Source organism: Phaethon aethereus (assembly GCF_964289735.1).
Source record: "Phaethon aethereus genome assembly, chromosome: 3".
Classification (NCBI taxonomy): Eukaryota; Metazoa; Chordata; class Aves; order Phaethontiformes; family Phaethontidae; genus Phaethon; species Phaethon aethereus.
This window is the reverse complement of record NC_138576.1, coordinates 85418304-85562482: the sequence shown is the minus strand read 5'-3', so window position 1 is coordinate 85562482 and position 144179 is coordinate 85418304. Positions and strand designations below refer to the sequence as shown.

The following is a 144179-nucleotide window of genomic DNA, read 5'->3' as shown; positions in this document are numbered from 1 at the left end:
GAGCACTGTCCTCTGGCTGCTGTACTTCTCAATTTGGGTACCCCTAGCTAAGACCAGACAAATAACGGCCTCTTTAGCCTTTGTGACCTTTTCAGACCCTTCAGACTTCCTCTCCAGCTTCACTACACCTTCTTGCAGAAGTCCAGCTAAGTAGTTTTCTGGGGTTATGTTTACAGGTATGACAAGACACACGTGTGGAAGCAGTGTCTTCTGAGCATTTCAAGGCTTCGTTCATATTTTTTCAGCATCTGTGGGGGTTTTTTTTTTTGCTGTCTGCATTGTAACATATGATAGAGAGCTTGAAGAAGCTTTTCTGTTATTGACTTGAGCCATGGCCCCTGTGTACTTTCACCAGAGTAGAGGAACACTGATTTCTAATGGCCTGATATTTGTCTGATTGAAAAGAGACAGAAAGCAACTCTTAGGAGCTGGTGGCAGATTTCATGTACATTGAGGCAGTCTGCATGATGATTTCAAGTGCTCTTCACGCATCAGTCATGCATAGAGGCTATTAATTTTAGATGCAGGTCATGTTCTCCTAATACATGAGAAGTTACGTATGGTGCCATAGGTCATATATCATGATACTTTCCTCTTTTGCAACAGTATGTGTAGTATTTTTAGTTCCAGTACATCTTGCTAAGAGATTCTTCTATAAAGCAGGAGTACAAAACTGCAGCCACTTCATACATAATGAAAACTGAGTGATTAGCACAATCGGGTTATTATTCTACTTCCTTAAATGTTGTAATGACATAACTCCATTTGTAGTGATCAGTCCATGTCCAATAGTGTAATAGCATTAACTACCATGAGTATTTAACCAGGGTTTTTTTTATGAGGTCTTTGTAATTTGATTTAACAGTGCTCAGGCTGTTAGGCATAACACATTTATTAGTATCATCTGTTGTTCAATGAGTAAAATCTGAAGAGTTAGTAGCCCACAGTAAATAAAAATGGAGTCCAAAGCCTGTGGATAAAACAAGTACTTTCCATGGTACACAGGAAGAGAAACAAGGAGCCTTAAGCTTTAATAAAATAAGTGTACCCCTCACAGTGTACTTTGTGCTTGAGAATGAAAGCTCATTGGCAGCACTGGAGTGCTTGCTTTCATTGCAGCAGTAATTCAAATAAGCTGCTATCCCAGTGAACTCATCTTGAGTCGCATGGCAAGTGTGTCAACACAATAAGAGAGAACCTGTACTGGTGACATGGCTTCACCTTCTACAGGAGAGGGAGGGATGACTGTCTGGATGAAGGAACCTCTTCAGCTGGATCTTCTGGTGATGGAGTAGTACCATGGAACCACTGCCTGGTGGGTCAGTGAGGACAAGCCTGGGAGCTCATACTTAATTGCAAAAGGAGCTTCTATACTCTATGCTGTCAGTCTGCCCATGCCCTAGTGGGAAGACCATTACCAGCACATCTGTATCTTTGCTTCTGACTGGCTCCTTGGGAGTGTACTCCCTCTCTTCCTCTGTCTTGTGTGAAATCCCAGGATCAACCATCTTGTGTCTCTGAGGCTCAATATTTTTACCAACCATGGCTCTTCTCCAGGCAGTTCAGGATCTATGAGACTTTCCTTCTGGGGCTGACAGCAGCAGGCACACACAGTGACTCACATTTGATCAACCCCTGCTCTCTGCAGAGACGGTCTAAATCAGTCAAGTGAAATGGAGTGAGTGGCTTCCTGTTTAGCTGGTGCACAGAAAAGCAGAATTCTGCCCACTACTCATGCTAGCCTTAAAGGAACAATTCACAGTCAAAGGTCTTCATATCTCACCGACAATATTCTAGAAACTCTGGCTGATAAAATCTTGTGCTCACTCTTTCCTCGTTTTCTTTTTTTCTTTTATACGGTATAACATAATCTCCAGCAGAGATTGCACCATTACAGGCTTGCAGCTCTGGAGCAGGTCTTTATTTATTACTTAATTCATTGAAAACTGCACTGTGATTGTCTCTTTTTTACTAAAATACTATGATTTTTATTCCTCCTTGTTAGGAGATGTAGTAAATTGTTCAAGGGGATATATTATAACATTTGCTCTAGTGAAGGCTTAAGGAACAGAAAATGTTGCCCTTCAAAATGGCCTTCCTACTGCCTAGATTTCTGCTTAGTATCTTAGCACAGTCTTGTCTTCAGTTCTGCTTTATTCTTCCTCCTAGGGACCTCAGTTAGGAGTTGGCTCCAAGCTGCTGCTGTTAGCCAGCTCTGGATTCAAACCTTTGGGGGTTTTGGCTGAGATGGCAAGACTAACTGCCTTCCTGAGCAATTTCTGTGGTCTCACTGGCCAGGGTCGTCTCGGATGACCCAGGTAGTTTCACGTATTATTGACCTAAGAAGCAGTGAAAGTTCAGTCTAACACATTAAAGTGCAGCACGACTTAGCAGTGCACCTGCCTGTGCATTTACATTTAACAGTCCTAAAGCACCTCCCCTGGCAAGAAGTTACTGGGCACAATCAGGAGCCAGTCTTCTTGACAAAATAGTATGTCTGGTTTCTTCTCTTCAATGTGCCAAAGAATTTTAGCCCCTCTTGTGAATAGATCTTAGTCTTTTTTACTTTGAACAACTGATTGATTTTTAAATGTAAAAATTTCTCACACCAGTTAATGCATATTGTTTTATTTTTTTGTTGGACTGCAAAACGCTACCTTGCCTTGCTTTCCTTTTCTTTTTCCTTTTTTCTTTTTTTTTTTTTTTAAGTTGCACTTGCAGAATATCCTATTTCACGGACCAGGCTGGCAATTGGAAGCAAATACGTTTGTAAAACAAACCCTAAAATCTGCTGAGTTTGTAACAGACGCATGGTACCAACAGAATTAGTTCTGTCAGAGCATGTGAAACAACTGTAATAACCTTGAGTTCTTCACAACAGAAAGTAGCAACGGTTTATGAAGCATTTTAGATTAGTTTATTTCCCTTTTGCATAAAATGTATGTCTTCTTCCTCTCCACTAATAACAAAAAATAATGGGACCAGAGACGAGGCAGATGTTCTAGACCGTCTCAGGATCAGGACAGTCATCTACAGGGAGCCAGTCTGTGGCTTTTTCACTGTACAGAATAGATGTATCCCAGAGTGTTTGGTTTCAAGTAAATTGAAAATTCAGAATTGAAAACTCCAAGCAAATAGGAAAGGCAGCAAAATCCTAATCAGCTGCTTTCTGTTTTGGAAAAACAGATTTGCAGATTTCATACAGAATTGGTGAAGACACCCAACATCGTTACCTATAGAGCAACAGAAAAGAGATCAAAACCGAATATTTATTTGCATTATTAGACAGGGGTGTTAAATCTCTCAGGAACAAAATGTGTAAGAGTGCTCACTCAGAGGTATTTCTCTTCTCTGTTTGAAAAGAAACCAAATGATATGCTCAGCTCTTATACTTCCTTTCCAAAAATAATTAGGAAAATTTTTATATTAAAAATGACTACTTAAATATTTTTCAGCCTGTAGAATGAGTAATTTACAACCAAGAGTTTAAAAAAACCCACAGATTGACTGAGCCTCTGATGTCAGTGTATAACAAATTAGATAATATCAGTAAACATCAAACTTTTTCACAAGCTTGCTTTTAAAAGCCAGAGTACCTAACTTTGGGGACAAAACATTGCTCTTTTGAACACCAAAAGATAGTTCTTTCTGTCTTCTCTGTGATGAATGAGGAATGAGTGGACATGTCTTCCCTGTGGAAGTTGTCACAGAAGTTAGGTCAGTGGTTAGGGTTGTGATTTTGGACCTTATTTTACTTACAAATATGTTTACAGTATTCCAATCCTGCTCGTTAATTAGAGACGCTTGCAGTAAATGTGACTTGCCAGCTCTATGGTCTTGCCTGAAGAGAATAGATTTCAGAATTTTTCAGTGGTTCATTTCCGGTTACTATTAAGGGATGACATGAAAAAGATTTCCTGGAAACTGTGATCATCTGAAGGGAGGGAAGGTAGACTTGGATCTTACTATAGTGACTCATATTCCCTCTGGAACAGACATGAAACTATGAGGAACTACCTGCTGCACCAGCAAAGACACAAATGCTGGTATAGCATGAACGGACCACTTTTACAATGACATTAAAAGCAGCATATGATATGGACATTGTGTGATTTACACAAGCTGGCTATTGGTTTTTGGCTGAAGTTACGACTTTTTCCTCAACCGTGGCGTACGGAGGAATTGAATCAGTCAGTGTCTATTCAACGGAAAATGAATGAAGTTCATTGTCCTTCAGAGGACCTCAGGTTTGAAACCTTCTTGCTTACAAAGTCCTCCCGGTCTTGGCAGTAGCACAGGACCTATAACAGTACCTGTTTCTCTGTAGAGGTAGTAGTGGCATAAGAGCTGAAGTCTTAAGACAAAAAGGGAAATTGCAGTCAGTGTTATTAGTGGCTGTCTCTGCTGGGAGCCAGAAGTAAGGAGCAGTTAAAGACGTACTATTTTCCTGTAAACTTAACTTTTAACCAAGTAACTGGAGCCTAAGGTGGCATGTTCTTGCATGTGCATATTTGCTATGGATGGAAAAGCTGCTGACACTTACATCTCCTTGAAATCAATAACATGGCTTCCATTGTCTTCAGGGAGAGCAGAGGCCAAAGCTGCAAGTCCTCTCAGATAATTATAAATGAAACGAGGAGTTGCAGTATGCAGTAAAACCCCGCACGGCTGTGATTCAGGAAAGCACTCGGTGTTCTTCGTCAGGGAAGTAAATCAAGTAGCAGCAGGTGCCATTTTCAATGTTTTAAATGCTCCTCAGAAAAGCTAAATGCAATTTTGATTGTGCAGGTTTATGTACTCCACACCTCCATGGAATTTTTCTACCTTTGAGCATTTTTTTTTAATCACAAAAGAGCTTCTTCCTTCTTTTAATATGTTCCAGTGTGCATTTGTTTCCACAGCTGATCACTGGAACCCCAAGAAAGCAACAGCTGTTGTGAATGTATAATCAGATTGCCCAGCTAATTAGTGGTTTTAAATGGACTTGGGGGTTTTTTTCCTCCTCTCCTTCTTGTGATTTCAGTGTCAATGACACTGATAATAAATTCTTAATGAGGAAGAATGTTATATAAATGTTGGGTAAACTCGGTCATCTTGTATATTCAACACATAGCATACAATTACAATGTACCATGGATAGAATCATAACTTCATTTAACTCATCTCAACCTACCCACTCTGTGCTGAAATGAATATATCCTTTTTATTCGATGTGTCCTGTTGTGTTAAATGTACCATGCTGATCTAGAAGTGGCAAATTCTGTGGGTGCCCAGAGTAGTATCAGAGCAAGATGCTGCATGCTTGCAAGACATACCTCCACACAAGCTCCTCTAGTTTGAAGAAAAAGAAATGTGTAAAATGATGTCACTTGTCCTTTCAAAACAGGTTTCTACACCATTTCCTTGCAAAGAAGAAAACAGCAACCCAAAATTGTGGGTTTTTTTTAAGAAAGTTATTTTTAAAGATAGAGTGCTATATTTAAGAAGCACTAACCAGAGACTGAAATATTCTGAAAGCCTTCCTGTGATCACCTCTGCCAAACAGTGCTGGCAAGTAGAGGGGAAAAAAATGTCCAAACAAAAAAAGGAAAGCTTGCAGATTTTAAAAGCACAACTAAATTTGAAGTGTAAACGAAACTAATTTCTTCAGTACTGTGGAAACTTTAAGGAAATGTACATTTATGGCAAATTCTCATTTTTTTGAAAATGGACATGTGTCACCAGCTATCTTTCGGGTGGAAAAGTCCTGCTGGATTTTGTGTGATGTTAACTGGCCTCAGAATACAGAGACCGATTTAGCTCCTGTTTACTGCTAGGGGAGGAAGGCTGCTTAAGCTTCTGCGTATAATACTAGGGCCCCACAAGCCAGGAATCAGTTTCCCTATAGAAAATAATGACATTAGCTTTAGAATTCATAATGTGTCTGAAAATACTAAATATTAATTTATTTTTCAGCCTTATGTTTTCTGAGACTTTACCACTTTCATTTTCCATGCTTTGATCTGCAACTCTGAGGGTATGAGTAATTTTTGAAGGGGAAGTGGAGTTTCTTCGTTGACCACATATATGCAAGAGCTGGGCTTTTATGAAAGATAATCTGATATTATGAAACTAGTGATGAACTCATCAGAATCGGCATGGCTGAGAGGACAGCTTTAGAGCATGAGAAGTACCAAGTGTTAATGAACGGAATGAAGGGAAGATAAAAATTCTGAGCTCTGGCATCGCATCCTGACAGCCAGGTACCTGCATCCAGAGTTCAGCTTTCCCTTGCAGGCACCAAGCAAAGGTTTCCTACAGGCACCCTTTTAAACATGATTGGCTTGTCCATATTGCTGGGCAGAGATTTAGCTTATTTACCTAAGATGAGCATCTCTGACAATTTCTATCCACTTACCACCTGTGCCCTCCTCAAAACTTTTCTTTTTATAGTCTTTTAGATAAAGATTTGGTACTTATGTGTCTCTAAGTTTATATTTTCTTTAAATATGCTGTTGGTGTGACAACGTGCTGAGTATATGCAGTAACAAAGGTACACATGCTTCTGACCCATATGCAGGCATTGAAGTCGTGGATCAGAAAGAGAAAGAGCTTTTCCTTTCTTTTGGAAGTGATATCCCAGCTGTTGTCATTGCAAATGTTGGAGCGGTGCCTCTGTGACTCAGTAGGTAAGCCCTGCCAATCTGTTAGCTAAGCTGTTTAGTGTGGACTTTGATTAACTTTCATTCAAATTTAACTTTCTCTTGGAAAACCTAGCTGTTTGTTTTCTGTTGTTGCTACAGTAGTGGCTAATAGAGATCTATATTATACCTAGAGATCTATATTATAAAAATGAATAAATAAATTATGTATTGATATGGATTTTTGTTTGGCATCAGCAAGCTATATTCATGACTACCAACAGCTGAAGCAGCCAGATGCATGTATACGTGCGTGGTTTTTCAACCACATGGGCTTTTGCACAATAAATCCATTAGTGCTGATTGCTTCCCTTTCTCTAAAAGGCCCTGCTTTTTCACTTCATTTTGCTATCTCTAACTCTAATTCAGCAAATAGCTTTTAGTAAAATCCTAAGGAGTAGGACATTCATGAATTATATAATTTAATGCATTAGTCACAAAATAGCAGATGAACTTGTTAAGGGTGAGTCATGACTTTATTGCCTGCACCTTCTAGATGTAAAATGGATCTTTCTGGGTTGGGTTTTTTTTTTGCCTCCAACCTCCTTTATTCTGTTCTGAATGACAGGTGCCTCGTCTGTTTTATGGCTAGGAAGACATACTGTATGAAAAAGACACCTGCTTTCTCTCTGGGTTTAGTCTGCATTTTTAATTGCATTTGCTCATTACTACCTGTGAAACCTCACCCTTTTTTTTTTTCTGAGCAAGTTGTAAATATGTCTTCAATATACATTATGTTTAACATAAGGAGAGTCTTCCTTGGCTTTCTTCTCCAGGCCTCAGCGTGGCTCGCACCTTACAAAGCAGGGAGAACACCCTGGAGCCAGGGGTGTCTTGCTGCCGCTGGTGGCATGTCAGAGCAGAGCCGGGGCTGGGAAGCACGTGTGATACGGTCTCTTGGAGGCGGAATGTCCTCCTCTCTTGAAGGCACAATTTCGGTTTGCAAATTATGTCATTTTATAAAACTTTCTCACCTTTGGCTTGAAACGGAGCCCACAGCTTAAAAGTCAACCTTCTCTTGCAACAATTCACGTGTTACTTCGGCGTGTGGCAGCTGAAGGCAGCTAGAGGAAGAAGTGATTTCCCCGTGACCTCGACTATTTATTTCATACATTTACCAACACATTTGTACATTTCTCAGCACCCAAAGCGGCACATTGCGACTAAGCTGTTACAACACCTCCCTGCCAGCAGAAGGAGAGGTCTTCCTTCCTCTCCGTGTCCCTCCCACTGCAGAGTCCCCAGCTCTCCCTTCTGCCCACTGCTACTTACAGGACCAGTCGGGGGGCCAGGGCAGCCCGCTGGCTTGGCAGCACAGGGCCAGAAGAGGAGAAAGGAAGGGAAAGCTGGGGCAGGGGAGAAGATGCCATCCCCGTTTGATGGTTCTGAGATCAGTGCGTGCCAAAGCTGTAAGGCATGTAGCTTCACCCAAAGTTCCATTTTTCCCATCCCATGCGTGGTTAATCGATGAGCCTTTCACATTGCCACACAATATAGAAAAACATTTTTTTGGAGACTTGGGAAATGCAACTGGATGATTTGAAGGCACATGATAGGTTTCCTTCTCAGGGAAGCAGTTGTCACAGTTTCTTCTCAAAATCCCGGCCTTTTTTAGTCTCCCCAAATATACCCTAAAGCAAGAGACAATGCAGCTTCTTCATGGGGTGGGTCCAACAGATCCCTCAAGACAAGGTCTGTGAGTCATTTCTTACTCATTTCCATGCACATGCCAAGGAGTCTGTTTTTTAAGGCACATATCTTCCAGGCAAATAGTGCTATCAGGAATAATTGTAGTGATGCAGCTCTCTCTCCAAAACAAGCCAGCATTTGTTAGTTCACTGGACGCAGTTGGCAGTGTCCTTTGATTAGGGGGCCGAGTCAAAATTCAAATTATACCTACAGGTGCAGGAGTAGCCACACAACAGGCTTTGCTTTTCCCAGGAAACATCTTGCTGCTTTCTTTCCCTCTATGTGCCTCACTTTATGCATCTTTGCCTACTATGCTATGTCCTTTTAAAATTTTAATTATTGAAATTACTCCTCAGTTATTGAACCTTCTATTATCTCCACCACGGTGCTTTTTCCTCAGGAAAACAGCCCATTCAGCTCTTGGCAGATCATTTCATACCAGCCTGCCCAAGGTACTGTTTGCCCACATTTCACTTTCTACAGTCAGGGCTAGTGATTAACTGTTTTCCCACCTCTCCGCTGTCTAGCAGCGCACAGGAGGCTGGCGAAGCACAAACATAGTTCATAAAAATAATACCCAAAGCCCCTCATTCCTCACTGAGATTTTATGCAGGGGAACAAAAGAGTTGCCCAGGGGCGCTTGAAGTTTTGCATAAAGCAATGAGTTAAATATTTCTAGCTCACAAGTGCAAATCGAACAACATTTCAATAGTCTGCAGCTGATCACCTGCATTCTTGAAGACCAGAGCCTCATGTGCTGAGGGGAAGAACATTGTCCCATGTACTTACATACACTTCATGGGCTTTGTGAGGACTTTGTAAAAAGGGTGATCCTGTTAATGGTTAACCAAGTCAATAATAAGACTGGGAAAACTGTTAATGATATATTTCCCTGAGAGTGCAGCCAGAGCAATTTGTAAAATGATGCATGCTATCCATGTGCACACGCAGACGTATCCCAAGGAGAAGTGGGCAGAGTATCACAAGCGACATGCAAGGCTTCCTGGCACACTGCACAAATAACAGAGTCAGGGGAGTATCGCTTGGAATGATTCCTTCCAAAAGAAAAGTGTTGTAAAAGGACAAAATTCACTCCAGCCATGGTACATTTGATTTCATCTTTCCCTGCCCACACTTGGGGTGAGAGCAATAACTTGTGCCAGAGAATCCTTGGTTCAGGAATATCCAGGTCCCTGCATGTTGTTGTGTTGACTGGACACTTTTGTTATGCAAACACTAAATCATATGGAGTACAGGCAAAGAAGAGAACTGGTTTGCCCTGGGATGCCGCCCTATGGTGTTCAGTCATTATCCCCGTTTCAGCCCCACCTTGAAGAAGATGGCTGCTTTACTTATGGCCACTGCCTAATTGCCGGTGGCTGCGTATTAATGCCAACTTTGTTCCCTGCCTTTGCATCAGAGAGGCAAATCAGCTTCTCTGAGACAATCCCACAATCTGTGCCGTGTTTGTGTTAGCCTTGCCACAGTCTGTGCATGACAGCACTATTTCTGCCAGTTCTAGCCCCAGCTTAGCAGGGCACAGTTTTGAGAGACCTCTGAACCACCATGATGGGCATCCTCTTCTGCAGGCTGGGGAAGGGCTGCTGCTCTCTCCCATCTTCCACTGCCTGTCCGTGGGCTTCGCTCAGCAACAGCCGCTGATGGTCTGTTCGAAGGGAACTTTCACATCTGTCTGTAACCATAGTGGCCAGCTTGGTCCCAGTGTTTTGGGTTTCCAGGAGCTAGAAATGCAAGTGGATGTGTAATATTTCTCTTCTGTGGTATCTTCTCTTGTTCCTGAAAATACCTGCATGTTCTCCTCATACTATAGCCATGGAGTACAGCAGATATGACTTCTGTGACCATCCTCCACCCACTGAATTTATATAAATAACTTCAGAGAAAAAAATACACGGAGGATTACTAATACAATGCAAATCACCATCTTAAGAGGTATCTGTCTCTTCCTCCCTCTTGTATTACAAACTGTGGATTTGCTGGGTAGTTTCCCATTGCATTAAGAAGACTCAGTATTGCTGCTTGGCTTTCTGCCACTTTTCATTGCTTAACTCCTTTTGGCAATTAGCAGCTCTTCTGTTTATTAGGTTTGTATCAGTTTAATGAGGCATCTCCACCGGGCACTGTTAAATCTGCCTCTCTTGAGCAGCACTCCTCATGCTTAGTGACTAGTTCCTCCCGTCTGTACAATTCCACTTAGTGAAATCCCAAGCATCTCAGCCTGACGTGTGGCGCACAGTCAGCGTTACAATATGCAAGAGTGCAGGGAAGGGAACGTCCTAATCAGAGGCTGACCCTGCAAGCCCGCGACTTCCATATGTGCGTCCGGATCCTCAGGGGCTCCTGGGCAGGTAAATGACCATCCCAGCTACTGGAGGCTTTGCACACCCATGGGGACCTGTGGCCACGGCAGCACATCGGTGAGCCCCAGCCTGAGAGAGACACACTAACATAAACCTTTTGAAGAGAAGCAACATAAAAGCACTGACTTCTGTGTAAACTACTTGCATAACAAAGTTAGAAAGTTACTGAGTATCAGAGTGACTAAAGGAGGTGATGTGGGTTCTGCTGCGGCAAGGCAGCCCAGCCCAGAGAATTATTTCCGCTACCTCTGGTGCTCTGTTTGGGCTGTTAGGCTGACTATACTTAGTCATGTACACAGCTGCTATGGGAGTATGTATTCACTATAAGTAGTATAGTAAATATTCACTAAAATAAATATACCAGCTTTGATAAATGCACCTCTTCTCAATGAACCTGATCAGCTAGCATAAATTAGTACAGATAATAAAAGCAGAAACAGGTAGAAATTTCTCCTCTTGTGTGTACAGTAAATGCCTGTAAACTTGTCACCTTTGCCATGATAGTTGATACCTATGCCATAAGCTGTCTATAGGCTAACACACTGCCTGCACTGTGGAGATGGAGGAAAGGAGGGTTTTCCTCAGGACAGTTAGACATAAAAATGAGAATGTAATCCTTAATCAAGACAGAGATGGCCTTGGATTTATTCAGTAGTGCTTCAGAGGCTGGCTTGCCTGGGGCCTCCACTTATCTGCCATAGAAAAACAAGGGGCTGTGGGAGCCAGGGCCAGAGCCGTGTTTGCCAAGTGCGCAGCTGCCACACAGGCGAAGCTCCCACAGCCCCAGGGCTCTGCAGCTCCTTGCTCCTCTTGTTCTCTACGGCTCAGTATCACAAAGCAATCGAGCAACTCCGGCCACGCTGAAGTCTCTCAGCTTCCGCGGAAATTAACTGCAGTGGAAAGTGCTAAACACTTTCCAAGAGCTACTTGGCACTCTGCAAGCTGAACTGTGGCAGTTTGTCATTTATTTATCTTTCATTTGCGCGTTGGCCGTCTTGCTGAATGGACCCTGGTGCTTACTTATACTAAGGCCTCTCTGAATCACTCCAGCGTTAAGATGTGCTGATGACACCGCCGTCTAAACGAAAGTGCACCTGTGCAGTGGGCATATGGTCTACAAAGCCCAAACTTTATCATTCTAAAAGACTGGGGCCAAACCATCACATGCTGCTCCTTTGGTGGGGGCTGTCGAATAGAGGTGCTTGTGAAGTGACCAGCTAGAATTTACAATAAAACCTGATAAATGGAGGAAGGAGGCAAAAAAGAGCAAGCAAACCTATTTACCTGCATACTGTAATTCGTCACTGGCATTCTTATGTTCCCTTCAGACAACTGAACCCTTTTGAAAGAATAGATGTAAGGCTTATGATATCTGATGCTGACCACAAACTGGAAAGCTTGGAAACTGAATCTCAGGACCTGTGCCTACTGAAGTCTGACTAATGCTTTGTGTCTTTGTTACATTTACTTGATCCACAGTTCAAATTACAGCTCAGAAACTGACCACATAATGCAATAAAAGAGAAGTTTATCTGCATCCAGGCATAACTTTTGCATCTCCTGTGCCTAAACTCTCTCTGGGTGAATTAGTAGAGTTTGGCAGGACATGAATGGAAAAGAAAATAAACTATTTCCAAATCTTTTACCCATCCAAGAACCATCTTTGCTCAAACTGACCCTACTTCTGTTTTCCTTTTATTTTCTACCAACATTTGCAAAAGGGGTTTCTTTTTACTCACATTTTAGGGACTTTTTTTTCATAGCCCAGTTTTAGATAAACATACTAGCAGGCAAATGTGTAGCAGAAATAACGCATATGATTTAACCAAGTCGCATACAACAAATAATGAATTATGGATAGTAGAAACCAAAAGAGAAGTCACAAGGCCAATGCAGCAATTAAATCCTGTTTATGACTTCAAATGAGGGCACTTAGATTCAGTTCTTTGCATATTTGCCTACAAATTGGTGACCTTTCGGGTTTCCATGAGCCAGAAAGGAATGTCACTGATTTCTCTTTGCTAGTTCTTGCTCTCCAGCCTACTAAAAAAGCAAAAAAGGAAGGCATAAGAGTCAAAGAATCAATAAATGTCCTTAAAGCTGAAACTTTAAGAAGAGCAGCCATTGGCCAATGCGTGCTGCACAGGCACCACCAGAGCTGCCAGGAATTGCCAGTTTGCTGAAAGACTCAGCAGAGAGAAGAAGTACGTGCCTGCGAGAAGCCAACTGCTGCAGCACCTCCGCCCCCACGCTCTGTGGCCCCCCGTAGCTGGATGAGGCACACTAAAGGCTCTGCTTACGCTGTATGTGTCTTGCGGTTAAATGCACGGCTTTACTTTCCAAAAGCCTGGGTTTGGTATTTCTCACAAGCGTTACGATCACACATATTAAATTCATATGTCGGCATGGGTAGAAGAAACACAAAGCATGTTTTGATTAGCTGCAGAAGAGTCTGAGGCTTGGAATAAAAGTATCACTGCAGAATGTTGGCCCTACTTTGGGACCAAGGCTATATCTTTTATGTATAGCGATCAGCCAAAATACATAGTTGTTTGCTTTGCACCTTCTGGCACAGAAATTGGTGTGATATTGGCCTAACACAATCTTTCTCTTTAGGGTTATGCTGCTCAACATCTGCTCTGCACTGACCAGCCTCTGTCTTCCTGGGACCAGAGGCAGAGCTGGCTGATGCGGGAAGTTCGTTTAAGCAAAAGCAGGGAGGCAAAAGAGGCTGACACTGTGCTTGGACTATGCTGTGTCCCTGGTTACCTCCTCTGCAGATTGGCTATCAAGCCAAACTCTTTGCCATCCCTTCCTCCCAGTCCCTTCACTTCCAGCCAGCTTCACTGCCTGTTCTTCCACTTGTCCTTCGTCCATGGTTTACCAGCTTCAGCTTTTGTTGCCCACTGTACTTCCTTCCTCCCCCCCAGATAAAATGCGATGGTCTGTTGTCTCCTCTCTCCTTCTATTTTTTACCAGTGGACCTATCTGCAGCTCAAGCCCCTTGGAGCAAAGACTGCCTTGCTGTGAGTTTGTGCAGTGCCCACCACACAAACGACCCAACGCAATCCGAGCCCCTGTGGTGCCGCTCAACCAGCCCATCCCCTGTGTTGGGGCAGCACTGCCCTCCCTCTCGCATGGATGTAACAAGGTGATTTTGGCCCCTGCTGCAGATGCTGTCTCTAAAGGTCCAGCTGAACTCACAAGCTCATACAGGAGCTGCCTGATGATGAGCAGCATCTTCAAGGAGTGATTAATTCTGTGACAACTCCCTTAAGTCTTCACCTCTCTCTTTTGCCCCAGCTCTGCCCTCCTGCAGCTCCACAGCTTTCCATTCCACACGTCCCAACAGCCAGTGGAGCAAGGTGCGCTCTGTTTGCATGCCCAAGCCTTTACGGGCTTGGTGTCATTTCCTCACGCACCTAGGACTGCTGATGCAGAAGTGGCACGGGAGGAGCAGGGAAGAGCCGCCCCGTTTCTCACAAAAAAGCAGAGCTGTCCTGGGCTGGTGGCCTCTTTCTGCTCCAGCTTGTGAGGCTGCTGCCGGGTGCCTCCTCCCCTGCCCGGGGCGAGGGAGCTGCCGCCTCCACCAGCCCCGGCTGGCCCAGGCTGCCGGAGCAGCACCTGCGAGCTGCCGGGCCAGCTCTGCCTCAGCTGCGTGCTGGTGTTAGCTGTGGCTCGTCGCCTGCCTGCAGGCTTCTGGGGCAGGGCATGGGCTCCGGTGAGACTTCCCAGGCTTGGCTCGGGAGCCTGATGTGAGCCGGAGAATTTGGAGGCTGCCCCAGGGCTGAAGAGGCCCTGAGCCACGCAGCAGGGAGCAGGGCAGGGTCTCATTCACCCTGGCTCAGGAAGACAAAGCAGAGCACTTCAAATTCCCAGGTGTTTGGTGTCCATTAAAATCAACCAAGATACTGTTTTCCTGCTAGTACTCTGCTACCGTGCTGGGGTTTGGAGGGTCTTATGGCAAAGAAAACTGCTGGGGATGGGTCTGTGAGAAGTGGTCCCAGAGGGCTGATGCTCACATAGAGAAGGCAGAAGGATGCCTCCTCCCCTGAGGCCCTTCCCAAAGCACCGTCCAGTCCTTTGCAGGGACTTTGCACCGGCTGGTCACCCTGCCCCTGTAAGCAGCTGCCTGGCTCTTGCCGTTACCCTGGGGTCTCCCCTCCCTCAGGGGTTTCGGAGAGGCTGCTGGAACCTGTGTTCGCAAAAGTGGCTCCTCCGACCCTCTGCTCCAGCCTAGCCAACAACCGGAGGTAGCAACGTTGTCCCCTTGTTGCCGTGAGAAGTGACGTGAGCCTTACGCCGGTCTCGCACCTCTGCCGCACGGCTGATTTTAACGATGCCGTGCCTTGGCGGGGCAGAGGGTCTGCACCCAGAGCTGCCTGTGCAACCTGCCTTAGCCCCTGGCTCAGGGCAGTCGGCCACCCACGGAGGAACCTGCTTACAGCAGTGCCGTGGGGAGGTGAGGCTGGGAGCTGCTCTGGAAGGCTGGCATTGCTGTGAGTGAGCCACGCTTCATCTGTAGCGGTCGCGTTTACTCAGGACACGATGTCACTCAGCCTGTGGCCTTGTTGGGTAGTTGAGGAAAATGAATACTTTTGGTCAGTACCAGCCAGCTGATCCATTCCTATTTGGAGGCAAATTTCATGCTGGAAAATGCGTGTGTATCTAGCTGACAGAAAGGAAACAAAGGCAAGGCTTTTCTCTATTACACAGAGAGATTTTGTTGTTTAAAATGATGCAATTATAATCAGCCCCATTCATCAGCTCTCTTTAAAAAGTCATACACCTTCAGAGATAACGATCTTTAAATTTTAATTCTGTTTCTAAGTGACTTGGTTTGACCTGTTTTGCTAGAAATAGTAATCCTGCTCATGAATACCATCTGCCCATTCAGACTGCTCATGTACCAAATAATATCTTCAAGGCTGGAGCTTATGGCTTTAGCTATCACATGATACACAGTCCCATGCCTCTTAATCAGAGCATCAAGTGATTTATTCAATGTGCTTTTTTATTTCCTGCTGCTGCCTGCCCTGTCAGAAGTTTCCAACAGCTTGAGGCAGCCAGAATTCACTCTCAGGGCTGACTCCTTTCTGACTGGCAACGCTTTTATAAGCAGCAGCCCTTTCTGCTTTAGCTTGCTGTGTTTATTTCTCTCCTTGCAAACTTCCCACAAAGTGGTGAGCATTGTCAGATGGAGCGTGTAATCCCGCAATGAATGCAGCAAGATCTCCCCTGCCTCCAAATATTGCAACCTGCTTTAAGGAAGGACGTCATTTGTTTGTACCACACCTGGCACAATGGGACCCTGAACGGGCTAGCCTTCAGGCAGTACCGCAGTGCTAATGTTAATAGATTGACAAGATTGCGTGAGTAAAACTACTTGGTGTTTCCATGTCACATTGCTACGGAAAAGCTCAGCCTGTAATATATCTGGGAACTGGCATTTTTGTATTTACATGGCCGTGACCTGAAAATGGCATCTCATAGTTGAGCCATGTGTCAATCGGTATGTCATTGAATGCTTACCCCAAGCTCGCTTGCAAGATGGGCAGCCACAGTGACTTAGATGCATACAGAGCATTCATTTAGTCAAATTTTCTGCTGGAAATGTAACTAGACCTAGCTACCCAAAATTTGATCCGATCACCAGACTTTAAACCCAGCATTTTTTACAGGAAAGGTGTTCCTGACCTTTTGCAGCTCTATTGAAAGAATGAATCAAAGACGTATTCAATTTGGCCAACAACAGAGGAATATTACAGAAAGCAGGAAAAAACCCAGAGTGTTGGGTCCCTAATTTTAAATGTTTGTTTTGTGTAGGACAGTGTGCAGTGACTTCTCCTATCACATCAGCTGTAGTTAAGGTTTGTGCACCAGACCCACCTTTTTCATGTGAAATCGCCGTTCGATAACAGTGGAGACTCAGTGCGCCTACAGCAGGGGACCAGGCAGGGACGGACGAGAGGGAATCGTGTGTGATGGTGTATGTTTCTGTGCAAGTCTGTGATCCGAGCCTTGGAGGGCAAGGGCATGTAGTGAAGTTAGAGCCTAACCCTGATTCAGTCTTCTTCTAGGCATGAAGGACAGATAATGTCCAGGGAAGAGGACATGATGCAGTGTTCCCATGGGAAACATGTCTCCAAATACACGGCAGGTCTTGGCTTGACTGATCAGATTAATAACAGGCAATGATATTACACCATGCTGACTCCAGAGAGCTTCTGGATAGGTCCTGTATACAAACTACATTTCCCTAGCGTTGATCACAGCATGGCCTGTCTTCATCAGCTCTGAGAACGATTTTGATGGTAGAATCACTGATGAGGTTTCCACCGACTAACTCTCCTGGAACATCTGTGCTGCAGTCAAAGAACAACAGGCTTTCCCTTTCCCTTGGATCACTCACACACACATTTCTGCCTTTCATTTCTGTGTTATAGGCCTGCCTTTTCAGACCAAAGGGGTTGGTTTGTGAAAACTTGCTTGTGAAATCAAGGGCTCTGCCACATTAAAGACTTGACATTGTGGACAGAGACCTTGAAAGCATTTTTTTGCATCTTAAAAGTTCTTACAATCCTGTAAGCTAAGGAAGCACGTCACTCACTCTTTCCTAGGGCAAACAGAGACCAAAGCTACTGAGGAAAATTTTGAAAAGCTGAACATTGATCTCCTGAGTCGTAGCCTGTGACTATAATCACAAGACCAACCTTCCTTCCATTGTAGTAATAAAAAGCGGCAACCAAAACCAGAATGAAATGAAACAAAAATCTCTCTCTCTCATTGTAAAATGCTTAAATGTTAAGATTAGGGATGTGGGTTGCTGTTTGTTTTTATTTTAGGTCAAGGCGAAGTTAAGGAAGGGAACTTTCTTAACATCTCCTTTCAAAATGGATATCTCCGTGAATGTGTGTGCATGATTTGATTCCAGCCATTTTATCACAATAAATAGCCTCCGTCTGTGACTGAGTTGCGTTCTTTTTCTCTCACAGTCCTACGAGCAGAATGCAGGAGCTGTTACACTGTACACAGGGTCGGGAGGGAGGCTGTTGCGAGAGCAGTGGAGCAAACAGCCGAGGATACCACCCCCAGCCTTTCCTGGCTCTTAAATGACGTTCTGCATTTATGTGTTTTAGGTGGAACATCATACTGGCACTGAAGAAGCGGAGCCCTCCGGGATGAGTCATTTGTGTATCCTGTGATTGTGGTTTTGTTTATCAGCCTGCCAAGATAAAGATTAGCATCCTTTGAAGGATGACTAAAAATTGTTGCATGTTGCAGCTAAATCAGCATTAGCTGTCTACGTTAGCATTATCTTCTAATTTTTGTAATCTTCCTTGTCCATCTCTTAGAGATTTTGTGTTAACAGAAACAGACATCTAGCTTTCTTAAAGGGCCTAGCATTGCTGTCACTGTCCGGGACAGCATTAGTCCTACTGAGGTAACACTTCTTGTGACATCCAAAGTGTTAGAGCATGATTTCCTGAGTGTGTTCAGTACGAGTAGGGTGGGGAGAGCCTCTGGTCTCCAGCATGGCCTTGTGAAAAATAAGTATTCAAGAACTTAACTGGGAAGTCAGCATCAGCGTAAGAAAAACTGACTTCACTTATGCACTCTAAAGGCATTATTCCAGATGCAAGGGTCTTCCTCCTGGATCCACAGTGTTCATACCAGTTCTGTCCATAGTCACAGAGACCTCAACACCAGTCCCAGCTGCCTGAAGCAGTAGCTTCTTGTAGGTTTTCAAACAGGAGCCCTGCTGTACAGTGGGAGAGGATGGAGTAGTACTATTATCTGCTGGGCTACTCCACTAAGTCCCCCAGAGCCAGCAGCAGTTTAAAGTCCTTTTCTCAGAAGAGAGATGAAGGTGAGTGATCAGCTTTCATTTCCTGCTGGTCATGAATAGCTGAGAGATAACCGAGTTGATTTCAGGACATGCCAGAAGTGTGTGGGGAGAGCCAGAGACTCAAAGATGTCTCCCCAAATTTGTGATGTTGTCGTCAGATGCCTCCAGAGCAGCAGCCTGATGGGATGTCTCCATGCTGCACCTGAAACAGCTCTTTGCCAGCTCTTTTAGATCCAGACTCTGACGGTACACTGACGTTCCTGGGTCCCAAAAAGAAGAATAGCAACTGCAGAACTACTGGATGGGGAAATGAGTGTGTCTATGTCCCATCAGGAGATTGGCACTACTGCACCACAGTTTGAAAAGGAGCACATTGGTGGCCACTTGGCAACTTCTGTTTTCCCCTTGGCAGTATTGCTCAGATGGTGGCTTGTGGCCGGGAGACCTGCAGCGGGCACTGCCGCAGCAGTTGGAGGCAGAGGCGGATGGTGCAGCAGTACTCCTGGGAGATGCAGGTAGATGAGCTCCCCAAGAAACTTCAACAGGAACTTAAACCATCGGTTTGATCCTCTTCCCCAACAAACCCTGGAGAACCATAACTTATACTGGTCTGTGGTGATGCAGAAGTTAGAGAGCTGGTGTGGAAAGGGCTAGGACACGAATGTCACATGACTGGGCACACTGCATACAATAACAGTCCATATACTCTTTTTCCACTGACCTACACTGGAGCTATTGTTACCATCTTGCTGAGCATCTGACTGAACATATACAAAAAAAATTGATGAGAATTATTTTGACCGTTTGTATAACCACATATAATTTTACTTGTTTTTCAACTAACTCTCTTACCAGGATGAAAATTAGTAGAAAGTGCTGAAGAAAGTGCCTGAATAAATTTCCGTAACGAATAATTGACATCTGATATCAAGTTTTCCTCGGGAAAGGATCTGGAATGAGTGAGGAAAGTAAAAGTTATTTAGAGATATAATCACAGAAAGTGTAATGCCACAGTCAGGAAATCAGTACAGAGAGAATCCAGCAGCTTGTCAGGTAATGGTAATTGTATAATGTGATATTTGTGATGAATGCATTTAAAGGCAAATATTAATGGACTCGTCTGATAAAAGATCAACTTTACTTTTCAGTCAAAGCGTAGACTCACAAGCAGTGTAAACCAAAACTGTTTGTAAGAGTAATGAATGTACTTGTGGGAAAACCAAGCATTTTCTGTAATAAAGATAACCAACAAAATACCTAGTGTAATAAAAATTTATAAGCTATGTGATATTTTATACTTCATTAATGCTTTGATAGATAGTCATATCTTCATTCAAAATGAGTAATATGCACTTTGTTTTCTATTTGTTGCCAGTGTAAAATACTTGAAAGGAAAATCCCAAATACCCTGGGCTGCGAAGCATGCGCAGTGCTAAACTGAGCTAACGAGAACATCCTGCAACTAAAAAAAGAAAGAACAGTCTTCTGTGCATCAGGAATAACAAAAGGAGTGAGAGCTATAAGCATTATATTAAGCCACGCAGCCACTTACTAAGTGCTAATCAATAGAGACAGATTTAGAAACAAACGTAAGTCATTTCCAGTAACAGAAGTAAGCAGAGGGCTCGGAAATAGCATAGCAACAGACCTGTTCTGCCTGGAGGAAGCCATTTCCATCACTCGGGCTCCATTGCCGTCAGCTGTGACACACACAGGCCGTGGAAACGGTACCGTTTCAGTGCTGACTGCGTGCAGCATTTAGGCTTTCTGTGTTCCCAAATTACACATACTTGCAATCTGGTCTGAGCAGAAGTGTCTGTTTAAAATTATACTTATGGTAAGATTTATGTCCTACCTGGGCTGGAGCCAGCAAGTGACAAATTGACTTTGTACAATGTGCATATGGACTTGAAAGCCTGATGCTCTCGCTCTCTGCCAGAAGAGCATTTCCAGACTTTAAGGTGCTGCAGACTTCTGGACCTTCATCAGATGGTTGTGCTTGTCTCCCAGTATGTTGGGCACCCCTCAGGGTGAGCAGGACCTAAACTCTGCCCTGGTTTCTTTGGATGTCCGCACTCTTGCTCAGCGTGTAGTTCCTCTTCCACTTACCTGAGAGAGGAGACCCCCCTTCCCGCCCCAGTACAACTGCATGGGCCCTGGGACCTCCAGGGTGGTGGCCTAAGTATATCCTGTACCACACCTCCAACCCTATAGATGCTCTGGTTTCCCGTTCCATAGGCCAACGATAGCTCAAGAAGTTAGAAGAAAATAGGCTTGCACAGGTTTCTGACAGACCTCTGCATAGGTTAGACAGCACCTGATGCACACAGCTCTAGATTACCCTCACAGCCTACCTCATCCTCATGAATCCATGTTTTCTTTGGTTCATATCAGTTCTTTAGTGAGCCCAGGGGAGTTCCTTTGCTTCTGCTGTTTAAGGCAGTTGCCTTGGCTTCTTCTATCATCAATGGAGAGAGAGGGAGAAGGGCATTTTCAGGGGCCAGTTCAGCCCACTTCCACAGCATACTTGTGTTAGGATGGACTGATTTGTCTCTGGAGGTTCCTATCTCTCCCTACTGACCATATAAGAATTTTATTTTAGACTGCATGTCTAATTTATTGAGGGAAGTAGTTAAATGAGACAAACCTCAAGCCTCATCTGCCTGTTGCAGATGTCCGACTTCAAAGCAAAACTCTAAAGAGCCATCACCATTTTTATAAATGCCCAGGCAGATGTACAAACGGATTTCCTGGTCATCTTATGACATGGATATGCTACAGCACTAACGCAGGAATTGTTTTAGGTTTCTGTGTCAGACAGAAAATTCCACTATAGTATTTCATAGCTTCCTGTGCCAGGTTTTGTCTCCTTGAAACTGAGAAGCAGCTTTCTTTTGGTGTAAGAATAGGAAGGACTTTTACATCTGGAGAATTTCCAAGAGCTTGCCAAAATTGAGAAGTCAAATTAAATAAATAGTGATTACATATTTTCAGCAACATTGCATGGGTGATGATCTGTATTTTCCTCCTTCACATGAGCTGCTCCTTGCACAGAGATTACCTGAGGTAAATCCTCTGAAGTTGAGGTCGTGTAGGTCTGGTGGCTATAAATGCAAACTCAAGCACAACACCACTGTGCTCAGCCAGCACCTGCTTTGTTCAGTGAATGTATGGTAAACTTTGCTTCCCTGGTGAGTCTTAAGGGACTGACAGGCAGACTGTAATGAAAACGGACGGCGCTGCCCTTCATCTTACAGATGCATGTCCCCCTCCTCGCTTCTGTTGACACAGTACTCGCCACTATGCCATCAAACAGGTCAGAGAGAAAGCTGATCTGGTTGAAAACTTGCCCTAGAAAAATAGCAGATTGTTTTTCAGCTGGGTCAGCGGGCTGATCCACCTGACTGCAAGATCAGACAAGCATGAGCAACTCCCTTTCCAGCACCTGGGGTTAGCGAAACTGTGCCCTGAGATGTAGCTGTGACTGCGCAGAGAGTAAAAAGCAAACATGCCCAGCAAATATTTGAGGCAAATCCCAAGACCGTATTGTACTGACAGGAGATGCCATAAAGGTAATGCAGTTTATTAAGACTAATGGGTAAATTGGCATGGTGATATGTGGCAGGGAAGCTCAAAGCAGCAGTCTAAACCATCGATTCTTCATGAGAAACACAAATACTACGTTGGCAGCTCAGCTCAGTGCTCAGGGAGGTGCATCGAGAGTTAGCGACTTCTCAGTTCTAGGTGTGCTTGTGGCACCCGGCTGCTGCCCGTACGTTCACAGTGCAAAGGCAGATCGCTGTCTTAAAGGGTCTGTGGCTCTGGATCTCCTCCCATTTAGCTGAAACCAGCACTCCAGGGTTAGCCGTGAGAGAGTTGGTGCCTATGCAGTTGGGATCACTCATTTAGATCAAGCAATTAAATTTTAGAACAAATGTAATTTCTTTATTGTGACTAGAATAAGGGAACCCTGGCCTTGCTGTCCTTGCAGATAGAAGTTCGGAGACATCTAAAATTGCAGGCTCAGAGATGTATGTGCAGATTTTGAATTGCATGGTTTGATCACCCTTTTTTTTTTAATGCTGTGCTTAGAGGAATAACATCAACTGGAGACCAGAAACATTTTTTTAAAAAGCAGTTCAGATTTGCTCACTGAAATTTTTTTTGGCAGAACAGGACGGAGTTTTGAGTTCTTCACACAGTCATCTCAGTTCATGAATGTGGCCTTAAGGCTGAACTGTTCCCTTTTTATATGCCTATACAATACTCAAGCAAACACAATGGAATGGCATATTGGAAAGCTTTTAGCCTCTTGCACCACTTAGCACAATCTTTTTAGCTGTCTGTGTTGTTTACTCATCCTCCTGCACCACTGACAGTAAAAGCCTGCACGAGTTTCTTTGTGTCTTTCTTCCCCTTCTTTATTTTTTTCTCCAGCAGCACTGCAGACACAGTAGCACAACCAACTCAAAGAATAACAAACCAAAGCAACCTCCCGATTCCAAACCTCTGCAGGACAGGCTGCTTGTGTGAAGCTGAAAAGGAGCCAGAGCATACCAGCAAGGAAGCTGTGATTTCATCCAGCAGCCTGACGGAAACTCCGAGCCTTCACTGCAGCAGTTTGTGCAGATGCAGCAGCATCCCTCTGCCCGGGGCCGTGTCAAATGCCGGCAGACGAGTCCCCAGGAGGAGGATGCCCATGTCATTCCGTGTCACTGCCCCCTTCCTTTTTAGTTGCAACTCTCTGAGGAAACCAGGTATGCTGTACAGGTTTTTAAACAGTTTTTATTCCTTAGGATGATGCCTAATTTCCAAGGGAAAAGGGTAAGCAGCATGGAAACGGGGAAGGCTGATGAGAGGAAGAAAGGTCCCCAAGGAGGGTCATCCCCCTTGCCGTGGAGTGGTGGCAGGCAGGTTTCTTGTGGGAAGAGGTGCAGGAAAATTGGCCTGAGCGGAGGTGGCCGGGGCATCTGCCTGGGGTGCAGGTCGGCAGGGAGGTTTCTGCTAAGTCTGGTGTGAGGGCTCAGGGGTGGGCAGCAGCTCTCACAGGTGTTTTGGTGCTCGCCTAGGGACGGATCAGAGCTGGGGACGGGTGTTTTCGTGGTTTGGTGTCTGCGCATCAGCTTGCGTGCCAGGTCAGCAGGGAGGGCAGCGCTACTGGCCAGGCTGGGGAGAAGGTTTAGGGTGGCGTGTGCCGGGTTGGGGAAACACTGGCGATTATAGCAAACCCATTTGCACCAGTATGACGCTGGGGTGACTCTGCTGAAAGCAATACCGTCATGCTGACAAAACTGCGAACGGGATTTGGCCTTATAATGTGAAAAATGAGATTTGGCAGAGGGGCTGGAGGGGTGCTGTGAGCTAGTCTCTGACTGTATAAATGCATGTTATTTCTAAAAAAGTCTGTGCTGGATAGATGTCTGAAGCCCTACGAGCATGCATCACCTTTCACAGGAAACAAAGAGGCTGTTGCGTTTCAGACAGCCTCCCCTCTGAATTATTCAATGCAACTAAATAACTACAGAGCTCCACGGGGTTACATAAAAATGCAAAACTGGCTCCCTCCCTTGCCTTGAATCAATGCTATTTTCTCTTTCTGAATGCTACGTTATAGCATCAAATGGGTGGCTTGGAGCAATGCTCAAGACACTTGGAGAAAGAACAGAAACCATAGCAAGATGAGCATGGAGGGGAACTGACATAACGCTGTCAGAAAGGTTCAGACCGAAGCACAGGCTGCTGCTGGTCCTGGGGAAACGACAGCGTCTGAAATAGAGCGTGCTTTGTGCCCTGTTGTGTCTCCAGAGCTAGTCCCTGTCCAAAAATGCTAATCTGGAGACAGCATCAGCTAAAGAAAAGCGGAAAAGCACAAAGGCTGAGTGTTGTTACAGTGACTACTTCATGTGCCGGCTTTATTCCAAAGCAGGCGACGCAAACCCTGCGTACCACCCACGCTGGCTCTCTTGCGCCCTTTCGCTTGCTCGGTATCACCATTCTTCTTGTCAGATCCCCAGGCTGTGCCAGAGCTGAAGCTGGTATACATACCAGCAGGGAAACAAATGCTTCTAAATGTCCCTTCTCCAGAGCTGCCGGGGCGGGCGGAAGCAGTTTGTCCCCGTTAGAGCAGCCCTAAGGAAACGTCCTGTTTGCGATGCTGACACAAGCTCCCATGAACACCGTGACAGGCGGGGAACAGGCGCTGAACCAGCCTCTCACCTCCCCCTGACACCACGCCAGTGCCTCCTGCACGGGGGGACAGGCAGCCACGAGCCCCCCAGCGCCGGAGGAGCGTTTGAGAGCAGCCCCGTGGTTGCTCTGTGTCTGCTTTACCGGCACCGACGGAGCACCCGAATGCTCCTCAGCGTTCCACGCATGGAGGCGGGTGACTGCTTCTGAAGGTGGAGACATCCAATGCTCTGATCAGAAAAAAAAACGTTTGCGAACATTGAACATTTACCTTTGCTGAATTACCTGTCCTTTTCCAGCAAAGATAGTTCACTAAGAAATTCATGGTTGGACTGGAAACAAAACTATCAGATTGCTATTGAGAAATCACAGGGAGAAATGCAATACGAGTCTCATGCAGGAGCAGAAATATTTTAAACAGGTTGGTTTGTTTGCTATGTAGAGTAAAAATCATGGTCATTTTGCCAGAAAATGATTTTTTGTCTCATAATTTATTCATAGCATTGTGATTAGCAACTTTGTGTTGTTGATCTGGCTTATCTACTTTCCTCTTTTAAAACAAAACCACAAACTAATCAATACAGAATGACATAATTTTTTTTGTGAAAGACAAAGTTTTGCTGCTGAATTTTTCTAATGCTACATTAACTATAAGGAAACTAATGAAATTGGGAAAGGCCCAGCTTTAAAAACTAAACAAATTATCACAGCAAATGTTTTATGTTTATGTTCTGATATCTGACCTGAACTGACCATGAAGAGTTGTAGAAACACTGAACAAATTGGTAGAAATATAATATGTAATGTCATTAGCAGGTGCATGAACGTATGTGATGTAATGAGGAAAAATTAGTATAGTTTTTGTAGAAAAAAGTATGTCACAACTCTACTGGAGTTTTTTGGGAGGAGGGAGGAGAGGGGAGTCACCAGTGAAGTCCCAGAAATCTGCCCCTGGGCTTGGGTTGTTTGACATAGAAGTTATCTGGAAAAAGAAGCATAGCTTGAGGTGAGTTTCCTGATAGCAAGTTATTCTAGGTAGCAAAAATGAAAGTCAGCTGGGAAAAGGATTTCAGCTACAAGTTATTGGGTTAAAATGGCAGAAAAAAATCAATGCTGAGAGCAGCAAAGGAATGCATCCCAGTCAAAGCAATCCTAACTTTGCATGCAGAGAGAGAAGTGCTGAAGAGAGACGTCCTAGTACTTGGGTGGAAGAGATCCCAGAGTTATGACACACAGTTTTATGAAGTTGTCAGCCCAGTGCTCAGTGATGGAGGAGGAAAGAGAGTATAACGTATGATGTTAGGAATTATTAAGGAAAGAACAGAGAGGAAAACATCAGCATAGTGTGCAGGAAATTTATGGTGAACTTCACATCTTGAATATTGTCTGCAGCTCCAGTTTATCTCATGCTAAAAAGAACAAGACAAGGTTCAAAGAAGGGCGGGAAAGCTGAAGCAAACGATACACAGTGAATGATTAAAAGAAGTCTGTGACTCTTCAGAGTGGAACAAGAGTAGCAGAGGGAGATTTGACAATGAGTCTTAAAACTACGAGCAGTGTAGAGAGAGGGACTAGAGAATAATTATTCCCTCTTTGACAAAGCAGAAGAACTAGAAGAAACCAAGAGAAACGGGCAGGTAAAAAGACCAGAACAAATAAAAAGAGGTGCTTTTTAGTCAGGTGGGTAACTGAACTTTGGAACGTTGCAGGACTTGATGGGTGCCAAAGCCTTACATGGGCTTGTCACAGCTACTGGACAAATCAATGGAAGAAAAATTAATCGAATTCTATAACCTGTGAGGACACCACATCCATCCCAGCATGTTATTGAGGGGCAGACTGCTGCGAGCTGGAACAGGTACGAAGTGTCACCGTACGTTTGTCCTGTTCATGTAGCTTTCTGCAGGCAACTGCAACTGGTGCTGGGCTGAACAGCTCTTTGGTCTGGCCCGGTCTGGTCATTTTTTAAGACATGACTGGAAACCATCAGGAAACTGAAACAGTGAAAAAGCATTGAAACAAAACCAAAAAGTGGCCCCCCATCAAACTAAACAGCAATGAAGAAAGGTTAGCTGTTGTAAGAATAATGAACAGTATCAGACTGTCTCCAGGCAAAATGAGTAACTTTTTTTTTTTCTTGCAAAAGGGAAAAGGAGAGGGAGGAGCAAGGTGAAAGGATTCAACATGAAAGCTTGCCTAAGCTTTATCCAGAAAAATATAAACTCCTATCGCCCCTACCATACAATCGATGGTGTTTGGACCTGCAGTTCCCAGATCTACTGCTCTGATGGTACGGTCCTTTAAAAGACAGATTGTTATCCTGACAAATTCTTGGGGATAACCTCTTTTATGATATGAATGGATCAGCAAGTTATGACAAAAACGTGCAGATGGCAACAAGGTCATCTTCAGGGGCCTCCTTGTGCTTTTGTTGAGTACCTAATTTTGGTTTTGCTTTCTCTTTATAAAATATCCACCCATCCTAAAATTTTCAGTCCAAACTTAATTTAATATTTTAAGAAGAGCCGGGCAAAAATTCAGAAATGGCGTATAAGTGGTGAAAATTAAAATCCACTAGTACTTTTCCTACAAAACACTATTAACAAGAAATTAAAAGAATAATAGTACTTCTTTCTATGAGTTAGCTAATTTCATAGTGTTTATTGGGAGAAGATAAACATAAGTATTTGTTATTGTCAACTGCAGATATGCTTTTTGCAGTGGATTAGGAAGGTAAGGTGGTCTAGTGTTTTTGCATGGCTTGTAGATCCAGCTAAAGACAATGATGGACCTAATAAGGACATGTGAAAACTGCAGCTTGACATGCCTTTATTGAGATTTCACCTCAGTTTCACCTCTTGAACGGACTCAGTACAAGAACACATCCTTTGCCTGATTATTTACTGTAGAACAGGGATGAGTCTTTAGACATTGTTACAGACACATGACAATGTGTAACTGTAAGAGACTATGATCTGATGTAATTTATATGTTTGAGAGCCGTGAGAAGGTGCAAATTAAAGCTCAAAGCCCTGTATATAGGTTTTTATACCACTTGCATTTTTCATTAGGCTTTGCTCATTCTTTGTGGTGCAAATTATTCTAGCTTCAATCGTTTCTACAGAAATTGATTTCAGTCAGGTTTTGTTACATCATCCAAACTCACCACACTAAAGGCAATTTAATTCTAGTTCAGCATACATTGCAATGAGTGATTTACCTGAACTGTTTTTAAGTAAACTTTAAACTGGATGAACTCCTTCTAAATGGGAAAGCCAAGGCTGGTCAAAGTAGACTTACTGAATCAAAACTGATAACGCAAGTATCTTTTAATTCTTTCATCTAGATTAGATATTGCACAAATTTAGGGGTCATACAATGTCTTAGAGCCAGGCTATCTGGCTACCTGCTCTTCTGTTCTGGAATCAGGAACTAGAACCATCAGTAAATACAACCTTATGTCAGTGTGTGCTGACCAGGAACTACTGCAATGAAAAAAAGCATCACTGGGAATCAAGCCCTGCAGTAGGCAAGCCTAAACAAGGATTACAGTTACCAGGGAAGGCTTCCCACAACTCCTGTGCTTTAAGCTCTTTTTGGACCATTTAATTCTGCCTTTGCTTTCTACCCACTGAATGATGTTTTCCTTTTCTCTCTGGTCTTTCTATACCACTGTAGTCTACATGAAGAACGTAGACATGAAATGTGACCAGTGTGGGTTTGTTTGTCCTTGAATTTATTCAACAGCTATCTCCTCCAACATTGATCTGGAAGTGCATCTACTCACAGGCTGTTTCTCCTCATGATATAGATAGACCCACATCTAAACTAGTATGTTTTTTTAATTAATCCCTCAGCCTATTCATTGATTCTCTAAGTGCAAAACTATTTTGCTATTTTATTCACCCTCTCAGATTTTTTACAGTAGCATAGGAAAAAAAATGGAGTAATGTTCTTCCTTGGGAAAACAGACTGTTATTCATTCTGTGCTGAAAGACTGCTCATCTCGGCTGACAAAAGATGCCCTTTCCACAAACCCCTCTGATTTAAGATTGTGGATTCAAGACAGCTCACATATTATATGTATTACTCCACATTTTTTATTATTGTCTTTATTATGCCATTAGAACATAGGTAAATCTTCCTAGACAGGTAAATACTCATTGGAAAGGAGAGAGAGAGAATGAGCCTGTAGAAATGGCTCACAAAATCTAGGCCTTACATTATTTTTGTAATGCTTTCAGCTGAAGCTTGGATGATGAGAGTAGATGGAGCCTTACGAAAAACATGTAGTCGGTACTTAAGAAGTTCTGGGAGTGGACAGTGGCTCATTGACCCCTAAAATTTTGGAACCATTGATCTAAATCCACTGTCTGTGAATGTTAATAACACATACCGAAGAATTTGAGTACCAATGTGACCTGTGCAGGTCTCAGTGCTGTGGGTTTGTTCTGTTGTCCAGGAGAGCAGTAGGGAAATACCACACATATTCTTGTTTCTTGCATGTTTGCATCTTGTGTGCAGAAGAGAGGGAATTCTAGTAGAAATTCAGGAAGAAATCTGCTGAAAAACTTTATAGACTTCAAGTGAGATTCAGGTACTGTTTGTAGAATAGAGGGAGTGATCAATGAACCAACAGTGATACGAAGAACCAGATTTGATTTAAAGTTATTCTGGTATGAACTGGTGTCATTCTACTCACTTCCATGGAGCTGCTGCAAATTTATATTGACGTACATGAATTCAGAATGCATAATACTTTACTGAAAAACTCAGTTTTAAAACTGAACAACAGGCATGCAGTCGTATTTGTAGCAGGAGCTTTAATTATTATAATTAAAGAAAATCTGCATGGGCCGAAAGATCGGTTGCATTTTGAAGCATTCAAGTGAGAAGAACATTATGGTTCCAATAAAATCTTTAATTGCACCTCCTTACCTTTCTCAACAATTTTTTTAGTCCGAACAGTTTATAATCTTTTTTTAGCACACCCATGACAACCTACTCAGTGCATTTCAATTTAGGCTACGGCTAACTTCCCTTCCAAAGATTTTAATAGATACCTTGCAAAAATTCACTCAGATGTTTGTATGTGGTGGTGGCCAATTCTCATCTGAAAATTCTTAGTTTCAGTAATATTTATGCTATTGATCTGAAATACTCCTATTCTTTGCACTTTAAAAGCTAATATTGCAAGGGTGAGTTGATGTACTGTTGGCCGCTGACTTGATTTTCATTGCTGCTGTTTCAGTTCTGCCATAGAACCACACAAGGACATGTACGGGTTGCTTAGTTTCACTGGACTCCTTACAGACAACGTGTAAGTGTCTGCTGCTGAGGAAAACAGAGCAGCAGCAGAGGAACCAGTGAAGAGGCTTGGAGTTATTGGCAGGCAAGAGTTTCATGGGAGAGGCCAGAAGAAACCTCTGTCTTCCTGCCTCTGCCAGCACTGAGGAGGGTCACATACATGCAGTCATCCTTCCGCAGCTGGAAGATTGGAAAGAAAGATAAAATAGCACTATCTCTTCTTTTTGGTAAACAGGAAGCCCTGGTTCAGAGGTAAAAGAGACTTCTCTTTCTTCTCAGCTGCAGGAAGTGGAGTAGTTTCACGCGAGCATTAGGGAGTTTGCTTCAGGGCGAGGACTCCCCGAGCCCATGGTTGGGAATCCTGAGTCACTTTCCTCTCCAGTAGCTGAAGTGCCAGCTGGGATAGGCTGGACCAAATCCTGCCACGTTGTCCAGGAGTTCAAAATAAACTGGCTTAAAAGTAGGATTTAGTCTGCCCGAATTAGCAGCTAACTGGCATCTAAACTCCAGGGCATTGAGTGAACCAGTTTTCCAAAGTCCCTAAGGTCTCTGTGGCCAGTGAAGAGAGCTGGGTGCCCTGGAAGGCCACTTGTCTCTCTGAGCTGAGATCTGGCCTTCCCAAGGGTGGGCACCTAACTGGGGGCATGGAGTGCCACCAAGTCTCCCACACCTGCAGCTCCGTGCCTGTGCTGTGTAACCTCGCTCAGCAGCAGAGCAGCGCATTGGGCTCCTTGCCCTTCCCAGTTTTAGTGAAATACCAGTGTCAATTGCCTGTGACTTCTTTTTCCCAGGGATTTAAGACATTTTCCAGTGCAGAAGTGTTGTCTAGTGCTTAACTTCCAGAGAAAGGCGCTGTCTTGGAGTCTGCACAGCTGGCCCTTGCAGACAAGTTGCTCTCTTGGCTTGGACCAGAGGTCCATTTAGCCCAGTGCCCATCTGACATGGACAGGTTGCTTCCTGTTGATAAGGTGAGGACCAGGACGAACAACAGCCAAAAGCAGGTGCCGAGGAAAAACATAAGAAACATGGCCATAAATTGATGCCATGGGAAAGCATATGAGAAGCCGGGTGTACAGGCAGATCAAAGTTTATATCTGGAGAAGACTTAACCGCTGTGACCTTGTGTGTACCTAAACTTACTTTGACAGGCGGGTCCTGGGATCCTGCTGTCTGCAGCATTCCCAAGATCTGGCTCTGTCCATCCGTGTAATCTTTGCAGGCAGCCTGGCTTAAGTTTTACAAACCCAACGTGCCGCTGAGGTAGCCAGCGGGCCCTGGGATGGTAACTGAAACGCAATCACAGGGTTGAAGCAAGGCCTCACCAGGAAAGGCAGCAGAGGCCAAGGCACCAGGGAGAGGCGCAGGGGCGTGAGAAGGACGCACTGAGGTAAGGACACTTGCGCACCCTCTGCGCCGTTTTCTGGTTTCAAGAACCGGGAAGGTTACGCCAAACCTAAGCCGGTACGAATAGGTGAAGCGTGTGCTTGTTAGTGTCGCCTGTAACACAGGTAATGTCTTGCTGCCGCTTTCAAAAAGTCAGTCAGCGCCCTGGCCGTGCGAGGTGAATTCCTGGAGAGGGTGAGAGCAGTGACATGGGAGTCAGGGCATGTTATTGATTTATTTGCACATGTGAACCAGCTCTGATGGAGCAGCATTCAGGGCAATCCTTCCAGGCATCTCAGCCAAGTGCCAAAATCCAGCTCTGCAGCCGTAAATCTGCTCCAAGAATTTACTCAGAGCAAACAGCAAAGCAGAGTGCAAACTCTCCCTGCTGCTCGCAAAGCCCTTCATAGCCGGAGCCCTCCATCGTGAGAGGAGGATGGCAACACAGCGTAACTCGGGAAGCGAGTGGCAGCAACTGGGCAGCACCTGATGAGTGCTCCGGCAGTGCTGGCACCGATGCCAACGTCTGGAGTGTGGGTAAATACGTGACACGTATGTTAACAGCGTTTTTAAAGGTTGACGTTAAAGCTGTGCGGGGGTAGGGTGGTGGCTGAGCCGTTAGGTGGGGAGCACCTGTCCGGTGGGCTCCGCAGCAGGAGCTGCAGGCAGGCAGGCTGCCCATGTGGCACGCGCCGGGCGCAGGCGCTGTCACGGCCCGACCCCAGGAGCAAACGGAGCGGCCGGCCCCAGGCACACGTCGGCGCTTCCAGCCGCGCCCGCCGGCCGCCGCCCCTGCCAGCTCGGCCGCCGCCGCCCCCGCGCCTCTCGCCCGCTGCCCGGGCCGCTGGGGGCGGAGCGTGGAGGGAGTGGGCGGGGCCCCACGGGCCGAGGGGCGGGTGAGAAGCTGCCCAGGAAAAGTGCGCCCCCGCCCAGAAGGGATTCTCCCCGCCCCCAGCTCGGCCAGACGCCGGCGGCGATTGGCTAGGGCTGCGCGCGTGATACCGCCCGCGGCCCACCCGCGCGCCGGTGCTGGCGGAGCGGTGGCGGGAGCGGGAGTCAGGTGGGGCGAGAGGCGGGGCGGGGCGGGCGCTGTGTTGCCCGGGCAACGGGGGCGGGCGCTGTGTTGCCCGGGCGACGGGGGCGGGCGGCGCGGCGGGGCCGGACCGGGCCGGGCCCTCCCGCCATGGGCTGCCGGGACGCTTGTCAGCGGGATAAGAGCGGCGCGGGCGGCCGGGCGCGCCAGCTCCGGCGGGGCGAGGAGTGGGTAAGGGTGGGGCGGGTATAGCCGCCTCGGTTTGCGGGGAGGGGGTGTGAGGAGGCGGCAGGCAGCTCGGCGGGCACAGGCCGTGCCGCCGGTTTCAGCGAAGGGGTGCTCCGCCGTGGGCCGAAGCCGGCGCCGTGAGCTGCGGTGCGTGGGCCGGGCCGGGCTGTCACCGGGCGCCTGCCGCCTCGGTGGCGTAAAGATGCCCGCTGACTGCCGCTGGTAGCTCAGGGCAGCCCGGCGGCGGCCGTGGGAGCCGGAAGCATCAGCCGCCAGCGGCGGCGCAGGCGGGGCCCTGCCCACCCCGAGGCTCCCCGGGGCAGGGGCCGGGCCGCGCCGCGGTGGCTGCCGGCCGGAGGGGAGGGTGCGCTCTCAGGGCCCTCGTCTTTCTCAGGGGCTGGAGTGGGGGATGGCTCCCTGCTTTTGGTGGTTTTGCGTCAGGGGGTTTGTCGCTCGCAGTACTTCTTCCCAACTTGTGGCCTCCGCTTTTACCGAAAGGCGACATTTAGTACTCCGTGTGCGTGTTACAGATGGGGTGTGCGGGGCGGCTTTCCGTTCCTTCCCGTGTTACCGGGACGCCGTGGGCTCCGCTTTATGGCGGGCTGTGCCTTGCGATGCGTTTGTGGAAAACGGGAGCACAAAGCCTCGCTGTGGACAAGGCGTTTGTTGGAGGTAGGAGATAACAACTGAAGAAGAGCAAATGTGGGCTGTTCACGGAAACGCTATAACATTGATGGACGTGGAATACACCAAGTCGCAGCACTTCAGCACCTGAATATACTTCTTTTTTTTATCCACTAAAAAGAGTGGACAGAGGAGCTGTGAGAACTCTTCTAGATATCCTCTGAGATGGGGAGAACGTGTGAAGATACTCTTCCGAGGAAATAAATAATATAAGAATTGGAGATCATCCCCAAATGAACTAAAGAGCTGCCTTTTACTTGCCTATACAGTGAGAGAGGAGGCAGGGGAAGCAAGTGCATCACTGGATGTGAGAATAAAACTTGCATAAGAGAAAGCAGAACAGTTGAAGAAACTCAAAGAGGATCAGATGACTGAATGTGGTGGCCTAGGAGTTGGAAAAGCATCTAATGTGGTTATAAGTGGGAACTGGCTAGAGAAGAAAATCTGGATGGGAGACTTTTTTTTTCCTTTTTAGTTGTAGTGCCACATGATTTAATAAGACTTCAATATAAGGATCTAGAGAAACATGGAGTTAGTGACACAAGCTTGTGTCACTAACAGAATTGTACTGTTGCCTGTGAGGTGGTAGGGCAACCTTTGGCAGAAAAACCAGCAAGGAGATCAGTTTTAGTCATGTATATCATAATCTTATGATAGGTAGCAGAAGAGAGATGTCTGGAACGCTTAACCCTTCCTGAAGGAAGGATCTGAACTTGCTTGGACAAGAGACCCTGTCTGCATATTTATCATAATGGGGCTACAGTGTGATAAGGAGTCAGAAAAATAGTCTGAGTCTCCTTTTTGCCTTTAACTGTAGGCTCATAGACAAAGAATGCAAAAAAGAAAGTATCTTCTTAGATACCTTAGAAAATCTATGAGTTTCTGGTGGATGTTTAACATAGAGTGAATGAAGAGTGAGAATGGTTTTATATATTGTCGTAGATAAGAAAAAACAGCTTTTTCTAGGTTATTTTACTCTTTTTTTTTTTTTTTTCTTCCCCATTGTGCTTTGGACAGAGAACCTTGAAAGCTAAGAGCAAGTAGCTTTCAATGCATTATGTCTAAACCCAAAGTTAATAGTAAATGGGACCTCAGAAAGTCAGTCGTCACTTGGTTTGTAAGACTGTGTACAGATTTCTTAAGAGGAGCTTTCTTAATGTCACTCCCTTCCTGCTTTACCTCTGTCCTTCCCCCATTAGTTTTTTTACTGTACTCAAAGACAGCTTTCCATTAAAAATGTTTAATTAACTGTAAGAAGTTTTTCTGTTAGGTTAGTAACCATTTAATTAAGATCCTTCTTAAATGCTTCTCTTGCTTCCTCCTTTCTTGTAGTCCCTGGTAGGTTTTTCATGCACCTCCACATCAGTGTTTAGCGTAGTTTAAGACAATAAGAAAAGAGACTCTAAGCAGCTTGAACAATAGCATAGGATCTGTTGGGAAGTAAGACACTTAATATGTAAACATTAGAAAAGAGAAACTACATTCTTAATGCTTACTAAAAGTAAGTTGCTGCTTTTATGTAGTTCTCTATACAGTTAAGCTCAAAGAGTATAAGCAAATACTATAAAATATGAACAAACACTCCAGGAAGCTATCAGTTCTGTATTTTTACTGTCATTTTATTTCATTGTCATTCTGCATTTATTTAATAGACCATGTGTGTCCTTATTATTGTACAACCTTGAAGCTTATGCAGGGATCTAATTCCCTTCATATTTGAGTACTTTTGCCATTGTTATGGTGGTATCTTTTAAAGTAAGATAATGTTGCATGTAGAGGAATTCTGAAGCAAAATTGGTTTTGATAGTTGTCTTTTGCTAGCAGAGGGAACATAGGGTGAAATGATTATTTCCTAAGAGGATTCTGGCACTCCAGGAAGTGCTTGCTGTCCAGAACACACTTGCTTGTCATCTGCAGGCAAATTTAAATTCTTTGGAGTGAACAGCTATCATCAACAAGACCTCACTAATACGTATTTTATTCCCTTTTGAGAAGATGTGAGGCTCTGTGGGCTTTCTTAGTGAAAAAGTGTAGTAGCTATTGCCTGAGATGTCACTACTTCATATTGTTGATTCAACTTTAAGGTCGTCTTTCTTGTTACGTTTGGAAAATTGGATTACAATGTTGGACGAAGATTGAAATATGCAGTGGAGGCAGGGCTCTATGTATATATATCTGGGATTACTTTGACTCTTGCTTTCATTTCCAGTTCAGAGGTGGTCAGTTACTCTGGCAAATTGTAGCTTGATGAAGATTCATAGGCCTTTAGATAGTATCAGGTAATTGAGCTTGTGTTATCAGAGCTATCAGCTCCTGCAGTAGCACTGATCTGGAGGTAATATACCTGTTTTTAGACTGGGACAAGATCAGGTAGAAGAGATCTGTGGTTGCTTCTGTCACCTGGACTGATTTGTCTGAGCTGGCTAAGCTGATCGAGCAGCTTGCTGCTGAAGGGGGAGATCTCCCTCCTGCCTTCTTCCCTTTGGTGGCAATGACCACTGCCTGATCCCTCAACATGGCAGTTCAACAACAAAAAAAAATCCAGCTGAAAAAAATAGTTTTATGTAAACCTGTGGTGGTGAGTTATATCAAGAAGAAATTGGATGAGCATGGTGCTGGAGGAATAGGAAAGGAAGAGTTGCTGGGGAGGAACAGAAACACCATCTTGCTAGTCATGAGTTGTCAGGTGGGCTGAGCTGTCGTCTTTAACTGTACCCTAGGTGCTCCTCAGGAGGTAAGGGCTTTTGCTTAGACTCAGCAGTGTCTGCTTCAGCTGTCATGGTTGTTTGAGGAGTACTAATAAGGCAGCAAGGTATGTACTAGGTCCAGATTTTCTTTTCTTCTGTTCAGATTCAGATGTTGCATTTGAACATGTCCTTCAGGCCTTGTTGAAATTAGAATGTGCATGGGAATGTCTTGCCTCCAGATAAAGCACTCTGTACAGAAGTGATTCTGGAATGTGTGAAGAAGGGGAAGGGAAAGGAGAAAAAGATGCTATGTGTATAAAAACACAACTGTGCTGTCCTCTGTGTGAAGATATAGTTTAAATCTGATACTGAGTGTGAGAGCAAGACAGAACAAAATTAAACACAAAATTCATTAGCTTATGTATGTCAAAGAAAGGATAGGTATGTAATGCTGTAATCAATGTAGTGAAGTCCTGGAATAGTGCTATAGCTTGGTACCTGTCAGTGCTGAAACTTCTGTTGTATCTGTGTTCTGGGTATTTGTCTTAAGCTCCACTAGCTTTTTTTAGTCACCACTGCACATTTCATCTTTCACATTCTGTAGCTCAGGTATTTTGTGGTTCTGGTGTGTTACAGAAGAGTAAGGCTTCCAACTCTTCTGCTTCTCTGACTTTATTTCTTTAGCCCTCATCTCCCCCATAAGTAACTCACTAATGCCTGCTGTTACTGTGGGTGGGGTTCTGCAGTGACCACACAGTGGATAAGGACTGAAAGGGTTGTCTTCTGCACTTCTGAGCTTGTGTAGTTCACTGCAGGCATCTGGGGCTTGCCCTTGTGACACTTGTGTTTGTATGGGGTTTTTGAACCATGTGGAGTTGACACTGAGAATTACTCTTACTCACATTGTGAAAGAGCTTTTCTGTGCTTTCTGGATAATTTGAAGGTTGGGAAGTGGAGGACAAAAGTGATAAATGGTAGAAGACTAGTGCCAGTTAGACTGTGTCAGTGTTAGAGTGGTTCAGCAAGCATCTGACAATCTCAGATAATCCTCATGTTTATACATTCTTTGCCCTTTTTGCCTGCACCCAGAAAGTTGAGCTCCTTGACTTAGTTAAAAGCATCACCATGCTCTGTGGAAAAGTATGAGAGCATGAAGTAATAAATGTGATGTTGGAGGAGAGAGCTCCTGGTTCGTCAAACTTCTGACAGTAGAAAAAAAATCTTTCTGCTTTCCCAAGAGAAAATTGGGAAGATGAAATATCAGAAGGAATTGTTCTACCTAACTTGTTAGGTAGTGCCAAATGCAAGGCTTCATTGGAAGCATTAAAACTAATGTTAACTTTGTCCAGCTTTATTTCAGCAAATGCTTGACTTCATCTATTCTTCTCTAGTATTGTGGAGGCATTTAGTGAAGATTTATATTCCTTGAGGAGATAAATGGCAAAAAGCATAGAGCTAGATCTGTAAACCTCAGTAAGTAACTGATTTAGTTAGACTTTAGTGTGTTAACTAAAGATGAGGAATGAGTAACAGAAACAGCAATCTGAAGGGTTGAGTAGTTCTCAATGTCTTAATTCTGGAAAACAGTGTATTAGTAAGGAAAACACTTAAGACCTAAGGAGATGTTCCTGATAGCTCATAATTGTATTGCAGGAACTTATGAAAGTTCAGCAATATATTTTTATTACCATTTTTCAAGAGTTGAAATTTGTCCAGTTTTGATTCAGTAATTCAAACAGATACTGAAATGGTCTTAAAATTAACCGAAAAGTGCGAATCTTTTATCTTCTGCTTCTCTTTCTATTAGAAGCCAAGAGAGTTTAACAATCCTCATTTCAAAGAATTGAGAGCAAACATTCTTATGACTTGTGGTAGAGAAAACAAAACAAAAGCCCCAAACCGTACAACTTTGTGTGCTACCTGAGGTACATACTTATCTTTGTATTACTTGCATCTGTCAATTGTAAGGGGAGATTTGAGTCCCTGAAGAGCATGCAGTTATTTTCTTGATTTGTATGTTTCGGTTAACAAAAGATCAAAGGAAAGCAGAATTTTTAATTCAGACAAAATGCTGAGAGGGTTGGGGGGGGTGTCTTTTCAATTCCAGAAGGTACTCCTAATTAATCTAGAACTATTTTTAGAAGCCTAAATTGCTTCAGTTACAAAGTCTTGGAGTCCTGCTAAATCCTTAGCATTTGCAGAATAAATTATCATGTGATGTTTGGTTTCTGAAAATGCTACTTGGCTATGTATGTAGCCTTCATCTGGCACACTTCATTCATCTTCCCAACAGTCTCTCAGCAGTGTAAAATCTTTTGTGTGTGTGCATATGTAATAGACACCTATAGTTTGGGGACTTCTTAAACATAAATTTTGGCTATTTTTTGCATTGTGGATGGATTTAGGGTTTTCTCCAGTGGCTCAAGATTTTCTTAAGTATTTGTTTATCTAGTAATATGTATACTGAGAAACTTCATACTCAGTCATTATGATGTGAAACAAAGTATAATTATTGATTATAGTTTTTCTGTTACTGCTTAACTAATTTTGAGTGCTGTTTAAGCTTCAAGACTAAAATAAAAATCCTAGCTGTTCCTTATTTTTATTCCCACTGGAGAAAAAAAATACCTGAAGTGAGGTGTTCTGGGAGTCATTTTGCCTGTAGTTCTCTTGTTGATTGGGTCTTTTGGGGCCAGTTCACTGCAAGGGTGGGTCAGCACTGCTGGAACAAGTGCCTCTGCTGTAAAGCCTGGGAGAAGTACAGGGTCTGTTTCCTTAAACAACCAAAGCTGTTTGCACTTGGTAAAGAAGCTGGCAGACTGAGCTCAACAGGAATAAGTGTATGAAACTCAGATATTTAGGTAAATGATTTTTTTAATACCACTATCAGAATTGCTACATGCTGTCTTGTCTGCATCTGATTACTATTAGAAAACATGGACTTAATTGACCAGTTTTAAACTCCCAGAAGCAGATTTATTCTTCTGCCCATTAATGACCTCTTTTTTTAATCTCTGATCATTGGCCTTCCCCTTTTATTTAATTGCTCTTAGTGGGTGCTTTAGGCACAATGCCAAAATTTATCTTAAGTTTCAGGAATAGCCTTTACTCATTCATATCCCTTCAGCAAGAGTGCCTCAAGATACTGTACAAGTTTTTTAGCCTCTTCTATCTCTGAGTATTGGCGCAATCAAAATGCGTACTCTTATAAATTACAAAAAAGATTTGTATGGTCCTCCAGAAAATGATTTGAATAGTACATTTGTTCAAAATAATCTCCAGGTAGATGCAGTGTGGTCTACATACTTGTAGCATGGTCACAACTACAGCATTTTTCCCAGTTGTATTGGAGACCATGCTATCTGCCATACTGCAGATTAATGTAAGAGGGTATTCATAAAGTCTGCCTGGTCTTGCAGGCTTGGCCTGTGTAGGCTTGTTATGGGAGAGGCCCCAAACTTCTGAGATTTGCTTTCTGTGGTAGACTGCTGCTTTCCTTTCACTCTACAGAGTCTGTGGAGGTCTAAATCTTTTAGATTTAGTCATTACTGTGCAACTATGGCTGTCAAGGCTTGCTCTGTAGTCTGTTTGGGAGGTAAGTATCAAACCTAAAGCTTAGAAGAAGCTACTTAGGAGTATTACCTGTATATATTTTAATTTGGGGAAGAACTTGTTGGCACTCTTTGAGTAGTGTTCAGAACAAGGCTTACTTGGGAGCTATGCCATTTCAGACTTTTCAACTGCTTGAATGTTTCACAGATCTTCATCCTTCAGTTTTCTTTTGGAAGAATTTATGTATCTTTCATACCTTATTTTCTACAGAGGTTCTGTCTTGTGGTGGAATATTTGTCAGTTCCTTTCTCTAGTACCACGTGTTTCTTACAGGTGGTGTCCTCTGGCACTTCAGATCTGCAACAGATCCTTGTCTTCGACTCTGCTAACAAAGCTTGTCTGTAGCATTTTCATGGTATTGGTAACACCTTGGTATTCTTCAGGGCATTTTAGCTGGTTTCTGTGATAGCAAACAAATTTGTTTCCAAGACAGTTAGTATTGCAATGATTATCTTTGAAGGTCCCCAGCTTTCCTTGTGCCTATTTTAAGGAATGTTTATTCTGTGTCTGCATACACTGGTCTGAAATATGAAAATTTTAAATGAACTGGAATGTATTTAATGTGGCTAACAACTATATTGTAGTCACTGACTTTGGTTAACATAAGATCACAAGCTAAGGATAAACTTGAGTAGAGCATATGTGCATGGTTAATACATTACACAAGCGTAGGTGGCTGTTTGAGAGCCTGTCTTTCATTAGTACTGTACTATTTTATCTTGTAGATGAATCATCTCATCTTTTAACTTGATTTCAGGCTCAGCAAGAATGCCTTCACAGGTGTTTCACATTGTTTGACTAAATAAAATTCCATGTTAAGTTGAGAAGCTGTCCCAAAGTACTTGTGTTAATATGCAGCGAGCCTGTGGGATTCTTTGACATTAATTCTGTCTCAGTGATATTTCATCCAGACTCAAAAGGAGAAAATTGTTGACAATCTGCTAACTTGTAAAGGGGATGCAGACTTTCATAGCTCAAGGCAAAATGTGGTACCCTGCTGAATTTTAGCTAGAAGAACTTTCTTAGCATTGATCACTTAACCTCTGGTGCCTTCTTTGTAGCACACAGTTGGTATTGCATTGCTCTGTTCCATTACAACAGCTTGCATTGGTCATTATTACAGTGAGCACTTCTTAAAGCTTTGCACTAAAGACTCCTAAAAATCTTAATCTAATCTAATATTTTTTCCAAATAGGGGTCAGATATGTCAAGTAGGTATTTATATGTGGAAAATCTAGGGTGACAAAACTAAAATATTACAATGTTCTATCTTTCTGCCAACAGATTTTCCCTTCCCCTTTCTTACATGATGGTACATGTAGTCAAAGTTTTTGATAGTGTGTTGTACAAGTAGACAGTTGGCATTTAATTCTAGTCCCCAAAGTAATAGTACTTTCCAAGAAGTAAATATTAACCAAGAATAAGGTTTGCTGGTGCTATACATGTTAAGTTTAACAAATTCACTTTTTAAGCATCCTGAAGTTACAGCTATGTAATAAGCTCTGCTTGTAAAAGCCCTGTCATGAGTTACACAGGTAATACAAATTAGTTTTTTTGCAAGTAGGCTTTAAAATGATGAAGAACAAATAATGATGTGAATGCTTCACAGTCAAATAGGACAAGAAGTTGTAGTTAAGTTGAATGTTGATTAAATGCTGTTTGTGTTTCACTGCTGTGAATGTTTCAGTAGCTTATGATGTACCAAAACTGCATCAAAAGTCACTGAATTGACCTTGATGACACATACTTAAATTACTCTCCTGACAAATTAGACCAATTAACTAAATTAAAATTGCTTACAGAATTATGCTAGAGATTTCACGTCAGACATGGAAAGCTGTTGTCCATGCTTCAGAAGGTGTTATGTTGTGGATGTGGTGTGGGTGAGGACAACTAACACTCAAGAAGAACTAGGATGAGAGGGGGATCTTAGCCCTCTCAATCTCTAAAGCTTGCTAGGTTTGAGTTATATGTAGTTTGACCTATACCATACTCTAGTACAGATTTTGCCATATATTCTCTCCCTGAATTGAGGCCCTGGTAGGCTAGGACCGTTGCTGAAATCCTATGTATGTTGCCAGTAGCTTCATCATGATGGGTGTCAGAAGCAGAATATTCATTATAATCATAATGATTATGGTTTTAACCTTTGGAATTACAGATCTCTCAAACATCATACAAACTGTGTATCCTCACCTTATTTGTAGAGCTCTGGTGCATTACTTATATGTGGAAAACTCTGCAGTTAGTTTGCATGTGAGCTGGTTTCCTTTTGGGCCACTCGGATCCTGCATCACTTGCTCTTTTCTTGTCAAGTTCTCTCTTCCAGTTTTGGTAGTCACTGCTTGGTCAACCTTTTTAACAGAGTTTATTAGATCTTGATGTTGTTCTTGCCTTGGTATCCAGTCACTTGTGTGCTGCTACTAGTTAGTCTTTTTATAGTCAGTGGCAACCAATAAATTAGAAACTTGCTGTTTTGAGTTGACAGTCTCCATTGGCCTTGTAGGACAGTCTTACGCACTTCAGGGCCATTAGTAGGTTTTCCATTTAAGGGACTGACATCTCTGTGTCAGATACACAGAATAATGAAATGACAGTATACAGTGGAAACACTAGGGATGTAAATTACAATTCATTTAGAAGTAATGTCCTAAGATCATACTTTAAACTGTTTAATGGGAAAACTGAACTGTAGGTAAATAGTGGGTTTTTTGGTTGTATGTAAACAAGAATACTGTATGTATGTTAATCTCTTATACCTTTCAGACTTGTGCTTCTATCATTTGTTCAGAGCTGCTGTTGCCAGTAATTTTGCTAGAGAAGTGAGATTCTAGAAATAGTCATATTGGAGAGAGCAGACTTATGGGTCAGAATATATCACAGGAACCAGATGAAACTCTAGCAAATACATTTTAAGTTACATTTGAAAAAATACACTGGCCAAGTTTGGGAAGTGTAGTCTGGAACAAACTTGGTGCCCAAAGAAATGGCCCACGATTTTCATTTCTAACTGATAAAAAAAACACCGAGGCCTGAAAATACATGGTAAATGATAATTTGGCGGTGAGAAAGGGTTTGGGGTTGTTTTTTTTTTACTTACCTCACATTCAGTGTGGTACACCGCATGTCTGGGTCTCAACCAGAAGAATGACATCTCTGAAACCGTTTGAGAAGTTGACCTGCCTGTACATGTCATGCCACTTTGTGTATCTCTAGGTGCCTATTGCCTTGGGTATGTTTGCTAATTACAGGTTTGCTGACTTGTTTATATATATCTGATAGGTGTTTTGGAAAGTGCCTGTTTCTTTAATTTGGCTAAATCTAGCATAGCATTTGATGTTGTTTGCTTTTTACCTTGGCAATCCTATTCTACAACAGGAATCGCTAGTTCAGCCATCCATGTCAGTGTTTCCTGACCATACACAACATGAAAATGAGTTTTATGTCATTAAGGACCCTTTTTTTAAGAAAGCACAGATAACATAATTCCTTAAAATTCTGTCTTTTTTTCAGTGTAAGATATAACACTTTCACATCCACCTAGAGGTAGAAATTTTTTAATTCTCAGGATTGTATAAACACTGAGCTTCATGGGTTAAATTTTGTTTTAATACCCAGCAGCAGAACATAAGTAGACTACATACTTATAAGAGGCTTAAGATACATGTAGAATCGGGATGCTCAGACTTCAGGTACTGCAAGATGAGCATCACATGTAGGTGAGGTGGGAGTTAAATATACTTTTGATTTTACATAGAAGTGGCATTAGTAAGGTTATACATACATGAACACACTTGTATATGCAGCAACACCATTGCTCTGAAGGTCTCAACATACTTTTCAGTGTTCATTAAAATAATACTTGTTTACAGTCTTCTGAACTTGACACACTTTTCCCTGGTTAGTTAAAAGGACAATGTATGTGTTATTTATGTACTAAGCATTTTTATTTTCCATTTTTTCTTCTGGGGAGAGAGATTCTGAATAACTTGTTTGGAAATAATATCGATCTAGTGGATTACGCTGAAGACTAAAAGCTAATTATGGAACTCCTTGATGACATAAAGGACTTTGTCATAAGTAGAACTGTGCCAAGAAAACTGACATCTACCTGCAGTCTTATGATAAATTCTATGTTAAGAGGTGGTTTTTTGTGTGCAACCTAATGGCTGGAGCAACACTGCCTTAGTATGTTTTAATAGGTTGTCTGCTTCTGTAACCCCAAATAGTTAATAAATAATACCAAAGGACAGAGCAGAAAGTGGCTGGAAATAAAGAGTAAGTAGGAGGTCTTCTGCGGAGCGGGAGTGTTGTATGTTTTGAGAATGAGCCAAACTTGAAGTGTCCTGCGTTTGCTTTTGTTTGCTGGTGGTTTTGAATATCAGAGTTGTTGGATGGTTAGCGAATGTTCACTGCCTTTTTTAAGCTATGCTTTTGGCTAATCGCCTTGCCTTGGTTAAAACAAGGCATCAGAGTGTCTCAAGCTTGCTGTTGATGCTCTGCTTGCATTGCAGGTTCTTAGAGGCTTGTGTGTTGCTCCTGCTGTGTAATCTCTTTTGGCAATGTCAGATGGGTATTTACTTCTAGCCTGTTTGAAGTTTTGAATGATATCAAAAGGGTAGAAAAGGAAGAATGCTGATTTCAGCAATGCATTAGTTTGAGGCTTTACTTGCGTTTCATCACCAAGTACAGACCTGCAGGCAGCACTGCAGAATACGTTCCAGTTTTGTTCCAGGCCATGCTAGATACGTATTTCTCTATTGCACTCTCTCACGCTCTACTTCCTTTTCCTTCTCCAGTTTGCACAGAGGAGTTAATCGTAGTGGTACTTTAGTTTTATTGTTAACAAATTTTCAGAAGGCAATCAAATTTGGTGTCTGCTACTAACAGGATAAACTTAGTTTCTGTAATAAACATGGCAATCTGTGCTACAATTGCAAAAGCCTATTATGGAGTGTCTTAGTGTTCATAACGTGTCAATGCTCTTCATCATGACTTGTTGTCCTCTGCTAACAGAAGCTTGAGCTTAAATTGAAACTTTAACTCCAAAATAAATGATTAAAAACATTGGTGATACAATCATTTTAACGTTAAAATCATCGAAGACATCACAAGCATGTTCTCCAGAGCACAGAGGTTGAGTACAAGCAATGAGGTTGGGACAGGTATTTGCTAAATGGAATGAATACTGTATAAAGTAAATGCAGCATTTATTGGCCACTGGAGACTTGCATACCCATATGCTTTATTCTAGAGAATGGCTCTTCTACAAGTTTTGGAGTGGAGGCCAAAAGTGACTGGATTGTACAATGGCTTATAGAAACTATGTGTTTTTTTTCTCTGAAGTGTCAATTTTAATAGATATTAAAAATGCAACTTCGTTGTACTCTGTACTCAAAAGGCCTTGCAGCTGTGCCATGCCTACCATGTTTGTCTCTTATCTGAAACAGAAGACTAGGGAAGGTAAATAAACTAACAACTTCATGTTGCTATACCTTCTCTACTCCTCTCTGCATGATCTGTAAAATAGCTTTGTGTAAGTTTATTTTTCTTACGAGACTGGCTGTCACTCCTTTAGTGCAGGAAGATACTCGTATAACCTGGTAGCCAAGACTGCTTTTATTGAAGATTACATAGTGTGCTACAAGAAATTAAGTGTTGCAGGTGGCTTATATGTGCCATGCACACCTTAGGTACGTTATCACTTCGTTTCACTCAGGCAGTCAAGCCTGACTATACAGCTGTGTGAACAGCACTCAGTAGCACATTCATTTTAGACTGATACAACTATTTACTAACGAGCAATTTCACGAACTTTATTGACATCTACCTCACAACAAATAGAGGTGGCTTAAGTAGCTCCTTTTTTGCCAGTACTGTAAAATTAACATTAAAAAATGTAATAAAAAGACTGTGGGGAGGTAGGCTTATTAGAGCACTAATTTGGACTGTTGTGTGAACTGGAGACCACCACCAAACTTTCTGCCTCTCCTTTACTCTTGCTGTAGCGGTTGGACAACAGTTACTGAAAGTAATTTAAATTAGTGTTCTGGGATTTTGACTTCAATTGGCTTAGTACTGTATTTTATTACAAATGCTGCTGTAGTAATTTAGTAATTACTAAAAAAAAAGTGTTATTGTATTACTGGACATTCCAGGCCTTTCTGGGCAACACATTACTGAAAAACATAACCAAGTAAATGGTCTAGTTTACTCTCACATACAGAGTACTAGCTCTGACCCTAAGCTTTTGTTGCATTTTCTTCATTCCCCAAGTAGCGCTGGTGTTGGAGATAACACTATCTAATCAGTAGCACTATGTAAAGTTAGCATATTCATGATTCAGTATCCAAGACTGCTAATATCTGTCTTATTTTTAAGTTTTATGCTTTAAATTATTTAAAGAAAGATTTTGATCTTTTCTTTCAGAGGCTTAAAGTCCACTGAGGTAAGTACAAGGCACTCCTGTGCTTTAAGATGCTCAGATAATGAGAAACTTCATAAAAATGGAAATAAGTTCAGATAAAATAAAAGTTTCAAGTGCAGGAAATAGGTTTATACTACAAGAGCAAATAGGAAAGGAGTCCCTCGAGAGCTGGTGCAGAAAGGTGCCAGAGGGCAGATACGATACGGGTTGAATTATGAGGATGATAAAGATGGGCATGAAGAGGGCAGATTATATGTGAATGTCAGATCATTCATGGTTAAGTGATTTATTTTGTAAAGCTTGTGGATTTTTTCTTTTTAGAAACAAATGCTACCTAGCAGGGATGTTTTTTATGAAGTATGATAATCATATTATTCTAGAGGGTGAAATGGAGTTTAAGAATATGATTTTTTTTAATTCCACCCCCCGGGCTAGCATGTCAAGCCCTGACATATTTGTCTATTCCAAAACTGTCCTATTGGGACTGTCAATAGCAGTGGTGAACTGAGATTCTGGTAGGTTTCTTTCTGTTCTCTTACAGCTTGGTTCATGTGTGATGTTTTAGGTTTTGGGGTTTTTCCTTAGTTAAGCATAAAGAGAGGTGAAGGCACTCTACCTCAGTACAGATGTTTTGTGTAGCATCTGCTTCCATATTGCCAGGCACCACAGCAGTTAAAGATGTGTCACGTCAAACAGAAGAAAAATTCTGCGTCAGAGTAGTTCTTACTTAAAGGAAATTGGCTGGCATACTTTCTTGGAGCAAGATGAAATGCTGTGCTGTGTTGGGTATAGTATCAGTGCATCACAATCTGCAACAGAAAGAGAAGGTGACAAGGAAGCTGAAAACTTAGAGTAGGGGTGGATTTGTTGTTTTTTTAAAAAAAAAAAAAACAACAAAACAAACCCAAAACCCCCACCTCTGTGGAGTGTTTGCTATGTTTCCAGACACATTTGTGCTGTCAGTCTGTTTCAGAGCTTAATTGCAGAAAAAGAAATAGGTACAACTGAGAAGTAGCTAGCACATGTTGGAATGAATCCTTCTTTTAGAAGTGCTTCATTATCCAGGATGGTATCTCTTTACAATTTCTTCTGTACTGTAGAATGAGAGCATCTTAATTCCTCACCAATTATATATTAAATTCTTGCATTAAGAAGACATTCTTGATATCTTTTTTCATTATCATCAACAAAATAGTACTTTATCTTACAACTGATGTTGAGAATTCACCCTTTTGGAATGTGTTAAATCCATGTAACAGTGCAAGCAATGCAGGAAACCTGGAGACTGAAGTTTCAGATGGAAGGACACTAAAACATGAGGGACAGCATATTTTTACATCTTCTAATAGTCTGGTACAACTGCAAAAACACTATCTACTGAAGCTGTTGAGCTGCGATGAATTGTGAATGTTAGCTGTATGGAGAAGTTGGTTTTCTGTGAGTCTGTGGATGAAACATGTTCCCAAGCAGTCAAAGGGGGGGCAATTTTTAGGAGCTTGCCTGGGGTGTTTCTCTCCTTCCTTAAGGAGGTCTTTCATGTAATGTTCATGCTCATCACTATTTTAAGTTTAAAGTTGAAGCTTTTATTTACTTGCCACCTGAGAATACTAAAATAATGAACTTAGTCTTTTTCTTCTTTCTCTTTTCCTATCCTCATTTCTTCCCCACCCAATTAATTGTGGATATAATAAATGTCTTCTGAGCAGTCACCTAGATGCCGTTGTAGTTTAATGTTTTTGAGGCTTTTCTTGGTTACTACCCTTCGCATTCCCATTGATAGCAAATGCATTTTTGACCCTTTACCATGTCTAGAGAATGAGGTTTTGACATTTAGACTAGCTTGTAACTGGAACACCCCAGTTTGTGGATGCTTCAGTAAATGTGGGTTCGGACAGTTCACCTTTGTATATGTCAGTGGATGTAACTTCTGAGAATTTTAGGGCATTATTAGAAACTGGACTCAGTTAAAATGTACTCAATGGCACCAAACAAAAATATTCTAACACTGGTTTAAACAAACTGGAGTTAACTATAAGGAAGACTGGTAAGGAGTCCTGTTAATGTTGAATGGCTAAGTAATTAGCACAAGATTCGAAAATGGTATCAAAAATGCTCAGAGGCTGCAGAAATAAACATAATCTCTGCAGTTATTGGTGCCTCTCTTCTAGGAAACAGCAGAGGAAGTATTCAGGTAGGCAGACAAAACTATACATTATGATTTAAAGCATATTTAAGGAGCTCTTCAATCTTGTTTAAGTAAACAAGTATTTTGGGAGGATTAAAATAGATCTTTTCTTAGACTGAATACACTCTAAAGATGTGAGGGCAGTGTGATAACTAGAAACTTGAGTTTTTAAAATGAAAAATTAGTAAATCCTTTGACAGTTTAGCTTACAGCAAGGAATATGGGATGTTGGGGCTTATGAATGAATGCATGCTCTCTATAGCAACATTTTCCTTGAGTTGTTACAGAATCTTTTTGCCCTTTGTGCAGAGCTCAAAAAGACAGGGCTGGCTTACGTAGCTTTTGCTTTGTTTTTTTGCTAGAGCGTATACTAGGGGTAACTGTCTTGTTCTTTCTGGCCATTCTTATGTGAATTGGGAGATGGCTTCTCTGTATTGTTACCTTAGTCTTTTCTTCATGACTAATTAAAAATAAAACAGGCATAGTTTAAAGTACTCCTCTTAGGAAAAAAAAAAAGGTGCATTCCTTCTTCTGATCCTCTGTTGGGACTGGAGGGGCTTAAAAGGGGTAGGAGAGAAGAAGTAACTTTTAAATTGCTTTAGTGGACTGTCCAGAGCAGATGCAATACTGTTCCTTTCCAGTTTTACCTACATCTTCCCCCGTGTGTAATGTAAGAAAGATTGACTCTCTGTCAAGACAAAATAGAAAGACAGATTTAAAATGCATTACGTCAGCAACTGCACAATTCAGTTTTGCATACTATCCATCACTTGTACCTAGAGCTACAGCTGCTTCAAGTATTATGTATGCAGCTAGTGATCACTAAAAATTCATACTGTTTCTGGAGGGAAGTGTTTAAACTCGCGTACCTAGCTCATTTTATATTTTAAAAACTAGTGAACTTTCTTATGTTGCCTTATATGCACCAATTATTTTCTCTAACAGGATTTTGGTTGTGCATAATCATAAAATAGAAGTGAAAACTAAAGCTTTATACCTCAAAAAACCCCTCAAGGGCTCTTCATAAATGTCAAATAACCAGCATAAAATGAGGTTTTTACATCATGATTAATATGCAATTTCTTTGTTTTATTTTTTCTTTTTAACAACAGGTGAACCCAGGGTGATATTTCCAGAACATATTTGCTTTATCTTCCAGACAGAAGATAAATGTGTTAAGCTGGCAAAGTAATTCTGGTAAGAATTTTCCTATTACTTCTACAGTGAATGTTATGATATGTATAAATATTCAGTTGTGCCATTAAAAGGAGCTTTCTGTACCATTAGTGCTAACAAACTTTCTCTTTCTTACAAGGTCTTATTTTTTACCTAGTAAATGCTTGTTTTTGTTTTGCTTTTCTCAGTGATCCTCTTGAGTTTTCTACAGCTGAGTCTTACACTCTTGTCTTGTTTGATTTAATATTTGTTTTAAATGTCTCAACATGTACTAGTGCTGACCAACTGAAGAATGCTGTGGCATAAGAGAAAACAAGGAAAGTGTCTTTATAAGATAGTGAATACACAAAGTGTACGAGTGCCTTGTGTGCATTATCTAAAGTAAAATTAATCAGTTTGGGCATCAGTACCAATGCTTTTTGGTATTTTCTCCTGAACATATGCAGTAGAACTTTATCTTGAATGAAGTACACTACTATAGTGACTGCCACCCACCAAGTCTTGCTTGAAGGAAAACGCTGGGAGAGCTGTTAAATCTAAAGCATTGTATTTCTGAAACTCCCATATTTATCTTAACTCGCTAATTTTTTCCTCTTGAAACAATCTGCATACTGTTGGAATATATAACATGGTAGAAGATAATGTGTTAAAACTATTAAAGAACATGTTTCCTGTACAACGGTGTGTAAGAGCTGCTTGTTTTCCCTTTGTGCTTCAGGTCAAATACCTTTTAGAAGCAGACAAAGGTTGAAGGTCACATCTAGGTTACAAAGCAAAGCTGAAACGAAATTATTAACTTTCATTTATGCAGTGGGACAGGAATGCTGTGGGTCATGGGCTTTTATGTGATAAATTTATAAATTTTAAATAAATGAGGTCGTGGGCTACTAGGTAAAGTTTCACTACAATAACTGAAATTCTCTAAGCTCATCTTTGCCATGCCCTTCCACACTAGATTGGTGTATTGATTCTTTGGTTCTACAGACGCTCCATTCTTTGTGGGGATGGGATACAGGGAAGAAATGCTCCTCTCTGGAGTGTTATCCCTGGAAACATTCCAGGTCAGGTTGGATGGGGCTCTGAGCAACCTGATCAAGTTGAAGATGCTCCTGCTCACTGCAGGGGGGTTGGACTAGATGACCTTTCAAGGTCCCTTCCAACCCAATCTATTCTATGATTCTCTCTTCACCAGTCTTCTCCAAAAGGAATGTATTTTCTGATGGATTTAATTTCTGTACTTTCCTCTACTTACAGCTCAGACATGAGCAGTGCCAGTAACTCACTGGCACGGGAATTCTTGACAGATGTCAACAGACTGTGCAATGCAGTGGTACAGAGGGCAGAGGCCAAGGAAGATGAAGAAGAAGAAAGTCATATGGCAGCACTGGGACAATACTTAGTTCAAGGCCGTGGGTTTATTTTGCTTACCACACTGAACTCGACTATTGATCAGGTAATAGTTTTTCTTACCTGGTTATAATTGTATTGAGCTTTGACTGTGTGGGTTTGTCTGGCTCATGTTCTTCCTGGTGCTGGTTTTCTTGCCTTTTTATGGTAGTGTGTATGAGTTAATTGTGAAGACGAGACATTCAAAAGAATATGTTGCAGTTGCATTCTGTCCTTTGGCAAGAACAGAAAAAGGGGGAAAAAAAAAGCTAATCATATATCTGTTTGCCAGCTGATATTGATGGTTGCTAAACTTTTGACTAGTTAAGGCACATGTGAAGCTCAAGTGCAGTAGCTGGGTGAAAAGAGGCAATAGGTTAGAATTTTCAAAAGATGTGAGTTTTTACTGAACCTGCAGTACAAACTGGCAGTTTTTAGTTTGAGAAGGTCCTCCTGGTTTAAGGCAATGAAATAAAATTAAAATACACACCTTTTTATTTTGCTTATGGGCCATGAGATATATCTTTGCTCTTAAAGTAACTTGCTTTTGAACATAGTAGAAAATAAATATTTTGTAACTTCAGCTCAAAAGAGAAAGCATTTTAGAAGCCATGATCAGTATATATTTTTTATATAAAAAGTCCAGTACACATCCCTGTAGCTGCAGATACCAATTTCCTTCTTTTTTCTCTTCTCCTGCCTCTTCAACACTCTTGGATATGTACTAAGCAATGGGTAGGATGAAATGTGTATTAAGTCTTGTGCTTTGAAACTGCAGAACCCAGTGTTTAAAAATAATGAACCAAGTGAATCTTGGTTGAGTTTATTCAGCCCTTGTCTTAAGTGAGGTCAGCTATTAATGCTGGTCAAATTCAGCTTGGAGGTTTGCTTTTGCTTCATGAGATGACTTTTGCTAAGACTCCAGTCAGGTCTGGCTTGGTTCTGGATTCCAGTAGGTGTGCTGGCTAAATAGTAAATCCACAAGACTGCAACTATATGTAATTGCTAAGAAGAATCCTTACCACTTCTAGAGCTGTGGGGTTTTTTAGATGTCACTTGAGTTCTGCATAGTTGATGTTAATAGAGGCTTCAGGACTACAGCTGCTGGAAGAACAGCTAGCTTTCATGCAAGAAGAAAATGGGGGATTCCATGAGCCTCCCCTCCAATAAAAACCCACTTCTGAAGTAGAAAGGGAAAAAAGGTTGTGGCATTCTTCATGAACATCAGCAATCCAGCAATTATTTCCTAAGGAAATATGTTTTTTAAGAAGGTGAGGGAGGAACTTGATTAATGAGGAAAATCAAATTCTGGAAGTGTACCACTGAAATTTGAAAAGTTAGTATTTTGCTTTTCCTAGTCTTATTATTGTGCTTTGAATGCTGTATTGCTCATTTCCATTTGTAATTAATTTGTCTTGCTGAGAATACCTTTAGTAGCAGAAGAGAGTTGGGAGAATGACTTTGAAAAAGCTTGGTTTTCAGGTCTAATTGTATTGTATCAATAGTTTTAGATTTTTAAATTTTAATTTAAATCAATAGTCTCATCAGACAAATATTAACTATTTGTTATATGGTTATAGAGCTATATAGAGAGTATGTATTTTTATATATATATATATAAAAAATATTTAAGTTGCTTATCTCCATACATGTTAATGTCACTGCTACCTGGAATTTTTGGAGAAGGATGTTGCTTCAGCTACATATCCCTGAATGATGTTAACTGCCAAAATGCTCATCAACTTTGTGTTTGAAAACTTTTTATCTTTAGGAATGTCTTTGAATTCTGTGCCTTCTACTGTTCCTCTCTGCATTAAAATTCTTAGTGTATAAGTCTTTAAATCCCAGTAGGAATGGGTTTTTTTTAGTGTTTATTCTGTTTGGTTTTTTTAAGAGTAAGCTTCCCTATTTCCTCCCATAAAACTTCACTTTTCTATTGTGAGTCAATAACATCTCTTGATAAATGTTAGCTTTTTGCATTTGCTTAAAGGTGTCATTTTAGAGAAAGTAGAAAGCTTCCCGTAAAGTTCTTCAAAGCTATGTTTTTTGGAACTACAGAAGTTTCAAACTTGTCTTGGGTTTCATGCTGGCTTTGTTTAAATCAACAAGTTATTTGCTTTTGACTTTTCTGGTTTTGTTCGTTGGGTGAGGAATTCTCTCAACAAAGACGGAGTAGGTGAGTTTTGTATAGAAACAGTTGCAGAGATGTAATAAATATCTCAAATGCTTTCTGATTTGCTCTAGTTAATGATTATAGCACTCTGCAGTTAGGTAATTTTTTCAGTGCATAAAACAGCAGAAGGGCATAGGGAACCAAATGTTGAATAGCTTTGTAAATTAAAGAAGATTAATCTATTTTTTTTAAAAGTACACACTTTTCTTTCTTTTTTGTTCCTAACATAGGAGCTGACATGTCGGGAAGAACTTCTGACCCTCCTCCTGTCACTTCTGCCATTGGTGTGGAAAATCCCTGTTCAAGAAGAAAAAGCAATACGTATGTTTTATCACTTACAGTATTAAGGACCTAAAAGAAGTGGTTTCTGTATTACTACTGAGCATTAGACTCCTGACTAGAGTTCATTGTAATACATGTCCTCTTAACATAGAATGAAGATGTGGATTCTGCAGAGAATTGAAACTCAAATACCAATGTACTGTTAGCATACAAGGAAGATTAAAATTGTACAGGGAAGGTAAAGGCTCTTGGTTGGTGTGATGTGCAATACTCACATTACTGTGTAGCTGAACTTGATGGTGGTGGGATTTTTTTTCTTTTCAGGTGATTTGTTGGGGAAAAAGAGTTTAGAAAGAATATAGGATGGCTTTGCACATGTGAAGTGTTTCATGATGAGTAAAAGGGGAAAACATCCTGATTATTTTTAAAAACAAAAAGTGATACATGCTGACACTAGAGACAGAATGAGACAGACTTTTTCTTCTGAAATTGAAGAAAAGGGAAGTAGAGAATAAGCTTAAAGCCAAAGAGTGGACAACAGTATGAAAGAAGTGCAATGTTAGCAGGGAGACAGGCCCTGAAAAATAGAGTAATACTGGATGATTATGAACAGAACCAGGCTGTGTTCGTCAGAAAATACTATGTTCTGTGTCAAACTGATGTGCTAATTGAGGAATTAAATCAGAAGTGTTCCACTGCCAGAGTCAGTTTAAAGTGAATTAAAGAAATTAAAGGGATGATACAAAATAAACTCTGCAAAAACTGAACCAGGAAATGGCAGCAATTTGTTTGGTTAGTTTTGGGCTCTTGCATTTGATCCATTCTTTTCCCTGTTAGAGGATAAAACAAAGAGGACGAAACAGATGAGGTTACCTGTCTGTTCGAGAGAGTTCCTAAGGATTCTCACCTGAAGCTCTCCCAATGTTTTTTTTGCTATTTTAAACTCCTGCAAATTGAAAGGTTTTGTTAATGTTTGTAGACTTAGAGTATTTAAAGTGCCAGTTTTGAAGCACTTTATATAATAAAACTTTCCTGCCGGCTCAGTTGCATCATTCTTTCATGCTCCTGTAAGCATGATTGAATTAAAGAAACATTTTGGTTACCTTATGAGAGCTTAATGACTTCTCCAGGGTTAGTTTAAAATGCTGTTGTGTAAATAAGTTTTAAGATGTTCTGGTTTTGCACTCTGCGTAATGTACAGTTTTTTGCTTCTACAAATTTCCCCCTCATAGTAGTGACGCAGTAAACGTGATGTGTATCCTGATGTATCACCTGTATCCTAACAATGATGTATTGTAGTGCACAATCCCAGTTGTGCACTAAGAACTCTTATTTTTCTTGGACTGAAATAAATCCACCCGTATTAGGCAGCTTTTTTATTTCTGTGTGGTACATATCTGTCCTGGTTTCAGCCAGGATAGAGCTGGTTTTCCTCACAGAAGCTAGTGTGAGACTGTGTTTTGGATTTGGGATGAGGAACTGTTGACAATGTGCTGATGTTTTGGGTTGTTGCTGAGCCGTCAAGGACAGTCCAGCTTCTTGTGCTGGCCTGCCAGCGAGCAGGCTGGGGGTGCACGGGGAGCTGGGAGGGGACACAGCCGGGACAGCTGACCCAGACTGGCCAAAGAGATATTCCCTACCATCCGACGTCATGCCCAGTACATAAACTGGAGTTGGCCGGGGGGGCGGAAATCGCTGCTCGGGGACGGGCTGTCGATCACGGGGTGGTGAGCAATTTCTGTATTGGGCATCACTTGTTCTTATACATTCCTTTGTTGGTATTATCATTATTGTTCCCTTCTTTCTTTCTGTCCTATTAAACCGTGTTTATCTCAACCCACGAGGTTTTTCCTAATTCTCTCCCCCGTCCCGCTGTGGGAGGGAGAGTGAGCGAGCGGCTGCGTGGTGCTTAGCTGCCGGCTGGGGCTAAACCACGACAATATCATTTGCTTGATAAAGTACTTGTGGTTGATTTCCTGCCTCCAAAGCAGGTGTGATGCTTGAGGAAGAAACAGCAACTATGACTTTATGAAACAGCAAGGCACAATCATGATTCCACATGGAAGCATCTTGTCTTTCAGTTTGATTAATGATTGTATCTATTCTGTGGGCTTTTGAGGTTTTGAGGGGAGCTGTAACTGTTAACTATCACATTTTTCTAAACACTAACCTTGCACTAATACTTGCATTTTATTTCACTTGCCAAAGCTAGTGAGATACCTATCCATAGTTTAGCCAGTGATGTTATCCCTTTATGCAGTTCTGTCACTATTTAAAAATGACTATGGATTTTATGCAGGAATATACAGACTTGAAAGTTTGTCTGGGCTTGGTTTTTGTGGGAATATTCAGTACCCTAAACATTATTCTTTTCCGTGTCCCTCATGTCCCTGACTATTTTAAAATCCACTACTTTTTATTTCTGCTTTTTGTATTTGGAACAATTAACACTGAAGTAGAGACTGAAGTGTGTATGCTTGAAGATCTGCACTGTTTCTCAGAGAATTTATTTTTCTGTCACTACTAGTATGCTAACAATTTCTTTATGCATTCTAAGAGGACTGAGTGAATGCAGCTAGTTCCTATAGCAGCTGAGTTGCAAAAAGTGACAAGTTGAAAAAGACCTTTCTTCCTCCTCTTAGAGGTTTTTATTCACTTGTTGTGGGATAGGGACATTTGGCAATGCTTATACTGAGACTTTGAATATATCAAATGGCATACACAGAGTAAATACTGCGTGAGTAACTGGCTGGAACTGCTTCCATAGCAGAAATCTGAGTGGTGACCTGCTGATTAGTATTTTACTTCTACTTTATTAGTATGTCTAACTTATCCAAATTTAAATTGAATGTAACTAGAGGCTTGTGGCTATATTGTTCCTTTATATCCTATTTCTAACAGGCCAAAAGATTTCCAGACTAAGCTTTCTTCCCTTTGCTTACCAGAAGGTAGTTTCATCTACCTGGATAACATCTTTTATTAAGAGAATGGAATAGTTATGCCTACAAAAAAGTTTTAGGAAACCCTCTAGCATGTTTTTTTGTCTAACCCTAGTTAGAAAATGAACTAATATGTCTAGGCTTTGAAAATAGCCAGTGTGGTTCCCCAACATGAATTGTTGCTGACTTTTTTTTTTATACTGAGAATGTCAGACATAGGTATATGCAAAACCATGATACAAATTTATGTCATATTTTTAATATGAAAGAATTAAAACTATAGACTTACATGTAAAGCATTTTTCCTAATGTTCCTGAGTTTTCCTTTAATGTTACTTCATTATCTGTCTCTTCAACAGATTTTAATATACCCTTTATGGTAGACATATGCCTGACCAAAGAGAACAATCAAAGTTCTGTGAAATCTACTCAGGAAAAACTGGGGTTAGATGGAAGCACTCGTTCATCTCTTCAGGCTTCTGTAAAATTAAATCCCCGGTCTCGAAAAAGTGGACGTCTGCGTAAAACCACCCATCGTTATTCCGTGAGACATGCAAGAAGATCTCAGCTGTCCACTTCAGATTCAGAAGGCAATTCTGATGACAAGACTACTGTAACAACAAAACACAGACGCTCCCAGTTACTACAACCTTTTTTAACATATCCAATTAGGGACAGCTACCTTGTAGGTAGAAGTGATTGCCTACCTGGGGAAGTGGTACCAAATTCTAATCCTGATGCTCCTAATGTAGAAAATTCCAGCCAAATTATTCCAGTACATGAGCTAAACCCAGAAATTTTGAATGAGCCAGCTGCAGGAATTGCTGAGAGCAACATGGATAACTCTCCTTTTGACTTATGCCATGTCTTATTGTCACTCCTAGAGAAAGTGTGCAAATTTGATATTACTTTGAATCACAGTTCTGCTCTTTCAGCTAGTGTGGTGCCCACATTGACTGAGTTCTTATCAGGATTTGGAGGCTGTTGCAATGTAAGTAGTAACACAGAAAATGAAGTTTCTGCGGGGTGGACAGAAGAACCTGTGGCTCTGATCCAAAGGATGCTCTTTCGAACAGTGCTGCATCTTATGTCTTTAGACATTAGCAATACAGAAACAATGCCTGACAATTTACGAAGAAATTTAACAGACTTACTTAAAGCAGCATTAAAAATCAGAATTTGCTTGGAAAAGCAACCTGATCCTTTTGCTCCAACATACAAGAAAACACTACAGCAGCCAGTTCAGGATGAATTAGTATTTTCTAGATATCGTCACAGAGCCTTGCTTTTACCTGAGGTTATAGAAGGAATCTTGCAGGTTTTGATCTGCTGCCTACAAAGTGCAGCCTCCAATCCATTCTACTTTAGCCAAGCTATAGATCTGGTTCATGAGTTCATACAGCATCAGGGATTTAAGCTATTTGAAGTAACAGTGCTTCAAATGGAATGGCTGTGTATGAAGAATGAAGGAATAACTGGGGAAGCCTCAGATCATCTGAAAGCCCTGATCAACAGCATCATGAAAATAATCAGCACTGTCAAAAAAGTGAAATCAGAGCAGCTTCATCAATCAATGTGTACAAGAAAGCGGCACAGACGGTGTGAGTACTCCCACTTCATGCATCACCACAGAGATCTCTCTGGGCTCTCTGTATCTGCTTTTAAAAACCAAGCTTCCAAAAACCCCTTTGAAACTGCTGATGGAGAAATTAATTATCCTGACAGATGCTGTTGCATTGCTGTTTGTGCCCACCAGTGTTTGCACTTGTTGCAGCGAGTTTCTTTGAGCAGTACTTGTGTTCAAATTCTCTCGGGTGTACATAATGTAGGAATATGTTGTTGTATGGATCCAAAGTCTGTGATCGTCCCATTGCTTCATGCTTCCAAGTTACCAATATTAAAAAACTTTCAACAGCACATATTGAACATCCTTAACAAGTTTATATTGGATCAGCTGGGTGGAGCAGAAGTTTCTCCAAAAATCATACAGGCATCATGCAATATATGTACTGTTGACTCTGATCAACTTGCTCAGCTGGAAGATGCCTTGCAAGGCAACTCTAGTGATGCTGGTCTTGCATCTAGTTCCTCTTGCAGAGTTCAGGGAATTCTGCCCAGCAGTGGATCTGAAGATATGTTGTTAAGATGGGATGCACTGGAGGCTTATCAGGACATTGTTTTTGAAGAAGACAAATTACGTGGCATGCAGATTGCAAGCCATATTTGCCACTTAATTCAAAAGGGGAATGCAGTGGTCCAGTGGAAACTATATAACTGCATTTATAATCCTGTGCTTCAGAGAGGAGTTGAGGTAGCTTGCCATGCTCAACAACTTGGACTAACTACAGCTGATAAACACATATGCAGTTGCCATAGCCAGTGTTTGCCTTCTGAAGTACTTCAGATTTATTTGCAGATGCTCCCTGTGTTGCTTAAATCAAGGTTGGTTGATTTTTGTGTTATTAATGGAAAGCATGCTAATTATGTACAGAGCTTTGTAGATTTGTTACTGATCGGAATGTAAGTTTTATTTGGACTATAGGCTGCACTTGAATATTGTAGGGGTGGCAACAAGATAAATGCTTTAATAACATAAGATTTAATCCTAGATTCATAAACCATAGAAAGTGAGGGTGCTTTACTGATGAGTTATGGTCTTTAACAAGCCAAAGCGTGTAGAAAGAAGTAAATATTTGTCTAATGTGATACGCTCTTTGCCTCTTCACTCCTCATGCTAAAGTGAGTCAGGAGTGTTGAACAGATTGACATGTCACTTTTCTGTGAGAATTAGACTACTTAGTTTTCTGATATGTTTTCCTTTTCCCTCTAGAATGGTCTTCATAGCAACCACTTTCAAAAATAAGGCTTGAGAGGTTTACTTGTCCTGAAATAATTGTTTCCTAATTTACAAAATTTAAACATAGTTTTTTTTAAAAAAACAAACAGGAACTTCCCCCCCCCCCACATTCTTCCAAGGTGTGAAATAGAAACTTTATTTATTGTTGAATTGGTGAAATAGTTGTTTAATACAGTATAGGGTTTATTCAGAATATGAATGTGTCCTTCCATCCAGGAGAGATTCTGATCTTTTCTGTTAGTCCTGATAGACTGAAGTGAATTTACTTGGGCTAAGACTATTGCAAAGAACAGACTAATATTCCAGTTGATGTAAAGATATGTCTAATACATTTTTAACTTTTATCCTAACCTAAACTATATCAGAAGCTATTAATTTCTGAAAGACCATTTAGTGGCGAAGAGGCAAGAGAAGTAAAGTTTATATTAAAATCAGTTTAAAGTATCCTATTTCCTACTAGCTTAAAGATGTGAATATAGCAGTAAGTGTAAGATTTGTTTGATTCTAGTGTGTAACTCAGTTACAGTAAAAGCTGACCCTGGGGAAGGAGATGGGAGGTACACTAAGAATCCTACAGATCGGTACCCCAGATTCTGTATGAACTCAATGTAATACTTAGAGTAGAAAGAAGGGGAAAATATACTTGGAAACAAATATACTGAAAGGTTTTTTAACATTAGACATCCTGGCATAACAATTGAACAAAAAGTTGTGCTTGAAAGGTATTCCTGAATTCTGTCTGAAATAGATTGTCCATGCAACTAAGACACAGCTAGTAAAAGGTCTTAAAACTTCAAGTTTATTTGAGAAGGAATCTCTACTTTCTGGTGAAGTCACAGAACTGAGAGAAATAAAGATATTTACTGGCTTCAATTGCTAATAAAAAGCTAGGGGGAGGAAGTACCACTAACAAGCAAATGTCACAAAGTTAAACACCTTTTAATGTTTTGAACATCATACATCTTTGTGGTCTTCATTTTAGAGGTTAATATTTCCTACATTATATCCTACAAAAAAAAAAAGAACTTTCTACCACCAGGTGGGTGATGCTTGGGATTCTAGAGTACTGCAAACAAGTTCTTCTCTTTAATTTACAGTTTACAATAATTTATAGTAATTACTGTAAACGTGATAGATCCTTGGTGTTACTCAGGTGTGTAGAACAGAGGGTTATTTTTTTATAAGATGTCACCTGAACTACATAAATTTGTGGCTGATTTTATAAGGTAACTCTTATGCTTTCTCTTGCAGGGTAATTAGAGACTTGTTTCTGAGTTGTAATGGAGTGAATCAAATGACTGAGTTAAATTACTTAGATACTTTAAGAAGCCATTCTCTGAAAGTGTTAGAGACTTTGATACTCTGCCTTGGTGACCAGCAGAAAGATCAAGCAATGCCAGAACTGGAAGGCCTGAAGAGTGAACAAAAGGAGTCTACGTCTGACTTACCTGCTTCTCTTTGTGGCCAGCATACTGTTTCAGAAGTTCCTCAAAGCCTGAGCAAGTTTTATGCTGACTTGAAAGAGGCTTACCCTAAAAAGAAAAAGTTTGTGAGCCAAGACATTCACATCAACACAATAAACCTCTTTCTCTGTGTTGCTTTCTTATGTGTAAGTAAAGAAGCAAATGGTGATCTGGATTCAGCTAATGACTCTGAAGATACATCAGGCTATGACAGTACAGCTAGTGAGCCATTAGGCCACAAATTACCGTATCTGTCACTGGAAAGCCTTACTTTGCCCTCTCTGGAACATATTCACAGGGCTGCAGATATTTGGTCCATGTGTCGTTGCATATATTTGTATAGTTCAGTTTTCCAGAGACAGTTCCATAGACTTGGAGGCTTTGAAGCGTGCCATAGATTACTAATACTGATAATACAGAAACTTGCAAAAAATAAGGAAAAGGAGCAAGAAAAGAGGGAGAGAGCATTGGGTGAAAGCAGCAGAAGTTCACATGGGAGTCCTCACGAGCTTCTCAACAAGGATGATTCTGTTCAGTTGGCTAAAAGCAGAGACATGACACAATTGGAGCTCGATCGCTCCGACAGTCTTTCTGGTCCCGGACAGCTGGTGCCTGAATGTGTCTCCTGTGACAGCTCTTTGAGTAGGGAACACACTTCAGATACTTCAGTTGCCAATCTTGAAGGAATAAAGACTTCTGTAAGAGAAGAGACTGAGTGGGCACTTGAAGGTATCAGACTTCTAGAAGCTCTGCTGACAATCTGTCTACACAGTGTAAATACCATGCAGAAGACGGAAGTGGAGATGTTTCACCAGGTACTGTGCAACTTCCTTTATCTTACTTTACCCATATTTGTTACACACAATGTTATTTTAACAGAAATTTAGTCAAAAGTTCTTTTAGAAGTGAAAAAAGCTTATGCTTTTATTATGGTACCATATTTTTTGTGTAGTACTGAAAGCACATGGTTAAATGATGTGCAGAGTAGTCAGGGGTAGTGGTCCCCAGGCATGAAAGAATGGGAGTGGGTGGATGAAGAAACTGGTAGTTCCTGTTTCTGAGGAGGCATCTTCCCATGTGTCAACTTGCCACTTTTTGTATTCGGTAAAATGCTGGTAAGGACCTCGCACTTAATTGCTTGTTCTCCAACATGATCTTTGTCCTCTGCTCTTCTGGGTTGGATCTCTCTTCATGCCGATTACCTCCTTGGGGGCTGTGAGAGAGCCTCCCAGAGTGGCAGGTTGATCTGGGCTGGATGAGATTTTTACCTTGCTCGCTCTATTTGAACTGTATTTCTGGTTTATTGTTCGTGTATCTGTTGCAGTTTGGGCCAGCACGGTCAACATGGCTAAGGGCTGAACTCGGCATCAGATGCTGTTTTCTGGGTTAATGTACCTGGAGTCCCAGGGGAGACTGTGATCCTGGCAGATGAAGATTTTCTTTTTTTTGCATAAAATGGTCCTAATTACAGGCAAGGGATGGTTTCCTCTGACTACAAAGGCAGTAGTGGATGTTGACAACTGTGAATTGCTGGCTGACTGTGGCTGTATTCTTCTGGTCAGCTATGGCCTGCTTTTTCTGTGGTTTTTTTTTTCCCCCCTGTGTAGTCCTTTTGTCCAGTCCCACATGCTCCACAGGCTGGCTGAGCTGATGGGGTTTGAATGGCAGGAGACACTTGGGTTTTTTTTAAAGGGTATGCAGTGGAGAATGTGTGCGACAGAGGTGGGATTGAAGGAGAGCTGCATAGGCAAGACGTGAGTGTTACACTTAGCGAGTCATATGTGGTGTTTTTGATGAAGGTTCTGAGCAGAGCAAGGCATATGAGAGAGAGGAATATTAGAAGGAACAGGTCCTGAAAGGACACCTGAAAAAGCTTTACTTCAGTGTTGCAGAAAGTAGTTAATTCACAGAAGACACCTTCATGATGTTTTAATGTTTTAATTGCTATCTTGAATTTTACTTGGCAGTTTTTTACAAAGCAGGATGCTTAGGTACAGGAGAGAACTGGAAATTGGAATTTTGTCTGGGCCACGTGCTATTTCTGTGAATTTGGATGTGTGACCCTCTGTCTTGTTAAACTCTCTAGTATTATTGTGGTGTGATCTGAATGCACTGTGTGCTCAAAACTTTCAGAGATGTTTATTTCTGAAACAGTGCTTTCACTTGCAAGGTTTGGGAAACAACACGTTGCCAGACTTTTTTTCAGTGTGCAGGTTGCTTAACCAACTAAATCTGTCATGACAAACAGGATGAATCTTATTGCAAGAGACTGGAGGAAGTCTGATGGTTTTAACTGAGAAGTCAGATTAGTGTAGGTGGAAAGGGAAGTTCTTGAATGAAAGTACTAGACCATTTCTGTTGCCAAAACAGAATAACATGAATCAAAATGTTTGTCTCTTCCCCAAAACACAGAATACCTGTATGGATGATATCTTACTTCAAATAAGAGAGCAGCTTGCTCAGTCAAAAGTGGTAGAAACTGACTTGGCAAAGCCTCTGTTTGATTCACTGCTTCATGTTGCATTGGGCACTTTTTCTGCTGATGTGGATCATTCTGAAGAAAAAATTGAAAAGGTATGTGACACCGACTAAGTAGTCTGAGCAAACCTTGCAGTATTTAGAATTAATCAGGTTTATGTTGTTTGGGTCTATTTTTAAACTCGATAGGACATGTTTAAATGTGTTTGGTGATTGTAGCTGTTAAAGATTAATTTTCTGATTCTCATATGTAAGTGTGTAAGTTGAATGCTGGTTATTGATATGGTCCCCACATTTGCTGCTCAGAAATGAGTCATGCCCCAAAAAGGAGCAAGCTGTGCTATAATTTATGGACATACCTGAAATTACACATTCTCTTCACTCCTTGTCACACTCTGGGGGATGAAACTCTCAGCGGGAGAGCTTCAAATAGGGATGTTGACCTTAGTGGCTGCAGACATATCTTCACCTTGGAGTGAATGTCAAGGTGCACGTTTATGGTGATAGTGATTTTTGGAAACACAGTTATTCTTAATGCACTGGCCACTTGCTTACCAAAGCTTTGGTCATGTAGTTAGTTAGAAAAATCCATCTTTGCAGAATTCATTTTCTATGTAAGAATGAAGTATCCATAAAAAAAATCTCAAGTTTCTTGAAAGAGTATGATTAGTTTGTTCTCTTACCATTGGGCTTGGAGAAATTAGGCGTCTGGAAGGTTCTAAATTACTTGCTTTTCTGACCGAAGATGGTAAATTTGTTGTGTGTTGTGCAGACCCATTACACTGAAAAGGAGCCTGTGTCACAACCTGGAGATATTTCTGAAGAAACTGAAGAATCACAGTGCTGTAGTCTTAAACTTTTTGCTGAAGAGGAAGGATATGAAGCAGATAGTGAAAGTAACCCTGATGATAATGAAGCCAAGAATGAAGGTAAATGTGAACTTTCTGACTATACAAAGCAGCCTTTATGACATAACAAAGCTTGGTTGTCTTTTGAGATTTACAAAAATAGGGTGAGCATCGGAGACCTTTAACAGATAGCTGTTACAGATGGAGAGAAGATGAATATTCTTACTGTTATACGAACTGCTGTCTTGGTTTTCTTGGTTTACGTGACTCTTGCTCTAAAGTCACGTTGCTAAAATGTATTATGGTAGTCTAGAAGCAGTTTTCTCCAGAGGTGCTTATCAGTAGTTTGTCTGAAAATCAATGCTCAATTTTTTATTTAGTATTATAACAATCTAGTAAAAAATAGGTAATCTAATTATATCTCTATATTCATTCAACAACTGATGTGCACATCTCTTGCTGTATTCTGTATTTTCATTTTGAACATGAATTTCCTTTAATTTTTTCCTTTGTGCTGAATGTCTGTATGCTTACGTTCTTGTATGAGGTCAGTATGAGCAGTAACAGCCTTTAATAGAACTGCATTCAACTGTTGCTGCTTACCTCTGTGACTAGGCTTTATCAATAGATATACAACACTTAAATTTTTAATTCAAAAATGCTTTTAAACCTGAAATATTTCCATGAAACATAGGGCTGTACCAAGTAATTTTAAGTAACATGTTTTTAAAGTCTATCCAAGATAGGAGTATTGGGTTTTTTGCTTTTTTTGTTGTCATGGAGATATTCTGTCACGTGTTATGTGCATTTTGAGTTAAACAACTGTTTCCCCCAACCTTTTAACATGAAATCAAATAACTTCAATTTATCTCCTTTCTTGGCAGGCTCAGAGTTCTGTATAGAAGCTTGAGGCTCTATTACAATGGTTTTACTGTCATGTTTCATGAATTGTGTATTTCATCATTACTATGTGTGTCCAGTTCCCAGGAAACGAAGGCACATAGTTTAAGAGTATGTAATGGGAGAAATTAATCCTTGCTCCTCTGTATTGGCAGGAAAATATGAAAATCTGAAGCAGAATAGAAGATTACACTAACCTCTGAAAACTGCTTATAAGCTAGTGACTATTTTTGTTTTGTACCTATGAGAAGGCTGGAGAAAGTATGTCCTTGGATGTTCTGTTTAAATCATGCAAACTGTATTCACCTGAGTAAATTTCAGGAAGACAACTGTTTTCTTTCAGGAGCAGACACAAAGGCAGAACTAGGATGTATGGGTCCTTCAGCTTATTTTAATGACCCATCTGAAAACATCAATCAAGGAGAATTAATGTATCCTGAAATCTGCATGTTAGAATTAAACTTGCTCTCAGCTGGTAACGCAAGTTTAGATGTGCTTGCTCATGTATTCCAAAGCTGCCTGAAAATCATCAGCCAGAAGGAGAGAAATGCCACTGTACTTATAGAACAGGTAAAAATGTTATTAAACAAAGACAACAGCTTAGCACTTGTATATCTTATTTTCTTTAGTATTATAGTACCAGTATACCTAATAGAGTGATCTCAGAAATACTCTCACTTGTTATGGCATTTGATAAGACCTGAAACAATGTAAATGACTGATACTGCCAGCTACACTACATTTAAGTTACTGGAAACTACAGTTAACTAATGTATAGAAAGATATTTGACCTACAAAGCGTTTGAGTTTCACAGTTGCCTAATTTTATCAAGACTGTTCAATCACTAGAGCTATAGATACAGATTTATTGACTGTCAGGCCATTGAAAAAGACACAAAAAAGCAAATATTTTCTTGTATATGTATATATGTAAACACTCTAAATATGTATGTATTTTAGAAACTTTCAGTGATATTCCTCAAAAATATTTCATGCTTTTAATTATTCATAAGTTAATATTAGAAATTAGTTATGCACATGCTGATATCCTTGTGATCCTTTGGAATTTCTGATGGTTAGCTTGTTTTTTGCTTTTTAATAACTAAATTGAGTATGCCCCTTTTGCAAAAGGAGAAACCATAGTTAAGCAATCTAAGCTTAAAGTGCTTGTTTGTATAATCATTTGACCAAGAGCAAAGTTAGTGCTTTACAGCTTAAACCAAAAGCAGGAAAAGAAAACACTTTTCTTTCAGTACTCCAATTGTTTGTGTGAATTATTAGCCTCAAATCACTAGCACACATGTATTTCTTTTTTCTGAACTTCAACATATCAAATTACTTAATTCAAAATAATTTAATTTCCGTTACTCTTCAATATTGTTCAGAAAGAGCAATCTATTGAACAAATCAATTTAGAGATTTTGAATATCTTTTAGAGATTTTTCAAGTTACCTTTAAGATGAATTTGTGAAGGGTGATTATAAGTAAATGACTTTTTTTTTAGCTCTTTAAAGTAATCTTGCATAAAAAGGTTGGGGAAAGGTTGAATTTACTTTCAGTATTGCACCTATCCTCTATACCAAGATGCTGTATTTTCTCACAACCTGTCAAATCCTGTAATTCTGTTATGGAAGAGAAGACAAGGGAGATCTCAGCTGCTGAACTGATAATGGCTGAAAGGTTTCTTTTTAGAATCATTTGGATTTCAAAGTCTGTCTTCTGCAACTGAACTGTATAGAACATGAAAGAATGTTCATTAGCAAATATGAAAAATACTTCGTAGTTTAAAATAACTGGAATTGTCTTTAAATTCAATAGTAGACAAGAATTGAAAGAAATTTTTTCTTAGTTCTTTGAGCTGGTGTATATTCTTCAGATAGCAATTTTCCTTGTGTTTTTGTAACAGGGAGCTGTTAAACATCTTTTGGGAGGATTTCTGAACATACTGACACAAACAGAGTCGAGTTTTCATGGTGAGTTCAAGGTCTAAGTAACTTAAATATTATTTTTTATAACTTAATGTATACACAGTCAAATTTTTAGTTCACAATGCAAGTGCAAAATTGACAAAGCAAATTCATTGGCATGTGTGAATTTGTGCAGCTGCTTTGACTTGTGCCAAGTATCTAACTTGGGTATAAATACAGAGTGGTTTCTGAGCTAGTGAAAATCTGTTATGTAAACACAGGCTGGCAGATCTGAAAATTATAGTTGATATCATAAACTTAGGGTGACAGTATTAACAAACGTTGCTCTGAAAAATAACAGTTATCTTTACAGATTGAATCTGACTCCATCCCAACATAAGTTTTTATTTCAATTTTATTTGTAACACAGTTTCTTCGGGATGTTTTGAGTTTCATTTCTAATCAGAAGAGTTAGCTAATACAAGAATGTGGAAGCAAATCAAAAGCTTTCCCTAAAGTAGCCTCACATAATGAGGTTGCTCCACAGCAGGAGATGATGTAAACCCATCCCAGGACTTTGATCCCTGGTTTTGTGGGGAGAGCCTTTGCAATGTAGTTGCTAGGTTCCCAGACTTTGACTCCACTTTGCAAATTTAGGAGCCAGACTTGCTGTAGCCATCTAGATTCAATCAATGAAATGATGTCAGGAAGTACTGTTGAATTCTAGAGATCTCCATCTTGTAGTCATTTACTGCTTCCTGAATTTGAAATGTTTTTGTGAAACACTCTAAATTCAAAGTTAATCTTTCCTCAAATAGTATGGAATATGAATTTTTAAGGCTTTTAAAGAATTCTTTTTAAGACTAGTTTGTCATCTTATTTCTAGCATGTCAGGTGGTGCTGGTAGACCTGTTAGTTTCCTTGATGAGTTCACAGACATGTTCAGAAGAGCTAACTCTTCTTCTGAGGGTATTTTTGGAGAAGACGCCTTGTACGGTATGTAGTGGAGTAGCACATAGCAAAATTTAGAGGCTTAATGAGAAAAATGAAGCAAAAATAAAATCCTTTGTGTCCTATTATTTGGGAATTAAGGAGACTAACAGCAACATTTTAACTGATCAGAGGTAATAAAATTTGGTTGTTGAAATAATTCACTCTCAAAACATGAAAATGAAATGGGAGAAAAGAGGGTTTTGAAGTGTATGTTAGAGTCCTAGGAGATCTCTTCAGCACAAGAAAACAAGATTCCTCTTGAGGAAACTGACATTGTCGTTAGGGATGACAGAACACTGCCATACTGTAAAATTTAAAGTCATTCCTTGACAGTTACAAAGCGTCTCACTATTTCAGGAATGCTTTAGTAGCAGGAATTACTTTCAAAACTGTCTTAAGTTGGTTTGTTTACACTGGAATCTACTGTGTGTGTGGGATATACTCCTGACATACCTCTCTTGGTTTGTGTGTGAGCCTGTAGAGGAAAAAAAAAAACCCCACAGGTGGAAGGAAATAAAATGCTGTTGAGTCTGAAATAGTACCAAACCAAACAAGGAGGCACAAGTAAGTTTGTTTTTTTTTTTTTCCCAAGGTAGCTTGCAATAATTGGCGAAGTAACTAGAGAAACTTTTTGGCTTAAGGGCTCACCTAGTTTTTTTTACTGATTATGCAATAACAAAGTGATGGCCTGTGTGTGCATTCTTAATCAGCCTCAAATATGGGGTAAAAGGTGCGGGTTTTTGTTGAGGTATAAATTAATCTGTTAGCATATAACAAATGTGAGAGAAGATTGTGCAATGATCCACCTGCTGTGGTTCAGCTGATTCCTAAGCATGGTAACTTGAAGACTGATCTGTCCTGACTAAATCCCCAAAACTGTTGGGCTGTAGTCTGTTGAAGTTGTTACTTGATGCTTTGTAAATATGTGTCAGTTTGTGTGTGAAAGTCTGCTCCTGGAAAAACATGAATCCAGATTTAAATGAAGAGTGGAGTTCTCTTTAGTTAGATGACACTTGACTACATGGTGTAAACAGTTTGATTTGTTTTTTCTCATTTGTTTCATTTGTTCTAGGAGATACTATTGAAGGGTGTACTGAAGATTATAGAAAATAATATCTATATGAACCCATTACAGTACCTTGCCTTCCCTCTGCTACATGGCACAAATTTAAGTAGTAGTTCTTCACAAAAATCTGCTAGCACTTCCAACAGCAAAACTGCTGGACTATTAAAAAGAGCAAAATTTTCACAGAGTAAGAAAGAGGCAGATGGTGAAAACTTGAGTCACCAGCTGCTTTCTTCTTGGCATGTAGCCCCAATCCACTTGCCTTTAGTTGGACAAAACTGTTGGCCACACATGTCTGAAGGCTTTAGTGTCTCACTGTGGTTTCATCTGGAATATGCTCATGAAACAGAAAACTCTACAGAAAAGGGGAAAAAAATCAAGAGAAGAAGCAGACTGGTAGCTGTAAGAGAGAACAGCTTTGACAGCACAGGTGAGGATATAATACTTCCTGTTTCTGTTTAGGTAGCACTGAAGGATTCTGGTTACAGGTATTACTAATTGATGTGCCATATACGAAAGGTTGAATTTTTTTCTTATGATGGATATTGAAGAGGAGTGGTAGTCTTTCCAGCTTCTCCTTTGAGTACTTGTGTCATGTACTTAAAGATAAAACATTTCCAGCTTTAGTCCTTAAGTTAGATTAATGCCTGCTTCCTTAGAAATTTAGTATTCTTATTGAATTTGTAACTTCAATAAAATGTCTTTATGCTGTGTCATATTATGCTGAGGAAAATATTAAGTGCTGCAGCTGAAAGGTCATGGGAAAAGACCGCTCTCAAGTTTATTTGGTCTCATGTATTGATGAAGCAAGTGGCTTTTGTGTTTTCTCTTTAACAGAGTTAAGTGATTTAGTATTTAAATACTGGAACTCTTAGCTAAAAAATGCTCTGAATCCATCAACTCAGAGCCTGAGGCTGACTCAGTATAAATCCTCTAATTTTCCTTGTGTGTGTGCCATTGCAATGTCAATAGCCGTACAACGTTTCTCCGTTTATACTTCTGTAGAGACTCACATGCTCTAAACTCTTTGGAGCAGAATCTTTTGGATTATAATTTGTAGGAGGAAAAATTCCTTAAATTATTTAAAATACCTCCCAATCACAACACTTGGAATACCTCTTACTGTACTTTTTTCTTTTTTATTGTATTTGAATAGAAGTGGGGAAAACACAAGCCTGAAACTTGGAACTCACTAGAGCTGCTTTTGTTAGAAGGTCTGCGGTTTTGCTTGGTAAAGTAAAATGGTTAGAGGATAGTATGATTTGTGAAGAAAAATCTGAAGATTTCTTGGTGCACACTAAGACTGACGGTTCGACATAATGTAATATGATATGGCATGTCAAAAGCATCATTGAATTAGTGTATTCATGCTTAGTGGGTTACATGATTACAAAGAAAAACCTGTAGTCCTGAGTTACTGTCAGGCTTGTCTGTTTCAGTATATGAGACCTAGGTCTCTGAAGAGAATCACATGTATTAGTCAGCTCACTAAAAAAACCAAACCCACAGCAAACAAAAAACTCAGTTCTCTGTAGTACCTGAACTACTACTTTTTACCTTGATAGCTGGCAGGACAGACGTTGTTGTATTGTAATTGTGTATAACCATGTTTATATTTCTAGAAGAAACAAAGTCTATAGGAATGGAATACCTAAGCCTGGGAGATAAACTCGTTGAAGATGGCTGTATTCATATAATTTCACTGGGTTCCAAAGCATTGATGATACAAGTCTGGGCAGACTTGAACACTGGAGCATTTGTATTTCGGTATGGTGTGTTAGTCCGAAAGCAGTCTTGTGAACATATGTGTTGTTACTACCAGTAGCAGCTTGCAGAGAATACTGGTGGAGGGTAGAGAACTAATTTCCATAGTAGAATTATCTTGCACACTGATGGCAATGTCAAGTAAGGTTATTGCATACAGATCTACAGGATTACTTGCTTAAAATGTTAGTCTCTGGTCTTGCATGTTTCATGTAGTCAGATACAAATAATTGCCTAAAGTAAGATGCAAGATCAGTCATAAACGTAATGCAAGGTGGCAATTCAAGTAGTCATGAAATGACACAAAAATGTGTGAAGATAAGCAAAAGCTTTTGTAGCTTTAGGTTTTCACACATCAGGTATGAAAATTGCTGTTATCTAATACTTACTGGGACAATCTTCATTTTAATCCTCTGAACACATCTTAGCCCTAATTTAATTCTCTTAAGTAATGTATCCTTAAAATGGGTCTAAAGCTGCCATTTTAGAATGCTTTATTTCACAGCGTTCAAGACACCTGCATTTGTTCAATAAACCAAACTTAATTTCTCCGTAAAATAGGTAATATCTTTATCCTAAATGTAAGCAGATTCATGCAAACAAGTTAAATAACTAAGTTGAAAGTGTAATGTGAGGATTTCGCTAGCTTATGTTGAGCACTCTAAATATAGTATTGTGATAAAAAAAAATTATCTGTAAAGTTAAAGAATGCATTCTCAAAGTAATTGAGGCCAAAAAATTGCAGATTTGGGGCTTAAAATGCAAATTTGAAAACAAATGCACACACTTGTTTTTCCTTTTTTGTTGTTTTCATAGTATGTGCATGGATCCAAATGATGAAATGAAAGCTGGTCTGCTGGCACAGGCTGAATCTCCAGAGAATGTTTTCCTTGTGGGCAGGTGGCAGCATTTGGCAATAACATATCTGCAGCAGCCAGAAGGCAAGAAAAATATCCATGGGAAGCTATTGCTGTGGGTTTCTGGTCAGAGGTAAAGTATACATTAGTTGGACCTAGATTTTTATCTTAAAGATGTTCTCTGGTAGGAAAATGTCTGCACTATTTTGGCACAAGCTGAAGTTATAGTTGAGTAGTCCTCTGAGGGTAGGAGAGGGGTGTCTTATCCTGCTAGGCATTCCCTAGGAACATCAAGAATGCTCTTAAATGCTTTGACACCATTTTCCACAGCATTCTCCTGGAGAAACTGGCTGCTCATGGCTTAGGTGTGCACCTTTGCTGGGTAAAAAAACAGTCTGGATGGCCAGGTCCGAAGACTTGTGGTGAACAGAGTTAAATCCAGTTAGCGGCTGGTCACAAATGGTGTTCCCCAGGGCTCAGTATTGGGGCCAGTTCTGTTTAATATCTTTATCAATGATCTGGATGAGGGGATCGATTGCTCCCTCAGTAAGTTTGCAGATGGGAGGCTTTACAGAGGGATTTGGACAGGCTGGATCGATGGGCCAAGGCCAACTGTGTGAGATTCAAAAAAGCACAGTGCCGGGTCCTGCACTTGGGTCACAACCCCATGCAACACTACAGGTTTGGGGAAGAGTGGCTGGAAAGCTGCCTGGCAGAAAATGGGCTGGGGGTATTGACCAACAGCCAGCTGAACATGAGGTGGCAGTGTGCCCAGGTGGCCAAGAAGGCCAACAGCATCCTGGCTTGTATCAGAAATAGCATGGCCAGCAGGAGTAGGGAAGTGACTGTATCCCTGTACTCAGCTGGTGAGGCTGCATCTTGAATACTGTGTTCAGTTTTGGGCCCCTCACTACAAGAAGGACGTTGAGGTGGTGGAGCATGTCCAGAGAAGGGCAACGAAGCTGGTGAGGGGTCTGGAGCACAAGTCTTATGAGGAGCGGCTGAGGGAACTGGGGTTGTTTAGTCTGGAGAAGAGGAGGCTGAGGGGAGACCTTATAACCCTCTACAACTACCCAAAAGGAGGTTGTAGCGAGGTGAGTGTTGGTCTCCTCCCTAGTAACAAGCAATAGAACAAGAGGAAATGGCCTTAAGTTGTGCCGAGGAGGGGGTGGTGATTGGATATTAGGAAAAATTTCTTCACTGAAAGGGTTGTCAAACATTGGAACAGGTTGCCTGGGGAAGTGGTTGAGTTGCCTTCCCTGGAGGTGTTTAAAAGACATGTAGATATGGTGCTTAAGGACATGGTTTAGTGGTGGACTTGGCAGTGTTAGGTTAGTTGTTGACTTGATCTTAAAGGTCTTTTCCAACCTAAACGGTTCTATGATTCTATGAAAATCTTCAGTTCATACTGTGGCCCAGTGCAGACATCAATGTTTTTCTTCATCATGATGAAGTGAAAGAGGTAAGTACTACAAGACTTTGAATAAGATCAAAAAAAAGCTATGGCATGAAGTTGTCAGTAGGCATAATGTCTCTGGTTAAGTTAAGAATCTGAATTAAAGGAGATATAGTTCAGGTACTGGCAATATCGTTGAAAGTAAGAATGATGAGGAGATGGAGGGAAGGCAGTCATTTTGCTCCACTGAGAGAAATGGAGAGGGAAGAAGCTAAAAAAGGTATTTCAGACAAAATCTAAACTGGCAGTGGGAGGTGCTACTACTTCCACTGAAGGCTTAAAGTCCATGGTCCTAAATGAGGTACCTGATGCTAGATTGGGTGGGCCTGTGCCTACATGAAGTATTCATTGGTTAGAGAAAAAGGAATTTATTAAATATCACAGTTTTTATCCTTTCTTCCTAAAGTCCAGCCTATGAAGACTTTGTCACAAATAGAAGCAGTGGTCAAAATACTATGTTGTAAAACAATTAGATGTATTGCAAACATGCTTTACTATTCCTCTACAATTTCACCAGTAAACGAGCAATGTTACTGAAAACACTCCTAAAACTCTATGTAGGAAAAAAGCTGTTGCACAGTTTTTCTTCCTGCAGTTAAACGTGGAATTGTAAGGTATAATACTTCTTTCACTTTGTTTTTGAAACTACTTAGAATTAATTTTTAAGGAACTTGATTTCCTCCCCAGCATTGTTCAGTCTGTGCATGCTGATATGCAATAAAGTCCAAATATGGATGTACAGGGGAAACTCTAAATACTACCATGTTCTGCACATGCACAATTAATGAGGCCCCCCTATATAGAGAGTTAGTTGCCAAGTTGCCAACTTGCTAATATTAGGCTCTTCCAGGAAGCTTCAGATGACCTTTACAGTCCAGTTGGTCTGCTTATGTAAATTCATATGAAGTTAATTGGATGCTTTCTGAAAGCATCAAGGTTATTGCCCACAGCTGTACAGCATGCTAGCTCTGACAATGTTTCCTGGTATAAATAAATCCTCAACATTGTATTTACCAGCATATGTCAACCACAGTTGTCACGACAGGCATTAACATATTCGAAGGCCTTTGACTTCTTAGAATTTCTTCAAAAATTGTGATTTTAGAAGTGTATATAGTGTTACACAGTTTCTTTGAGGTCAGAGGGAAGGAGGAAGGAATTTCCAATCTAGGAAGTCTTGACTTTATGGCAGCCCTGGTTGGGACTCTTCCTCTGTTCTGTGCAGTATTAAGGTTCCTAGAAGTTGAAGATGGCTTTAGTAATTTAATGTTGATAACAGCACTGTTTCTCATCTACTAAATATTAAAATCTGTTTTAAGCCTAAGCTGAATAACTTAGATGGCAATTTTGATCACTTCTTAATATTTAAACTTGTTTCTTTATATGTACTTTTAGGAAATGTGAAATTAATTTAGATTATGCACTACCAAGGAAATCAAGCTTATCATCTGACAGTAATAAAACATTTTGTATGATTGGCCATTGTACATCGTCTCAAGAAGAATTGCTTCGATTGTCGGGTAGATGGGATCTTGGAAATCTGCTTCTATTTAATGGTACTTTTGTATGCTTTTTTCCTTGAATAAGTCTTCATTTCCTCTTCTGCTTCCAAGATCAAAGGCTTAGTTTGGTATTTTTTAACATGCCAAGATTTTATAGTAAAAGCAACAATGTGTTTTTTACCAGTGTAATATATTGGGGAGAAAGTAGGCGAATGTTACCGCATTGGGTACTTCCTAATGGGGTGTTCTGCTGCTGTGCTCTTGCTTTCTTTTTAGTGACGTAATTGGCAATTTCAGTTACTTCAGTGTTTCTTTACATTATTTTACATAACACTTTGGGGTAAGGGATGGAGAGATGGTCATACTTGCTGTGTTTTTTTTCTTAAAGCACTCAGTGTCTCCCAGCTGGAAAACTGATTTCATCTACCTGCTTCTAAACTACTTGTTTCAAATTACTTAAAGCATATTAAAAAGTAAACAAAATCTGAACCACTGAATACTGAGTTAAGCATGCTTATTTCTGAAACTGCTGAAGTTACTTTGGGGTTTTCTTAGATGTGTAACTCTCCTCCCTCCTTGGAAAGTTTTGTCCAGGACCTCTGGGTGTTTCCTTAATGCTGAAGGCTCAAGCCCTGCTGGTCACCCAGCCATGTGCAGTGGCCTGGTCAGGACTGCTACTACACAAGTGAAATCAATTTGCCAGGGTGTGTGCTGTGTGCAGGTGTTGTGTGTGAAGATATGGTGTATTTGTGTGGGCCATAGGTGAGATGCTTGTCGTAAGTGTAAGCTCTATCTGGTGAATCTACATGGTCTGATTGCTGTATGCTTACAGCCAGTGTAATTGATGTATCCAGAGAGCGCTGGATTTACTGCTATACAGTTGTCATGCACCTGTATATCAGACTTGGGTCCTTCTGGATGGTTCTTTTGAATTTGCATTCTCACAAACAGGTGACCTGAGATGCGCTGTCCAGAAAGGGGAGGGAGGTTCCTTTGGCCTTCTACCTCCTACATGTTTTTTTTCCTCCTTGTTAGTTGTAGTGAGCTTTTATTGTTGCATCCTTCTGGGTCACTCCACACAGCTCTCCATGATGTAGCATGTTGTTGCTGTCTGTAATCTTGCTATGCTCTGAAAACTTTGGGGAGGCTTGTATAGATGACTTCTTAATTTTAAAAAGTGCAATTGATTATTCAGAGCTGTTACTCCTCAGTTGATGCAGAGCATTTTCCTTACTTGGTTTCAGCTGCCTCTGCCACTGAATTGATCTGGCCTGGGATGTGTCAGAAATCACTGATCTACAGTAGTTCATAAGAAGCACTGGACTGTACTAATTGTTTGTCATCAGCAGGTCCTACAAAAACCAGGCGGTGATCTTCCTTGTAAAGTCTCTGATGCAGTCTACTAGCCGATGTATGAATTTTGCTTTATTGTATACTAAAGACGTAACAGTTTATTTTCTGGGTTTTAGGTGCAAAGATTGGACCAGAGGAAGCATTTTACTTATACACGTGTGGGCCAGACTTCACATCTGTAATGCCTTGTAAATATGGCAAAACATCAACTGATTGCTCTAAGTACATAAGTAAAGAGATTCTACAATGTGAACAAATTAAGGAGCTCTTCATCGCAAAAAAGGAAGTGGATGTTGGGCCTTTAATTGTAAGTTACTAGTTAAAAATGATTCTTAAACTCTTAGAACTGATTAAGAAACTGGGAATACATTTTCTATTATCTCCCAAAGTGCTTTACTTTCTCAAAGTGGGCAGGAGCAAATCCTGTTCTGATTAAAATCACTGCAGGGTTCTTCCCACTTATTTCAATGGGAGTTGAACTCCACACAGGGTGGCTGTTTCATCTTGGTGTACTGGATTCTGACAACTTCTATATGTTCCAGCATCTATAATACTGTATATTTAATCTGTCAGATAAGTAGGCACTTCCAAATGTGCATTAAGTACCTGCCCTAGGAAGAAGAGGTAGCTCTTCTCTCAGTTAGTGTAAAGGTAGCAAAGGACAGATTAGTTAGCCTTTTAACGTTAAAACTGAGAGGAGAAAGGAGGGTTTATCTGGCTTTAACAGGGAGCAAAAAGACTTCATCCCAATTACTTGAGGGTTTTGAGAAGGGAGTAAGTTTGCATCAAGTTCAGCTGAAAAGTTATTCTCCAGCTGGCTTAGCTTTTTCCCATCTTCCCTGAAAACAGTCATGTCAGATGCGGGTGTAGATGTAGTTATGCTAGAAAAAGAATAAAATACAACTTTATCAGTGGAGCCTGCTATATTTGGGGAATTGTCTGCGTGTACTGGTAACTCCTGCTGTATAAATTGTTTCCACTAGTGGAATTTTTCTGATCTTGTTCTACAGCAGCTCTGTAGCTGTAGTCAAAGGGTCATTCTGTCTGGATGTGATCCTTTTAAACAATGGTACTAAATTTTGAATAGGTTAAGAAGGAATGAATGGAATAAGTAAAAAGCCTAACAAATCAGTCATGCAACTTTTAAGCTGTTTTGCCTTACAAAACACCAAGTAACTGAAGAGGAAAAACTATGTGCTCAAGTGATGAATTAATCTCTACACTTTTGCATAGAATGCAAGTGTCTTAAATGTAACTATTTCTCTTTTAAACAAGCTCCCAAATATGATCATTTTACTTTTTTTTTTGGTGAAAATGAGTCCATTACTATCCATAGGAGCTTGGGTTTTGCTTAAAGTCTCTTCCTCAGTAATGAAACTTCTTCTATTGGATCCTTTTTCTTATGGCAAAGCTGATTAAAGAATTGACAAGTTTTAGGAAAAAAAATAGGAGATAACTTTCTGGTTTGGACTCTACACTTTAGAAAGGGAAACAATTTGCCCAATACCTCTGCTCATTTTCTTTTAGATTTGTCACTAACTTCGAATGCAAAGTAGTTGTAATTCTTCTTCAGGTGATAAGAGGGGGATCCTTGGTAGAATTTCTTAGTGCTTTCCTAACTTTCTGTGCTGTAGCTATTGTAGACATTTGCTAGAATTTAGGAACCCTGATGCGTCTTAGTGCACATGCATCCACATGAAACTTGCATGCTAATAATGAAGTAGAAATGAATTGCTTAAGTGGCTGCTGCTTGCTTGTTAGGTGGCTCTTTTGTGTGTGGCTTTTTGCATTTTGGGAGTGGGGTTGTTTTTTTGTATTAAACTTTCTTGAAAAATTTTAGCTTATAAACCTCTCGTTTCAGGAGAGTCTTGCTGTTGTTTATACCACATGGTGCCCCGGTCAGTACACCATATATGAACCTGTTATTAGACTGAAAGGTCAAGTGAAAACTGTACCTTCTCAGAGACCTTTCAGTTCAAAAGAAGTTCAGAGCAATGTATTGGACTCTCATCACCTGAAAACACTTCAGCCTGTTGAATATAAGACTCTTCAGGGTATACTACATGAAATTGGAGGAACTGGTGCATTTGTTTTCCTCTTTGCTAGGGTAAGGGGGCTGGAGGAGGAGGGGTACATGTATGTGTTCTCCCATGTAAAATTTTTCTTGGCTCATAAGTAGGAAATCACATATTCTAGCTGCCTTGCACTAGTCTGCATGTGATTTTTTTTTATTCTTAAAAAAACTTGTGGAGAACATCTGTGGCATAACACAGACTGCATCATACCAGTTGTCTTAAATTGGAAACTTAATTATAATTCTATTTAATGGTTTTTATGACATTGCCAGTACGTAAGATGTGGTGCTACATTCTGATTTAGAGGTAGGGCTTCTAAATGTCAAAAGAGATTATCTTTAGGAGTGCTGTAGAACTGTTTATATTTTTGGTTTCTAATTTTTAAAGGCACTTAAATTCATTGCATAGCTTTAACACTTTAAACACAGGATATTCATGATGCAAGCATGTATAAATGTGAAACTACAAAGTGTGCAGAGCTTTAATTTTACTTAAATTAAAAGCTTTTTTTGAGACCTGCTCAGCCATGTTCAAAGACTTATCCCGTCTAAGAAAAAACGTAATTTCAAAAATATTAAGGCTATAAGCACTAACTTCGTTACTACTTTGCTGTGACCTTTACATGGAGAGGCTAATATTTGTGCTAGAAGTCTCTGAAGTACTACAGTTAATTCCAAATACTAATGTAGGCCTAAAACTTGTTTGTTTTGTATGCCTCTGGCAATGGTAATGTTCTGAAAGGTGTGTGGAGAGTAACCAATGCACCTTTAGACTAGAGACAGTCAGGTGTTCAGACTTCTGGTTATGAAGACACTGCCTGCTGTAATTTTAACATGGATAGTGAAATCTGAGGGGAAAACCCTTATTCATGTTATTGTATTACATAAATGTATGCCAAGTACGTGCTGCAGATCCTGCTGTAGACTCTATTTGCATCAGTAAAGCAAGCAAACAATAGATCAGCTGTCAGATGATACAGGCATACATGTGTATAACTAAGTGCAGCACTTAACGGGTACACGACAAGGGAACCTATAGGAACTGAAATTCCATTTATGTGAGATTTCCTTCGTGTACATTTTCGGTAAAAATACTGTTTTCTCTTGGGATTCAAGAATTGTAGGAAGCAGAGTGAGGAATGGTCCGTGGTCTTCAACTATCAAATTGCTTGTCTCTTTCTGGACAAAATAACACTTTAATGTTTGATTGGACACTTCCTGGTAGAGATAGCCTAGACCTTCAGGAACCCTACTTTAAAGCTTTCCTTAAACATTTAGGAAACATACTTTTCCAGGGCAATCAACAGAGTTTATTCTTATTAGTGGCATGTGTATTTCGTGACCTTGCAACTTTGTAGTATAGCAAGAATAAATTGGTGCCTTCTACCTAAGTTTTATTTAGAACAGATTTTTTTCTTAAAAGGGATTCTTGTAATGGGACTTTTATTGTCTTAGCAGGTCATTTACCACAGTAGGAATTACCACTTCGACTGTAATATCTGAATGTACACACATCAGCAAAGATGAAGGTTATGTACTTAACCTCAAAATCTTTAAGGCAGATTTAATCCAGAAGTTTATGATTTAAGACTGCAACAAAGACTTTTTAAGGCTTTTTTCTAAATGTTTCTAATTTAAGCTGTTTTATGAAACTTGCCTTTTCTTCAGGTTGTAGAGATTAGCAGCTGTGAAGACACTCAAGCTTTAGCACTACAACTTATACTATCTTTAACAAAATACAATCAGCAGAGAATACAGGAGATGGACAATTGTAATGGTTATTCTATGATTCATCGAGTGTTGATCAAACCAAAATGCATTGTTGGATTTTGCATGCTGAAGGTAGGGTGCTCCATAAATCTGATACTTTGTTCAATGTTAGCACAAATTTAGAAACTTCTCTGATTTTAATTCTACACTTGAAGCTGTTTTCACAAGTCAGAAGAGTGAATTGAGGCATGTTTTGGTCTAGGAGTGTTTTGCCTTGAACTAGAAACTCCTGACAGGCTAGGGGAGAAAAAAGAAGCGTTGAAAGACCCTAACTTCAGACGAGATGGCAATTGGGGTGGGGGGAAGCAGCTTTGTTTTTCTGAGAGCAAAGATCTTCAAGTAAGCCTAAACTTGGAAGCAATTAATAAAAACATTTGAGTGCACTTGAAAATATTTTCAAATTTTTGTACTGGTGTTATAAGAATGAAGCCTCCTAAATGTCTCCAGTGTGGTTACTAAACTCAGTAACTGTTTTCATGGTTGACCAGGTAGATATATGCCTTCCCTATCGGGAGTTTGATGTCTTGGTAAAGATTTTTTTTTTTGATAAATTGGATAGGACAACTGTACTGTGTTGTGCTTATGACATTAAAAAAAAAATTTCCCCCTCTTTAAGACTCTCCTTGAAGGATGCTGCAGTAATGAGATTCTCTATATAAATGAAAATGGGCAATTAACGCTTGACACAGATTCTACTGCAGTTATCCAAGATGTTCAATTGCTAGAAAAGCTACTGCTTGACTGGAAGATATGGTCTAAAGCAAAGGTAATTACTTTTATTTTGGACAGATTTAAAGTCTAAAAGTCAATATTTAAAAAAAGTGATAAAGTATTATGAGGTCTGAAATTAATTTCTCCAGTTAGATGTCAGCAATTACTAACATTTTCTAAATTAATGGTCCTTATTATTCTTTGAATAGCTGGTAGTAGCAGCAAGCTCCCGTTATCAATGATGCTGGTTGCCTTAGTGTATTAAATTCTGTAAATGTAATGTATGTAAATGACTTGTTAGTTGAATAGATTAATTTTTTTACAGAAACTTGCGAAGACTGAGGAGGACCTGCTTCCCTCTGGAGTTAAGCTGTTGAAAAGAACCATGCAGTGTTAATATAGCAAAGAGTATACAAAACTAGTTTTAGACAAGAAGTAATTTTTTTCAGCTTAATCATTAAAATATGCTTAATTTTGTATGAGCATAATTTCTCTGATAGTTTCTAGTTCTGACCTGGCCATTTGCAGTCACTTAGTCTATTTCTTAGTTGCAAAACTAACTTGATTTGGCTATGTTCCTAAACTGTTTTTTTGGCATTTTTTTATTCTCAGTGTGTAGACTCAGAAATGTATTTTTTTTGAAACCATGTTCCTGTTTTGTTTTTCTTTTTCAGCAAGGTGTCTGGGAAACTCTGTTAGCAGCTCTAGAAATCCTTATCAGAGCTAACCATCACCAACAGATGTTTAACATTAAACAGCTATTGAAAGCTCAAGTGGTACATCACTTCCTGTTAACTTGCCAGGTTCTGCAGGTACTTTCTCTCTGAAACCCTACTTTGTGCTTGGCAACTACTCAGTTTTATTTGGGGGGCGGAGGGCCAGGGAGGGAGGGAAGAGACTAAATGCTATAGAAAAAAAACTGCTTCAGTAGGCTGTCCTCTGTGCTTTTGGACCCCTTTCATCTTTTTCAATGGGTATTGTTGCTTGTGAACAAATACAGTTCACTGCTGGGTGCTCTACTTACTGCTGGACAGAAAGGGCAAGAGATTTTAACCGCCTGGTACTATTTGAAAACCTTGGCCCTAGGTTACTTGCACAATCCCCACATGAGTAGGAGCTGAAATAAACTGTGACTTTTTTATAAAGACCTGAGATGTCTCTTACTAGTTGGAGTCTTCGTTACTGAAGAACACAGATACTGTGCAAGTAGCAGGAAATGCCTCTCCTGGATCTCACCAGAGCTAATAGGGCAACCAGCCTGTAGTGCTCTGTCTGAGTGCTCCTCTCAAAATTTTGATCCACTAGTAGATTCCTTCATGGCATAGAGATAGCTGTTCTAAAAAGAACTTTGGGGAAGTGCTTCAGCCCTTTGATAGACACTTCTTAAGAGCATGATTTTGAAATGGTTTCCTGCTTATAGTACACATCTGTTTGTGAAAATATGTACTGTAATCCCTTTTATGTACACTGCATAGTCTATCTTGCGTTCCTCTTTATTCTGAGTTTCTCACTCTAACACATGAAATGCGTTTATTGTTTTTCCCTCTCCTAATGATTTTTTGTAATGTGTTTTTTTAATCAGTTTTATTGCTGTGAGTTTTTAATTTCTTGTTTATGTGGCATTCCCTAATTTGGAACTTGTTAGTGGTTTAGTTGACTTTAAAATTGTATATTAACGCAATGCCTAGATACGGAATGTTGTGTAATATTTTCCCTGTCTCTTGCACATGAATACAAACACTAATATACATGCCTACTGGGGGAAAAAAAAGATTTATTAGTTTAAAAAAAATACTCAAATTGGCCAACAGTGATTTGGCAATTTTTTGGGAATGGTGGAATGGAAGATAAAACTATGTAAACCATTCTCTTTGAAAATCTCATTTAAATTAACTTCATTTAGTCTTTTCATACAGCAGTTGCGGTTAAGGTGCTTGGGTACCAAAAAAAGATGAAATTTAGACACGTTAAAAATCACCATGCCCACATTACAGTGAGGTTTCCCACAAGTTTCTTGAAGTCCTGTTCTAACATCAGTGTTCAGTTAAAGTTTTTCAGATAGCCTTTGTCAAACTATATAGAATGCTTGATCAAGCAGAGATGATAAATATAATTATCAATGAAATCTCAAATGTGTATGTTTATAAAAATGGCCATTGAAGTGGAAATGCAGAAGACCCAGTGGCACTGTTCAGAAAGTTCTTAATGTTTGAAATGTTAGTATCAGCAACTATTTTAATTTCTCTACAAATATGTAATACAATGACAGTAAACTATACTTTTAATGGTGATTCGTGCCCTAAGGCTCCAGCATTTAAGTCAAGTCGTATAGTATGTAGAAGATGTTAACTTCTAAAAATAAACTTGCATAATATCTGCAATATTTTGCTTGTCCCTGAATTTTAAGTGTGCTGGATTTGGGTAACATTGAGTAGGTACAGTAGCTCCTCTCAAATTAAAAAATACAGACTTCATTACTTCAGCTTTTTTTGGTCTGTTCTACTACAGCACAACAATTTCTGTCAAATTAAAAATACAAATAACTTACAGTTGTACTGCTCTTCCTTTCTAGGAGCATAAAGAAGGGCACCTTGCATCCCTGCCTCGGGAAGTTTGCAGGTCATTTGTGAAAATAATTGAAGAAGTACTTGGATCTCCCCCAGACCTGGAATTGCTGACACTGGTCTTCAATTTCCTCTTAGCGGTTCACCCTCCCACTAATACATACGTTTGTCACAATCCTACCAACTTCTACTTTTCCCTGCACATAGGTAGATATGTCACATTTAACTTAGAAATAAACAATAAGATAAAAATCTCGTCATAAATTAATATCTAAAAGACCTTCTTTGACTGTTTATAAATTGCTATTCTGTGAATATATTCTTTGATTGCTATGTTGTAATAACTATATATAAAAAATTATTGAACTATTGGGACTTAGTAAAGTGACACTAGTTTACGATATTGAGACGTTGTAGTTAAACTTTCTTTGTTTGGCTTACTTGGAGAGCTTTCTTCTGTCTACAGCCATAGATAAATGCATAACCATCAGAGAGATTAAGTTTCTTTTATAGTTCAATGCTGCTAAATGGAGTGCATGTTTGCTGCCTGTATGGACACATTTGCCTTCAGGCAAATCTCAGAGAAAAATGTTTAACTTGCCTATAAATGAATCTTCTTTGGATATATGTGTATATGGTCCTGTCTCCATCTCTACTTTCTTGTTTCCTGTTACTAAATTCCTAGAAAAATTAAAGGCCTGAGGAACATTTTTAGCAAATGATCTGTTGCACTGCAAGATGTTATTGGCAGGCACCATCAGTGCATTGTGTATGAGTTACTGAAAGTACCTATGTGCTTTGAGGGGTGCAGATCTAGGACAATGTCTGTCTTTAATGTATCTGTACTAGATGATCACTTTGGCAGAATGAGTGATTATGAGCTTTAAAAACCCTTTCTTGATCTTTTGAAAAATTATATACTGGTAGATGTATAGTTCATGCTTTAATATCAGCATTGTACAACCTTAGCCATAACTTATGTAAACATGGAAAGCATCATCCAAGTTTGAAATGTTTTCTCCTTTCAGAGATGCCTGTGTACCTCCAGTATTAATAATAAGTTTCAAAGGCAGCACCGTTGTTTTTATCTGTATCTGTCCTCTAATACTAAGATGTCAAATTCTGAGTAAGAGTAGAATGCAGTTTTTGACACTTTGATCCTCAGGTGAACCTGTTTGAGAACAGTCATCTGTTTTTGACATGGGAAAAAGTCGAAGTTATTATTGCTTGTATGCCTGCAAAGACCATCTTTAAATATAATTACTTTAGAACATCATAATATTTTCCATGTTCTGAAGTAAATTTTAAAGATAGATCACTAAAACAAAAAATTGTTCTCAAGTGTTTTTTCTCAGGTGCTCTCAGGTGTGAGCACTTCTCATTAGCCTGCAGTGATCAGGCTGAAATGTAACCTGGTTACTATGAGTCTAACTGTATCAAGAATGCTAACTTAAAGCTGTTATGTAATTTTCCCCTTTTCTTTCTAGATGGCAAAATTTTTCAGGAAAAAGTTGAATCACTTATGTTCCTGAGAAATTCCAGCAGTGGTGGGAAGTCAATAGACAGTTCCGCATTTGTGATTACAACTCCAACTGGATTTACAGCTTTACCACTGGGAGGTAAAACAACGCTGGAAAAACAAGGACATTAAGACACAGTCCTTTTGGCAGACAACTAGTGTACCTTAAAGTGTTACTTTCCCACAGATATTTCTTACAAAGCTCCTCCTGCCCCTTGGAGCTTGATGCCTGAACAGTGGAGTAAGAAGGATTGAACTGAACATGCTACCTAAACTGCTTGTCATTCTCAAGTAGAGACAAATGGCCACACTGGCTGAGGCAGTGAAGTGGACCAGATAGCTGAACAATTTCATTTGTTAAACAGACCTAATGATAATGCCTTATACCAGGCAATAGTTGAAATAGTGATCCACAAGCAGCTATCTTATCTGTGCAAAAAACATTAAGCTGATACTTTTCTTTATTGGTGTGTAATTGTTAACATCCATCTAAATACAGTTATTAAAGTATTGGCATTTAGTTACACTGCAGGTATATATGATGTTCCTACATGATAGAGGATGGGAAGGTCAACAACTTGGATACCTTGGTTATATAAAATAAAATTGAGTAGTTTTCTAGAAACAGTCTCATTATACAGTATACTAAGCAAGTTGAGGTCTATAAAGATAACAGCTTTAATCAGTTTTTAATTTCTCTGCTATAGGTACTGAAATGGCTTGAAATTATTAGTTCAAGCTGGTAACTTTTCAGTTGGTGTGCTGTCAGTGTGATGGTTTTGTATCATTATTGAATTACTTTTTACACAGGTTTGCACAGGCAATCATCAGATACTACCTGTAAAACTAAAACATAACTTACACCTAAGCCTTTATTTAAGCTCATTGACAAGGAGACATAAATTCTAAATAGAAATGCATAATCTAAGCAAGTTTACCAATATATACAAAATAGGAGTGGAAACAAATTACTCCGATCTCAAACGTAGCTGCTTTGTATTTCAGATCGTGTATGACTTAGCTATAGTCTGTGTATCACCAATATAATACCTTTTACAACTGATGTCTTTTTGCTACTTTGCTTAGGAAAAGCAAATTGTGTCTTCAAGCACTACTTCAGTTGAAATAGTGTTAGTTCAAGTGTCTTTTAGTAAAAGTAGTGAAATGAAGAGCAAACCACAATACTAAATTGTGTATGAGATTAGTCGTTCTCCCATATGGATTATATATGAAATCTTGTTCTTCTAAACTGAGTACTCTTTTATATCAATAGTACCAAACTGTTGTTGAGTATTATTCATGTGTGCCAGAGGAATCTTTACTCAAGAACATTTTTTTTTGTGAGAATAGGTGTTTGAGTGTTGTGGTTCTGAATTTGAATTTCTAAATTTAGATAAAATAGTTGAAAGTGTTTGAATTAGATAACTTGCTACCTGCAATTTTTTGCACTGCCTGCTAATGTGTTTGCAAGCTTGGCTGTAAGATTGTTGCAGCTATAGATACTTCCTGTTGTCTGAAGGCCAGCTTGGTCTGGGTATGTTTGCATGTGTGTGTGTGTGTGTATATATATATATATATATATATTTGTTTTATATACATTTCACTTAAAAAAAAATATACCTGATGCATCATCATTGCATTAGTTTTCAAAATAGTTCTGAATGAACAAAGTATCCTTTCCCTAAACCAACAGAAAGCTTCCCTTACCAGTCTGGTATACAGACTGCTTTGCCTCTTAAATATCTTTCATGAAAGACTTTGTAATGTGCTCTGAAAGTTTGACTGTTTCGGGTCAAAATGTGTGCTTAAAAGGAAGCCCTGTTAAATAAAACATGTAACAATTTGTTATAAATCTGAAGTACATGTAAAGCCTTAGTGAAAATGGGTTGGCAAATAGTATTTCAGTGTCCACTAAAATATGTTGGTAGACTGGATCTCTTACACAAGAGCTTCCACATAGAGCAACCTGCTCTATTTGACCCTGCTTTGAGCAAGGAGGTTGGGCTAGGCAATCTCCAGAGGTGCCTTCCACCCTCTGATTCTATGATTCTGTACAAATTCCTGCCGAGGGTTAGTTTAGAGGATCATAATGTAATTCCATAAACTCCAGGGGTTTCTTGCATTTTATGTGTCTTTCAGGTTTGTTTGTGACTTGCTAAATATATGGCTGCATAATAATTCACTATCTCTACTTGATCGGCCAAATGTGATCTATGCCAAGTATTGAATCAGTTTTGCCACATAAAATTAGCTTGGGCTGTCACTGTGTTAAATATATGTGGAGTGTAGCATTGAGGGAAAAGCTTGTTTCTAATGCTAAAGATATCCTTATTTCTCTAGGGAACACTTCCAAGGCTAGTGTAGAGCAGAAGACAAGCTCTCAGGTACCTAAAAGGCTTTGCAAAAGTTTACCAGCATCTCCTACTTCCTCACCTCAAGTTCATCGAAAAAGACTAACTGAAAGAATGGGAAGGAGCATCGATGACCTGCAGATTGTTGGCAAGCATGACTACATTGATCTCCAGAGTAAAACTGGTTTTGTAGGAAGCTCTGAAACCGTAAAGAGAGTACAAGAAGAACTCTTTCTTAGCAGTTGTGAGTCTGCAAAAACAGTTTGTGACTCAGAGTTAACATCTGCCGAAACATTTGAAGATCTTGCAAAAGAAGAAGAGTTACCTGAAAATGCGTTTGAGAGTAAAGAAGCAGATACAGACCTGAAATGTAATGAAGGTGGTGGTGCTGCAGCTGAGCTGTCGCTACGTCGTCCAGACAATCTGAAAGGACTGCCTTCATTTCAGAAGAGTCAGAGTAATTTTGCAGGGTTGGGCTTAGCATTTTCCGTTCATGGAGGATCATCGGCCATTGCTCGCTGGCCAAGCTTTGCTGACAAGAAGGTACTTCCTGAAGACTGGGAGAGTCTCACTTTTTCTTCAGCTAATGAGAATACCCAAAAACCATCTGACAGCCCTGATGACAGGTAAGCATATAAAATAATAAATTAGCAGTTCAGTAGATGAACTTTAATTTCAGTTCTTGGTCTTGATTACTATTCTACAAAAACTGGAAGCCTGAAAATTAAGGGAATGTTTTCAATGGCTGTCATAAACCAATTCATTTTAGTCCATAGAATTCTGTTGTTTCAATTTTTGGATTATTTACATAGCAAAGTTTAAAAATCAGGAGTTTTGCTATCCACAGTAGGAGTGTGAACTTGTTATGCTAGTTCACACAAAAATCTCAGCAAGTAGTTCTGGTCAAATTATCCTTTTTGCTATCTGCCATCCAAAAATAAGCATTAATGAAGAGTGGTAGTAGGAGTATTGGAGAAATGTTTGCCAGATTTCCTCCTCCTCCCCTGCCCCGCAGAAATAGCTTACAATTATGCATTTTTTTAATGTTTCCAGTTGTAGACAAACTGTGGTAAAACATACTCCTATGTTTTCAGGTGTACAGAAGACTGTCTTGTGCTTATCTGTTGTGGATTATATGACCTCTTGCGTGGAGTTCTCTTAATCTTACCAGATATCATGCTAGAAGATGTGATGGACAAACTTATCCAACCTGACTATCTTATAGTTCTTGTGAACCACCCATCTCCTCTCATACAACAAGGAGTCATTAAAGTAGGCCTATATAAAATGTTTTCATCTAAAAAGTTGTGAACTAGCATAGTTAATATTTTGGAAACATGAAGTTCTGTTAATATTTTTTTATTTTGCTTTTTTCAATTTTCTAGGTTTACTTCAGAGTTTTAAGATAGATTTCCACCCACACAGATTAAAACAAACAAACGAACAAAAATACAACAAAACAAAAACCACAACACAAATGTAGAAACTTTCAATAGATGAATATAGTCTATGATCTAAGCCAGAGAGTTTAGGAGCATATGACAGAATTACTCATGTAAATGGAAGCAACAATGCAGGAAAGAGTCAGTGACCACCTCTTCAACATTAAACACACATCTTAAATTAAGGTGCAGGCAAAGTTTTGACTTCTAACATGGTTCACTTTCAGTTATTCTGAGGAGTCATTCACACATTTGTGGCCTGAACATGGACTTGAGGCTTCAAAATCATGTTCAGATATGTTTTTGTAGTATTGACAAGGACATTTTCCTGGATGATAACATCATGTAGATGAAAAACTTCAAATTAAAATACAAATCTATTCAAAGAAGAAAAAGGTTGTATTGCTTTATTAACGAAATGATCCAGAAAAATCGTGCATGCACTTGCAGACACACCAATGTGCAGGATTTAACAAGTATAAAAAGTTTGATTGTATTTATGTATGCATTCTCCAACTGTAGCGTGTGATTTCATCTCCCCCAAACTTGACTAAAAACCTAAGAGTCTTCAGATAGAGTAAAGTCAGCTGTCAATTGTAACAAGGTCGGTGTAGATTGCAGTTGCAATAGTGCAATTGATGTTTGTAATCAGGAATTTTAAAAAATTTTGTTTTCAAACTGCTCGAATCAGACAACAGCTTTCACTTTCAAGGGAGTTGTAAGTTTCAATCATTTAATGTATTGTAATTATGCATTTATTTTTAGTTGTTGGATGCATATTTCAACAGAGCAAGGAGGGAGCAGAAGGAGAAATTCTTAAAGAATCGTGGCTTCTCCTTGCTAGCCAACCAGTTGTACCTTCACCAGGGGACTCAGGAAGTTGTAGAGTGCTTTTTGGAAATGCTCTTTGGCCGCTCTGTTGGATTGGATGAAGAGTAAGTAATGCTTTGCTTTTGCATCCTGTCACTTAATATTTGAACTGCAACCAGTGCACTTTGCTGGAGGCAAGGATGTGATAGCTTTCTAATTGCTATTCTCTTCCTAGCAGTCAACAACCATAAAAAAACAGTTCCTTCAGAACTGTTTTGCTTGTAGCTTTAACTTTTAAATGTATGAAACTTCTCATGAGTACTGTATGGCCCTTAAGGTGTTTGTTAGCAATTTCATCAGATGGGTGCTGTCAGCTGGGATCTTCTAAACCCTCCGAGGCCCTCAGAAGGCCTGAGGCCTTTGTACTTCGAATAGCCTGTAGTCAGTTTAACTCTTCATGTTCTTTCCGTTCCTACATAAAACTCTAAATTAGATACTTAGAAATTTTTAATAGTCAGTAGATCTCTGCTACCAGATTTTGGTAGGTGATAAAGGAAAAAGCTTGATGTTACAGCTGCTTCCTTGGCTTGGCCCCGAGTTTAAATTGCTATTTCTTTTAGAGAAAATCCCATAGATAAACTGTTTCTTGAAACAAAGAGCCACCTCATTGACAGGAAAGGACGTTTAAGCAGACAATTATCTAAGTAAATGATATTTTTTAGAATTAGTCTGACTACTTAGCGGTTATACAGGGAGAACATGCATCTAAGTATAGTCAGCAGTGCAAGAAACTTGCAAAAAGCTTCTTCCCTGCTCCCTCTGCAGGATTTGTAGCCAAATTACTTCTTGCCTGTTGACCTGTTCACCCCTAAAAAAAAAAAAAAATCCTGTTTAACTGCAAGACTTAAACCTGGCTGCTTAACTAGCCCCAAAGCAGAGAACTGTTATATCCTCAAGATTGATTATGGGGCTGGAAAGGTAACTCAAATGTCTTGGGTTTTTAGGATTGTGTATAAAAGTCATGTGATGGACTGATAACCTTAGAATAGTAATCCGGTTTCTTAATGCTGAAGTAATACAAGGTCTGAAGCACTGTTCCAAGTTCTACAATTGCAGAAAGCCAGAAGTTGCCAAACTTATATCCATTGTTGCTGAAGTTTAATTAGGATATCATACCTGCTGTCAGTCAGTTTATTATTGTGTTGATGCCAAGCAGTATATCTTTTCTTGATAGTATCTGTGCCAGTTGTAATACTTACTACTGGAAAGATTATGCATCATATTTTTCTACACAGATTAAAAAACCCCCTCTGTCATGAAATCTATATTGTAGACAGTTGACAGTTAGCTGAAGCTTCAGATACACTTTTTAGGCACTTCATTTCCTTGTGGGTCTCTGAAGCGTTTATTTTGCTTTTCTTTTCTGTAGTAGACAGGCATTGTTACTGGAATGAAATGTAGGTAATTGCAATCTACATCTTTGCCAAAATACTGGTATAGACTGGTATTCCAGTTGCATATATTAGCTGCATATACCAGGTTGCTATTTTAAGGATGTCACTCACTTATATTTATGTTAATAGATTTGATCTTGAAGATGTCAAGAATGTTGGACTCTTTCAAAAATGGTGTATCATTCCTGTTCTGGGTCTTATAGAGAACTCTCTGTACGATAATGTTCTGCTGCATAACTGCTTCTGTCTCTTGCTGCAAATCATAAATTCCTGCTCAAAAGTTGCAGACCTACTGCTTGATAATGGTTTGCTGTACGTGTTGTGTAATACACTGGCTGCTCTCAATGGACTGGAAACAAAGTGAGTATTGTATCAGTTGCTATAAAATAGTCCAGGCACAGCCTCAAGTCTAGCAAAAATTACTGTATTGTATTTGTTCTACTTTCTAAAATGATCAGGGAGCATGTACAAAATAATACTGTTTTTGAGGTTTTCAGCTTTAATTATACCTGTAAGTGAAAATAAACGTTTAGATACTCAGTTCAAACAAAGGAATATAAAATGTTCTTTCCGTACCTTAAATTTAAAGTGAAACGATATTTTAAAATGCAGGTTTGTCACGCTGTGTGCACTTTGGATGCTTTTCCTAACAAAACTCACCTGAACAGTAAGATAAAGGCCCAGGAGATGGTAGCGTTCTACTGTATCTATAGCCAATGTCAAAACTGCAGGAAAAATCTCTCCTGTGCTGGCTGTGACTTAATATTTGAGATTTTCAGTAACTTAAATGACTTTAAAGTACAGAATGTTTGTAATTAAGAAAGGTTATACAATGAAGGTAGGAGAGGTAGGGTTCTGTTATTTTATTTCATTAGTTGTTATCCTGAAGAAATAGAAATATTTTCTTTTTACCCCGGTATAGTTTTAGTTCAGTGTAGTTACAAGATGAGATATTATCATGAATTTTTTTGAGAAATATGGGATTTCAGATCTGTTCTTTAGCTCAGATATATGATAATAATACATCACTGCTTTTCCAATAAAACTTTATTACAATTTTAATGTTAGAATGTCTCTAAGATTTGCAGGCATCCAATCTGCCAAAATTAACACCAAAAGAGAGGTGTCTTGTATTACAATTCTCTAGCCTTCAGCAGTAACATTTTTTATATGAAGTACAATATAATATTGGGTACGGTTGGCAGAAGTAGCAAGGGGTATAGTAATGGGTCTTGTTATGGTTTACAATCTACTAGAATTGTCACGTTTCTGGTAACTATAACTTTGTTTGCAGCATTCCCTTGAACGATTACAAATTACTTGCATGCGATATACAACAGCTGCTGGTAGCAGTTGCAATTCATGCGTGCAGCTCCTCAGGTTCTCAGTATTTTCGTGTTATTGAAGACCTCATTGTGCTGCTGGGTCATCTTCAAAATAGTAAAAATGCAAAGATGCAAAGTAAGTTATCTGCTTATTTTTGGGGTCATGGGACTTCAGAAGTAGTCTGTTGATTTTTGTTTAAATTAATATCATTGCTGAGGGAGAAGGGGGACTCATCTGGTGATGGATCTTCTTTCTCTTCTAAGTGGTTCTCAAGGTAGTAGTTTTCCCCAGGAGCCTGCCTTGTGGTAAAGAATTGTGTACTGCTAATCTGAAAAAAGCAGTGACTGTAAAAGTTCATTAAGAATATTTAAATGGAAATGTTCTATACAGTTTCATTTAGCTTATTTCAGAGTAATAAAATTCAGTGGCTCTTCCATGAGAACTCACTTCTGTACTGTCTGTGTCTGGAATAATGAGGTGACTTTCTGTGTGACTTCTGTGGAATCGAGAGTTTTGCAGCTCTTGACACATTTTGTTGTGGTGTTATACTTTTTACAAACATCTGGTAAAAATTCTTGAAGACGTGTAAAGAATGTCATGTGTCCTTTGTATGCCTCTCTGTAGACATGGCAGTTGTTCTGCAGTTAAGAGTTCTTCAAGCAGCTATTGAATCAATAAAAACTACAGCAAACCAAGATGCTCAGGAGCAGGCTGGTTCACTCCCATCACCATCTGCCCCACATCATGCGATGTTTCAGAAGCGTAAAGGCATTGCTGGTGAGTAGAAAAGTGTAGTACTCTTGTACTTTCTCCTGTATGTATTACTTTCAAACTGTAATTTCAGTGATACAACAAATGAGTCCTGTTGCTTTGTTTTTTCTGTGGATTGGCTTTGTAAATCAATATATGTATTGTAGAATAATGTAGCCTGTACCCATTTTGAACTTGCAGGGGTTTTGTGTTAGGAGGGAGTGGGATATGTAAATGAAACCTCAGTCACCTCATTTTCACTGCAGTGTTTAAAGTCAGATATTACCTTCTTTTGGGATTCTTTTCAATTCATAAGTTGCTTAGTAAAGAGGTTTTAAAAGTAATTCATTGTGGTTTTAATAGCCAACTTCACAGTAAGGAGATACCAAAATAAAGTTAGTGCCTGTGACTTTAACACTGCTGTGATGTGGGAATTGCATTGTCGCACAACTTTTAGTGATCATCCTGAAGTAAATACCTGTCACTCCAGTAGTTGGGGATGCGGGATTCCTAGATTCTACTGTGTGGCTCTGCTTGTAAAACGATTGTCCAGTCCTAGCTTTAGCAGTAATACTGTCTCTGTATTTGGTAGCTTGTGAATCATTCTGTAAAGGTTTCAGAGTCTTCTGGCTGGAAATAGATTTTGTATGTATCTCATAAATTAAACTGCATTTAAGACTTTGTAGAAGATAACATTTTAAAACCTGACATGTGTTTGAGTGGTTTAAAAAAAAACCAAAACAAACCACTGTTACTCCCTGTTTTCTATGGGAATGCTTCTCTTGATATGGTCAGCTTTCGAGGCCCATCTCCATCAGCCTAGTACATGTAGTGAAAATATTTTTATATTGGTGAATCTGGTAAGGCACAAAAGGTAAATAAAAAAATATAGTTATTTCCAAAAGAAGCAAGTACAGTCAAGGCCCACCAGTTCATTTTAATCAAATTTTACAGAATATAAGGTCAAAATAGTACTTTTATCAAAATCAGTAGCAATGGGTATGGTACAAAATGTGTGTGTTTAAGCTGTTAATATAACTGACTTCTCATTTGTGCTGATAAAGCCAGTTTCTGATATGCAATAATTTTTGTTGTATCATTAATTTTTAATCCTTTAAAAACAGGAATAAAAGTAACATTTTTAGAATCTGCTTTAAATAAAAATACGCAAGCCATACAATAAATCTGATCTTGAGACTAACTCATTTCATGGTATCACTTTTTGAATTTTATATATTTATTTTCAAATAGAAAAACTTTTAAGACACCCAAATGATGCTTGTGTCCCCTAAATATTAATGTATTTCAAATTTTTGGTTTCCTTAAATGATGTGAACGCTTTGGATGAAAGCAGCTGTGGAGTGATTAATTTTTTGTGCACTTTAGTACAATGCTATTAATGCTTCTCTACTTAAAGGCTCCAGAAAGTTTTCACTTGCTCAGTCTGATGCTCTGCTGATGAAAATGCGTTCACTAGCCAGTGAGGAATTCAACATGATGATGCAGCGGAGAATGAGCCAAGAAAATCCTATCCAAGCCACTGAGACTGAGTTTGTACAAAGGTTACAGAGGCTAACTGTTCTAGCTGTTAACAGGCTCATTTATTTAGGTAGGATTTCTTTCTGTTAATTCCTGTTTTGACAGAGCCAGTGTAGTGCTGTATGAAAAATGGCTTCTTGCCTTTGGAGTGTTGAAGTGTTTGAGAGGGAAGTAATACCGTTGGTGCTAGTTTAATGGATTTAACCATAAAACATCATTCTCTCAGCGATTTGTCTTACGGTATTATGTGACTGACAATCTGGATACAGCTTTTATCTGAATGAACTAAACAAGTTATCTTAATTCTACATTAGTCCATTCATGTGTTAACTGCCTGAATTATTACCTGAAGATTTAACTCTGCCAAAGGGAGCATCTGCTCTCTTAAACTGCATCAGTTTGCCTGTTTCTATGAAATAGCTACATTTATTACCAAGATTCAATGACTTTGAGGGCTAGTTCAAATTCCACAGAAGCAAGAGAAAGAATTTAGCATGTGGGACAAATAATTGGATGACTCTGTGATTAATTGTAAATGCTGAATAAATTGGTTCATAAGGCAATTGAAATAAGGACTACTTTTTTATATTTAAAACTTTTTGAAGTATAGTAGTAAAGGCAATATTTGATTTAATGCCAACTAAAAGATCATAGGATTGTCTTGCTTGAGATGGTATGATCAATATATGCCTCTTAAATTTCCAGCATCTACTGAAGAGTGCCTTGATATACTGGGTATAACAGAAACCACAAGTCAAAGCAGGCTTTCGGCATCCCAGCTGGAAGTTCCTGAAGAGGAAAGCCAGCAAGAACTGCCTAGCAGAACAAATCCTTTTCTTAAAGAAATGATCAAAATGTTGGTGGAAGGAATCAAAGTATCCCTTGTAAGTAATTAGATGTTGTCACCATTAATTATATTTCTTAAGGTTCCTTTATTAGGAACTTTTTATGCATACAGTCTTCTGTCCCTAAATGCTTTTCTTACTGCCTCTGTCAAATCAGCTGTGACATTAAAAACTCTGTTTGGCTTCTCAATTATTGTAAAAGAAGAATTATTGTAAAATAATAAAAATAATAAACGCATCTGTTCTGATTGTTACTCTAACATTTAGCAAAATTCTGCTTCTTTAACAAGCACACAAAGGTTAAATAGACTTCCATGTAGTCCATAATTTTGCTTTGTCTCCTAAACCTCAAGGTCTAGGTTTGCTGGAGCCTGCTGTGCACCCACGTATAATACAGAATTTCTGAGCAATTTCTGTCTATGATATATTTTAGAGTTGGTCATGTAACTGAGAGGAAGGGGAGCTTTTTTCCAATTGTTGCCAAGGGGCTGAGCATACAGGTGTTAGCTTGTCAGCCTTTCCAAGGTGATCAGGTTTCACTTGGGTAATTTCAAATTATTTTATTGGAAAACTTAACTTACTGCTGCTTGCCTCTTTATTTCTCTTAGGTCATCTTTATAAAAAGTAGCTCAACCTAATTTTCTTCCTAGCTCTGGAAAATTAAGTTTGTTAGGTCTGTTATCTTTCTATCATGCCATATTTGTAGTACTTTTCAAAGATGGCAAGTTTATTTTTGTGAGCACGATCACCTCAATCCAGTGCCTGGTTTCTAATCTTTTGAGGTAATCCATTCAGAAACTAGTGACTAATGTAGAAGGGCTATTCATTAAAATAAGCAAACAAAAAACCCCTTTGATTTTCTTAAACCCTCTACCTCACAATTTTCACTTTTTGGATTGTTGTATAGTCCCTCTAACTGAATATTCAGTTTATCTAGGAATTGCATTCCTAATATTGACAGACTGAGAAAAAATGCTTATTTTGTTAAATGAACAAACCCTTGTTTCATTTTTAGTAGAATGCCTCTTAACCAGTAATAATAATCAGTAAACTAAAACGAAATACTTATTTTCGTAAATAAATCTTCATTGTCTTACATTTTGATCATATTAATTGTGTTTGTTTTTTGATGTGGAAAACTTGGTAAAAGGAAGCCCTAGCCCTGTAACGTTAAAAGTGTCTCTTCTACTTAGAGCACCAGCAGAATGAACACACCGAAGCAGCAGTGGAAGAGAATCCTCTTGTCATGTAAGGACATGTTCCGTACGCAACTTGGGAGGCTTCTTGTGCACAACTTGTCTCCGACAAGGCCACTGCAAGAGAGAAAGCAGGCTTTGGAGATGGTACATGAAGTAAACCATCAAGACATAATACGTGACTGTCTTAGCACAACTTTGCAAGTAAGCTCAAGAGGGTTTCAGAGAAGATTGTAAAACCTGTATTCAATTTTCTTGTTTAAATTTTACAATTATTTAGAAATGTATGTGGATAAAGTTGTTCACTGCTGTTTTAGCAATGTTTAGTGTCATGACAAAGTCATGTCATACAAAGTGCCTGTCTGTACTTCTGCCATTGCTATATTATCCTGAGGGTAGATAGTTTTGTAAGAGGTAAGATAGGATTATGTCTGGGTATGTTGGCCCTGTAGCACATCAAACATCACATCTCCCGTATAGTGCAGAAACAAAAAGCAGTACTAGTTATAACACGAACTTCCAGCATTCTCAGCAAAATTCTTCAGGTACCCTGAAAAGCAGGCTAATGAAGGAATTACCATTGCCTTGGAACTCTAACTGCAGACTTCCTGAAACTTGTAAGAACTGATTGCTGCTAGATTTTGAGGCAGCCAGTCCTCAACCAAAGCAGTACTCTTTTCTTATTTAGCCTTTATTAATTCTTAAAGTGGGATTGTGTATTCTATGTTCTTAACTCAAATAGCTGAACAGTTTCTCCCTGCTTTTCTGGGTTTGTCAGGAAAAAGCTATTTTGATTGTACTCTATGTTAGTGCAAGCTTGAGAGAAAGCACTTCTTAGAGCCATGATCAGGAATTGGGTAGGCATGTTGCTGTTTGAGATCTTCAGGAACTGCAAGAGTGAAATAAATGATGTAAGACATGCCACAGTCTGAGTCACTGTATACTAAGGAGAGAAAGTACTTACTGGATGAACCCATAACACTTACACATTTCTGATCATGTATACATTATTCAATTAAATTAACACTTTCACCTGTAAGAAGACAGCTGATGTACTAGCGATGGCTTCCTTGGGGAGTGTCATGTTGTGTGCACTTATGGTCTGTCTGCTTAATTTCATTATCTGTCAGCTCTAATTTGATTGATCAAACAAGGTGTAGCATTCTTAACAGGCAGAATTAGGAGTCTGTGGCACATATTTCCTTAAGTATAAACAAGGCTGCAGGAGCTGGGTACTTGGAAAAGAAACCTAGTTTTCCTGTAAGCCATTTGAAAAGTCACAAGATGCTGAGGAAGTTTTGTCATGTGGAGGATTAAATTCAGCATGTTCTTTCTAGTTTTATAAAAGTTTGTTTTCAAACATTAAAGCAGTTGTTTTCTTTAAATCACAGACAAAAATAGTGGGAGAAATCTGTCCAGGCTGACTACAAAAGGGAATGAAGTTGGAGGAAAAAACTGCTCAGTATTGTATTGTGGAAATGAAAATGACTATGCATCTTTTTTTCTCCTCCTCTTGCCTTTTCATCTTCTAGCATGGACCTAAATTAGTGCTCTATTTATACGAATTAATGTACAATCACAGTGATGAAATGACCAAAGAACAACAAAGAGCAGCAGGAGACTTTGTGAATACATTAAAATGTTGTGGCTATAAATGCATTCCCCTAAACCCACGACCAAAACCAGATCTAATAAAAGCTTTGAAAGAGGTTTGTAAATAAAAACTTTACTTCAAAGAGTGGGTATATTTGAGACAATTGTCTGTTATATGGGGTCAGAGTTTTACTGCAGATAGTGGTTTTGTTTGTTTGGTGCATGGGTTATGCATTTGGGGATTTTCTTTGGGTTATGAATATTTGTCACATATTCAGCGCTTCACAGCAAGTTTACACATCAATACTTCTTGGTTGAGCATATTACTTAATGCAGGCAAAGGTGAGCATGCATAATAAGCTACTAGTATCTCTCATTGACAGGAGAAAAAATTGTTTCCTTGGAAAAAAAAATTTAAATCTAAATATAATAAAACCGGAGTAATTGAAATGAAGTCTTGATAGTTTTAAGTGCTGTGAAGATACCAGTTGAACAGTTTTGTCAGTCGTCTTTTTTTAAATTGGAATATCCTTTAGCCTCTGCTGCCTTTTGTCCATCTGTGTGTGTGGGGAAAAAAAAGTAATGTATAAAACTTCCATTCAGGATCAGAAGAAATATGAGATGGAAGAAGGTGTAAACAAAGCTGCTTGGGAGAAGACAATGGCTAATAATCGGCAAAAGTAAGTGCTGCCTTAAGGGGGCTGCAAGAACTCTGTAAGAATGTTCTCTGTTCAGTACACCCCATTGCAAAGTTGCCTTATATGATTATTACAGATGTTTTTTCAAATTAACAGTACTGCTAGCATTCAGGTTTTTATTTTACCATTATAAAAATAGCTTGATTGCAGGTGTATGCATTTTGATAGGTTGTATAATAAATGGCATTGTCTGAACTTCAGAATACTGAATCATTTTTTGCACATTTGGCATTTCACCCTTGGTTTTACAGCTGTTATCTGTCCAATCACCTTTCATGTTGCTGTGGTCTGTGCAATTAAATGTAAGGCAAAAAAGTCCCTGCAACTAACCCTGATCTTCAATGAATAAAATATCATTATATTCAGCACAGTATTAGAACACTTTTGTGAGCTACATACTGCTGCTACTTGGCATAATGTAAATTTGGCTAGCTTGTGGTAGATTAAGAGATTTTTTCCGTTATTTTACATTTTAGTCTTTGACATAGAAATCAGATTTGAGATGCACACCCAATGAGCTTCAAGCTTCAACGTAGGCAACTGTAGTAGCTGTAAAGGTCAGCTTAGTCAAGTCTGTCCGGATAAGTGATAAGACTTTACTATGTTGAATAACTTAAGAGATTTGAGCAGTGGTAAATTACTGTTCTTCAGAATGTTATTGCAATGAGTATATGTTTAGTAAAGCATGCTAATGTATAGCCATTGATCTTCGGATTGGCTTGTCTTGTCTTTGGCCACAAGGAATAGCTTTTTTGAAGGCTAAGAAGCAGAAGTTATTCATGAGCCTCGTGAAGATTGTAGGCTATGTTGCTCTGCATCTGCTGTAACAAGAACTATGGATACCTACTGCCAAACTGATTGTATTTTATAAGGTTTTTTGGTGTCTTGCCTTCCCTTTTTTCAGTGTGTTTATTTGACACTTTAAAACTTTTTTTCCTTAGTCTCTTTCAACGCCTGGATACAAAATCTAAAGACATTTCTAAAATAGCTGGAGACATCACACAAGCTGTGTCTCTGTCACAAGGAATGGAAAGAAAGAAAGTAATCCAGCACATCAGGGGCATGTACAAGGCAGAGCTTAGTGCCAGCAGACATTGGCAGGAACTTGTTCAGCAGCTTACCCATGATCGGTAAGTTGTTCTCTCATCTCAGTGAAAAAGCAAGAGAGACTCCATGACTGATGTGTGCTTCTCATTCCACTTAGAGGCACATGAAATGTAGATGATATTAAAATTAGAATTATTTACTTCTGCTAATCATCTGATGGTTAAAGTCTTGTAAAATACTTGGTTTATTCTCCTACTTTTTAGGGTGAGTAGCTAAATAGTATTTCTATGCCATTTAGACAGGTTTTTGTCAGATATATTTTGCTGTGCCTAATAGAAAGAAGAATGTCAAAAATGTTTTCGTATCTTCCATTACCTTGATGGAGTGAAAAAACACTTTTTGGGTAATGTTATTCACATTAGCCTCCAGATACTGTGTTCCCTAATCTGCATAGAGCAGAAGATGTTAAGTCTTGACAAGAAACCAAACAATGCTGTTTTTACCACTGTAGAATTAGTATTATGTCATGTTTGCGGCAGCTGAGTTTTCAAAATATTAGATGCAATGTATTGCTGTTTTCATCAGAATTAGTAACTTCAAGAGCAGTCTTGAAGTTATGAGTGTCGCTCATAAGTAGTCAGTGGGATAGATAGCTCATTAAAATAAACTACAGAATTCAGTCTTTTGATACTTTTTCAGAAATAATTGCCCAGTGTACTAATGTGAAACTTTTGCCTTGCTACTATTTAAAGAAAACCAAAATGAATAAGTGTATATATTGCCTCTGCTGCCAAACTCAAACGTGTTTTTTTTTCAGAGCACTCTGGTATGACCCAGTCTATTACCCAACTTCTTGGCAACTGGATCCAACAGAGGGCCCAAACAGAGAAAGGCGCCGCTTGCAGAGGTGCTATCTAACTATTCCAAACAAGTACCTTCTCCCAGACAGGCAGAAACAGGAAGGTAATTATAACATCATCTAGGAGTATATCTGAATTGTAATGACTGCTAGTGCCTTATTTGTGGGATTTTTTTATAGGTGTGATAAAAACTCCGTTATCTTATTTATTTGAAGACAAAACGTATTCTTCTCATTCTTCTACTGTAAAGGACAAAGCTGCAAGTGAACATATAAGGTAAGGTTTGGGTGACATTTACCTCTTTCCCACCTTCTCCCATTCCAAAGAAATAGTTCTCCTCACTTTTTTGTCTAAGCAAACATTTAAAAAAAAATCAAGTGAGATAAGAGATGAATGTCGAAAATGGTAGGCTTTTTGCTATACTCACAAGCAAAAGATCAGAGCTACCAACATGTACATTTTCTCAGTCTTAAGACAGTCTATCTCCATGCCTTCAAAAATCAGTGAAAGCAAATACCATCTGGTGTGATATGGGGATGGGGCTTCTATGGGATAACCTGATGGGATTTCTTTACTTATTTGTCATGTAGATGCCTAAGACAAGCAATGCTACTAGATCTGGTAGGTCTTTCTATCAGTGCTCAAGAGTAAATTGTGTTTTTTATCCTCTCTGCTTTTACCATTGTGTTACTCAACTCTGCAGTTGTGGCAATTTTCCACCTATTACAGGTACTAATACTGCCTAAAATGACTGCAGAGAATGCACAAAGAAATAAATACAAATACACTAATGTGCAAGTCTAGAAAGTTGAGGTTCTGTTTTCTTGCCCTCCTTGGGATTTGAACCATTAGAGTCATGGTGTTGAAAAGTTTTGCTTCAACTGTAGCCTTTGAGGCTGGTAGTCCTAGGTATGTGCTGAAAGGTACATAAATCCATAAGCAATAATACACTTTGAAATATTTCAGAGTGAATCGAAGATGTGTAAGCGTAGCACCTTCTAGAGAGACTGCTGGTGAACTGTTGCTAGGTAAGTAGAACTATCTTTGTTTTGTATAAGCTTCTATATGAACTTGGCTGATTTTTTTTTAAAGTAATTGAGCTGTTGCCTGATGACTTACAGATTATATACTTTATATAATTCTTCCCTACTGTTTGTATGAGCGCTATTTGGACTGCAGTTAAGTTTTAAAGTTGCAGACCACTCGCTAAAAGATGTGGAATGATAAATTGTATTTCTATCAAGTACTGTCTTGCCCAGGTACTATTCATAGTATTCTTAACTCCTGGACACTTTTTATATATCACTAAGATGCATTATACAAATAGTAATAACATGTACCTTTTTGCAACTATTTTTCCTTCAGGAAAATGTGGCATGTATTTTGTTGAAGACAATGCTTCAGACACAATTGAAAATTCGGTAAGTATTAGAGCATATTGTCCAGCTTTACCTTTTCCAGACTATGACCATGAGTAGCTTTTGTCTGCTGCCACTGAGATTGCCGGAGTACTAGTTAGAGGTCTGTGGACAAGGCCAGCAAAACTGATTAGTTTGGGTTCAGTGTTGCTTCTGTTGCCCCTGGCTGTGGAGTCAGTGGTGATAGCAAAAAAACAGGAATGATGTTGGCCTGGGGGTGGGACAGAACGAGGAGGGGGTGATGTGGGGAGGCTTCTGCACCTTGCTGTCCATTGCTCTGAGTTCATCAGTATTAAGTGTGCAGAGCTTGCTTTGGTCTGCACCTGAGATAATTTGCCTTACTGGAAATGGGAGTGCTAGGAAGTACAGAAACTCACAAGTGTATGAATTGTGCTGTTCTCTACAGCATTTGATTCTTGAATTTTTCGTTATATAGGATGTTCTAGCTCCCCCCTTATTCTACACAAGAGAGGAAACTCTTTCATGGAGGAAACTGCAACTGACCTAATCCTTCTGATATACAAAGGCTCTGATGTATTATTTAAGTTTATACATCCAACAGACTTAAAAAAAAAAAAAATCAAGATATGGGTTATACTACTGAAAGTTTTAAACTGTTTTCAGGGAGCTCTTCCTTGCATCCATGAAGCACACAGCTTCTGTGGTTTAAGATCTTGCCAGCTGTTTTGCTGCTTTGTCCTTTACAAAACTATCAGAATTAAGATTCATGGCAAAGCTTTGCTTGCTGTGGTTGGCTGTCCAATATTTTAGCTTAAGAGCTAAAGTGAAAGTATGGCATTGCTGCTAGGGTTGGATAGGGAACTGGAGCAGTTGAGGAGCATGCGTGATGTTCGGCCCACCGCCTTGAGGAGAGCAAAGGATGGGAAACGTGTATGAAGAAAATCACAACAATGTCTTAAAGCATCACAGCAAAATTAAGTTTGCCTTACAATATGCTGTATGGTTATAAACTGGCCGCATTGAAGGGTTTCTTGTTTGGAAAATCTACTAGTTAAAATAATTTTTCAATTGCAAATTCTGCAGAGTTTTCATGGAGAAACTGAACCAGCGTCATTTTCTTGGACCTATGAGGAAATTAAGGAAGTTCATAAGCGCTGGTGGCAGTTAAGAGACAATGCTGTGGAAATATTTCTAACAAATGGCAGAACTTTACTCTTGGCTTTTGATAATACAAAGGTAATGTGGCACCTATATGTAATAGTATATCAAAGTCTTTTGCTGTGTCTTCATAACGTGGATTCATGCATTAGTTCTTAAGACAACCTGTTGCATGGGCTAATTAAATTCTGCCTAATACCTTTGAACAAACTTTGCTCAGCTAGACATCTAGACAAACACGATCATGTTGTAAAGCACATCTCTGATGTATTAAGATATTAAAGAATCTTAGTAATACTACACATTATTCTATTACAGCAGATATCTGGAAATTTGTAAAATGAGAGAAACTTACGAAGTCTTGGTAGTTTTAAGCTTTTTTTAATTATATGATTAAATCTATGGTGTTTTCTTCTAGGTCCGTGATGATGTGTACCACAACATCTTAACTAACAATTTGCCTAACCTTTTGGAATATGGAAACATTACTGCTTTGACCCACCTGTGGTGCACAGGACAGATTACTAACTTTGAATATCTGACTCATTTAAACAAACATGCGGGCCGTTCCTTCAATGATCTCATGCAATATCCAGTATTTCCTTTTATACTTTCTGACTACACCAATGAAACGCTGGACCTAAATGATCCATCGGTATATAGGTAATATGAAATGTTTGGAACTGGTTATTTCCAAATACTTGAACTGATCATCCAGTATAGCTTTTTAACTTTGTTGTACTAATCTGCACACATACATGAATGGAACTATTCAGGGACAAGCCTCATCCATAATAACTTGGACTTTTCATGATAAGTGGCTGCTTCACTTCAGATATTTAAATAAAATGCTTAGTAGTATGAGTGTATATTCAAAGGATGCGATAAATTGGACTTACATACTGTCTTAATAGGATATGTATAGCCCACAGATTTAAATAAAAACTGTATGTTTAAATTGACATGATTGAAGACTTCCAGGCCTATTAGTGAAAATTAAATAGAAAAGGAAATAATGTAAATTATTTGGCCAGTTATAAAACCATGTTGTCTTCATTGTGACTAGATCCAAGTGAATTGTCCCACCCTAATACTTTTCTGTTAAGCCGATTTAACATTTGTGTGCACAAAGTCTTTGCCTTTATATGATGCCTCGGATGTGATAGAGGTGCTTTGCATTTGCTTGCCTGTTACTGTGCAATGGGGTAGCCTATGGATCTGAGTTTGCCTTCAGCACTAACTAGAAGTGGCCTTTTGATTTTCTGAACTCTCTTGTAAAGTGCTATTAAGTTTTGCTTGTCCTTTTCATAATATTAAAGGCGTTATTCTTAATGTATTATTAAGTGGTGTAAATTGACATCTTTATAAAAATGACAAGATATCAGTACTAATTCTGTTACAGAAATCTGGTCAAACCGATAGCTGTGCAGTCTAAAGAAAAAGAGGATCGTTATGTGGATACTTATAAGGTAATTTGGGTAATTTTTGCTTCTTGCCTTTTTCCTGTGTATAAATGATATGGAGGCTTTAATTTTTTAACATATTCATGGAGGGGGGAAAGAAACCATAAATCCAGTATTTTGTGCCTGTGGAATTCTCATTTCTGGTATGCTACATTTCCTGGGAACTGTTATTTATAACATGCTTTGAACCTGTGTTTGTCTGTTCCTGTACCTAAAATCATAAATCAATTTAGTCTTTCCATGTGATGCCTGCTGAGGATGTTAAGTTGGTGTCTTCTAACATGAACATACATACCTTTAAAGATCCCTAAAGATCAGGAAGATAACTTATTGCTGTTTATTTGAAATTACTTCAGTGGAACTTGTGGTTTTATAACAGAAAAACTGTTTTCCCTCAAGTACTTTGTTATTTTAACGTGCCCTACTATGATTACAGTGCTCTTTGATGTTGTGTGTGGGGTTTTTTTGTGGGTTTTTTTGGGTTTTTTTGCTCTTTAGAATGTTTCAAAGGCTGTAGGAAATAACATGCTGGGGAATGAAAGCACTTGCAGCTGGACCTTCAAACTTATGTCTATATCATCATGGTCTAGTGTATTATTTGCAAATACTGTTTTTTCTGTTTACCATTGAAAAGCCTGTACAATGACTCTGCTGTGTTAGAAAACAAGAGGGGAGGGGGGGAACAAAAGTAGCAAGTAACAGAAAACATGTAACTTAAATTGGCTTAAGACTTTAATACCTAACTGGATTGTAAAAGTGATCTCGTCTCCAGACACTTAAAGTGTATTTGATTCCAAAAAACTTTTATACGTTCCTCTAAAAGTTTTAAGTTTTATTGCTAAACAACTTAGGCAAGCTCTTATTTTTGTTATTGGAACACAGCCTAAGTAGGAGATTTGATTTTTCTTTTTTTCTTATTACTTCTCTAGTATTTGGAAGAAGAGTACCGTAAAGGAGCACGAGAGGATGATCCAATGCCTCCTGTACAACCGTATCACTATGGATCTCATTATTCCAACAGTGGAACTGTGCTTCATTTTCTAGTTAGACTGCCACCTTTTACTAAAATGTTTTTAGCCTATCAAGGTAAGGTTACTTTTGCATTTGCATTTCACATCTGGGCCTTGTCCCAGTGACCCGGGAATGCTATATGTTACTCTGTTTAGCACAGTTTATCAATTCCAAATAGCCGAGTTCAGTAAAACTAAATCTGGTATGCTTTCACAGTAGACCCATTCTGAAATTATCAAGCTACACCATAAAGCTGTACATTTCTTTACAGATCAAAGTTTTGACATCCCAGACAGAACTTTTCACTCTACCAATACAACCTGGCGACTCTCTTCATATGAATCAATGACTGACGTAAAGGAGCTTATCCCAGAATTTTTCTACCTTCCCGACTTTCTAGTTAACAGAGAAGGTATGCTAAGAGGATAACAAAACTATATACCCAAAACAGCTGTATGGTTGAACCTAGGGGTTGAAACTGAGAATATTTATATCCCTTGGCTGAATGTCAGGTGGTAGATGTATGAGAGAAATCTGGCACAAATTTGCGGGGTAAGCTAAAAAAGCTGTTATGTAGGACTTAAGGACAGTTTTTTCATAGTTATGTCAGAGGTGCAAAGGAATTTCCTGTTGTCCAATTTTGTCCAATTTTTTCCATTTGAATGAGTATGTACAGCTTGAATGTGTTTGGGGGGGACTTGTTAATGGTGCTGCTTCATTGATCAGCAGTCACTCACTGTGCTTAATGGCTAGCTTTCATAGAACCCTATAAAGACCTTTCTGAAGTTACTGTCAACTAAAATGCTGAAACACTTACTCCCATTTCTAGGTTTTGATTTTGGAGTACGTCAAAATGGTGACAGAGTTAACCATGTCAATCTTCCACCCTGGGCTCGTAATGATCCTCGTCTATTCATCTTAATTCATCGTCAGGCTTTGGAGTCTGACCATGTTTCCCAGACAATCTGTCATTGGATTGACTTGGTGTTTGGTTATAAGCAAAAAGGCAAGGCCTCTGTTCAGGCTATTAATGTCTTTCATCCTGCAGTAAGTATTTGTTAAGCAGTGTGTGTGTTCATTGTACTTAGTAACTTAATAGGGGAAAGTTCGGTCCAATTTGCTTGGCAAACATCCTGCATGAAGCAAGATTCCTTGCTCCTGAAGTGTTGAAGAAAAGGCTTTAAGCATTTCAGTGTGGAACTGATAAGATCCCAGGGGCTGCTGTGAGGCTTAGTGAATTTGCGTTCAACTTTCTTGCGTTGAGATAGGCATGGACGATGATCAGGTATGGGGTTTAGAATTTCTGGGTAGTTGTTCGCAGTGGTATACAGGTGTTGTGTTTGTGTGTACTTGCTTCCATCTCATTCAAAAGAAGCCTTTCATTTAGGCAGATTGTGCTGCAGCTTGTGATACAATTAAAATAGTTCAATTTGCCCTGAGCTCATTATTTGTGTTCTTCCCTTCATATACATCTTGTATTTTGTCACTCTGATAATCACTTCCCCTCCAGTAAATTAATGGTAAAGACTTCCAGAGTTTCACTATTTCATTGTAACATGGATATCTCAGGCTGTATTCTTTAGCTTCAGCCCTTACTATCACAAGGTTTGCTCAGCCAGGCAGTCCTGGTTTCAAATGCATTCTGATGTGTTCCATGTGTTTAGTGTTCATTCCATGGCTGAAAGAGCTAATAAAACAGTAGTACTTGTCAGTGGTGGCTTTTTCTCTTCAAGGAGCGATCCAAATGCTTTCCTTCCTTCTCCTTTTTTTGTGCTGAAGTATTGATTTAGTTATTACCTTAAATTTCAAATACTAAGTTTGTGTGAGTGTGTTCATTCTTTTTTAAAGTTAAAAGTCAAGGCCTTTGTCAGTGTGACTGAGGACAAGTATGTGGTACACAATTAGAGACATGAAAGAGATAAGTAGAGAAAGGAAAGACTTTCCACTCTCCTGAAATACGAAGGTTCTTCCTCCCTCCCCACCCCAAACCAGAGGTTTAATATGTTAATTAAAAAGGTACAGAAAACAAACTTTTTCAATTTTTTGTTTATCATCAGCAACCCTTCTGATTTTGCACAGACTATTAAAGGTCTGCTGAGAAAACCTCTTTGACAGAAATTAGTTATGGAATACACGTAGGAGCAGCTCACATGATGAAGTGGTAGTTACTTCCAGAAAAGAAGTGGTGACAAGGTTACTGTTCTCAATGGCTCTTTAGTCAGCACAGCCATTGTGGGACGGCTTCTGGTCAAAGTCTTAACCAAACAGCTGAAGAATCTGCCTCTAAATTTCTGTGCCTGTGTTGAGAGATCTTTCCCAAAAAACAAACTGTACAAGCTTATTCTTGCCTCTCCCCTTTTTTTTTCCTCCCTTCTCTAGACCTATTTTGGGATGGATGTTTCTGCTGTTGAGGATCCTGTTCAGAGAAGAGCCCTTGAAACAATGATAAAAACATATGGGCAAACACCTCGCCAGCTGTTCCACGCAGCACATGTTAACAGACCTGGATCCAGGCTTATCATGGAGGGAGAACTTCCTGCTGCCATGGGATTACTAGTGCAGTTTGCTTTCAGAGAAACCAGAGAACACACTAAAGAAATAATATATCCAGTATGTCATTTTGATTTGCAAGATTTAATTAACATTCATATGCTGTGACTATTGTACCTTTATGTTTACAGTTTTCTTCCTAAAACTGCAACTTACTACCCATATTCTAATGTAAAGAAAACAAAGTTAGTAAAGTGATAGTGAAAACTCTTTTCATCCTTTTCATCCATTCGTGATATATTTTGTATCAAATGAAGATAGATCTGAATTTATTTTGGTTATAGCAAATTGGGGTTGGAAAGCATTTCACTGAACCAGTTTTATACTTTCAGTGATGGATTCTGGAATCTGTGTGCAAACTTGTAGTAGGTAAACACATACTGTGCTTTGTTCCATCCTCAACTTTTCCGTTGTCGGTAGGACAGTTCAATTTTCTCAACTTCAAATGCTTGTTTTCCCTAAAGTCCAGTGAGAAACTGAATCCTTGCATTTAAAGGAATCAGTATTTTTCACTAAACTACCTGAACTACAAGCTTGCTATTGCAGCCCTTGAAGTGGGAGAACTGCCTTAAAGCTAATAGTTTAGCTGATGATACTACAGTGCTTTGTATTTGTCTTTCTAGTATTTTTATAATACTTCAGCAGTCCTTACCATGTAATTGCTTATGGGAATGTGATATGAATGATTCTCCTTTATTAATGAAATAATATTTTTCTGAGAACTTTTTACCACCTTTTAATTTGAACCTTACTTGTGCTTGTTTTAGAGTCCCTTGCCATGGATAAAAGGCTTGAAGTGGGGAGAATACGTTGGTTCCCCAAGTGCTCCAGATCCTGTTGTCTGCTTTAGCCAACCACACGGAGAAAGGTTTGGCGCTCTCCAGGCTTTGCCAACTAAAGCTATCTGTGGTTTGTCCCGCAAGTTTTGCCTTTTGATGATATATAGCAAGGAGCAAGGTATGAATTTGTGCTTATTCTCTACATGCATAATACATGCAAAAATGAGCTATAAAAGATTTAAATCTAATGCTACTATTTTTCTCCAGCAAAATTCCTGAATCTAGTCACTTTTGCCACAGATTGATTTTATAAATCCAGAAACAGCTTACACATGTGTAGTATCTTTCCTGGAGGGTGGATTTTACTTGTAATTTTAAAAACCACATTAGAAGCATCCTGTAATTAAGTTGATATTTTTCATTGAGGTGACTGAAGCATGAGGATTTAACTTTAGAACTTGCCAGCAGATTCAGTCCAAGAAGAACTGAAAAACAATGAAAAGGACATGTGGCAACAGAAAGGAGAATTAAAGGAATGTTTTTTAGAAGCAGAGAATGAGGAAAGTTATCAGTAAAAAGCAGAGGTGAAGGATCTTCTGCTTCCAGATACACTCCTTGGAGGGGTTCTTATTGATAATGTAAAAACAGGTTCTGATACTCTTGTTTTCTTTGTAACATGTACTAGTGAAGGATTTTTAAAAATAAATGGCTTCACATTTAGTCAACAAAAGTAAGTAACGTTCTCCTTGAAGTTAAACAATTGTTTCTCCAGCTGGGAAGTATTGTCAGCCTCTTCCCCTCTTTTCTACTTCTGATAGATGTGACATTTCTTCAAAAAAGCTTTGTCCAGGTTGCAAACTCTCTTTGGAGAACACTGAATGTTTACATAGTCTCTGAAAACTATGTTTGTTTATAGTACATTAGATTCAACCATAGCCTAACAGAAAATATCTTATTTTCTTACTTGGTGTTTTTATATTCTAGCTTGTGGTAGAACATGAACCTGAGATTTTTATTGTTGACTATCAAAGCTATCTTGGGTTCCATATGTGACACAGTATTACTTGCCTTCCTTCAGGTGTGAGAAGCATGCACAGTACTGATATTCAGTGGTCAGCTATCCTGAGCTGGGGATATGCTGATAACATTTTACGACTGAAAAGCAAGCAAAGTGAACCTCCGGTAAACTTTATACAGAGTTCACAGTTCCATCAGGTAAAAAAAATCAGTCTCTTGGTCTTCAGTTCAATATTGCTTGTTTAAGTGGTGGCCTGACTTGGCAGTAGGTACTCTTGCTTCTGTTTTTGCAAAGCCTATGGTAAATAACAAATCTTAATCTTGGAGATGAGCACCCAAACACAACTGTTCTTAATCTGTTTGATTCACCTTCGGAATGCATCCCTCATTGCTGCAGTGTGTCTTCCTCCTGGATGTGTTCCTGTACTAGGTAAAGATCCCTTTTGAATGCATTTGATTTTTGTAGATTTTTTTCTCCTGTGGAATATCGGTGTGGATCTATAAAAGCTTAAGTTCTGGGTCAAGAAAAAAGAATGCAGGAAGAAATTCTAGATGCCTCACATTAGAAGCAGAACTCCGCTATAGTATAGGACTCTTCTGAAAAAGGTAGTCTAAAAGGTTGTTAGGGGACACTGCAGAATCTCAGTTATGCTTTGATGGTTTGTGAGATTCTACTGAAAAGATTTTGGCTGATGATCTGTCTGTAGATCTAGAAGTCTGCAGTACTATCTCTAGCTGTGAATTCTGGGCTACACAGAATTTCCTTCTTTACTGTAGTTCTGAAGTAATAGCAAATATGACCTAGAGCAGTTATGTTTTAATTCTTGGATTTCTCTAGCTTAGGTATTTTACACAACTTTTCTTGGGATAAGCAATAAAGAATCAGTTTGACCAAATGCTATGGCACAATGAAAATAGCAGTTAAAATAGTTTCTGTTCTAATTTTTTCTGGCTTTGTTTTGTCTTTCTAAGGTGACATGTTGTGCTTGGGTGCCAGACAGTTGTCAGCTGTTCACGGGTAGTAAATCTGGTGTCATCACAGCATACATGAACAGATTCACTAGCAATATGGTAAGTTCTATTGGACAGGATTTATATTTAAGGATTTAGTTGTATTTGCTATTACAGTGATTTTTTTTTTTTAAACAGGAAAAGTGAGAAAAGGGGAATATGTTCTATTCAGAACAAATGCTAAAAATATCAAGAGCTTGTTTGGTATTTATTTTTGAGGGATCCTCTTTGACATTGTTAAATAGACTTGTCTCAGCACATTTGTTTGTGTTTTTCTTAAGCTGTTATTCACACACTGCTAGCCTTTAGTCAGCCCTCATCATCTGGGTGCATAACTGATCACACATACAGCTCTGACTGCATTCAGGCTAGGGCTTGGAATTGAAGCTCTCAGACACAATGAAACTCCCTAAGGAGTAACTGTTTCTGTGAAGGAGACAGAGCCTTTCAAAGCCTTAGATGAAACTGTGGAATGCATTTCCCCAAAGTAAACTTCAAATGCAGAAGGCAATTATACTACAGAGAGGTGGGATGAAATCTCTGGCAGTGTATATATTAACCACTAAGCCTCTTCACTTTGTCATATTCCTCAAGTAGAAAAGCTGTGAGGAGAGAAGGGCAAAAAGTAACTTGCATTACTTAATCCATTATTGGAAGATACTGAGATATTAGTAGAAATTGCCCTGATACTATGTGGTAATAAGCATGGTATAAAAACACAAATAGAAATCAAAATTCATCCCCTGGTTCAGACTGAGTTTCTGAGCTTCTGTCTGCCTTTATCCAGCAGTAACTCTTCCTCATAGTTTTAGCAAAGAGTTTGACTTTCTTCACGGGTCATTTCAGGTGTGTCTACAGGATTACCCATAGCAACAACTAAACTGAACTGATTTCTCAAATTTAATTTGATAAAGATACAGGTATTGGCAAACACATTTGTAGTATTGTACTCTTGATGCTCTCGAATCACTACATTAGCATGAGCTAGAGGGAATCTTGGTATGATCTGCTATGCCTACCCAGTTTCCTGTTCTCAACAGTGGCAAACAGCAGATGCTTAGGCTGAGAAGAGCCCAAACATAGAGTGATTTCTTCCTTTGGCTTTCTTCCAGTTTCTGGTGATCTGACAGCCAGACTTACTGAGCTCAGCAGCACTCTGAGTTTAAAAAATGAAGTAGAGCTTGAAGCCTGCAAGCTTCAATCAGTTGCATCTTAAGTCAGGCACTTTAACTGCTCACCAGAGTAGTAAGCTTGTAAATAACCTGTACTGAGACTTGGATCCCACTTAAAATTTTGAGGTACTAAACTACAAATTCAATGTACTTGCCTTCTGCAATGCTAAAAAGAAACTCTAGTAGTGGGGTTAGGATTTGTAAGTTCCCTGCATTTCCTAGAAACAAGTGATTTCTGTTCAGCTGCACAGATGTTGTCTGTGAGACCATCTTTGTTGAATTTCTCAGCACTGATGGTTTTACATGCCCCAGGCAGACTGACCTTGTGCCAATTTTGTAGCTCCTGTTGGTGAGTCAGTTACCCAAGCCAGGGCTGCAGGGAATGCAAATGTGCTTCCTAGCATCTGCTCTGTATGCATCTTGTCAGCTGCTCAGTGATAAAGTGAACAGTCTGTTCTAATGCAGTGCTTGAAACACAAATGTTTTGCCCTGTTTCACATTTATAGAAATTCAGTGCATAGGCATAAAACAGATATCATGTTACGGAAATTCAAAGGCATGCTGTCAGAATTGAAAAATACTGCAGTGTTGTACTTCAGATGGTCTATTTTTCCTAGCCTTTAAGATGGTAAAAAAAAAAAACCTAAAAGTACTGCTCTGAAACTGTGACCTATCTAGATAATAAGTCGTATCTTCATGAAAACCTCAGCCAGGGTTTTCTGGGTGTACAAATTACTCCAGTCTTCACTTGCTGACTTAGAGTTGTCTTGCAAACAGAAGGAAAGCACTTTAATAATCTGTTTGAGTAAAACTGGGCAGTAAAAGTTTAAATTCTCCACTCAAGTGCTGTAGGCAATTGTTTCAGGTAACCAACAGAAAGAACTGCGATGTAATGGCAGATACCGCAGATACCTGCATGTTTTTCCACTTCTGGATACTGTTTTAGTGGTTGTCATCTAAAAGCAAGGGGGAAATAAAAAAGGGATGGCATTTTAGGCATGAGGTAATTATTTCATAACTTATTAGACCTTAATACAGTTGGTGCTAAAATTCTAGTTTGTCTTGCTACAATATTACAATATTATTACAATAACCTAGTGAAGAATCAATAAACCATTGCTATTAGTGCTATAGAGAGAAGCTGCTAAAGGTGAATCCTGCTTTCAGTTCAGGTGTTGAAATGCAGACCAACAGCAAAACTTAAAGGAGATACAAGGAGCACAGTAAAAGGGTTATTAAAATCAGCTGTTCTTCAGAAAATGAAAAGTCTTCATTGTTGCTGTTACAGAAAAAATGAGTATAATTTTTTTCTCTAAACTGAGCAAGGGTTAATGAAAGATCTGCACATGTGAGATGCCACACTGTTCTGAGAATGACAACTGGATACTTTAATAAGTGTGTCTTACTTGGATGAGATGCTCATTAGCAAGAGCAAAATAGCAGGTCTTCCTGTTGTCAAGATGTGTATTGACTTTTGCAATACTGCATAGATTATATTGTCCCTTGTAGAAAATTGACATGTCTTTCTGCACTAAAAAGTGAGTTAAGCATCTGTATATTTTTATCTGTTTCTACTTTCAAGCTTTTTGTAAACCCGCTGTATGTATCCTCCACTCTCAGACACAAATGCAGACAATGTGCTGTGACATGTGTGAGAAACAAGCAGAAAAATGTCCCTTTCTTTTACAAAGATTATTCTAATCTCCACAGGAAGTTGTCTTAAAGCATTATTGTTCTGATTAAGAAGCTCCTTCAATTTAGCCATTTTTCAGGAAGTCTAAATCATTTCAAATTATATGACTTGAATAAGAAGTGTCATTTGGTGTTAAACTTGCTGTTGTAATTTTTATCTAGCAGTTTCTATATTTAAACTTGACTTCCTGCATATTTTTCCAACCTGGTATCACTGAAGGACTTGGCACCAGCTTGAGGAATGCACAGTAATTTGCTGTACACAGAGTGATAACTGCTGAGCTGGGTTTTCCTTCTATGTTTCCAAGTGCTTCCTCTAGATGCTAAAATACTGAGGACTGTCATTTTGCTGTCGTGAAGATAGCAGTCTTGCAGAAAAAAAATCAGCTGATTTCAGGGTGTGCAACTGAGACAAAGTATAATAGTTCTTCATTTCAATTCCTTGGACTATGTCAAAATCTTTGTGTAGACTAAAGCATTGGAAGCAGAAAGTTGAACATTAATGATATGTATGGTTATCACATAAAGCATTAAATCTAATAAATCATTAACAACATTGTTAAACAGATGACATTAAAAGCAATGGGAACCATTTTTTGAAATCTAAGAATTAAACTTGTAACTAGGCTTATCCTTTTCAGAAAAAGACATTAATCTTTTTTGTGAAAGTTCATGTTTCATTTTGCTGTTTTTCAGCCTTCAGAGATAGAAATGGAGTCTCAAGTCCACCTGTATGGTCACACAGCAGAAATAACAAGCTTGTTTGTGTGCAAACCATACAGTATAATGATAAGCGTCAGCAAAGATGGAACCTGCATCATATGGGATTTGAACAGGTACAGGTATATATATGACTTTTTCCAATGGCTGTCTTTAATACTTTCCAACTTTTGGGTATCTTTACCCTTCTTTACCCTTTTAAAGTTAACCGAATTTGTTCCATGTATATCTTAATGTCAAGTCAAACCCTTACTGTTTTTCCTATGAAGGGTGCTGGAATTTGAGAATGAATATAAAAAATACCATCATCATGCAAAATGTTGATTGAAATTAATAAAACTCTTAAATATTTTCCTCAAAGAACCTTTTCTGTGTTTGAATCTGAACTTGAGGATTGTTCTCTTTTTTTTTCTTCAGGCTGTGCTATGTCCAGAGTCTGGCTGGACACAAGAGTCCTGTGACTGCAGTTTCAGCTAGTGAAACAACTGGTGATATTGCAACAGTCTGTGATTCAGGTATATTTGGCAGTCGGGAAAGCTGTTTTGACTTGCAGACCAAATAAATCATGAGACTTGCTATTATAGTAGTTACTGAGTGTGTGTTAATCATCTGAGGATGCATTTGGTCAAATAGGAATGCTCTTTTTTCCCTCTACATCATAACATAAATTTCTCCAGAAATTATTAGGCAGGTGTTTGAGTAAAATGTAGAGGTATAAAAGCTAACAGCTTGATCTCTTTTTATAAAGACTTGAAATTTCAGCAGATTCCTGGGAAACGTAAATTCTGTCAGGTTGGTTGCTTTCTTTTTAACAGGAGTTGTTGTCAAAGGTACAGTTATTCAGGGGAGTATTTGGGAGAACAGTGTATTGAAAGCAACAGAATTTTTGTTATTCACTCCATTTTAAATGCTTCAATATCCCCAGAAGCAAACATAGATTTGCTTAGCTATTCACTAGTTTAAAGCAAAGAGGAATAACAGCAATACTAAAGCAGAAATAGTAGATATTTTTATTAAGGCTCCTGCAGAGAGAAATAATCCTCCTCCATCTTATTTTAAAGCAGGTTTTTATACTGTCCTGTTTTCTACATAGTACTGCTTCTGGACTCAAAGACCTACTTGAGCAGTGGGTCTTTGAGTGTTTCATACATCAGGATGCTCATTGTCTTGAAGATTGAGTGGGTGTTGGTAAAGCAGGGCCAAGTCAGAGCCCTCACACCATTTTGCTGTCTCTAAGGATACCTGTGTGTACTGTATTAAATTGAGATGAGGGGGGGAATAGGCTCCATCTAAATGACATAATATTGTTCCATTGATTAAGGGAAGTACATAATAAGGAGGAAGAGAGCTTAACTTTGTTTATCCATGTTGTTAGAAGACAGTTATTGACTAAATTCTTGCTTTGGTTGGGCCAATTTTCTTTCTCTTTTGCTTTGAGTAAGATAGGTCTTGCATTCCGAAGTATCTTTTAGCCACCTTTTCTTACTGTAGTCCTCCATAAACTGAACTGAAACTAACACTGTTCCAAGTCTGAAAAGAAAAAAAAAAAAGGGGGGGGGGGGGCAGAATAGCACAGCCTATAGTATTGAAAGACAAGGGGAAATTATTCTGGCGGTTTCAGAAACCTAATATTTAGGTTTTAAATTGACATGGAGACTTTCAACTCCATTTCTATAGCTCACAAACCTTTTTTTTCCTGGGAAAGATTGTATTCTTTAATTGGTAAGGGACATAAGTTTCAGTCCCTTTTAAGGCAAAGCAGTAGCTGCTTATTAGTTCTTTGATAGAATCAAACAATCCCAGATAACCAGGTAAAAGTTGCAAGTACAATTATCTTACGTATTTTGTTTAAAATGCAAGCCAGTGTAGAAGAACTAGCTGTTTAAAGCAGGTAGTATGAATTCCTTCTTAGTGCTTCCCTGTTAGTACACAAAAATTGGTCATTAGGGGTAAATTTATATAGCATTTTCTAAGTACAGTGTTCCAAAAATATGAAGTGATGTCTTCTAAATCACTGCAGTGACTTGGTGGTTTGCATGTTCCCTGTCACAAGAGGAGGGAAGAGTTAATTGGTTACTGCAGCACACATCACTCAGTCATTTAAACCTTCTGATCTTTCAGGAAGTTGAATTCTTTAACACTTAAAGGTTCTGTTGCATAGACCTAGCTGTAGTTTAGGTTTATTTTTTTTAATACTGACGTGCTATGTTCTGTTACAGTTGGAGGGGGTAGTGATTTGAGACTCTGGACAGTTAATGGTGATCTCGTGGGACATGTACACTGCAGGGAAAGTATTTGCTCTGTTGCTTTCTCTAACCAGCCAGAAGGAGTGTCTGTCAACGTGATTGCAGGGGGGCTTGAAAATGGAGTTGTAAGGTAAGCATTTGAAATGTTTGTTTATTAAAACGCTTTATAACTTAACCTCACAGTTTGAGAGCATGTAGCCAAACATCATGCTGATATTTGGCTTTAAAGAAGGTGAACAAGATGTTCAGTTTCCAGTCTTAGTTGCTAAACAGGTTGTTTATCACTGAAATATGTGTAAAATTAAATGTGAAGAAAATTACTCTTTCTTTCAGACTGTGGAGTACGTGGGACTTGAAGCCAGTACGAGAAATAACATTTTCGAAGTCAGCCAAACCTATTGTAAGGTAAAAAGATCTTAAGTATACAATTTTTTTTCTTGGGGGGGAGGCGCAGGCAACAGGGACGACGATGACAATGATGACACAGATGACAGGACAACAACAACAAAAAAACACAAACCAAAAAACCCAGAACAAAATAGCCTTGAGTATTGAACATGGATTTGACATGAGAACAGGAGGTAAACACCCATGTCTAAAAAGAGCAATGCAATCCTGCGAATTATTTGTGGAAGCAAAATGAGCACAAGTGTATTGTATTTGTAATGACAGTAATAACTAGGTTCTGCTGCTGGCAGACAGAAGTTAGGATTCCCTTGGGAACTGAACAGTAGCTACTCTTCTTATTCTTAAGTTTAATATTTTTCACTGGAACCTGTGTAAAAATCATAACATAATATTAACTTTGTCAGACTCAAATAGACAGGTTTTTTTCTCCCTCAAAGAAATGAAAACACTCTTTTCCCTGACTATTTTTTCTGGTGCTGGAGGGAAATTGTGGAGAAGGAAGTAAAGGAAACCCAGAAGAGCCTGGAAGCTGCCATTTTGGAGTGCTTGTGTAATTTTCTGAGTCCCCTTGATGATTTATATAAGCAGAATTATTCTCCTGCCAAACTGTTTTCAGAACATAGTCAAAGGATCAAGTCTTTGATATCCCCAGTGGTACAGTACCATGCACAAAGGTCTTAGAGTTATGCCAAAATTTTATCATCTTAATGTTAGCATAGTAACAAATCACTCTAAAAAATTTTGTTTTGATCATTGCTGAAATATGATTTAAAACCCAAACCACTAATCACCATTTTTTAGAAACAAAAAACATTGTCTGATAGCAGTTATTATCTTTCTGTTGCCTCCTTGAAGAAGCATATTTCACAAAGCTGGTTGATAATGATTTAGTAGCTATTTAATAATTTAAAGTTTCCTGCTTAAATGAGACAGAAAATGGATGCTGACCTTCATGTTCTCTAACATTACCCGTGGCATGACTGAAGGGCTTTACTGCTGTTATAGCTTAAGAAATGCCCAGCTGAACAAATGTCCTATGCTGTGCTATGAAATCTGATGGATTTAGTTTCTGCCATTGTCAGCAAGCAAGTTCAGAGGGCACTGAGTTGTGTTGCTGAAAGCCTTCCTTTGAGAAGTAGAAGGGGCAGCCCAGGGAAAGAGTGGGGTGGTGCTACTGATCCTACCGTTTTCTTGGCTGCAAAGAAATGAGTACAAAACTGCATGGCATGTTGAAGTGCGGGACGAAGCTGTAGTTCAGCCTGTTTGGTTACAAAAATTAAAAAGCGAGTGTATGCAAACATATTATGATGTTAATGTACTCACTGGGTCTTGCCTGAGAGCTAATCTTTGGCCATAGTCTTACAGATTTTTAATGTCTTCTAGGATTTTTAAAGAGCCAAATCTGATGTAAAAATAGATTGTTTTCTTGTTTTTCAGCCTTACGTTTTCCTGTGATGGGCATCACTTGTTCACAGCTAATAGCGATGGAAATGTTATAGCTTGGTGTCGCAAGGACCAGCAGCGCTTGAAGTTACCCATGTTCTATTCATTCCTTAGCAGCTATGCGGCTGGGTGATGACTATTTTTGCTGCTAACTCATGCCTCTGATGCACTTTAAATCCAAAACAGATCATAGAATCTCTTATTTAACTGGATTTTGAAGTACCTTGAATGTCTATAGAAGGACAGAATAGATTTTTAAAAAGAGCAGTCTAAGGTGGTTGTAAGATTGCAGATGTGCATGCACAAACCTGACGCATATCCAGGTCACCAGAAAGCTCTGGTCATATACTCCAATACCAGCAGTGACTCATAAATGCTCTAACATACAAGACAAAATGCTGCAATATAAAACATAATAGCATTTTTTTAAATCACTTCTTGGACAGAAGTATTTAAAAAAATTGATTGATAATGCTTATTCCCCCTCTTATGTTGTAAAATATCATCAGCATAAAGTTCTGTAAATATCTATTAAAATATCAGCATATGTGTATCTTATTAGTTGAGCGTGGTATAGTTAGCTCTGGGATAAGCAACCCAAAACTGAAAAATCCAAGACCACTTAAAATTGCTTTCTTTGAGAAGCAAAGAACTTAGTAGGTGCTTTTTGCACCATCTTATGGTATCGTAATGCTGAAAATTGAATTTCTGTTATCTTTATATTTGTAATTTTTGCCGTCTTCTCTGTTAGTATAATAGTCTTTACAACAGGTAAAAATAAAATATTTGTCTTAGTGATGGGTTTGACACCTCATGGCACTATGAAGCAATAGTTAGATCACACTTTGGTTTTGTTTTTTAATGTAGTTAACTCCCTAACTTTGTAACACCTGGCTATTGCAGTTCTGTGGCAGAACATGTATTATAGACATATGCAGCTTATCTTCCAGAGCTCTAAAAAAAGGCATTAAAGGTGGCACAGGTGTGCTCCTGTTCTAGTGTCATTGAAGTTCAATGACATTGTAAAATGTTTGAATCTAACTGCTTGAATAATCAATGTTTATAGGGCATCAGGTGATTTGGAAGAGTTTACACAGATACACTGTGCAAATACGTTATTTATTCCTAGGTGCTATTTTTGAGGGGGAAAAAAATAAGCCTCCATTGTGAAAGGCGTAACAAATTTGAATTCTTAGGCCAGATAAAAAATTAACATTTCAGTTGATGGATTTGAAGACCTCTAAACCTGACACCATGAATGAGTACCTACTAGTCATGCCAATGGTAAAACAAGAATGCTACACAAGTCTGATGTAGTTACATTTTTCTTTCAAATTGCTTTGCTTTTTCATCATTGACATGTTCTGCTGTTGCTATACAGATGAACTGCTGTATCTTCTCATTTTTAAGGTTCATCTGCCTTCAAAGCACTGTATATGAAATTGTCAAGTTGTGATGAAGATGACATACACATAAGAAATCTTTACACTACTTTAGAAAATTCCAAACAGTCTTCAGAAATTCTTGTGACTTCCTGATTGAAGAACTTTTCAAACAAGAAAAACTTCAGACTAACTATCCACAAAGATACCTCAAGATACCCAGCTGAGGTATCTTTCTGCTCATGTGATATATGGATACTAAACTACAAAATATTCTCATAGTCCATGACAAAGGCTGATCTTTGGTTCAATTAAACAAGTGGCTGCATACTGTATGAAATGAATTTTAAACTGCATATATCGTAGCAGCATTGTATGGGATGGCTTTAGTCATGTTTTTCACTGTCTAAATGTTAATGTAAGGTCCAAATACAGACTGAAAAGCTTCTTGGCTCATCTTGAAGTGATGTGATTTGTTTAAGAGGAAAAAAATACAAATATTGTGGTTTTGGGGTGCTTTTGTGCTCCCTGGTTTGGGGTGTTGCTCACAAAGGCTTATTTTTATAAAGTAGAATTCCACTTGTTACAAATCAATATGCAAAATTGCTGGCCTTGTAAAGAGTGCAATATTATATATTTTTATGTAAAACTGATTTTTTTGAAGCAAGGAATATTTATTCAGCTTAACATTCTGGAACTATTAAAGTAACATTGCAAATAGTATCTGTGCATGATGTACTGAAATTTCCTGTAAATGTCACATTCCACACTGTCTTTGTATATACACTGTCACATTGTTGGGTAATAAACAGATCTTTGTACCAAATTGTTTGAGTTGATTAGAAACATGTTTTTGGCTTAGTTTCACCTCTCTTCTTTTAGGGATCTTGCACACCTTGATCCAGATAAATTTCTGCTGGTTCTCATCTCCATGTTTTAAAAAATCATGTAGTGGGGAAGTTCTCCTTATGGACTACATCATGGGGTTGTCAAACTGAAGGGGGGGTGGGTATCAGATTGGAAGTGGAGAAGCCCCAGGTGTGTACCATTTTGCACATGTGTGCATCTGTCCCTCCTTCCCATAGGATGTGAGGCTGCATGTCAGATGAAGTGATGGCTCTCAAAGAGACATTCCCCTTCCTTTCCAGCTGCTTTCTCCCTGAAAACCTACTGAGATAAAGGCAGAAAAGCAACTCTACTCTGGAGTCTCTGAGGGAAGGAAGAAAAAGGTGCTGGGTGGAAATTGGAGACTGGGGTCTCTGGGGGGCTTCTGACAGAGGATGCAAGGCCCTTCCTGTTGAAAGCCAGGGTTTGGGAGAGGTTCAGGTGGCAAGGCCTGTCTGCCTGATACCACTTGCAGGATTCTGTGGTAAACCCAGACCACTATGTGCTGATAGTAGAGATGTGGTGATAAAGGGAAGGGGAGGCCACAGCCAGACACTCACTTGTGGTGGGGAGAGGAGAGGGAGTCTTCAAACCATTGCTGAAAAAGGGACCCTTGGTCTCAGGTTTGAGATCCGCTGTTTAGACAAACCCATAACAATGGATAGGAGAAGCAAAATCAGTAGAGAACTGTATCTGTGAACTGAATTAAAATGTGATAAAATTTTCCACAGGAAAAATGGTTTCTGTGATGAAATAAAAACACCTTTCAACACTGACACATCAACTTTCGGGATCTTCTTTGCATTTAAACCACATCTGTGGAGAAATTCTTGATAAGAGTTCCTGTATACTGAGCAAGAGCCTCCCCTTCCTTCCAGGATTTCTTGATTTTACTATGATTGCATGATTTACTATGCATTTTGTGGATATAACTCTAGAGAGCAGCACAGGGGGAAATATCACCTGGTTTGCTACTAACAGACTTCTAGTTTACCTTTTAGTTTTATCCATGCTTGGTTTTCTTTAAAGCTCTATTGGCTTATTTTTTTCTTCTTGCATATGCAAATAGAAGTTATCCTTCCATATGCTGCTACTCTATCACAAAAAATATGAATCAAATACTATTTAAAAGCTCTGCTTGCCTTGAAAAATATCTGTTGGAACATTAGTTAAGCTTCTAGAGGTACAGACGGCAGAGTTTTCTTTGCTTCTTTAGTAAGTTACAAACTACTGACATGATCCTGTGTAGAGGTTTACTTGCCATTACTGGTCTGGAGTGGGGTTACAAAGCCACTGATTTTGCATCTGGATTTCTGTAATGGGCTGTGCTGTTTTTAACAATTTGGGCAGGTCACTTTCAAAAGAGGATTAAGAACTATATGTGACTAGTCTGATTAGAGTCTTACACCATCCTGGGCTACCCAGCAGAAAGTAGTTGAGTAAAAACATGAGCTTGCTTACATTTTTTCCAGAAAAAAGAAATTCAGATTCTCTAACACAATTGAATGAGGCCTGCATAAGCCTCATCAGAGGCTATGTCATGTAGATTCAAGGAATAGAAATTCACGCTAGCTGTTACAGGTGTTGCATTCAAAGCCTATAGGCCAGCTCCGGCAGGAGACTCCTGGTTGTAGTGGAATGTATAAGTTGCAGATTAAAAAGAAAACATACATGATGAAAATACATTTTAAAACAGCCATTTTGCCCCTTATATTTTAGCTTAAAGAATAAAATTGTTAGAATCCAGTGGTAAAAATAGTGTGCAAATCAGCAACTGTCTGATTATTTGAACCATCCAGCAAGTGCTCTTTGTCTAATAGCATGTAAATCTTTTGCCTGATAAATAGAGCTTTTTGTAGAATGATGGTGCAATTAAATGTGAATGAAAAAGCAGCAGCATGGGCCAGTTCCAATCAGTTTCTAGATCTTTTGTTATGGAAAGTTTATGAACTTACCTGTTTATATTCATTAATGTTTGCCATCTTCCTGCTGCATTTCCTTCTCCCAAGCCACCACCCTAAAAGCCATTGACTCAGCCTTTGGAAAGGCTGCCCTTGCTCCAAAGCATCTTTAAAAACGGGGCTCTTCCCTGTTCTCTTTCCTATAGAAAATAAATGTGACTTGGAAATGCTTCTGCTCTAAGAGTGAGAAAACGTGCTGATAGCAGGCTAAGAGAAAAGGGTGACAAATATATGTCTCTCCAGAGGGAACAGCCACCTTACTGGGGAACAAAATGAGATTGCAGTTATTATTGAGGCAGACTCATTTTTCAGTCAGAAGTGTTAATTGGTATTTTAACTGCTGCTGACCTTTATGGTTGATTCTCAACTTTGTAATGGAAAAGTATGTAAAACTCCATCTATAAAGCTGAAGTGTTACTCTGACACACTAACCTTGACAAGGTGAGCCTTAGCGATCCCTTTTCCTCAGTGATTCCTTTCTTCACAAGAGGGCTTGGTTGGGTGGTTTGTTTACTTCATCCCTCCTTTGTTCGGCATGAGGAAGGGACAGACAGTATGGGCTCTTACCCAAAGCCCTGTGTCGCACAGGCTTTGCCCGTTGGATGTTGTAGAAATACCTGGATGAGCGTTTGAACCCTAGCGCCTGCTGGCACGGGGAGAAGTAGGTGGCCGCATTAGTAGAAAGGAAGCGGACGCTGGCCCGCAGGCTGCTGACAGCTGCCGCCGCTCTGCGCGGAGGGCGGTGAGGCTCGAAGGAGGGACGGGTCGGCGCGGGCCGCCCAGGCCCGGCTTCCTGCTCCCTGCCCTGCGGGCGGCTGCCAGCCGCGAGCCGTTAACTGCCGCGCCCGCCGCGCGCGGAGGGCCGCTGGCGGGGGCGCAGCCTCGGACGAGGGGCGGGGCCGGCGCCGCGGGAGGCGCGAGGGCGGTGGCAGCCGTTGGCCGTCGCCGCACCGCCTGTCAGCGGCAGCCGTGCCATGTGCCGCCGCCGGCCGCCGAGCTGGGCTGCCAGTATCCTCCCTGCCTGTCTGCCGCCGTTCCCGCAGGGTGAGTGCCCCGGAGGCGCTAGGCGAGATCCTGCCGCTGCACGGGAGGCGGGAGAAGGTGCTGGGTGCGGTGAGGCAGGGTGAGGGTTGCCGTACGGGCGGAGCGGGACTGCCCCGGGCGGGCTGGTAGCGGCGCTTCCGCGCTGGTGTTTCTCGGCCGCTGACGGCGGCTCTGCTGTCCTGGGAGAGCCGCGGCTGCTTCCACTCGCTCGGGGCGCGACCCGCCCTCCGCCGCCGAGCTGCGCCGCGCCGCCCGGTTGGCCCCGTCGGCTGTCGGTAAACAGCGCGGCGCTCAGCCGCCGGTGGCCGCGGCGTGTGGAGTCACCCGGTTATCCGCAAAAGTCAGCTTCGGGCTGTGGGTTTTGCCGTCGTTGTCTTCGGGTGGCGGGGGGGATCGCTTTTCGCAGAAAAACCTTCTCTGGGCCCGGGTAGCCCTTCCCTCCGGCGGCGATGTGCCCAACGTGCTCACTCCTCAGCCGGCTGGTGTGAAGACGCAAGGGAAGCGGCTGCGTTTCCTGCTGCCCGCGTCGCACTGATGGAGGGATAAAGCTTGCTGCCCGGCTGCTGCTGGCGGTGACTGTTAACGTGCGGTGCTGTAAACTGCTGCACTGCACAGGACAAACGATTAAGGCAGCGCAGCGAGACAGAAAACTCGGAATAACCGTTTGAAAAACGTTTCTGTCCTGCAGGTAATAAAAGTGCCAAACTTCTCAGAGGCGTTTTCTTTACTTTATATGTTACAACTCTGTTCAAATAAATTTTAAACAGGATTTCAGTGGAATAATCAAACTTCCCCATATATTTCTTTAAAAGGTCACAACTTTCTTCTAAGATTAGCCGAAGAGGTAAAATAGTAGGTAGGTCTCATTTTGCTGTCTCAGACGAGGATCTCTGATGGTTTGCTGGACTGTGCGTGCACATACCTGTATGCTGATGATAAATATATTACATGAAAAGATTGTCATTGTGAAATGTCACATGGGTTCAGCCATTGTTTCCTTAGATTTTTAAATGTTGGGAAGTGAGATGATGTTTTCAGATAAGATTTGGGCATGATGGTGAGAATTTTTGGAGCTTAACAGTTGGACTGGTTATAGTACCTATGTTAGATGAAAACCGAGCTGCTGAAGTTTGGCTGTTTGCAGTTCCATGATCAGCAGTTATTTTTGAAGTCACCATATTTATGGAATGAAAATTATAGTCTCTCCTTATCGCAGACAATAGTCTTGCCTTAATCTAATCATTGCTGCTCATACTACTAAGCTTCTCCTTAGTGGATGGAGTATAAAATTGTAATAGTTTTCTACTATTTCTTCGTGCAGCCGTGGGATAGAGAGAGCAAAAGGATTACTTAGCCTCCCTCTCTGTTTACAGAGCTACATCAGGCGCGGTAAATCTTGGAGTAAGAACTGAAATAGCAGGGGCAGTTGTTCCTATCCCCTTTATGCTCTGCAAGTGAAGGGGAAATCACATACATCGTGTGGACAGTGATGCTAGCTCAGGTAGCTAGCACTCTTAGTGCAGGGATATTTCTTAAGTTTCTCTTATGTAAACAGCAACTGTAGATATTTTCTTTTTTCTTTTTTTTTTTTTTTTTTTTTTGCTTCTCCTGAAATTTTCTTTGATATGCTAGTTTGGCATCAAACAGCTGTGAGGATGTAAATTTTGCTGTTTGTATTCCTGGTGTGTTTGCAAGTGGATAATGAAACGTGGGGATCTTTTGGCAATTTAGAATGTGATTTGCAAGTCATTATTCAGGGATGGTTCCCGCTAATGTCACTGGGATTTAGTTGGGTGGTTGGGTTAACTTTTCTGTTGCACTGTGTGGTCCAAGCAGTACAGAGCTTGTGTGGAGGGTGTTCTTCAGAGGTGTGAACCTCAAATTCTCTAGTCTAGTAATTTTAGGTCCATCAGTTTAGACTGCTGAAAGAAAATAGAAGGCAACAATTGGGTTTAGGGCTTTTTTGATTGAATTCTATAGGTCGCTTTTTTGGTGTGGCATTTTAAGATTGTACTTGGAAGTGGAAGGGGGAAAACTTGCTGTGCAGCTTTTGATCCCTGTTGCTTTTAGAGATCTTGTACTGAAGAGCTTGAAAATTTTATTTTGATTCTATGTTACTCAAATTTTCAGACTTTTTCTGCATTTTACTAACAAGTATTTATAAAGTTTGGTAAATGTAGGTTGCACTCTTTATCCCTATGCAAGGTCAAGCTGTACCTGCAAATATTTATGCAACTTCATGGGCTATCATAAGATAAGTTGGCCTTTGAAGTGCTGTTGGGTACAATCTATTCTAAAAACAAAGAAAGATAAATTGCTCCTCATGAGCCTTTTTATGAGCCCTGGATATTAAGATCTTTGGCACTGTCCTGGTTTCAGCCAGAATAGAGCTGGTTTTCTTCACAGAAGCTAGTGTGAGACTGTGTTTTGGATTTGGGATGAGAAACTGTTGACAATGTGCTGATGTTTTGGGTTGTTGCTGAGCAGTCAAGGACAGTCCAGCTTCTTGTGCTGGCCTGCCAGCGAGCAGGCTGGGGGTGCTCGGGAAGCTGGGAGGGGACACAGCCGGGACAGCTGACCCAGACTGGCCAAAGAGATATTCCCTACCATCCGACGTCATGCCCAGCACATAAACTGGAGTTGGCCGGGGGGCGGAAATCGCTGCTCGGGGACGGGCTGTCGATCACCGGGTGGTGAGCAATTGCTGCATTGGGCATCACTTGTTCTTGTACATTCCTTTGTTGGTATTATCATTGTTGTTTCCTTCTTTCTTTCTGTCCTATTAAACCGTGTTTATCTCAACCCATGAGTTTTTTTTTCCCAATTCTCTCTCCCGTCTCACTGCGGGAGGGGGAGTGAGCGAGTGAGCGGCTGCGTGGTGCTTAGTTGCTGGCTGGGGCTAAACCACGACAGGCACAAATGAGTTAATGGCATCCAGAAGAAGGATGAAGTTCATGTGGGGTAAAAAATGCCAAAACCCCAGAAAATTCAGCTGGCTGGGAGGCTGTCGCTACACAGCCTTTAGGAGCAATGCTTTAGGAAAAGACTGGCTAGCATGGTGTGCCAGTCAGCAGAAACTTCTTGACTTGAAAGGGCTGTATAGCTGCTGTCACTATTCTTTGTTAACGCAGTCAGCTTTCTCCTGAGAATCACAGAGACTAGATTAATGAGCTCAGTGCACTGCATAAAAATACACTGGATAAACAAGCTCCTATATAATCTAGGTCTTCTAGCATGCATCAGTAACATGTAGACTGCACGTAGTCTGATCACGAACATAGTTACTGTAACTACGGTGATTATCAGGACCTGTGTACATCTGTATCAATCTAACATAATAGGGGGTTGCTGGAAAAACAACCTGGAATGAACATTAGTGAACCCAGCTGAGTAATTTCTTGTTTAAGGCTTTTTAGGTAATTTAAAAGATGGGGAGAAGTTACTCATTTTGAGCATCCAAAGCAGCATGGCCAGTAAGTTGAGGGAGGTGATTCTGCCCCTCTACTCTGCTCTGGTGAGACCCCACCTGGAGTCCTGCATCCAGCTCTGGAGCTCTCAGCACAGGAAAGACATGGAGCTGTTGGAGCGGGTCCAGAGGAGACCACAAAAATGATCAGGGGGATGGAACACCTCTCCTGTGAAGAAAGGCTGAGAGAGTTGGGGGTGTTCAGCCTGGAGAAGAGAAGGCTCCAGGGAGACCTTATTGCAGCCTTCCAGTACTTAAAGGGGGCTTGTAAGAAAGATGGGGACAGACTTTTTAGCAGGCTCTGTTGCGATGGGACAAGGTGTCATGGTTTTAAACTAAAAGAGGGTAGATGTAGACTAGACATAAGGAAGAAATGTTTCACAATGAGGATGAAACCAGGGTGGTGAAACCCTGGCCCAGGTTGCCCAGAGAGGTGGTAGATGCCCCATCCCTGGAAACATTCCAGGTCAGGTTGGATGGAGCTCTGAGCAACCTGGTCTAGCTGAAGCTGTTCCTGCTCATTGCTGGGGGTGTGTGTGGGGGGGGGGGGGGGGTGTGGATGTCCCAAACCATTCTATGATGCTGTTGTCCTGTAGGCTGCCCCCCAGATACAAGACAAAGCTAACTGTGCCTTCCCAGGGGTCTAAAGGCTTCAAGAACACTTGACTGTTTAAAAGGAGCTATCTTAGGTGAGAGGGTTGGAGCCATTTGTCAGGCTGCAGCCTCAAAAGAAACACCAAGAGAGTACCCATGAGTACCCATGGTGTTTGAAGGAGGAGGCTTCCTCACATTCCAGGGGATGGTCATTCCGGGAGAGGGTGTGTAACAGACTCTTGTTATTAAAATTTCTTTTCTCTCCAGAGCTTTATTTCTAAGTAACAATATTATTTCATTAACAAATATTAAGGTTATTAAAGAATATTACAGGTCCTAAGGAGAGCAGAACTAGGTCTCAGCCAAAGCTTTATCTGCAAAAACGACCAGTTCATCGCAGCCTGGTTTGAAAGTGAGTACAATTCTCACTGTCGACATCATTTCATATGTAATAGGGCCTTAACTGATGTGCAAATACATACGTTATTTGCAGAGACTGAGAGAAGGCAGAGGTATATGTAGCTTGGTAAATGAAATGTGAAACAGCAGAAATCTGTCTTACAAAGTTCTGGAACCAGAACTGTCTGTATGAAAAAAAGAGATTAGATACTTAAATGGATGCTAAGCACTTCTAGAAATACGGTAGTTAAATATTTAAGTGTATGTAAAGGCCAGAGTAGGAGCAGGATTTGGAACAGAACAAATGTTTGTGCTTCAGAGTATAAACAAACCTCTTAGGATAAGTGGAAATTTTCTCCAGTGGCTGAAACACCTAGACTTTTTTCTTTTTTAAAGTTCTTTTTGTGAAGCCTCTTATTCTGATATTGTGAAACAGTTTACTAGAGAAGATACGTATTTTCTTTTTTAAATTTTCCCCATTTTCTGTTTCAGAATATAGGTAAGGACATATTATGTTTGTGGCATTGTTTTGGAAACATGGTCCGGATTTTTCAAAGCATTTTGGTGCATAATAGCCTTTTCAAAATTCCGTTATCATCTTAACTCCATCTCTTGTTCAGCAGATACTTAAAAACCAGCTGGAAGTACTAGAAACCGTTTTCTCACCAACTTCAATGCAGCCAGTGATGGTTCAAATTGTCTAGCTCTAATATTTATAACTTTTACAGTTTGAGTGGATGAATTGGCAGAAAAGCTTGGGAGATCTGGAATTCTCTGGACTCTTTATGGAGTTTCAGTTGCTTAATTCAGTTCAATTTAAATGTATTACTCAAAATTAAATTTCTAATGTGCCTCTGGACTTGGGCTGTGGCAAATGTAGAAATGGCTCTGTGACTTAATTTACTTTTGACTTTTTAGTCTAGCTGTGGAGATGATGATAAAATTTAAATGATTCATACTTGTGGGGGTATAATTTTGTAAATAACGATAAAGGTGTTTATTCTTATCTTTATGGATAGGTCGGGACTTAAAAGCTAGGGGGTTCAGTTAAACAAAAAAATCTATAGGTGAGCTGTAATTCAGAACCTCTGGCTTTTGTGAATGTCATATCCTTTCTGCTTGTCCACTGCAAGTCAAAACACATCTGAAAATTGTTCGGAGGCTGTTGGTTGGTTGTGAGTTTTTGTACTATATGTGGTATTTTATGCAAAGCCAGTTCTTCCATATGTATTTAATCCTGTGTTTTGTGAGCAATAGGAGTTAAAAGATTGTAAACAAAGACCAAGTCACACACACACAAAAAAAGCTATTGTATTCTGTCACAATTTTAGTTTGTCAGAGTGCGTGCAAGGGAGGATCTTGTGTTCTGCTCAAATGACAGTCACATGTACAGAAAACCTGTTCTTTATCTTGGCATATATAACCGCTCTTCTTTTATCTGGCAAAATTAATTATATTTTAAGGTAGCATTTCACCTGACTTATAGAAGTGCTTAAAAATATTGGTTTGCTTCTTCAAATTAGTGTTGAGCATGATTCAGCATCATATTTGTATTCTACCATCCCATTTTACAGCTCAGGTTACTGATTTTAGAAAGGAGAAGAAACAGCTATCTTTGCATTGTCTTTGAACATCTCTGTTTTGCGAAATCAAAGCAGTTAAAAAGTTATTCATTCTTTTTGTGGCCTGGATTGTGTACTTCTGTTTCTCTAACATGCTTAAGACATTGTATATACAATTCTCTTTATAAGAGCATTTCCAGTGTCCTACTTAATTTTCTGTTTGTATCTTATACCCCAGTGACTGGAACAGGTAAGCTTTGAGGCTCAAGAAGAGAAATTTGCGTAGTTCTAGGCGTTCACTTCTTGTCCAGAGATAAGCTGAAAGTATTCACTTTGAAAGACGTGAGCCTAATATTCTTTTAGCAGCAATACAAAATGTCTCCTTTTCTGTGTTTTCTCCTGTGTCCCATCCGCTTCTCACACCCTGTGTCTTTTGCATTTCCTAACTTTATTGGTTTCTAAAACTCGGTTCTGGACTAATCTTGCTTCAGGTGGCACTTGTGGCATACCATATATACAGGACCATAAGTGGGTGTTTTGGCTGATTGAAACCTCAGCACCTAGTCTTACTAGGTAGTATAACTAGTCCAGGACCTGTCTAGGTCATCTGTATCCTATCTTATCTTTCTTTCCATGTGGGCTTAGCCCAACTTCCAATGACTTCAAAATAGTAACTGTTAGTTGTGCTGGACCAGCACTGCATAATGGTGTCAGCATGAGGTCTCCTAACATGCAGACCACCTAGGGCATATATGTTCTAAGTTTATTCAAGGTTCAAATGTACTCATCTTGAATAACCTGGCAACAATGCTGAGGGCTGCATGATAACAAGTTGACTTACCCCTGAAGCCCTTGAGAGGTAGCAATGCAAGAAAACCAAACACTGACATACCTTAATTAGATGTCCCTTCCCACGAGCTTCAGACTTCTTAAAAAATAATGCATTCCTATTCTGTATAGTAGACTGTACTGGTTTTTAGTCATCTTTAGACTTCACTGGGGATGTGTAAGCAAAAAGTTGGAAACCACTGCATTATGTCCTCTCAATTGTAGATACTTCATTTCTAACCTTCTAGAATCACAGAATCATTAAGGTTGGAAAAGACCTTTAAGAGCATCAAGTCCAACCATCAACCCAACACCACCATGCCCACTAAACCATATCCTGAAGTGCCACGTCTACACGTTTTTTGAACATCTCCAGTGATGGTGGTGACTCCACTATCTACAGTCAGAATTTCAACTCATTCCCTACTTTAAAATTTCTGTCTTTCTGATGCCTGGTGAAGGCAGTGTGGCATTCATTTTAACTGTGTGGATTTCTAAACTTGTTTCCATGTTACTAGGCGTAACTGGGGTATGAAGCCAAACTCTGTAATGGCTGCAAGGTCTGTTTGTGAACAGCTGTTCTGTGTTGGCATCCTGAACCAGGGCAACCATTTCTACACTGAAACAATAGCCCTGTACTCTGCATTTGTATGTTGTTTGCAGAATTCAGATCGAATACTGGCAGTTGAGGATGCAAATATGTAATGCAATGAGGTGGTGTTGAACAAGGGAACAGAAATAAATGCTGTCTGGTTTGTATTTGTAACCTACAGCCTGGCAATGCGATGGGTGAGGGTTGGTTGGATTTCAGATAACTGTCTTCACACTAATTGCTGTATTTGCTACCTGTACTTTTACATTGTCTCAACTTTGTCTCTTCTAGGAAAAACAAAATGAAGGAACTAGTGTCAAACAGTACCACCAATATATCTCAAGCCAGGAAAGCTGTGGAGCAATTAAAAATGGAAGCATACATGGATAGGATGAAGGTAAACTTAGACTTATTGTTGATATTTTGAATTCACTAGCTAGTGTGTGGTACAGCTTCCCTTTAATTTTCCAGAAAGACTTGATCAGTTGAAATAAAATTTCTGTGTTGAGCTATAAAACAATATTCAAGACTGCATTGGTTATGTATTAACTGCTTGGTTCTAGCAAAGCAATTTTCAAAGACTGGCTTCTAGTCTGCTTCTGTATGAGTGCCTTTTACATCTGTTAAAAGCGGTATTTTGTGAAATTGTTAAAATCAGCTGGCAGATAAACAGGTGCTCTTTGTCACCTGTAGCTAAGTGCAGCTCAGGTTTCTTGGTGGTAGGGTAGGCTGTCCTTTAGGAACTAGAATAAGCCTTTACGATACCGAAATACTTTTGAATACTGATGAGAAGAGCTGAATTGCTTTGATTTGTTTTTGTTTTGGCACAGATGTCATTGCACTAAAAATATATATGATTGCAATGTTCACACTTGACAGCCTGTTGTAAGTGAAGGTTTGGTTTTATCATGCCTCTGTGTGTGTGTATATTATACGTTTTAACTAAAGGTACTATTACACAGAAGTTCTCAACATTTTTAACCAAAAATGCCTGTGGGATTGTTCTTCCCTGTCATTCTGCCTTCCACTAGACTAAAATTTTGTGAACAAAACAAGCACCTAAAAACTAGTGATGTCATGAAGGTTTTAAGAAAGCAATGCTCATCTCTTTTGTGCACTCTCTCTCTGCTTCTGAAAATTGGGAATAATTATTTGGATGAAAAATCCAGCCTCTTCAAGTAAGAAGAGCATAGAGATGGAAAGACTAGAAAAAGGAATACATTTAAATAATCAGGTTTTCTGCAAGCAACTGTAACTGGGCTGTTTTTAGAAACCGCAGCTGTTTGTAACTGAGGTTACAAACTCAGTAAGACAGTTTAGAAATGTTGTATGTGAAATTCTTCATGTAGTCTTAACTCTGTTTATCCATCTATTGTGTGTGCTGAAATCCTGCATGTAGTTAGCCTGGGGGCAATAGTACATAATTACAATTTCAGTGAGTTTATGATCTGATACTGTTTTAATTGGAAAGACAGTATCTATAATTCAGAAATATTGGTGCAGCTCACATGAGTAATGAGTCTTGCTTATATGAAAACATACATTTCAGTTTCTCCATTTTGTTGCAGTTTTTAGCAATGTCTTGTAAGACCATTGAATTTGCAAAACTAGTTTCTATCTTGTAGTGTCGTGACGAATTCATCACAGTAGGTGCGTGTTCACAGGGACAGGTATTTCTGTTTCCTTTAGCAAGGGGACCTCTGCCTTTTTGGTGTTCAGTGGGGTTAGTCCACTGATTCAGGCCACGTTGCAGCTGCATAAACAACAGGGCTGACAAGAGGAATGAGTGTGCATGAAGGGCAGAGGAAAGGGTTGGAAAAATACGTCCTAGTTTATTGGACTTGTTGAAACAATTGGAATTGTTGCTACTTAGTAGATTGCCTTCAACTTGCTTTTATATCATCAGTGGTAACTTTCACATACCACATCATTAGCTCAGTTATGCAGATAGCTTCATTAGTTAGGTGGATAGCATTCTCAATTACATATGTAAGAAAGACATAGGTTATTTTTACAGTTAGTTTAATTAAAAAGAACACAGTTGTTAGCAAGTATGGCAGACATAAAAAACAGATAGCTTGAAAGTGCAATTATTTCACCTTTCAAAATAGCTTGGGACCAAAAAGGCACCAAAGAAAATATGGTGTGTTTCAGTATTCTGAGGGTTCCTATACTAACATAAACCAAATACAGTTTGCAAAATGTTTATGTCTTGATTTCTAGAATTTATTTGAACAAGTATATGAGGGATTGTGGGAAGAGGCTGATTGACTTTTCATTCCCTCAAGATCTGCTTTGCCTTTAATCTTGAAACAGTTAAGTGTGTCTTTCAGTATAGCCAAATTTTACCAAGGGACTTTCCATTGGTTTCAACAGGAGATTTTTGAGTTCTTGGATCATAACTGTAAAGGCAGAGAAATTTAAATTATTTCTTTTTTTCCTGATGTTTTACATTTGCTTAAACTAGTTAGGCATTTAACAAAATATAGTGCTTTCCAAATAATTTAATTAAACACTGTTTTGCATGTAGCTGTAGCCAAGTGGTTATTCCCATAATAGACAAGACCACATTGTTAACATTAAAAAGGTGCCTGCATTATTGACTAGGGAAATCAAAAGTTCCAGCTCATTTTTCTACTACAGAGGCACTTTGTTTTCCATGCACAGTAGCTGCTATAACCAGCATGTGTTGGGTCTGCTCAATTAAAATCTTGTAGTTAGAAGTATGTTGGTAGTTGCCCATTCCCCGCTGCGTTCTGTGTTTTTTCAACTGATTTAAAAATCAAGTCCTATGACCAGAGCTGCAAGCAGTGCAGTGTTTTGAGGTTCCACAAAGACAACTTGCTGTTGAGGTGTGGCAGAAAGGGGAGGATGAAGTTATTGGCGTATTGATCAGTAGTTGGAAGGAGTATTACTGTGGTGGGTTTTTGTAAAGTGTAGGAATCCCAGAAGTATCATAAATTGAACCTGCCTTACTTCCCCGCAGAAGGAATGGCTAGAATTATAATGGAGAAGTAAGTGGGAAGCAGGAGGCGCAGATTTCAAGCTAGGAAACATCAGATGAAATCAGATGAACGGTGGCCTCATGACTAGTAGAGTAATGCGCCTTCCAAAGATGCTAGCAGTAAAGTTGAGAAAGCAAAGATGATATTGGTACTTTATCACAGTTGTCCTCAGAATAAAGCACTATTTAATTTTCTTTTTGCAAGCAGAAAAGCAACAAGTGCTCTGACATTTAAGAATCTTGGTGTATCAGTTATTATTCCATTTTCTTTTTTCTTAAAAAGGTAGAAAATATTCCTAACTTGTTCTGAATAGTGTTGGGAGATAAGCAGCGGGATTGCCAATAAATGTGTGTGAATCTCTTTGTTTTAGATGTAAAGGATAAGCAGAGTGGGTGTTGTAGCAAGGATGGTAATTAGTCACAATCCATGACAAGACAGATGACATAGTAATTGCAGCATTTTGCCCTGTCATTGAAGCTTATAATTATTAGTGCAGCTAACAGGATTCTATTCTAACTTTGGCTGTTTTTATCACCTCTGTTATTCTGAAATATAATGGTAAAATTCCACAGTCTTCCTGAGACTAATTCCTTAAAGCATCAGGGTTGAGTGTTTTGTTGATTATTCCCCCCCTATTTTGGTAATTTGACAACCAGATGTCTTTTTCACTACACAGAATAAAAATAATTGTTTAAAATGTGAGGTTGGCATGATACCTATATACTCCATCCCCTCTAGCTATGTACTTTAAAAGATTTAAAAAAATGAAATGTTAACTTTCTGTTAGAATTCATCAATCAAACTGCAGGCTGATTTTTCCTTTAGCCACTTGTGTAATATGTATAAATTACTTTGAATCTGCAGACCAAGCTGTCTCACACAGGAGAGCTGAAATGACAAGTGTTAGCTTCATTTGAATATTCAAATTACATGCATTTATTGTAATTCTTAATAAAAATTACTCTGAAACTGCCCAGCAGCATTCAGCTACAAATAAATCTAAAGGTGAGTAAAAGCTATGATAGAGTGGCCTTCATTCAACTTCTTCTGTGACACAAATAGGATGATCAGTACATTATTTTGTATAGTAACAAACCACGTTAGTGGCCATTAGGCAACCTCTGCATGCTGACATATGCCAAAGCAGCCGTCTCTGCTGTAGCCGTAATGCAATGCTCAGTGCAGAGGTCTTCCACCAGGGTTGTTCTGAATAATAAGCTGAGCAGGAAACTTGCTGGAGGCAACGTTGTATTTTGCTCTTTTTTTCACCACAGTTCTGACTGCCAGCACTGCTCACAGGCACAAGAACCAATGTTGTCATTGCTCCTGGAATGTGATCAGCTAACTTAATTCCCCTTAGTGAGTCGTCTTTATTCCACGGTGCAAGCCTGAGCTACTCCACTTCTAGTGAGGCAGTGGCCATAATTCACTTTAACTACTGTAATCCCAATGGCAGGACTTTTCTTCCACAACCCTTTTACTTTTTTTTTTTTTTTTAAAGGATGAAAATACATTGCCTAGTACAGGTTTAGTTTGTGACAATGTGTGAATGTGATCATGTTCCTCAGTTCCTTATTGCGTGTTTGTTTTCTACAAAATCTTACTATGGTTTGTCTAAAAGAAAACTAATTTGTGATTTAAACACTGTGACGTTGAATGTGCTTGCTCTGCTTCATGGCATTCATACCAGCATTAGAGGACAAGTTAGATACAAAAATTCATGTTGTGCTTTTGCTAGTGAAAACCCTTTTTATCGTTATATGATGTCAAAGCATGGTAATATGTAGAGAAACAGATAGCAAATGATATTGCTGGGTTTATCCCTTCTAAGAATGATGATTGAAATTGTACTTCTCATCCATCAAGCAAAAAGCCATATACGTGGTCTGATGTTGCTTACACATACATGGAACAAACACCATAGTTATAGGAATGTTGGGCCATTGAAGTCCAGCGTTGGTTCTCTGCTCCTGTAGGGTCAGTCTACTTAAAAAGATTGTTGGTTTCATGAATAAAATAAATTATTCATTAGCTTAATAATTGAAGATGAAATGTGCTGGACATCTCTAACAAACCCTGTCTCCAGGACGCAGAGAATTAGACTAGCTGTCCATTAGGTTTTATGGCAGTAACGTTTATTATGGCATAGCACTGAAAATGTCATTGAGCTTTTTGTGGGCACCTGTGGCTCTGAGTTTGACTTGCTCTGTTTGAATGAAAGAGTTCAGGACCAGCTAATGAATTAATTGGAGCATAGAACTGCCTTAATTTGAGACACGCAGCAGAGCTTGAAGAACAATAGAAAAGTTAAAATATGTATGTTAAATAATTATGAATGTACTGGTGATTGTCATTACTTGAACATACTTCTATGAAATGCTGTGATGGTACATTCCTCCTAACATTACTGGAAAAATGCTGACCTCCTCTTCAGTGGATAAATTCTAGGCTAGTTTATACTTTGCTGAGGTACAGCATAGGTCATTAGCAAAGAAAAGTATGTCTTCTGTCTTTTGATCTTTTTTGGGCTTGATGGGAATTTCATAGTCCACCTACATTGTGCCTTTCTTTGGAGAATCTGCTTTTTAAAAATTCACAAGCAAATTTAAATGAAAATTGGGAATATGATAGGATTCTGAAGTTTCCTGTTTGTTCATTTACAGTTCTACTTCTCTATTCCAGCCAGTGCCCTCGTACCCTAAAGCCTCATTCTTTTGCCATTGCTTAGCAAGTAGCTAATTGAAGTATGTCTGCAAATAATTACAATCCTTTGTACTTTGAAGTCCATCATTTTTCACACGTTTTTGTTTGACCTGCTTCTCTTTGGAGAAGCACTTGGTCCTTCTGAGTATCTCTGCTGATTTGCACAGTTTAGTGCTCAGTCTTCTGCTTTGCATTGGCTCAGCAATCTGTTGTTCACATGTCGCATCTCTGCCCACCCTTTTGTCCTACAGGCCAGTTCAAAGGCAAACTAATCTTAAGTAACCTAAACACCCTTGCCTCCTCTGCTAGGAGGATAGTCTATACTGGGATGTGAACCACAGGTACTTTATGGGTTTAAGCATTCTACAAAGGCATGTTTTAGTGGATATTTAAAAAAAAAGTCAGTTATTTTCTTTCAGAAGTTAACTTAAATTTCATGTGCATCCTGATCTAACACCCATTGAATTCATAGGTCTAATCTGAAGCCTACTACAGGCTGGACTCATGCCAAAGCAAGCAGGGTGTGGGGAAGCTAAAGCTAACAGTGATGACACACCTGCTAGAGAAATACCAGAAATCTGATTTGTTTTTCCTCTTCACTATAGTTGTGCAAACATGGTGACCTTAGTGTTTGACTCAGGAGAGGCTGTCATGGTGCTCAGAGAAAAGACTTTTTTGTAAAGACTTCCTGTCTCATTTTCTCAGTTATAATATTGAAAACACAATAATTAAGCAAAGCAAAGAGATACAGTTGTAGGTATTTTGCTAACTGAGGAGAACAAAAATATTTTGTATATAATATTTTCAAGAATTTTAAATGTAGTCACAGTGCCATAGTGTCACCAATATTCTCATGGCACAAAGCGGAAAAGGTTACAAGGTTTCAGCTACAGCTGAAATGGTTTAATATTTAATTTTTCATTTCATGCAAAATATCTTGTATTCCAACACACTGTTACATTTCTGTAGGACTTTTCAGTAAGCATAAAGCAACATTCTGACAGAATAAACATAACAAATATTAAGGTAATGCTCAAGTTTAAATTAATGCTATGAATAAAGTACTACTTATAATAGCTGACTAAGCGGAAGATATTAGTCTGACTTGATTAAAAAGAGCAGTATTTAGCTTAAATGAGAGCTATGACACATGATGATCAAGTTTTGCTCCTGATTTATTACTTCTTTTTAATCTCATGGTCATGTGCCTAAAGAACTGTTTGTTTGTTTGTTTGTTTTGCATCCAGAGGAGCAAAGGGTAGAGGGAGTGTTTGTGGAAAACCTGACAACCAATGACTGGGAGTAAGAGCTGAAGCAGGCGGCCTCTGCAGAAACACACGCTTCAAAGAGAATCCCTATTGCTTACAGGCCATTAGCATAGACATGTTTTAATGAGTATATGCTCCTGACCTTACTTCTCCTGGAGAGGAACAGCTGAACACAAATCATATACATTGATACCATCTCATATCACTATGTTAGATAAAATGTATAAGGATTACTAGGCCTAGTAAGTGCAAATTCAGAGTTGTGGTCTCTAGTAATTTAAAGGATAAACCAAATCTACACCTATTTTATGATAGCCTCCATTATCATATGTCATATGAAGAATATTTATGCGATGCAGATTGGTTCAGAATTGTTACAGTAGTTCTCTCTTCTCTTCTATTAGGTATCCAAGGCTGCAGCAGACTTACTGGCATATTGTGATGCTCATATTGGAGAAGATCCCCTTATTATTCCAGTGCCTGCTTCTGAAAATCCCTTTAGGGAGAAGAAACTCTTTTGTGCTATCCTTTGAGTTGGTTTTCAATTCAAAATGTCTTCTGCTGAAATTTGATATCAGTGGTGCATGCTTTTAGTTTTAGCATTTTTTTTTCCAGATATCAATACTTAGCCTACAACTGCAATATTTTTAGAAGGTAGTGCATTTTTTGGTAAAAATATTTTTTTTTTTTTTAATACTAAAAAGTGCAAGGTATCCTTCTCTTTCAGACCAATGTACAAGTTTAAGTTCAGTTCTTCATAAAGATTCTTTTGGTCTCAGTGAAAGCATTGAGTACAGTATCAAATTGTAGATAACTTTGCCAGTCATAGATTTTTCTGAGACCTAAATGAGTCATACCGATTCTGAAGCTATTTTTAACATTTTTATTTTCTTTGGAAGGTGAATTTAATTCATTTGCCTTTACAAATTTATATCTAAAAGAGTAGTGTGACCTTTCCTCAAGTAGTACTATTTAGGAAAAAAAGCCAGTGATTTACGATGTTTGGAATGATCAGTCTTATACAGTAAGTGGTGTTTATAAGTATGTTTTGTGAAGACTGTAATAAACTTGACTACAAAAACAATCTTAGTAAGGCAACATTGTAACTACAAGCAAAATGAAGATGTATAGTTATACACTGGGACTGTGTCAATAAAACTGTAGAAAAACGTAGCTGCTTGTACCTTATTTTGAATTATAATGATTTAAATTGTTTTAGAAAGTAAACTTAACTGTAATATATCAGCTGTTCCTGAGGGTCTTAGTGGAGGGTGTAAATTCTGCCCTGATCACTACAGGGAGGGGGATTACATTTTCTAAGCAGCTCTCTACATGCTTTTACCATAAGAGCAAGACTGTATGGGGGTGGAGAGTAACGGTAAATTAATGTTGTTCTAGAATATGCAGCAAGACCACTGTGCCATCGACAGCCACTAAATTTGTATATTTTGAAGCCCCACATTAGGCATGAGAGAAGTTATCAGCAAGTAATTTGTGGAGGTTCTGGGATGTTTTTTGTTTTGACTATGTTTAAAGTACGGTGAGTGGAAAAGAACGAAGTATGAAATATGATTGATCTGTCTTCATTAAGTAAAATTAAGCTCAATCAAGGCATCTGATGAAAACAACTGTTACATTACTGACTTTTTAAAATTCTTGTCTTTCAAAAAAAAAAAGTGAAAACTCCTCTCTGGTCTGATATATTAGGAGAGTTCCCTCTGTATGTACAGTGTGTCAATATACTGGGAAATATTGCTCCTTGGAAAAGCCTGTGAAATCCACACGTAAGGCAGGAGAGAGTTTCGTTGGAAAAGTGCACTAGTCTGACCAAGTCGAGGCTCTGAACAGCCACCCGTAATGGTGCACGCTTCCTCCACACAAACTTGTATTCCTTGAGCATCTGAAATACCTGCAAGGCAAAGACTAGCTGAGGAACTGAGGGCCTTGGGGTATACTCAAATGCTGAATTTAGATGCTAAAAAAAAGCAGCGTGAATGAAGCTGTTTGCATTTAGCCCAAAGTACGTTTACCGGCTCCAGCTTATTTTTAGCAGTTTCCATCAATGTTTGTTGTGCTGTTTTGTGCAGTGGAAATACAAGATGTCTGCATTGTATAGGTTTTGTTTTCTTTGCCAATCTTGGCTAAAGTGCTGCTCCCAACTGCCTTCAGCTACCAGTCTAGGCACACAAGACAGGGCTTTCAACTGTGGTTCTGCTGCTGGCCAGCTTGTTTACCACATCTAACACAGAACCTCCATCTTAACTTACTTCCTGTAATATTGTTGTAAAAAACCCCAATATTCCTTCTAGCCAATAGGCTTTTGGGATGCCTTTCATTTAAAGGTTTGGTTTTTAATTTGGCAGCTGAAGACATCCATAGTCTAATAGGGACAGAGCTGCTTCACAGTACCTATTCTGAAAAATATCCAAATATCTTGAGCAGGTCTTGTCTTGGCTAGGTTCGTCCTTGGTCCCAATTTAGAAGTTTCCAGCTTAAGATTCCCATTCCTAACTTTTAACAAGAATATTTCTTAATGCATGGTGTGTTCAGAAATAGACTTCAGACTAACCATGTAGCTATTTGATTGATGGTGAAATAAAAATGGCTTTCTGAAAATATTTGTTACAAAGAAGCAACAAAATGTTTAACAAGGTTCTTCAGGGAATCCTTCCTACACTGGACGTGATTTGGTAACAGCTCTGATCACCATGGCAACATTTTAATTTGTCCTTCCACATGTATGGTTTTAACTGGAACAGCAAGGGAGGGGAATATAGGGCACACAGCTTTATTCTCAAAGGCTTTGTAACAACTTGCATTTGTGGCTCATCATTAACATTCCCATCGAAAATAACAAAATTGCCACAGCTTATTACAGTATTGCAAACAGCTTGCTTTCTGTTTCCAATTAGTGTTAGCATTGTAGGTCCCGAGCTTGAAGCCTTTCACAGGAGTTTTGAGCATCACTAGTTACAAGTGCTGCATGTACAAAAATCCAGTGTTATTATTCAGAAGAGGTGAATGTAATTGTTTTGGACTTAAGGCTTTTCTCTAAAATTTTTCTTCATGTAGTTGTGAACGTGTTGGACTTATGTTTTTAATAGCTGGTTCCCATGTTTGTGCTTTCTTTCATCAGGTCATAACTTCCATCAGGTAAAAAATTTTGAATCTACTGAGATGGCTTCATGCTTCTAGTTTTAAAAAAGGAAAACACAGAGTACTGTAAATTGCATATTATTTTAGCAGATGGCTATAATGTATCTGAAGAAGTTAAACTGTATAAGCGTAAGTCCTTAGTGGAAAACAGGACATCTTTCTCTAATATCACTGGGCCTTATTTACCAGTTCCTTGAAAGAATATATACTATTGGCAAATTACTAATTTGAAGGGGGTGGAGGGAGGCATGCCTGGAAGATCAGCAGTTCAAAATAATTGTAACAGCTTTGGATCACATAAGAATATATGACTTGAATAAAGAACACCATCAAAATACTGAAGAGAATGGCATCATCTGGGGTCTTTTATGCCAGCTTGATCCACAAGTCAACATTTAAAAGAATGTCTTTTCCTCCAATCCCTCCAAACCATAAAATGTCTTTGTCATTATTGTAGTTATTGCTGCGTGGACCTTTGAGGTGGTTTAGATAATCTGCTATTGATATCTGAGTTTTACGCTCAAACATCTTGCCTTAAACTCTACACAAAAATATCTGAAAGTTCTTGCACATTTTTCTAAAAATAAATACATATTATATTATGAAGTATAGCATGATTTTTAAAAAAAAAAAGCCCTCCAAAATGCGGCTTTGTCTCACAGTAAGGTTTCCTGTAGGCTAGAAGCAGTAAGATTGTCTTTTCATCAAATCTGCCTGATTTAATTCCCAAAAATGTCAATGAGAACAAGACCAGGCCTGTTACCATCCTAGCGTTGTACTCTTCTCTCTCAGTTTTATTTCATATGCCATTAAGCTTGTCACTTTGTATTTCAGGCCGAGGAAAATAATGCATGCTCCCTGGTAACAGCGTGAGTGGGGGCTGTCATCTCATGGAATGAGAACTTCAGAACAGAAGTTGGATTGAAGGAGGTTTTGACATATTATTAGCAATCCTTTCTTCATATGCTAGTGCTTGCTGCTCTGATGAAATGACACTTCCCAATGGTGGATTGATGGTAAATTGTCATGTATCAGCGGTGCTTGTGGGGCTGGCTGTTTTGCATTCCTCAGATTAATCTCCCTGGTTTACCTTGAATTTAAAATATTATCATTTCAATACTGAAAACTGTTTCCCTCTTCTCTATTGTGTACCAAATTCCCCTTTGCTTCCCTACACCATGTACTAAATTAGTAGGAGGATGCTTGGCTGGTGCTAATAATAGGCAAGATTTTTAACCTAGAATCTACAAAATTATGGTTGAAGGAGGGAAAAAAATGGAGGGAAGTTTAAAATAAGCTATTTTAGGTCACACCATTGATTAAAATAAGTACAAAATTTGCTGTTAGTGACACAAAGGTAAATATGGGAGGTGTTGTCAGCTGATTTAGAAGGACATTGTAACAAAGCATGTAGAAGGGGCTAATGGGACAATGGCTTTTTTTTTCAGTGACTTAGAACAGGATCAGCTCCAGCAGAAGGAAAGGACACTTTCAGAACAATGAACGGTCTGAAAAGGTGCGTATTAAAGCCTGGAACTTTAATATCATGGTCATTTATCCAGTTGGATTTCTGATATCAAAGGAGTAACAAAAGATGTACTTTGGGAGGACCTGATTATATAGTTTTTCCTCTCTCTTCATAATGTAGGGGTAAAAATCTGTATATATAATTCTCCTAAAAATGCCATAGTTACGGCTCTCCTTTGTGGCTGCATCAGATTCTGGATTTGTTTCTTCAAGGAGACTAGAGAAAACCTGGGGGAGGAGTACTTCCTAAGAAATAGCAGTTTCTTGTACTGAAAACTAATACTTAAAGTATTAGACTGACTTAAATAGTACTGTAATATGTGAAAAATAGTGGGTAAAATTGCCAGAATAAGTGCTATATAAAATGTTACAGGCACCTGCATAGTTAATCTTTAAGGAGAATGATATTTGGAATAAATATTTGCATCTAATTGAATTCAGATTTATAGCACTATTAAATTAAGTACAGCCATAAATACCAGAACTGGTAGGGGAACAACTTTTCTGTCTTTTAGAGGAAGATGTATGGCTGAGTTTGTCAAGTACATTTACACCACTCACACTTGTGAACAAACAAAACGAGCAGCTTTACCCTAAAATAGGGTCTTTCCCAAATTCCTATGACAAGTAGAAATTGCACAGGATCATCTGTTACTGCCACCTACTGATAAAGTGATAAACAGCTGACTAAAAGAGCAAAAAATATGAATGTCAACTAGAAATGAGCTCAAAGGGGTATTTTAAATTAATACACATACTCTCAGAAACGGAGAGCCAGTGCTTCTGTTTTCATGGTCTGCGTTGTGTAAGGTATCGTCTGTCACTGTGGTACTGCTGGGGAGTGGTTCAACCTCGCACTTCAGTTCCAAACTTCTCAGTTTAGGAAAAGACGGAAGTCAAATATGTGATTTGGTTAAATAGGCCAGGTGTCAAGCTAAAAACCACTTTACAAGTTGTGGAAATCTTTGGGTGTATCAGTTGGAGTTGTTGTGTACTCCCTTCCTGAATTTCATTTTCCCGTTTCATGTGTAACTGGGATGCCTGTTCCTCATTGCCACCGTTGTGCCACCACCTCACGCTTTTGCCTTTTGCTCCCTTGAGCAGGTGGCGTGACTGCAAACAGCAGCCAGGTCTGGATCTAGGCCAAGTGGGGCCACAGCGCAGTGAGCCACTAATAATCTCTCCTGTTTGCCTTCCTCCTTGCAGAACCCTGCAACAGCTTTCATGTGACTGACAGCTGCACTGTTCCTTCACATCCAAGCTTTGCTCCTGGCTGCTGTTTTTTTTTATTTCGGGGTGGGATTTTTCCCAATGATTGGAGCCTAGGCCAAATACTTACTCACACACCACGGCATAAGTATACAGCCAGAACAGAACCTAGGCCACTGCTTATGCTTAGACTAGTGTCTTAGTGAAAATGCACAAGGCATGCTGTAAGAACGTGTTTCAAAGGACCACCTGTTCCACAAAATGTATTT

General features: G+C 39.5%; 2 protein-coding genes across 3 annotated transcripts; both read left to right on the top strand.

The window, feature by feature from the left end:
- Positions 1–50768: 50768 nt before the first annotated feature.
- On the top strand, positions 50769–118479 carry LYST (lysosomal trafficking regulator; the record flags this gene model as incomplete). 2 transcript variants are annotated; one of them, XM_081997200.1, is made up of 51 exons in its annotated part: positions 50769–50960; positions 53297–53387; positions 56647–58729; positions 60396–61422; positions 63020–63181; positions 63858–64014; positions 65177–65403; positions 66740–66806; positions 67627–67736; positions 68806–69229; positions 70422–70566; positions 71380–71553; positions 74272–74432; positions 75848–76038; positions 77593–77838; positions 79474–79647; positions 80192–80341; positions 80961–81098; positions 82859–83057; positions 84338–84469; positions 86710–87346; positions 87815–87992; positions 88928–89097; positions 90556–90786; positions 91721–91887; positions 92377–92529; positions 93920–94111; positions 94747–94925; positions 96080–96286; positions 97615–97791; positions 98288–98355; positions 99315–99503; positions 100238–100383; positions 100460–100556; positions 101247–101308; positions 101646–101701; positions 102743–102895; positions 103236–103480; positions 104220–104286; positions 105210–105366; positions 105563–105703; positions 106121–106338; positions 107671–107901; positions 108609–108798; positions 109699–109835; positions 110610–110708; positions 114209–114348; positions 114650–114747; positions 116452–116608; positions 116812–116883; positions 118324–118479. In XM_081997200.1, 51 exons carry the CDS (start codon positions 50769–50771, stop codon positions 118460–118462), a joined length of 11403 nt encoding a protein of 3800 aa, XP_081853326.1. In that variant the 3' UTR covers positions 118463–118479. The 2 variants fall into 2 exon arrangements, with proteins under 2 accessions (XP_081853326.1, XP_081853325.1); XM_081997199.1 differs by having other exon boundaries at positions 98279–98355.
- Positions 118480–131334: 12855 nt separating this feature from the next.
- On the top strand, positions 131335–139223 carry GNG4 (G protein subunit gamma 4). The gene is made up of 2 exons (XM_081997567.1): positions 131335–131439; positions 138423–139223. Exons 1-2 carry the CDS (start codon positions 131344–131346, stop codon positions 138549–138551), a joined length of 225 nt encoding a protein of 74 aa, XP_081853693.1. The 5' UTR covers positions 131335–131343; the 3' UTR covers positions 138552–139223.
- Positions 139224–144179: the final 4956 nt, after the last annotated feature.

Bases quoted from the DNA above. Each gene is read 5' to 3' on its own strand.
- GNG4 (XM_081997567.1), top strand. From the start codon at position 131,344: ATGAAGGAACTAGTGTCAAACAGTACCACCAATATATCTCAAGCCAGG. The intron at 131,440-138,422 runs GTAAACTTAGAC...CTCTTCTATTAG, and splicing joins CATACATGGATAGGATGAAG to GTATCCAAGGCTGCAGCAGA.